Source organism: Lipophrys pholis (assembly GCF_963383615.2).
Source record: "Lipophrys pholis genome assembly, chromosome: 13".
In the NCBI taxonomy this organism is placed as follows: Eukaryota; Metazoa; Chordata; class Actinopteri; order Blenniiformes; family Blenniidae; genus Lipophrys; species Lipophrys pholis.
In genome coordinates this window covers 22305939-22450117 of record NC_137632.1, presented here as the reverse complement: position 1 = coordinate 22450117, position 144179 = coordinate 22305939, and the positions used below count along the sequence as shown (strand labels likewise).

General features: G+C 40.5%; 2 protein-coding genes across 2 annotated transcripts; both read right to left on the bottom strand.

Moving 5' to 3' along the window:
- Positions 1-12780: 12780 nt before the first annotated feature.
- On the bottom strand, positions 12781-13581 carry lrrc3 (leucine rich repeat containing 3; the record flags this gene model as incomplete). The annotated part of the gene is made up of 1 exon (XM_080478907.1): positions 12781-13581. The coding sequence occupies one exon, from the start codon at positions 13579-13581 to the stop codon at positions 12781-12783; it is 801 nt and encodes a 266-aa protein (XP_080335033.1).
- Positions 13582-52742: 39161 nt separating this feature from the next.
- On the bottom strand, positions 52743-137857 carry pcbp3 (poly(rC) binding protein 3). Its single transcript, XM_080478885.1, has 17 exons — positions 137536-137857; positions 100863-100922; positions 100692-100750; positions 98367-98473; positions 97896-98012; positions 74296-74454; positions 70809-70832; positions 70680-70712; positions 69245-69361; positions 68049-68180; positions 65879-66007; positions 64334-64408; positions 61237-61278; positions 60202-60280; positions 57595-57647; positions 56909-57078; positions 52743-54157 (listed from the first exon to the last, which is right to left on the bottom strand). The coding sequence occupies exons 6-17, from the start codon at positions 74368-74370 to the stop codon at positions 54103-54105; spliced, it is 984 nt and encodes a 327-aa protein (XP_080335011.1). The 5' UTR covers positions 74371-74454; positions 97896-98012; positions 98367-98473; positions 100692-100750; positions 100863-100922; positions 137536-137857; the 3' UTR covers positions 52743-54102.
- Positions 137858-144179: the final 6322 nt, after the last annotated feature.

Sequence of the window (144179 nt, the reverse complement as noted above, 5' to 3'; positions counted from 1 at the left end):
GGGAAAGCAGACTGCCTTCTCATCCGAATGAGATTAATGAAAGCGTGCAGAGGCCCACGATCCAGGGGCTCACTTACAAATAAACCCGCTGATAGGTGGAGGCCCTAATGGTACCACTGAAAGAGGAAATAATCATACTTTGAATTCAAAATAATTGTTGATGAAACGGGTGATAGAACAAGTGAAAGAACAAGAACATTGAATTTCACATTTTTTTTTAACTCAAAAAGTTTATTTTTCATAGTCTTGCTGTAACAAGATGGAACGTTTTTTTTTTTCTTTTTCAAGTTAAGCAAGGTTCTTTTTTTAAATTTTATTTTACAGGGTGCAATGAGTCATTATCTGCTCCCAGATGGATATAATGGCAGCAGTGTAGATTACAAAAATGATTCAGCATATCAGAATCCATGAAGTTGGACAGAATCAACTTGCTCAAGGACGCCTTTAACACAATCATATTTAAAGTTTCAAGGCATGAAACTCTGACTTTCCTCGGAGCTCTCTCTGCCACCTATGCCCTCAAAATAGCCCCAACTGTCCAAGTCCGGGACAGCTGAGACTTTTGGGTCATGACACTGTTTGTGGCGGTTCAAGGAAATAATGACGCTGAGAAACCCAAAGCTGTCAAGAAGTGTGAATGGTGTTGTCATTTAAGGACATGGTATACAAAGTCTTTCAGTTTGTTTGAAGACAATGTGGAAAAGTCGAAAGCAGAGAAAAGGCTTGTCGAACTGTGATGATTAATTCCCATCAGGCTTTGAATAGATGGATAGATTAATAGCAATTATTCAGAATTTAGTCTGAATGACAAATCTAAACTGAACTCGTGAATTCTTCTGGGTTTTTGTTATCCCTATCTGTGTACTTTAAAAAATATGGAATGTAGGTGGCTGTTGAAATATTCTTCTTAACTTTATTGTGACCTCCAGTAGTGCTTTTAAACACAGATTGATGTGAAGCAAAAATAGAAAATACTCGGATATCTGTCCTGGGATACCAAAACTAAAGGGGATTCATGTTTTACTATGGGTAACATACCCTCTGCAGCATCAGTGCCGGCACATGTATTGGCTCGCCTGCTTGGCTATGGAACTCAATGAAGCTCTCGACGTGGAAGTCTTAAGCTTCTCTGAAAATCACATGAAATCTGGAGGTCTGGAACTATTGAAAGTTGATTGCACATCATGCGCCTCAGCATCCGCTGGTCCAGCTCTGGTTATCTGTGGCCTACTAGTTTGTAACTAAGTTTCCGTCGTTCACCACCACTTGGGAGAAAATGTATGCTTCAGCTGAAAGGCACTGTGACGACGGAGGTTCAAACCTTCAACAATACATTTATCTCTACCTACTTTTGTTTTCCTTTGCCAAAGTAAAGAAACTATAGCCGATTTCTTTCTGTGGATCATATGAGAATAATGACCACACTAATAATTCAGTTATTAGAAAGAGAACAATAACAGTCTTATCCACCCCGCAGAAATCACTTAAATAGTCCATTTTTATTCAGGAATGATTCTGTATCTTTATTGCGAATAGTGTTTTTTTTTTATGGCTTTTTATGTTGTTTTCTCAAAACAGCAACTCAGCTTTTAAATCAACGTCACGATAGAAATCGAGTTCCACTTATTTTCTGTTATAGCAAAAGTAATATCCATCCATAATAAATGACAGTCACACTAAGTGAAAGAGATGAACATCTCCCAAAATAATCTGACCAAACAGACTCTGTATGAAGTTCTGAAAGAACAAAACATTTTAACTTAGAGATAAAAACTCTTATTTGAATACTGATTTGTGGAACCAGGTGATATGTACTCAGCTTCAGGTTCTATATATACAATAGGTGGTAAGAATCTACTGCAAAAAGACTGACATGGTCACAGTAGGTAGCAAGAGCAATAAGAGCAATGGGGTGTTACTGTAATGAGATGGGATATAAAGCAGTGGTGGCAAACGTGTTTGGGTTTAGCAGCTACACACGGCTCAGTTTGATCTCAATGAGGTTGGGAGAACCAAACGATAGCAGAACGTCTCACAAAAGAGAGAGACTTCCAAACCTCATCTCAAGTAAACTGTGAAACATCTTTTCTTTTTTTTTTTTTTTTTTTGCACTACCGACATGAGCAACCTGAAATTACTTGAGAAAAATGATGCTCAGATATTATCTTACATAGCGAGTCTCTCCTGAACAGTGTTGGTAAGGATTACAGTTAACATCTTCTTTGTAGTTTTAGAGCCAGCACACAGATCCAGATCCAAAGAATTTAGGGACTGTAAATTACCGGACATCCATGTTTACGGACAGACCTTTTGCAGACACAAGGAATGCATGCACACTTCTCAAAGGAGGTGATACTGCTAGCCTCGGCATCACAGAGACACTTTGCTGAGCAACTCTCGCTCCCTCAACCTCTTCATCCCATTGGGGATGTGCGGCTGCAATATTACAGTACTTTGACACCCAACCCGGTCCTGAGCTTTGGCTTGCGCTTTGCCCTGTGATAGACCATTTCCTCCAGCTGTTTTCATGGTTTTGGGCCTGCTGCGTCTTTTCTTCCTTGTGAAATAATGTTGTCTGATTAAACTTTGTTCATGCCAATTAGATGAAACAACCTCTCTTTGTACCTCCATGGGTTGAACCCCATCATTGCCCTTTCCTATATCCTGTCTTCTACTCCGATTGATAAACAAGGCATACTTCTTGCTTCAGTATTTCTGAATCATCATCAGATCTGGACAGTGATAGAAAGTCAGGGTTTGACATGTGCTGAGCTTGTCCTGGATTTGATCAAGTGTGCTGTTCGGCTGTCAGAGAGGAAAGTCTGTCATTCTTGGCATGCATCACTTTCTCTCTCTCCAGTAGATGTTTATCCTCTGTCATTGATTTCTTGTTGCAGCACATTCAAGGCACAACTGATTCTGTGCACCTGAGCGCTGCACAGGATGATGGAAGTGAACACACAAAGGTTAGCAATGTCAAAGGACCAGATGCGTCATGCTTATTGAGGTGCTTTAATTATTCAATGTTTGGCTTTATCATGTTTGGATGTCCTAGAATTACGCAGGATGTGGATAGTTAATCAAGGTAGGACAAAGCAGTTGTCAGAGGAAGGACCTTCATGGTGGCTGAAGGTACAACACAATATGTACTTAGTGCTGCAGTTCATTCCAAACAAGTCTGTTTGTTGTAATTAGAATATTTTTTTGTGATTCACTCTTCTCGGTTTGTAGTCTAACATAAACCATTAATTTCACTTTGCCATTGTGTTGGCATTATTGAAAAAAAACGGCATCAAAAACATTCAGCAGAGCTTAATTTTCCAAAAACACTGTTATTTCAAAATATAAGCCTCACTGAAAGCTTTCATGGAAATATTTTTTCTCTGTGTGTTCTTTCCTATTAAATTTTCAGATATGCTTGTTTTTGTGTGAGAAGAACCTGATTTTATTCGTTTGTTTGTTTATTTATTTAGTTGCCTGTCACTGTTTTAAAGCTTTAATGAATTCCTTTGGGAATCCTCCAAGTTCTTCTGCACAGCAGGAGGCACGACTGATTGCACCCACTTGTGGGTCAATAAGCTTTGTATCAACAACTTTAAAGTTTTCTTTAGATTCTTTGCCATTTGTTCATTCTTTCATTTTTTGGGGGGCACAGTAAAAATAAATAAAGAACTAAATACTGAACCAAAACTTCTACAATACATGACATCTAGTTGTAAAATGTTCCCAAAAGAACCAAAAACCGTTAATGTTTTGGAAACTTTCAAACCTTAACATAATTTCTCAGGTTTGCCTATTGATCACTGCCCAATTTTAGTTATTCCACTGCTTGCTCCATCCAGTGTGACCTCCCAATCATGAGCTTCAAATTTAAACAATTACTTGCAAAAGAGCAAATTTGCAAAACTCCGAAAAGGGCTGAGCGCATGGGAGTATGAAATACCACCCAACACACAGATTCCAAATACATCTTTTAATCAGTACGTTGAAGTAACTTTGCCATTTATTGTAGTAGTACACATTTTGATCCAGTAAAATAGGTAGCACAACACTCTTAGGCTTTTACCCACTGAAAGAGTGAACAATGGTGGATGTTTTGAACTCAAAGGTCTCTTGTCTCGCATGTATGAAGAACTGGAGTCTTTAATGAAAATGTAAATGATATTTCAATGAGCAGATGGTGCAAAGGGCAAACAGCCAGAGAGAACACAAACACAGGAGGGCAAATGAATGGGCCACATTGCAGCTAAGTGTGTCGTTCTACATGTTAATCACCAGAAGATAACAAATCATTATGCTCGTCATGACGGAAACAAAAAAAAATAAAAAAATGGGGATGACGTGTGGATACCGAGGAAATAATAAGGGAGATTACTGCAGTCCTGGGTTGCATGGTAAATGATGAATGGCACTCAAAATAGCGAGCCGAGCATTTTATATTTTACTCTATTTACTTAATTGAAACTATCGCATCTGACGTCCTAGTAGGTTGTCAAAGAACACAGTAGGTTCAATCAGTAGTTCTACATGGCGTATGTCGTTGGTCAAATCCTCTCTCAGATTCGTGATCATTCTACTTTTCTTTAACAGCAACTTATTCTGGTTACACAACCCTTGGGTTATTATCCATTATACGTAGATACTGATTGACAGCAATTTTATTCCAAAAAAAACAAAGACAAAAGCCTGATTTTCAGAGGCAGCAGACACTCCCTCAGAAAGAGTTTTGTCAAGAACACAACAGATGAGCAACTAGTGTATCTGTTTCCTGTGCAGCCAATCAAACGTGTATTGTTTTAGTCCAGACATCAATCACTCATCTGCTTTTGTCCTTTGAGTGTGTTTGTGCTGCAAAAATTCATTGTCTATAGCTGCTTTTATTCAAGTCAGGGTTGAGTTAGAGCACTTGGGGAAGGGGAGAGTCGACATGACTTCAATCTATCAGACAGTTACTCACATCTACAGGTAACAAAGACTTCATGTGCCCAAAAAACGTCATTGTCCATAGAAATGTCTGCGAACTCGCTATTGTTAATGTTTTAATATGTGTTGTTCTCTGTGCGCATGGTTTCATCACAAAAAGCAATCAACAATGTCAGCCCGTGTCCCGCCATGTTTTTCTGTGGTTCTGCCAATTCCGTGTGAATGAACATTGTTTTTAAAACGTTGACATGTAAATGCAAAACTTTTCTGAAACAAAAACTATACGTTTTTACTTGAACCCTTGTTGTGTCTCACATCTCCTTGCTTTTAGGCAAGATTACTAGTTATTTCCATTCTTGCGCCATGCGTCACCAACGTTATTCAAGTCAGAACAGTGGGAAGCGAGAACTATCCCAGCAAATGCTGGCAGAGCACACTTCCGACAAGTCACCAGTCTAACGCGAAGAGACACACAATCGCTCACACAAACCGATATTTTGGAGTCATTAATTACCTTAACAAGAAAGTCTATAGATTGTAGAAGGGAGGCAGACCACAGTATCCAGAAATCCTGGAGCCTGGAAATGATCCCCTGAGATCAGAACGCTAAGCATTATTCCAAAATGACTTCCTGTTTCAATTTTTTAAATATTTATTATTGAACTCCACATTAATAGAGATAAAGCGACAGATGGATTTGGGGATTATGGGGATTCCGGTTCTGACCTAATAAGCTGACCTTTCTTCGAACACAGTTGTGTTTTATTACTTTATGAATTGGAACTCTGGCTTTGTCTGGTGATAGTCGGCTGAAGCAGGAGGCGAGGACTATCTAGATGAGGGGCGTGTCAGAGATATTAAGTATAAAACCTCCAAACAGGACCTGGAAGGAAGGCACACATTGATTCTCAAAACTAAATCTTTCAATAGTGCTGTGTAGATGATATCATGAAAGGACTGAACGAGCCACTTTTGAAAACTTACCATTTCCTACTTTGAGTTTTCCCAGGATCCGACAGAACATTTGATCACTCATGACTGCAACAAGTTCACTTTCAGCATCTCAGAACCCTTAGTAGAAACCATGAATCGGCGAAATCATTCATTAGGAAACAGCAAAACAGTAACAACAGAATGTAGTGCTAAAGGTTTGGGAAACGCCATTTCATATAATTGCCACACTTCGTCAGAGAACGAGAGGCGGTGGCCTTTAAAAGTGATGCAGTGGACACAAGCTTGTCGCTGTAATGAGTCTTTTATCGATCCTCACACCGAGTCGTCGAACCACCAGCTTTGTAAACCCAAATCTCGCCTCACTCACGAGACAATGTGCTTCTCTGGACACTTTGCGGTGTGACGTCTGACTGTGCGGAAGATTAAAAATCTATTATTTATCACGGTAATATAAGGTCTCTCTGCTTCATCGCCAAACAACCGCTCCACGAAGAAATGAGGCAATAGCCAAAAAACAAATTAGACATCATGTTTGTTCTTTGGTGTGCTTTTATCTCCTTCATCTAAATTCAAATTGTTTTTTAATACAAAGCAGAAAGTCTATTTCTTTGTCAAGTTTTCGTGTTGAACTCATGGGGTGGAAATGTATTGGACTTCTCAAAAAAAAAAAAAAAAAAAATCCAATTAATTTATTTCAGCTCTCACAAAAAAAAAAAAAAAACATCTTCAGAAAAAATAAGTAAAACTGCCACAAGAACACTGGATCACTGAAATTGGACTCTTTGCATTTTTCACTTCACTCAAGAACTGTAATGAGCGAGAGATGTGGGTTTTACAAAGTCCAGTACAAATCGGTCTGAAAAGAAGGAAGTAGACACTGAGCAGGAAGCCAAGAAGTGTGGACCCCCAGAGTTTAAATATGCAAATCTTCATGCCAATTACCTGCAGATTCTCTCTTTGAGTCAAGAGCATGAAGGAGACGTACTTCAGATATGAAGAATCTTTATCATTGTGGTTGGTTCATGCTTGTACTCTTCAATCCTGGTCAACGCCTTACTAAGTTTCGCCTTACCGGCATCACTGCCTACTGACCCATCGGAATGGTAAACGGTTTTCGCTTATGTAACACTCTGCTTGAGCAGCCGCCAAAGCGCTTCACATCGTTAATCACATTCACCCATTCAGACACACATCTGTACAACGATGGAGGCGGCTGGGAGCGGTTTGGGTTTTAAACTTGCTCGAGGACGCTTCAACATATGAAGAGGGAGGGATGGGGAATTAAAATTGCAACCTTCCAATTAAGAGAGGAGCAATCTACCAACTGAGCCACAGCTGCCCCGAATAATTATTAGTGTGACAAAACCGGTAAACTAACCTGCTTTTGTTACCCAATTTCAGCCGGAGTAAGCTTTAGCTTCCTTGCACCCTAAAGGCTTGTTTATCCTAACAAATGTATCTTTCAGTCCTCAAGGGGGTGCCGCTCTGAATCAATACGCTCCCCAAATACCAAGAAGAGTAAAGTGGTTTTGTCGAGAGAGAGAAAGGAAAGAAGTCGATGAGAAAATGTTGACGTTGAAAAGATAAATAAGGAGAATGAAATGAGGATCTAACGTCGAGTGAGAGTAAAGCGTTGAGTTGGATAAAGCAGTGCAGAAGATGGAGGGACGGTACAACACGCTGGCTGGAGCTCAACATGATTAGTTGATGACTCCATCCGGCTGAGAGCTGGACGATTATGAGCTTGCTGTGCACGAGGCACTCATTTTAGTGGGTCTCTGATCCGAGCTTTACTTTTTGCACTCGAGGCAGAACCGTCAGTTGGTCGGCTGTTCAGTACTTTTTATCCAAAGTGATGAAAGAGAATATCTTGGCTTAAGTCCGAGAAAAAAGGTTTCGCATTTACAGGATTTTGAAAATGATGTCCGTTCACACAGAAACGGCAGAAACGCTGAAAACGTTGTGGTTTTTATTTTGGTTTCTGTTATGAAACCACAAATGTGCGCAGAGAGAGAGAAAAAAAATGCTATTGAGATAAAAAAGTGGATGGATGCACAGAGGACAACTGAGGCGCTAATAAATGATAAACCTTCAAATGTACTTTTCCTGCCAACTCTTCCAGCTGTTAATAACAACATACTGTAAATGTGATTTGTTGCATCCCTGTTTATCTGACTGCAAACTGAATTAAGTAAATCATCATCGGAGCAACCCCCCCGTATGAAGCAACACACTAGAACTGAATGAGCACGTCCACGTAACACTGAGCCCTGATTACAATAAAGAAATAAACTGGCCCAGCTGTGTAGGAAAAGTATTTTTTTATTTGGAAAGGCTGGTAACGCGTCCACTAAACTCCAGGAAGGAAACTAAGACACAGTAATTACTCAAACAGATAGAAAATTGGATGTGATTATCCCAAACATACTTATAGGAGCCCTTTCAGTTCCATCACGGAGACAAAACAGCTCGTAGGCTATAACTTCATGGATCGAGGGAAAAAAAACAAAACACTTACAGTTCCCTTAAGACATCTAAACATTTCAATAGGATTCTGCTAAACACGGGTCTAATAAAAAAAAGAACAACACAGATGCCATGTGCATTTTCCCCCCTGGAAACTGCCAAAATATTTATACACATTGACCAACACAAACATCGATGTATGACAGGTTGAAACTCCACACAGAGACACTATATAACAAAGGTACTTACAGTTGTATATCTAAACAAAACAAGAACAGTATGCAAAAAATAAATAAATAAAATAAAGACAAGGGTCTACCTTGAGTTGGTCAAGTATTTGTGAATGTCTGTTCCAACTACTTCGAGACAATCGCCACGAGGACAGGTTTAGTCAATTGTCGGGCACATAAAAAGAACTCTCGACTTTTTTCACAAACTTCTCGGTTCCTGCATTGGCGAGGGGTGGACGGGGAGGGAACTTGACACCCAGTATGTCCAATATAGCGCACAGTGCTATGGTGTAGAAATCCCAGAGAGTAGGCACTTGGACACAATCCACTCCAATCCACAATGGAATAAACAAACAAACAAAATCAATCTATAAATGCATAAAATGACGGTGGTGAAACATGATGCTACAATCAACTCGACGGCTGGAATGTTCATGGTATGCCAATTGAGCTATTCCCTGTCACTTCAGAGTGGCAACATTCCAAACTTTAAATTATAACCTTAAAAGCCAAAACTACATTCATGCTGAACATTTTTTACGCTACCTACATCTTCGGCTGTTTCCGTAGAATTAAATCCTTGCATATTTTTGCATCATTTAAACACTCGACTTGCAAAAAGTTAGTTTTGTGTTGTTGTTTTTTTTTTCTATATTGGCAAAATTACAGATATGCATTGACGTCTCTTTCCAACCACTATTCACAGTGAGCCGTGAGATCTGGCCTTCCATCAAGGGCACCGTCGCAGTGACAGGCGACCACACGAGGGTGTAACCTTGAATGGGAGAGCGGCGTGACGCAGACGGGGACAAAACCCCGCTGAGCGTTGTCACTCCGCTTACGAGCACATTTGCCCCTTTGGCAGGCCGGTAATGTGGCTTTTATAACACGAGCATCCGAGGCTGGAATTATGGCTGCACTTGGGCAAGCGAGAGCAGGGTAACATCACTTGCGCTCACCCCCTCCTCCTCCTCCTCCTCCTCCTCCTCCCCGGTTTTCAGACCTCATGACAACTCCCGAGACGGCTCGCCTGACAGTACGACTCCACATGACACATCGCTGAGTTTCGGGAAGCGAGCGCGTCACTCTGCAATCGATTCTCACTCGTAGCACCCTTCAACTGCATAGATTCCCGAAGACATTTACACGTGTTTTCAGAGAAGCGCGATTCCAACTTATAGGATATGGCTCTGTCTTCATTGACCCCGCGTTGAGGGTAAAAGATCAATTTAAAAAAAACTCTTTAAACCGTGAACATAGTTAAACATATAGCAGGTTTTTTTTTTGTTTTTGTTTTTTTTTTGCAGGAGTTTGTGAGGAAATTGAAGCAGCTTGTGGAAATTGGAAACTTGATCTTGAACCCCCCCCCCCCCAAAAAAAACATGTCCTCTTGGCTGCTTCATTTTAAATTGGCAGTTGTTTGCTTAAAGGTTTCAAGCCTGAAAATCTCCACAATTAGAGATGTTTATAAAGAAAACAAAACCCTGCATCCTATCATCAGTTTCTGTGACTAAAACTTCAACCCGGGAGTTTCAAACAAACTAAATCTGGTCTGCAAGAGGCTCCAATCTGGCCAAACCACCAAGCACATTGTAAAAAATAAGAAAACATTTTAGTTTTATTTTCCAACTAATTTCTTAAAGAGTGGCAGACACAACACCCGAGCTGAGATATCGGTGCTGCTGTCATGAAAGCTTGCTACCTTCTTGCTATAAAATGTGCCTCAAAGCCACGCGGTCTGCGGGAGTTTGTTAAAACATAATGCAACAGATACAGGAAAAGTTCTTTGGACAATTAACTGTATTTTGCACCAGAAGGTTATATTTAAATTGGCTTTATGTTGAGATTCCAGTCATTTCCTGTAGGAATTCTTTTTGCCTTCGTGAAAGTATAGATCTGCAGCCTTTATAAACAAAAGAACTGTTTTTTTTGTGAAACTTGTCTAGTGCCATATAACATGTTTATTATCTGAAATGAAGAAATAATAAGACCTCTAATATAATTTTTTGTTACATACTAAAAACTGGTATTGGAATCATTGAATTTCTTAGCTATAATATGTATAAATTTGACCATTTTTGTTTTGCAATTGTGGCCAATTTCTTTTTCTTTTTTCCATGGATTTGTCCAACTTTATCCATTTGAACTATTTTAGCCATTCCTTAATGGTGAAAACCGCTTTGGTTATATTAGAGTTTTTAACCTTTTTGGACTGTTAATTGTAATTAGTAATTGTACCATTTAAGCTCTTTTTCCTGTGTTTATTTATTGGTTTTGGTTTTTGGGCAATTTTGATCCATTTTAAGAAATCCTAGCTGTTTTGTCTTATTTAGCTGCTTTGGCCAGACTATTTTTTGGGGAATTGTCTGGTATGCACTTAAATTAAAAAAATAAAAGCATATTTTATGTCACTCCAGAGCTGCAGGTTGCAGACCCCTGGCATAGCTTATCATGTATACTCAGCACCACAATAATAAGTTATTATGGCACAATTTTACCCGTCCAGCTCATTCAAGACGAAATCGGGCTGCATGTGGCCCCTGAACTAAAATCTGTTTGACACTCCTGCTTCAGCCGGTTTAATATGGAAGTTCCATGACTTTTATTACATAACCATGGTATTATTCTTTCATAGCAGGTAAAAATAAAAGGCAACACAAATTTTCGGCGTTTTTTTTTCTTGTTTAAGGGGACTGACTGTTGTATTTACATTATTATACTACCACTGTACTACAACTTGTCACCATTGCTCCCTTGTACAGTCCTTTTGTGAGGCTGAACACCTCAACGGACCGTTTCGGATTCCATGGCTGTGAAGCCCTGCCTGGATATCATTGGATATTTTTACTTATTTTAAGCCAGTAACTGTTCGTCTTCACCTGCTGAACTGTGCTTAGCATTTTAACACACTTGGAGCATGAGCTGCTTCAGTGCAGATGGCAGTTCAGTGTTAGTACCCCTGGCATTACTTATGACATGACTGTGTGATATGGAAAGCTTAGGTCTCGCTAACTGGTGAAAAGAATATTGGAAGTTTGTTATCGGATATAACTGCTTTTATATTGCTGAGATTGACAATAAGAAGTGCTGCTGTTGGAAAAGATAATCAAATGAAAGTACGGAGTGATTTTCATAGATTCTACTGTCTTTTTATGGCACTGTCAATAGCATTTATTTAATTTCAATTAACTATTTAAAATTAAGTAAATTAAAAACCAATTTCTCAAATGAAAGCATACATTACATTACAGCTCTCAGGATTGCAAAAAAAAAAAAACCTGATTTTCTCAGTTTCTGTTTTTTTTCAATAATTTTACAGACTATTTTAATCTTAGATTAAGTTTATGAATGAAGTCTACAAATGTTTCTCTGAGATTTTATTGTATTGTGTTTTCTAATAATTTATATTTTACACTTAACTGTTCTGTTAGCCTTATGTTGATTTGTTTTTGTCACTATTCTTCAGTCTGCAGGATGAATTTTAAAGCACTTTAGTGTTTGATATATGGTCCGGACACATACTACAATTATAACCTATTATATTGGTATTTGCGACGCCTTGAAGCAGCTAGATAGAGGGGATAGGGTCTCCTGGGCCAACATTTTAGTGTGCAGATTTTATTGGTGGCAGCGTTGTAACATTGGAGGTTATGTAAAGCGAATGTTAACATGTTGACCTTGTTCATATATCAGAGGTCTTGTAAAATAGCCTTCATCTTGACACTCTGACATAAACATAAATCAGTGGGCACACACTAACTTGGAGACACAGTCAGCGTCCTCATTCATCTCAGTCCAAATTCAATCACACTGTGGATAGACAGTCGACTGGGGCACATTTATCTCTCCAGTCCTGATCAATCATCCGTCATGGAAATGTGAGTTTTAGCCATACTTTGCTTATTTTGTGCTGTCACTGTTTCCCTGTCGATCTGCAGCGTAACATTTTTCACAAATTCAATCCAGGTCAAACAAATGTCCGAGAATAATACAAAAGATATTAGAAACTAAGCCTTTAAAAAAAAAAAAAAGATCAAATAGATCAAAATGATCAGTTTGAATCGACTAAAATACCACAAATGTGCTTGAAAGCATTGGTGATTCTGTATTTCAACAGCTTTTTTGTCATTTGTGTACATAAGCACACGTTTACCCACGTATTTACAGGCACACACGTACACCACACCTCCTGAGTCACACAGGCCTGCTAGAGAACCGTGCTGATGGTGTCAAAGTCCTTGCTGATCTGAGAGCTACTGGGCAGTGACTTGAGGTACTCCAGGTGCCTCCTGGCATCCTCCTGATTGTGTCTCACATAGTAGATGACGTACGCAATCACCATCGTGAACCATCCGAACATGGTGACAAACATGGCTACATCGGTGGTCTTGTGGTGAAAGTTGCAGAAGTTGATCCCTGAATCCAGCACCTGGATTACCGACTTGCCGGCGTATTCCTCCTGCACCGCCGTGTGGCAGATGACCTCGTTCACCGTCTCGGGGTCCAGCCGCAGCTCTCGCAGGACCTCCTGCAGCGTGCACTCGCAGTGCCAGGGATTGTTCGAGAGGCTGATCTTCGCTCGCAGGCGGGCGAACGCCTCTTTGGGGACGCTTTGGATGTGGTTGTTGGATAGATCCAGAACGAGGAGGCTGTCGGAAACGCCTTGGAACGCCCCGACGTCCACCGTCTCGATGTCGTTGTTGGACAGGTCCAGCTCCTGAAGGTAGTGCAGTTCTTTGAAGGCATGGGTGGGGATGTGGGTGATGTGGTTCGATGCCAAGAGCAGGACGACCGTATCTCTCGGAAGGTCTGACGGGATCCTCTCCAGGTTGCGGGACATACACTGGACCACCGTCAGGCTGTTCTTCTCGATGCAGTGGCAACCTGCGGGACAAGCCATCACTGGCGCACTTGCAAGGAATAATCCAAAGAGCAAGGCCCAGGCGAGGCCGATGGCATTGAAGATCGGGAGTTTCCTGGGCATATCAGGTCCTGCTAAGTCCTGCATATTTAGCAGTGACCTCCCACAAGTCCTGTCAGGCAAAAGCTCTCATAGTTTCACCTGATCCTCGGCATTAAAGGGGATAATCACTGCCTCATTAGCTTTCAAAACGACCAGTTTGTTCACAGAGACATGAGGGCTTATCTCCAGATAATCCTTCAAAATTGATTTGGGAGAGTTTGATATAGTTTTTTGAAATGTAACTCACACGGTCTCAACCAGAAATTGAGCTGCGGGCGGAACATATTCCAGCAGAGACCTGCAATTTTTCGGTGAATGGTGAGGAGGCTGAAAGCCTCAGAGAGCAAGGATCACGCCGAGTATTGCAGGAATCAACACGCCACGTTGCAGTCTGAAAGAAGAAAACAGAAGAAAATAGTGTTACTCTTCCAAAGAAAAAGAGTCCTCCTTAAAGCAGCAGGTATACGTGTGTACACGGTGTACTCTTGAGGATTCAAACCAGAAGAATCGAACCAGACAGGGAATCCCAATGAGACGAGTTACTCACCAAAGAGCACAGGCATTTTGCATTTGTCTTCCCAAAATGAGCGGAGTAAATGTTGACAAAATGTATAATGAGATTATTCAGAAAAATCCATCTTACTTCTGCAAATCTCATAAACCAGCAGGCGCACTCATCGGTCACCGCCTGCGTTTCCTCAATCAATTAGAGAACTCGTAATTCTGCCCCTGCATCGTCTCCGATGGGGTATCAAGCCGCGCCTCACACTGTGTGCATATTTGTCTTAATCACAGCTGGAAGAGTATAGGCTTTTAAAAACAAAGCTTTTCACTTTTGCACAGCTCCCCCCATTTTCAGGGACTGCTGCCTCTCGCTCACTGTCGCGCGTTTTAAGAATAGCAACGGACTCTTAAATGACTCCATCTGTCCTGCAGGAGGGGGGAAGGGAGGGGGTCATCACTCTTTGCAGGACTGTGCACCCTCTGCTGGACTCAAGCGATCCCGCATGGGACCCCCTCCGATCTGTCGGAGGTCATCCACCCCACTGTGCACGATGTCTTCTTCTCACTTCCATTACCCCCATTTTTTTCCTTTATCTTTTTGCAACCTCTTCCTAGCTCGAGGCCACACACACACACCATATATCTCGCTTTCACACACACACAAGTCTTAACGAGGCCCCTCACGTTCTCATCAGTCTGATCTCAGCAGGAGGTGTGGATGAAAAGTAACACCTGCACACACAAGTGCCGCTAAACAACCCTCAGAGTGTTTCTCCACACGGCTGCACCCTTCAGAACGATAGCACACGTTCAGGTCAGGACGTGAGCCACATATTGTTCCCAAAGCAGCAAATATACATTTGTTGTAGGCGCTTAAAATTCGACTAAGTGGTGTAATTAGCTGGAAAATAGCCTCTTCTTTCAAGTAGGCCAGACTGGGTGTGTTTTCAACACTTTTTGCTTCAACACCTGGAACTCCCTGAATTTAGGTGCGACAGTTCTCAAACGTTTTGAACAGATTCGTCTTCAACGATTTAGGTAAACATGTGATAAAGCTGGTGGAGTAAAGTGTGTGGCGCCTTATCTACTCTTCAGCTCACTAATGAGTGTATCAGATATATTTTCATCATGTGTAGCATGCAGCCTCGCTACAGTGTGAGCCCGAAACCCGTTAGCGTGTAGCATGTAGCATGTGGCACGGCTCGGAGTTACGTGCAGCACCTGATTGGACACAAACTTTTCCTTTTGTTGCTGAAACAGTTTCAGCAAATGTATTTCTGAACACATTTTAGGTGAGAAATAAGATGTGCAGTTCCTGAATAGGTCCTCGCTTCGTGGACACATATCTTTCGTCCTTTGTCCAACCCCCAAACCTGGAAGGCCGCAATTCGTTACGCCTCAACCCTTTGACCATTCCGGCATTGGTGACCCTACCAGGATACAACCCTACCGCTAGCACAGCTCTAGGAGTCCCTGAGACACACAAGCACCCCAACCTTTTCCTTTTTTGGGAAAGCTGTTGGGTATTGCAATTATAATATATTTTATTTATTTATTTTTAATGAACACAAACCTTTTAGTGGAGGATGATAGCTTTCGCGCGCAATGAGGTTTGTTTGAGTCTGTGTCTTTCCCCCAATTTACACCAGCTCTGATTGGATCAAGTTATTTGTTTATGTTTGTGTTTTATCATTTGTGCATTAGAAGCACAGCAGTTTGCTGACTTTATGTTTTGGATCACTTTTCTGCACGTTTTCTTTTTGCAAAGGAATTTCACTTTTCTTTCATGTTTAAAGTTCCGTCATTTGGATTTTGCAGAGTACAAATGCAAAGTGCAGGCAAAGATAATCTATCTCAGTTCAGCGCGATAGTGTAGCAATAACGACCAATTTGCGATATATTGTGCAATCGTATGAAATACCAACAGAGTACCGATTGACACCCTGTAAGAATATTTTGTGTTGTTGTAACATACATAAAGTTCCTTTGTTACAACCCACACTATTACTACTGTGTCCTAACACATGAGTTGTAACAAATAGACAAACTAGTACAAAAAAGAGACAAAACAAAACAATACGAATCGAGATCCTCCTGATCAATGTCTGTCTCTCTCTGACTGCCCATAACTCAAATACGTTCTGTGCGTGTAAATGAGTTTATGAGAACAAACTTTCAAAACAGAACTCATGTTTAAATGCTTAATGTACCTTCTCCTACTGTGCATCAGAATGAAAATCATAAAGCTCTGTTATATGTGTTTGGTGTGGTTATATAAATGGCCATGTAGCTGATGGACTAAAACCCTGAGGTACCTGGCTCATCCAGAGCCCAGGAACAAAGTATCATCACGTTCGAGAAAACACAGCTACCCCTCTCGGACAGATCATCAGACCGCTGCAGTGATTTGAAGGATGGGCTCAATGTTACATTGCAGATCTCATGTTCCTTTGCCACACGGAGTTGCCCTTCTTTGTGACCTTTATATTGAACGCATCATCAGACACACCCCTCTGTCTTTCTTTTCCGTTTAATCGGCATGCTGGGAAAATCTTACAATCAAAGAAAAGCTGATTTTAACTTTATGTAATATTAGTCCACCCCGCCCCTGTCAAAGATGGATTGACTGACTGTTACAGCAAGAAGCACCAATTTAACCCGAGATAAACTATGTCAAATGATTTTATTTACAAATGTATGGCACCAGTCTTGATAACCAGAGATGAGGGAATAAGCAGCCTATAGGACTGCATGATACACATTTTCACACATTTATGGCCATTGACAAATCAACAAGCTCAAAGCACACATTATGTGTATTGCATTCATGCTCTGCATGTCAAGATGTGTGGCCAATCAGAGTCCTAATGCATTGCATTGTGTTGTCCCCATTTCATCATTCTAACATTACAGAACCTGAAGCACAAAGAAGAAGAAAATCACTAGAAACAGCTTCTGAAAGCTGAATTGCACCGTATCTGGTTAAAACTGAGCCCAAGAAACATAAACTGGTAATACAAAGTACAAATGTGCTTATTTGTGGCAAGTCAAATACCCAATAATTAATATCGCATCTTTCATAAATGCTGGAATTCTTCCCATTTTCCATCCATACCTGCTCTCGGCACTGCAATTATAGAAGTAACTAATAAAACGCATGTTAATCAGGATATTATGAGCAAATAGAGGCGGCAAAACCTTGAGCAAAGATTAATTTTAATGAGGTTAATGATGCCTGAGCGGCACATTTACAAGAGTCTTTCTGGTTACGCTGCGTAAAAAGAAAATAGTAACTTAATTAACGAGTGTAGTACTTACCAGGGGATACTTAGGTTCTGAAACAGGTTAATGGATACTTTATCATTTAGGAAAGAAAGAAAAAAAGGTGCAGGTGTAGTTCATTCGTCTGCATCCTTGTTGATAGTCACACAATTATTTTGGGGGGGAAAAGAGAAAAGGGTAAATAATTACCTCAGCACATCCACATGTCCTAGCAGGGTTAAAAGAAAAAGAAAAAAAAGATAAATACTGTAAAGTTCCTCAGCAGTTGTTACAGATCTTCCAGGGAAAAGATTATTGTCTCCGGAATGTGTCCGCGTTTATGTCCGCTTGCGGCGCACGGCGAGACGCGCACACTTGTTGATGGGCATGGCGGTGATTGTGGAGGGAGGAGGCGGTGGTGGCGGTGTCCCAGCAAGGTGTGGAGGAGACAGGCAGCTCCGGTACGTTCCTCTCTCTCTCTCTCTCTCTTTTCCTCTCTCTCTCTCTCTCTCTCTCTCTCTCTCTCTCTCTCTCTCTCTCTCTCTCTGAGCCGTGCGCTCTTGGCACCGGGAGGAGTCCCGGCTGCGCTGCGCTGCGCGTCGCTCTGACTGCTATTGCGTTGGCAGCGCTGCTCCTCGTCCTCGTCCTCGTCCTCGTCCTCCTCCTGCCTCCACCTCCACTCACACTGCCACCCTCTTCCACACCCTCCTCCTCCTCCCTCGCTGCGCCTCCCCCTATATTACATCCTCCAAAGAGGTCTGCAACCTTTTGACCACAACAGCCGTTTTCACGATTTTCCACCAAATAAAATTCATCTGGAGCAAAACATGTAAATTATGTGAAACGAAGAAAACAATTAAAAAACAAAATGCAATGCAGCAACTGATGCTGCCTTCATGAAGAGTCACGTTTACAATTTATATATATATTTTTTCGTTTTTGACATTTGTAGCCATTTCTAAGGATTTTTTTTTTTCTCAATGGATTTTCTAGTTTATCCATTTTATACCTCTGGGCTATTTTAGCCTCTTTAGCTATATAGCTGTTTGTATTTAACTCTTTTTCCCCTTTCCTCTCGCTCTTTTGTCCTTTTTTCATTTTTCCTTTCTTGGCCCTTTTTTTGACATATACTACATTCTGGAGTTACTTTAGTGGAAAGTTAAACCCACCACTAAAATTGAGATATTTTCAAAAAAATGAACCGAACAAATATACATCGCTCATAACTATATGATATTTTCACTGATGGAGCGGTAAAGCAGTGTTTTGTTTGGGGGTTGTTGTTTTTTTTCTCGCTGGTGAGAAACCAAGAAAAATTCCTGACACGTTGGTTGTTTTGACATTAACCTTTGTCAGGTAGCTACCTACTGGAGGTCAGCTGTGACTGACACCCTGTCAGGGAGCGCCGACACTTTGATAGAGTGCTTCGCTGCTCAGCGATCGCTGTGGACCAAATGAGAAATATGGAACACACACACACAAAGTTTCTCAAGCCCTTGGAGTGGCTTGTTTGGCGTTTATGATCAGCACATGTTCTTTGAATGCACTTTATTGTAATTATCATCTCAGTTGATATATTTGCAGACATATTAGGGAACGGTGGCGACTTCTTCCTGTTTTCTATAGGACATGTACTGTCGGTGAAGGATTTTCATGAATTCAACTGTTGTTTGGCAAAAATTTAAGGTTCTTCAAGTCCAAACAACAAAGAAATGATGACTGAAAGAGATATTTTGAATTGAATTGGCCAGATTGGAGGCTTTTGCGGGCCGGTTTTGGCCCAAAGGCCTTAAGTTTGACACCCCTGCTGTAAAACATCCCACATAAGACTTTGCTGCTGTCATAGAAAAACTGTGCCGTATTGATCATTTTAATCTCCCCGTGGGACTTACAGGCTGCGGAGCAGTGGATCAGACTGTCAGCTTTGAGGTCTGCTACTGTATTCACTTGGTAAGTCCTTTATTGAAACAGCGGGGGCTTAGTCCACGCTCACGAAGTGCATGATAAGTAGAGTGTAGGTTGTTGCTTTTTTTTTTTTCATTTTATTTTTATTTTCAATTCAACGCGACATGAATGTAGTGACAGAATGGAGCAGCATGCATGTCTGCTTACTTCACCAGTAAGTGTGAACACTCATCAATTCCATAGCTCGGCTTTTAGCGCTACTTCATAAAGTACTCAGATTGTTATGTAGGACTTTTGTGTGTGTGCGTGTGTGGGGTGGGGGTGTGGGGGGGGGGGGGGGTATCTTTGCAAATCCCATTGGAGGAGTGTCAGTGGCTCCATGAGCATAATTTGCATCAGCATGGTAAATAAGGTCAGCTCTCGTATGACCTTAATATACCACAGTTGCTACACCGAACTGAGCATTGCTGGGGTTTTTTTTTCTCTTGTCAGAAGCTTACTGTGCACAGCAGTTTTCTAAATTGTGTTTGTCAGACTAAATGCACTGAGCCAAATCTCACAGCTGCTCATGAAACCTACGGTTGCTGCAGTTTGGTGCAAGTTTATAAAAAAGGAAAACCTAGCCCAGTGTCAATCTTCCAGATAACCTTGATGGGAATAAACAATAAAACACTTGCAAATATCTGGCTGAGAAAGTAAGTTGAACCTTCTGCTGCAGTACCATTTGCTCTCTGCTCCCTGTGTGATTCAAAGTAGGTCGACTGGTCCCAATGTTCCAGGTGTCATTTGAGCTACGAAGGAGTGCAGGTTTTTTATTTTTTTCTTCCCAGAAGCCAGTCCAGCCACAGTCTCCAACCCACAGTGTGCCAGCTGGTATGATAGATGGTTTTATACAAGGCCTATAACCACTGATCTCCTCTAACGTGATGCACGATAGCGGCATTGTTTTATTTCAGATTCAAACAATCAGGTGGGACTGACTCACTGTATTACGAGCAGATCGATAACTCTTCGTTTTTGGAAGGCAGAGAGTTAGTAATTGACTGTGTAATTGTCTCATACACTTCACAGACGGTTTGAATTAAGTCGTTCGTCCGTCCTCTAAATCAACTTCATCCAGCGCGGAGGTTGTGGCGGAGGCAGCCTGTCCCAGCTGCCATTAGGGACGAGGCAGGTGCACCCACGGACAGGTGGCGAGTCAGTCACAACAAAAGGCACACAATCACCCACACACTTACACTCACATGGCCGAGTCAGAGGGATCTGCTGACCCGACGAGCAATGTGGGAGGAAGTCAGGAAATTCACCAATGAAGAAGATCCAGTGACTACAACAAGGAAAGTCCACCGAGGACTGATCTTCTTTCTTTTTGAAAATGTCTTCCAATGATGGACTTACTGTATCAAACACACTCCGACTCTGTGAAACTTGGAAAAAAACCAACTTTTCTGGAATGCTCCCATATCGCATGAGCACCACGGCCATAGTAAATGAGTCTTCTGCACATGTGCGAATAGATGGAAATCAACAACAATGGCGACCTCCAGAGTGGCATGACGCCCCGTATGAATGTCCATGTACTCACCACTGTTAATATTTATATGATGTATTATTCTTTGCACATTACTTATTACTCATTACTGATTCGCCGTTTGTCCATTCATTTTATCACAAAAGAGAGAAAATGAGAAATAAGAAGACGCACTTATGCCCTTGGCCAAATCTGTGTCAGTTTCATTTGAGATTCAGTGAATTATGTTGCGTTTCGTTTTCTTTTAAATCACCAAATACGTTGTAGATTTCTGCAGAGTCACTTCATGTGTCTGACAAACAAATGAATTAAGGTGTAGTTTTGAGTCTTATGCATTGTTTGTTGCAGGAGAAATGCAAAAAAAACATTCATGCATGTGGATGCAAGGAGACTTCAATTACAAAGCACATATGAAAGATTACAATAGCCCGATTCACAGAGTTCTGATGTCACTCTTCTCATTGTTTTAGTTTAACAGCCCAGAGCCTTACTTGGGTGTTTGGACTTTTACTTGCAGGCAGAGATCGTGAAGGGTCATGGTCCTGAATCCTTTTTAGAAGGTGGTCAAAATCCTTTTCTTTGGAAAAGCACCAGCAAATTACCCACCCCTCTTGACATTTCTTTAGAAGAAAAAAAAAAAAAAAAGATGGCACTGCAGTTCTTACAGTCTGCTGACTCCATTGTCAAGTGTTCAAATTCCTGAGGGAGCTCGCACAAGAAGATTTATGGATTATTTGAGTCGTTTTAAGCTACATTTTAAGTCATTAAAACAACGCACTGAACCGAGCTTCGTTTATACGCGCCAACACAGAATATTTCTCACTGCATCTGAGAAAGTTCCTTTTACTTCCTAACAGGGAACCTATGTTTCATGCAGTCAGTGCCATACCATCTTATCAGGGGCGACTGGTCATTAGGGGAGGACGGGGCTGAGCCCCACCTGGTGTCATCAGAAAGGACTACATGCAGCAAATGCTGTTAATTCTTTAAGATTATCTTCAATATCTTCTTGTCTGTGAATAAAAGAAATCAGAAATACCAGCTTGTTCGCAGCGAGATCGAACAAACAGTTAAGAAGGTTGATTATTTACGAGTACGAGTACGAGTACGAGTTTGAAACTCTTACTTTAGCAGAGAAACTGAAGGTAACTAGTGGTAAACTGAGTGACGTGGTGACCAACAAGAATCTGACATCTTTGTGGTTTTACCCTTGGTCAAATGGTTGAGCTTCTGTCTTTGAATCATGACCTGTTTTTTGTTTTTTCTTTGATCGGCTATCTCCAAGGCTCAACATTTTTACGGGATCAGCGCCTATATGGTTCTTAAATTGTTGTGGCTAAAAGGTTGTGCACCCATTTTACTTCTTGCCCCACCAAGAATTTACATTGAGAAACGCCACTGCAGCTTATTGACACCACATTTACATGACGATATTATAAGTAGGACCACTAGTGGGAGCTGTTGTTTGTTTTTGTAATGAGTTTTCTGCAATGCTGCTAATGCGCAGTGACACCACAGCCGTAGTAAACAGTTCTTCTTCACACGGACGAGTAGATGGACAATAACAACAATGTTTGCCTCCAGAGTGTCATGACTCCCTGTCTATATTCTCCTGGGACTTGATAGTTAAAAGAAACACGAAATAGTAAACTCATTTTGTCATCTGTCCATACGGAGGTCTGTGTACTCGCCATTTTCTGAAATGAAAATGCAAAAAGAATGCATTTTCACTTGAACGGGCTCTCAAAGCCATCGTTGTGCTGAGAAGGATTACTGTTGGAATAACACGTCCCTTATAAGAAGAAACTCACGTCTTTCAAAGAGGGTTAAATACAGCACATATTCCCCGACCGGTGAATTCACAATGATCAGACAAGACACGATTACACAGGTTTGGTTTTACACTTTAGATTTATTTACTGCCTGGGTAGATATGACCTTTCTTAACACAACAGTCAAATACACAGTGGGCAAGCCCGTTCACAATTTCCAACATGAAAATAGAAGCAGAAAGCAAAAAAAGAATGAAAAATATGACAATGAATTTGTTATTGGTGTTTTCCTCCAATAACTTTCTTGTCTCAGTGTCATATCAATATTTTTTAACTGAAGAAAAGGGCTCTGGTGGTTGACCGGATTCAACATGTTTGGAACAGTGTGGTTTGTTTCTATTTTTATTAGATAATATCTTATCATACAAACCCGGATGCTTGAAATGAATCAATAACTGGAATTAAACAAGTCAAAACAGAGATATCTGTCTTGATGTTCAATACATAATTACACTGATGAGACCCCGTGGCAGTTTGTGCAAGGTGGAATCTCGCTGGTCACCTCTGGTGGCATCGCACATCATTTGACAAGTTCATTAACACAAGACTGCAGGACAAATGCTGCAGGACAACTCACTCACTCACAGCTGAGGAAATGTCATTTTCAAATACTATGGCCCAAAAAAAAAAAAGGACTGAGGCGATATTAGCTGGTGCCAACTGAGCCTGGTACTCCAGGCCAACACCAGAAAATACTGAGATGAAGTGGAGGATTAACAGCTGGAGCTAATGCAGTTGGTCTGTGTGTGTGTGTGTGTGTGTGTGTGTGTGCGTGTGTCCAATCAGTAGCCACCTGAAAATTGTTTAAATTATTTTTCACAAAAATAATCATTCTTTGACATCATTATATTGTAGTTACACACGACACCGTGCAGAAAGCTCAATTGTAGCTCACTGCTACAGACTGCTGGCTGAAACCGAGGCTAAAATTTGCAGCCTCACTGCCAATCTTTGTGCCAAATTGCTGATGAAAGGTAAATAAACTCTACAAACGAGTTTCATGCGGTTTCACGACCTTCTACGCTCCAAGCATTATGGCGGTGAACATACAACCTTGACGCAGAACGTTCAATTGGTAAAGAACTGCATTGAGGCTACACACTGCCATACTGTAGACACAGTATTTTACTGAGGCCTATATGGGAAACTAGAATTCTGTGCAGTATAAAAACTAACCAAGTGTAGGCTGCAAGTTGTAACACTTTCTGTGGTCACCTCTGTAAATAGGAATGTCCAAAAAAACACCTATTTGTAGTTAAAATATACAAATCACCATATACTGTTTTGTTTGTTGTTTATCCCTAGTTTTAGTCCAGTGATTAGATAGATGATTTGTTTTGCATATGCAGGGGCAAAGTACTGCAAAATATTTTTTTATTGTAACAACAAAGTGAAGTTGAATAAGTACATGAAAAATAAATATTACTGTGCCTGGACATCAAGAGTTAAATTACTTTTTTTTTTAAGGCGGTCCAACCAACATGATTGTCAATGTTGATAGGCATCAACATCATCATCTTCACCTTCATCAACGAAAGTTGAGGCGGAGATTATGTTTTTGACGATTAAGACAAATTCCATGAAAATTTCGTGGCTGATTTGTTTTTATCCATGTATGGTGGTTCCATTAAGTTTTGAGAGCGATTGGGTCACAAAACGGTAGGACAAAAGTACTTTCGTCATAATGCGGTTAGTTTTAATATGACTGCTGTCAAACCAACACCAAAATGTTCAGTTTTCAATTCCCTATCCTCGGTATGATGCAGTGACGTCATTACTCTCATTAGCGGTTGGGGATCTAAGGTCAGGGCGGGGGTCACATGTAAAATGTAAAATGTGTGTATATCTGTGTCAAACAGTGATAACATGAACCAATTCAAATGACCATGACAAATGATGGAAGGAGTGGTGTGGTGAATCAAACAACCTTGTAATCCATTGGTTTCCGTGGTGACAAATGTGGCATTGGCGAAGGTTTGCGCTCTACCCGTTCTAGTTACATTTGTTTCTTCGGTGACCCTCAAAAGAGTTCAAAGAAATTCTTTATCTGCTGTGTGTAATTTGATGAAAGCCCTATTTAAATTTAGTGAAGGGCATGGAAAGTCAGAATGGGTTTGAGGCAGAAAATACATTGACAATTGAATGTTCAAGTATTTGTGCATCCTTAATTTGTACATAGCTGTGTATTTAAATTGTAATACCATCCAAATGTGAAAATCTTTCTACATGACAGCCACATGTCAATTTTGTGTCTTCATTTTTTGGAATATACAAGTTACTACAAAAGTTTTTTGTTTATTTTTTTGTTTATTTTTCAATAAGCCAGTATGATTTTATTGGTAAATTCCCCCCAAAAAGTTGAGCAATGTGCATTCAATTTGAACAAATTCACAAAGCACAATGTTTGAATTGATACCATTACTTTTCTATAGGTGTAATCTGTGCTTCAGGGCACATCGGTGAGTCGAGCAGCCACTGACAAAGAAGAACGAGCCCGTGGCAGTGTCAACTGAGAGAGCTGCAGATAGCTGGCGCTGATGGAAGATGCTATCGTCTTCCTCCTCTTTGTGTTTTTGTAGTGGTGCTCATGTTGTTAGAGTGAGAATGTGAGTGTTCTGATAAGACGGTGTGAAGTTTGAAATTTACCTATCTGCGCGACACAGCAGAGGTAAGTCCTGATTGTCATGCAGTGAGCAAAATGAATTTCCTCGCTCATATGATGAAGTTTCCCCTGCGTTCAGGTGACGTTCGCGCCATGGCCAGATGGCAGACAGAATTTACATATGGTCTACATCCATTGACTATGACCTCAGTTGCACCATATGTTTTTAATACTGTGATGCATTGTGAATTAAGACTATCAGTGAAAACAAAGCAACGGGAAAGAGGCATTCATCAAAGGAAAAGAAAAGCTATTTCCAAATGGTGTGTCAGAGCTTTGAAGCATACCTATTCCCTTCTGACAGATCTATTAAAGGAACCATTAACCTGATTACTTGTGGTTCTTCATCTTGAACTACAACATAATTCATTGCAGGGTCTCAGGTTATATTTGCTCTCATAGCGTTAAATTTAGTTATTAAAGTCTTAAAGTCCAACTTACATATTGCTCGTGGACTATTAACTATTTTGATCTGCTCTGCACGAGCTGATAAATGAATATATTACGCAAAATTTATTTTTCCTGGGTTGTTGCAGATTTCAGGATAAACTTAACTGGGATTGTTTGGATTGTCTGGCTTTAGTTGTAGTGCACTGAACGACTCATTATACAATGTTCAGGATATTGTTATTAGTATGATCTAAAAGCGCAATGGAGGTGTGTATCGTCGGCGTAAATCATCTCTTATGTGATAGAATTGAAATGGGGGTGTGATGGTGTGTGTGTGTGTGGGGGGGGGGGGGGGGGGACTAAAGCCTATAGTGATAGAAATCTGCATCCATCATGAAGGAATGGATTTTACACCTGGTGCAAAGCAACATACAACAGCGCAGCACCTATCTTTGGTGGTTTAATACCAACAACATTTGTCATTTTGACACCCATTGCTCTTGTTCCCTCAACAGTGATTACACGCGTCTATGTCTGTGTAGCTGTAAAAAATGCATATACAGCACTTAGGAGTAGTGCAGTCAGGTACTTTTGTCTTTCTTTGCTGTCTTGAAGATAATAAAACTTTTGGAGCCATTGACCAGTTCGCTTAGTCTTTGGCACAGAGATGTCTTGTTGGCTCACCGGTACTGTCCACACTGATGTAGGTTTATCACACCTTGTTAGAATCAGACAACTTTATTCATCCAATATTCACTTCATAAGTACATCAACATATAGCTGGAATGAGTCCACAGTGCAGACAGAGTGTATACAAAATATGTTCAACAGACGGATTGCTTTAAGGTACATTCGGAGGAAAAGATGTGGTCCCATTGGGAGACTATTACCCCCACTTTTTGGACCACCTGCCTCTCCCTCGGGGAACATAAATCTCTCTGCCGGACCCCAATTATCTTTGAGCAGAGCTTAACAACAGTGTTGAGGAAGCGCTTCTCTTCAACAGTGATCCCCAAACCAACAACTAAAGGACAAACAAGCTTACACTGCGTACACGGTGTAGAGTAAATACATTTGTATTTACCATAGTTTATGGACTACAAGCCACACTTTCTTGTTGTTGTTTGGATTGTCAAGGGACTTCTATTAAAAAGAGACGTATATCAGAATGTCATTGTCTGATAACATAATGCTGCACCCGTGCAGAAGAATCAGAAGAACCTCCATTACCATATTTAACTGACAGCTGAAGCAACATGTCGCCCCCAAAAAAGATTAGCAGCAGAATTTAAGCTGAAAATTGTAATTTTCTAAAAATGCCTCAGAAGCTTGTCAGAGGCTGAGAAATGCACAGAAACTATTTCCATGATTGAGAAGGCTGGCCGTTGTTTAAAGACAGGAGCTGGTGGGAGAAATTCACAGGTGAGTTTTCGATTAGCAGCTGACTTATTGAAAATAAATGCAGCTTAACAATTTATGTATGTTTTTTTTTCCTCCTCACGACACATTATCATGACATGCTGATTGTAATCCATGAAAGATGGGATGTAGCACATCACCTGGGCACATTTGCCCGACCTGAACTTTGTCCTTCAGTTCAACTGTCCGATCTTCACACGTTTTGGCGACAGCGGTTTCATTGCCGGTTTAAGCATCATACTTTGCCTCGCATGTCAATCCAAAACGGGCGGTGATATCTATACAAGTACCCAGGACTCAGGGATGAAGACTTTACACCATTAAAATGGATAATACAACAATTTCTTCAAGATATGCAACTAAAATTGATTAATCCGGTGTTAGAAAAGCTGCAAAACTATCTAACAATTATGAATGGGACGACTTTCAAGTATGTAGACAATGAATAAAGGCTTTGCAAAGACTAGGAGTGAGGAATTGTGGTAAATTGACGCCCAACATTCATTTATTCTGTCTGCTCTTTCAGATATCGCACACTGATCACCTGCACTCAATCATTCAGTCACTCCCAACAATAAAAACCCACCCGGCTGTCACCAATGTTGTAAATTATAAAGAATAAGCAGAAAGGTCCTCAAACGTGAACACATCGACGCCACCTCGGGATATATCTGCTGAGCAATGCACTTCTCGTACACACACGGACTTCCGCGCATTAATTCTTACGCTTTGTCTGACGATATAAAAGGTCATATCAGGGATTAGCGGTGGACTCATTCCACCAAAAACACACACTTTACTAAGTCAGAGAAAAAGGGAGGACTGTGACAGTCAGATAAAAGACAGCCAAGGTCAGGAATTTGGAGCGCAGCTGGAGTCTGCAGAAACACCGAGCGCTGGCTGCCAGGAAGACGCTGCAGGTTTACGACGTCAGCGACTCGGGTGAACCCTTTTCAATCCATTTAAGAGACTTGGCGCAGAAGAAGAGTCTGCGAGCAGGCGGCTATTCATCTAGATGAGCAAGCGCGCTGAGTTTATCTCCGTATCAATTTATTGTGATTAATGTAGCCGCTGAAGAATATCCACCATGTCAGGATTTTCCTTTTTTTTTTTTTTTTGTCCTGTCGAAACATGCTTTGTCCAGACTGTTTTAGAAGGCGTGTAAAGTTGTTCGGTAAAAGCTCTGTGAATGCCAGGGCCCCGTTTTGGATTTGTCTCATGATTAACACACTGGTGAAGCGTTTCTAATGATCACCATTCGTTCATATTACGCACAGTTTAGAACAAATTTGACTGCTCCCTGCCTGTAATTGCCCCTGGGATGGCGAATAACAGCTCTGAACACAAAACACATTCATCCAGCGCTGCCAAGACCCCGAGGAGATGGCCCGCTGATGTATCACCGGTTGGTTGTGACAGTGAAGATAAAGGACCAAGGTGGAGTTTGGCATGTGTATATTCCTGTGTGTGTGTGTGTGTGTGTGTGTGTGTGTGTGTGTGTGTGTGTGTGTGTGTGTGTGTGTGTGTGTGTGTCTGTGTGTGTGTGTGTGTGTGTGTGTGTGTGTGTGTGTGTGTGTGTGTGTGTGTGTGTGTGTGTGTGTGTGTGTGCACGGTATGATTTCTTCAGCTGTTAAAAAACACAGGTCCAGTTGTCACCAGGAGGCCTTTTCCCCCCTCATCTTCTCATTCAGCGCCACCCTAATAAATACCCCAGTGCTGTGCAACAGACAAATTACCCACATCAGCCGCTTCCAGTGGACTCATCCTCCTGTCGCCCACTTACTTATCCAAGCGCATCGCGCCGAGTTTCATTTGACGAAGTGAATTTGTCTCGTTTAAAGAGGGCTCACACACCGACGAAGTGGTCCCCGCAGTCCAGAACGCTTCATTGTGGTTACGTGCGTTTACTGCGGCGGCATCCAAGTGAGCTGTGCATTAGCGGCGAACAGCAACCACAGAGGTGAAGAAGACGGGTGTCGCCGCCTGGTTAGCTGTAATACATCTGGAGCTGCTTGTATGTCAAAGGATGCGCAGATATGCAGCACGGATACTTGGAAGTAAACCAGCAGAGTCATTTATCATTCTCGTTATGATGGCACTTTCAGTGTGATCCAGATAAATAGCCTCACTGTACAGTTGCCTTAAATCATGTCAAATTTAAACCCTGAAAGACATTTTTGTTGCATTTCTCTTCCAGAAAAGTTTTGCATTTACATGGCAATGTTTTTGAACATGGCGTCCGTTTACATGTACTGTTTTTGTAATGAAAGTACACACACACACACACACATGCGCACAGAGAACCATCAGCTGTAATCATTAACAATGGCGAGTACGCACACATTCGTATGGAGAGACAGACCAAGCTGGATTGTTATTCCCAGGAGAATATGGATGGGGAGTCATGACACTCTGGAGGCAAACATTGTTGTTATTGTCTAGCTACTCGTGCATTTGCAAAATAACGATTTACTACAGCCGTGGTGTGCAGTAGCAGCATTTCAGAAAAGTTGTGTTTGTCCCTGTTTCAACAGAGACAGAGTGGAAGCATTTTTCAAAAGTTACGTTTTCAGTGGCTCTCAGCACCATTTTCATGGAAACGGACAGTTTTCACTTGAAAACATTGTGTAAATGGAATCTCATTAAGTGCATGTATCGTATAAGCAGTGTATGGGTTAACACATTATCTATTCATGTGGAACTGTAACACTACTATTTTCACCTGCAACTTGTGTTTGTCTGAGTACTGTGGTTGAAATAGTAACGCAGTCACATTTCCTTTGTTGGAGAGCTGCTGTCCATGTTCAGTAACTTTGTCTCTGTTTCTTTCCAAATGTGGTGCTAAACATTTTGAACGATGCTGCTGCAGTGTTCTGCCCTCTTGTGGCAATAAAGCACCCTTTCCCTGTCACTCTTTTTTTTTTTTTAAAACACTCAAGCTAATTTTATTGCAAGTTTTTAAATATCTCCCAAACATGTTTAATTTTTTGCCTAAAAACCATGATAGACATAGCAGGAGAGTGGTGGCCAATAGCACCATGTAATCAATCGTTCACCAAACCAATGTATCTAACTGAGAGACTTTTGATGATAGTGATGTTAAAATATGAGTTTTTATGGCCATTGTAATACATTTCAACATCTTTGATCTCATATAAATGGTACATGATGTGTATTACACTGACTTTAGAGTGTTAAAATAGCCATATGTAACAATCTGTGGTGTGATACAATGAATGTGTACTAAAGGGATTACACATCTGCAGAAGCGTTTCGATTTTATCCGATGCTACAATCATTGTGACAGCAACATGAAATACTGCCCGTAAGTTTGATTTAAAGCTTTATCAACAGTAGCTGTGTGCATCAGCAGCCTACAAATTGGCATAACAACAATTCTAGTTATATATTTGGTTGGTCTTTATAAACAGGCTGCAACTGCTGTTTTACGTTTTTGTTTTTTTGGGGAGTATAAATAGGTCAGTATCAAATTGAGAAATGAAAATCATTTCTTTATGGATTAAAATATAGTTTTATCCTCATCACCTTTACAATAACCCACCTATTTCTGCTTGTCATAATTTTGTTTCCTAAAGGTTCTGCTCATCCATCACAGCAACGCCACAATAATGTAACTAGAATATTTAGACTTGAGGGCATAACTGAAGTTACTTTTCCAGAAAGTACCTTCTCATTACTTTAAATGAGGTATGTAATAACTATCGGGTATAAACTCACGTTCGCTTGCACAACAGCACCCCGGATGTCATATTTATTTAAAACATGAATATATGAGAAGAGAGACGGATGCAGATGTTTCCAACAGTGCATGCATGGCACAGTTAGCCAGTCAACCGATTGTTCTCTGCGGCATATCTCGAAGAAAGCGCAGCAAAGCCTCGGTAAATCAGATTGTCTGTCTAGATGAAAAGATTTTAGTGACACGGATGACAAGAGCTTCAATCACTAAGATTGCTCAACTGGCTGTTTCAGCAGGAACTGCGACTGCAGAGACCTCCGCAGGAAACGCATCAGTAAATGGAGGTCGCGGATTTTGGCCGGACAGCTCACATGTAATGACCGTGATCTTATATAAGATTTTTAAGAAATCTATAGTGAGTGCTTGCTGAGTTGATGAAGAACATCAGTGCAATAGACTGCAGGTTTATCACTGATTCGTTCAAATAAACTATTCTGAAAAGTATACATAGACTGTGGTTCCCATTCTGACCAAGGAATTCACCAACATGCTCTTTGTTTGTCTTTCTTTGTCTCTTTCTTAATTTTTTTCAAATGTGAGCCGAGATCCATCTTCCTTCTTCTACAACACTTGATCAAATATAGGGTCACGAGGTGCTGGAGATGAATCCAGGCGACTATGAGGGATGGCATTCCATTCCACTTCAATTTAGTGTGACCACTTAACCTCCAACACTTTTATTTATTTATTTTTGGCTTGTGGGAGAAAACCGGACCCCATTGGACTCACACTGGGGGTATTCTTGTTATGAAATAAGTGTTGGCCACCGCACCGCCATCTCGTTAAGCAATGGTCCTTTTTCATCTCCATCATATTCTTTCCCCATTGTCCATGATAAACTCATGAAACACTACACAAATAAATCATTATATTATTCAAATAAAATAAATATGGCAGAACTCATAAAAGTAATGCAGGTTGGAAAACCTGAACCCTGCTGTGAGGGTCTTCAGTTTCTCAGAGGTGCCATGGTTTGGAGCCACTTATCTCTTGGGAGTCATTTCGAATTCCCCTCGAGTATAGGTATAAGTGATCATTTGTATTCACTTATGAACGATCTCCTCAAAAATGACCAGGGCTTCACTTACAGAACGGCAGGGGTCATTTAAGAGTGTGAACATGAAATAAAGTTATTGCTTTTACGTGTGCCAGATCCCTACTCATCAAGATACTAAATGAGATATTAGATTTTTTGAAGAGTGGTGTCCAACCTCTGGTCCAGAACTTTCTTGCAAGGGTACAAGAAATCATTGGGCAATTCCTTACTTTTTATTGTTCCAACATGAATCTTATGTTCAAAGTTTTGTCCACTGTTTTTTGATTAATTAAAAATGGCAAATGAAATTAGATGGCATGAGCTCATGGAGAAATTTCCCTACCGGTGCCCATTCAAAATATTCAGCTACTTCAAGGTCCAAAAGCTGACCACTGAGATGCTTAGAATTATATCACCCAACCAACAATGAATGTTTCTTATTTTTATATAATGGCATTTAAAATTGATAGCACAATTTCAGAACAAAAGTTTTTTCTAAAAGCCATTTCTGTCATTGCTGAAAACCCTAACGTTGAAATGTCTTAACATCAGATGGTCTAGGAGCATAATGCAGATGTATTTATCCATGGTACATGGTGTATTGGTGTCACAGGGTAATTAGCAGGTAGACTATTTATGGAGAACCTTTTCTTTGTTGGCCAGGTGTTCCAATGAGAAACAGTTTTTGACCACTGACAATGCACTTTGTATGAGGACTCTGGATGGGTATTTATTGTTTTTGACATTTATGATATGGTGGATGGGTCTTTTTTTCTATACTTATGGCGTTTCCTAAGTGTTTATGGTTGTTTGTACATGAACTACTCAGTGTGTGCTGTTTTAAATTGCCCCTAGGGGATAAAGAACGTTTCTTGAATCTAGAAATCTTGACTCTGAAGCGGGTACAGGTGGGGATGTTTAGAAAGATGAGCGTCCGTGCACTGCACACTGGTTTTTGAATGTTATAAAAGGAGAATTAATATTTAATTGTAAATTAGGACTCAGACTTTTGGTAATCCGACACACCAGGAGGCAGAGTGTCAATTAAGTATTCTGGTGTGGAATCTCAGTGGCTTAAAGCATTGGCTCGCTGTCTCCAGAACGGATGTGATTTTTGTCTTCCAAGGAGACCTCTAAAATGGCCAAGTTGACCTCTGGTAAGAACAGGACTTTTTTTTTTCCTCTTCACCTCTTCACCCGTACTTCCTGTCTGACGCCGTCCACCCACCAGATTCCAATTTCCCACTTGGCCGCAGACTATATATACCTGCCGTTGCTTTGGCCTGTGGTCAAATCGTTCTGTAACTTTTATTTGTCCCTTATTTCGCCTGCCTCTAGCCAGCTGGTACCACTCTGCCTTTCCACCGTATCACCTCGAAACTTTCATTTTTTTTTTTTGTTTGCTTGGTTTTGTCTTATTTTGGATTATCTTGAAAAATGTGAGAGGAGGAATATAGCAGGCAAAAAGTGGTTGCATAAAACACATTACAGTTATTAGAAATGGACAGATCGTTTTTTGTTTTTTTTCTTCACTAAATGGAGTTTATTTCATATGTCATATATATATAATTGACCAGTCTGAAAAGCTTGGTAAGCACACATATTAGGCCAGGATGATATATTATTAATATTATTACTCAATGTTATTGTGGTTTTAATAAGAATGAGCTCCACTTAAACTCTTGCTGTCCCACTTCTTTTCTGACCATGAGACGAGGTGAATGCTCCAATAAAGCTGCGGGTTTTAATGAAGGACAAAGGGTTTACATCTGGACACACTGTAAGGAGACGAATAGTCAATCATTCTGACGAAGGTGACACTTTAGAAGAGATAACGGTCAAAGAGTCTGTCACATTTTAAATCACTTCTAAAAAATTTAAAAAAGACACAGTTGTGTTTGTGTGACGTCCTTCTGACAGGCTTTACTTTGGCTGCTTGATTTTAAAAGCAGTACACGTGCAATTATAATCCTCATCGTCTTTCATCCAATTAATCTATATCTGTTATACGTTTTCAGTTTTTCTTTGACTTTTTGCGTGTGATTCGATTAAGTAAAAGCTACAGACCTGTTTGGTCTCCGTTTTTTAATTTGAACCCATAAAAACTCCACTCTCACTTTGAGGTCAGAATTCTAACCACTACACCACCATGCGCCAGTCTTTGGAATCATTAGATGTTGTTTGTTTGTTGCACCTTGTCAGCTTATTTGTACGTTATGTAAAGCGTGATTATAGAATGTGGAATATCGTAAACCAAGAGGACACGAACAGAAGAAGAAAGAGTGAAAGGCAGCGTGGAGTGTGACTCACTTGACTGCCACCGCATGTGCAGTGATAACGGCCGCAGCAGGAAGCCGAGGGACTGCAAGGCACCAACTGACTGATCTGACCACATTAACCAGAGCAGACGGGGAAAATGAAGTGAAAAGCTTCAGCTGTGTTTTCAGGTTTGCTATACATGAATTCAACATAGCTTTCAACCCTGTCACTGTTATGGCTGTAGGTTTTTTGTTGTTGTTGTTGTTTTAATCGACTTGAATGACTTCCTATCTGATTTGCTCCATTGAATATGATCGCACACAATCTCCCTGTCTTCTTTCTACTTTCAAATGTAATGTTTTACCCAATTTATGCTCGATTTACTAATATCCTATACAATGAGTATTAAATCGAATGCTCGAGAAAATAGATTCCGTTTCCTTTTGCACACATTTTTCAGGTGATTATCCTGATTGTGGCTTGATCGATCGACAACTCGCAAAGAGGGAGTATTGAAATAATGTTTTAACCCACGTCTTCATCAAAACATTACCAAGGGAAAACTGAAAACTTTCATTTTAGGTGTCCGTTTACACCACAACGGAGCGCATCTTTTCAAAAACTGAACCCAAGGTGAAAATTTTCCAAAACGGGCCGGCTCTGTCTCGGGTAAAAACGCAAATTTTCGGAAAACGCTGCTACTGTGCATGCATACTGCGGCCGTAGTAAAATAGTTCTACGTATGCAGATTGTTGTTATTATCCAGCTACTCGTGCATGTGTATCAGAACTATTCACTAAGACTCTGGTGTGCATGCGCAGTAGCTTTGTTGTCAGAAAATGGTGTTTTCCACCATTTACATGGAGACGGAGTTATAGCATTTACTAAAATGTTTTGTGTTTTCACTTGTTGTGGGAACGGGATTTAAAAAAAACAATGTCACAAGAGAATAAGAAATCCAAACAAATGTCGAAATTTTGAGAACTTTCTGTTGTTCGCATGAGCAAAGGCTGATGTAGCCGTGTGTCACAGGACTCCGCCTACACTACCAATACCACAGAACTATGACAATCTTTAAACATTAAGTGTCTGAAAAAAAAATTTTTTTAAATTTTTTATTCTTACACGATGACGATAGCAGGCGAACACAACATAAGGATTCGCTTCAACCACTACTATGTTATTTTTTTTTTTTTTTTTTAAAGGGGACATATCATGCTAAATCCACTTTTTTAGCCCTTAAATGCATTTTGTTGTATATTTAGAGTGTTTAGAAGTACAGAAAAGTTCAAAGTAGTCTCTTCAGGTGCTCCGTTGATATCTTTATATTCTGTTTTGGTCATATTTTGCGATCGGTTTCGATTTTTCTATTCTCTATTACGTTTTTTGAACAATGACGTCACACTATTCTCAGCGGAACTGCCAAATTAGGACATCGACGTTTCGAGCAATCCGCCATTTTTGTTTCTCGCTGCGATTTTGTAGTCCAACCGAAGTTACGAGAGGATAAGTCGAAATGTTCGGTTGTTGGATGTAGTAACCCACAAGCTTCGTTACACCGTCTCCCAGCATCAGAACCTTTTCGAAGTGCCTGGTTGAGTTTTATTTTTCACAGAAATGTACCCACATCTGTGGGTAAGGTCATTTTTGTGTGCGCGAATCACTTTAAGGACGACTGCTTCAGCAACCTCCGCCAGTATAAAGAAGGATTTGCCGAAAGACTTGGTCTGATTGAGCGGTCAGTTCCTTCTATCTATGGAGACGACGAACAGAGCACTTCGGTAAGCTGTATATAACGCTAAAAAGTGTGATGATAAGACGTCCCTGTCATTGTTTTGTTAGCATTAGCAGTTGCACCGTCTTCATATGTTAGCGCTGTGTGCTCGTTTTAGATTAGAATGTAACTTCTGTGTTAAATAGTCGTTGTAATACAGGCAGTATTGTAGTAGTGGGCATGGATGGAGAAGTTAGTGTAAATATAGTAACACACCATTGCGTTACATCCATATGAAGACGTTGTTCTGCAGCTGCATCATCGTCATTTTCATCTCGCTCCGCCGGGTCCGACTCTGGCTCCAACATGTATGGCTGGATGGACAAATCTTCCGTTGTTGACATTTTATAAATAATGTGTGAATATAAAGTTTCTGCGCCGCTAGATAATTGTATCTGTTCTATCAAACTACAAAGATGGCCGAACAGGGTGACGTTGAACCGAGTGTCACCTCTGCAACCTGGAGAGGAGGAGGGGTATGAAGTGTCTCATTTGCATTTGAAGAGACCGCCCCAAAACGAGTTGCTCTCAGAAGCACATCAGAAAAGGGGTAGAAAAGGGGCCTGTGGAGCTCTAATAATGAGGAATTTAGACCCAAGCATTGCAGTTTCGCGTTGTATAGACCACAACTGTATGATTTATATGTAAAAAGGAAGGATTTAAAAGCATGATATGTCTCCTTTAAAGCAAATAACCATTCACAGCTTTTGTGAAGAAAGTAAAAAGACTCTATGATTCTGAGCAGATATTTTTATAAACTTTGCAGTTCCATTCAGATGGGATGTAGGCAGACAGTTTAACCAAAGATAGAGTGAGTGGGAAAGAAAAAGGTGCTGAGTCACAGAAGTGACAGGAGTGCTGGTGCCAAGATGTCCAGTCAGTTCTGAAAATGAGAGCGCCATTGGCGTGGGCTGGCAGCGTCGACAGTCTAAATATCTCCCACATGCATGTCGAGGTTATTTTAATGGCTTTAAAAGTGGAAGTGATACTTCAGGACTAAAACTGAGTTTAGTTGAGTGAGCATCACATGAAGGTATCCTCAAACACCTCATTGTGAATTTATTCAATCTAGAAAAAAAAGAAAGAAAAGAATTTCATGACTATTAAAATGAATCACTTTACATTCACTAAATTTGGACATTTCTTACAGGGTAGCTGAGTGAGAAATATTGATAAATATTTGTTTATGATAAATACATAAATAGATAAATAAAAAGTGTATGAGAAAGAGTGATTAAAATACTTATTTTTGGTTTGTTAAAAATCATGTTTAAAAATGCTTAAATGTATTTGATTTCATTTATTAAAAAAAAATAAAAGCAAAATCACTGAGCAATAACTTTCGGAAGAAATGACTACAGTCACGAAGCAGTTTGCTTGATGTTAATTGGATGACTGCGCATGCAGGTGAACGTGTGAAGCGCATGCGCATGCAGGTGTGCGCGATTGCAGTCCGCGTGGGAGACGGAGGAGGAGACGAAGCACGGAGAGTTCGATGGCCTTAACAGAGTTTTAAAAAGTGATGCAACTTGTGTCTGCGGATTATTTGCAAAGTAATCTGCAAGAAGACACATTTCTGGAACTATAGCACAACGTTTTAGGGCGTTTTGGACTGAATATACGGCTGGTTTGACCAGTGAGCAGTCAGTGAGCAGCCAGTTTACACGGTTCCTCCTTGTGGCTTCGTCATTGGATCGTTTTTCGAGCAGAAGGGTTAGACCCAGCCACCAGACAGCGCTCTGCGCCACCCTGGATACCTGCCGGACATCACAACTCCATCTGCGCCCAGCTTCATGACTCCACACAGCTCTCAGTAGGTACTGCTTGGTTGCTTGTTGTTCTCGAACGAGTCAGTTTTGATTTCGATGCATTCAAGTGAACAGGCCTGCCATGGAGTATTTTGGATTTAGAGTACTTTCTTATCCCGGCTTAGTTTTTTTTTTTTTTTTTTTTTTTTTTTTAAATAGTTTAAAGGTGAAAATGATATATTTATATATATTATTAACGAAATGAATTACTTGTTTACTTTAATACAATTTCTGTGTGGTATTATGTGCAAATGGGTTTTTACAAGGTTTAAAGATCCTCATACATAATCATTTATACCAAATAATGATAAAGTTGTTAGAGTTTTATGCCCTAATATAATATTACACTGACTTAATACGAGTTACTCTCCTATAATCAATACCATGAAAGAGGTCGGGGCCCCTTTATTACATTACTAACTCTGACAAACAACATAACATAACAAACAACATAACGCCATACGATGAACAACATAACACACTAGAACATACAAGATTGCATAACATATAACATGCAACAAAGCACGACACAATGCAACATAACATAACACACTATATAACATAGACTACAAAATAACACAAAAAACAAAATGCGTAACATTCAACAGATTGTATTTTGAACATGTGAAAGAATAGCAATGAATACGCTCGAAGCTTAAAATGCTTATTATAACTTACATCATAACAACATATACCAACATGTAACGCACTGCAGAGTAATATAACAAAAACCTAAACCATGAATAACATTATGCACAACACGTCATAAAGATAACGATCAAAAGATTTTATACATTAACTTACAATATATTGTATAACAATCTGCAACATGACATGGAATACAGCGTGCGATAACATACCGTGCAACGACAACTTAAAATGTGAATATTGGGAGGGGTAAAACTGCATTTTCAAATTAATGCTAGGCGTTCATCTTCTCACAAGTGTGTATAAAACCACAGCAGACTTCCCTTACTGCCACAAAAAAGCCTCCTCAGACAATTCCATTCTTTTCAGTGAAGAAAGGACCCACCCAAAACCATGAATGGTTCATAAGATGAATTAATTGCTTCAAATACACCATCCCAAATCTCTGCTAAAAACTAATCTAAACCCAAGGGTGGCTTCATTTCCTTGCCCAGCATGCTTAGCGTTCCGCTCTGAGAATACCCCGGAGCAGCTGTGCCTCTTTCCAGTGACGAGTTTTGAAAAAATCTGACGTGATGATTAAAAAAAAAACAAAAAAACAACACTCCCTGTTGGGAGGAATCATGTCACAGTCTGACCCCGAAAGTTTTCTTAATATCAACTGCTTATTGCTTCCACTCCTCTGACGGATTCAAGGCACCGAGTTGCCATTGTATTGTTTGAATTAGGCGTGAAATAAATAAATCACCTCCTCGGCATACTGGCCTGATGACAGGCTAATCTCTGCTTCACTCTGGCCTCTCGCCGTATTGACAACACGCAGTAGTGATTCTGCCAGTAGTATCACCAGTTACAAGCCTTTTAACAAAGATAGGTGGGCATGTTGATTTCAGATTGTATTTTACCCTATATGGAGAAAAAGAAATTAGTGGCCATGTCCAAATGTAAAAGACGCAACAAGACAAGAGTGTAGTGAGAATAAGTTTTGGGCAGAAAAACGTGAAATACATAAATAACTATTCGGGATGCACCGATTCCAGTATTGGGTGCTATACTGCTCACACACCAGCAATGCTACATGTCAAACATGATTGAAGCATGGTAGTGAAAGGCTTGTCATACTTTTTCTTTAAAAAAAATAAAATAAAAAATGGTATCGGCGTATCACTAATTATTATACATAACTTCAAACAAACATGGAATGGTTGGAATTGGTTTTGTGATGACGTACCTTCATTATACCTCTAATATATGTGACTTCTGTATTATAATTCTAATTGGAGGGAATTAGCAGGGATGAAGTGGGCACCACTCTGAAATTATCTAAATGATGAGCTATTATTTTCAATTCATTGCCGCTCCACCACAGGAAACCAAACAGGTAAACCGTAGAAAGATCACAAGTCAGTCACAGACCACAGGAATTAAAAAGACATTAATAACTCCATTGGCTTTAAACGGATGAAATTCTAACCAAACGGCTTCACTGGCAGAATGATGCGAGGGTTACTACACTTAGTCATTATAACCCAATTCATGATGTTATATTTTTGATCATACTGTTTCTTGAATACATTCATCTGTTTATCCTGATTATCATTTCGTCCAGATGTGTCACAGTGGGAGTAAATACACTTCAAGGCCAGCGATACCTAATCCCTACACTTCTTCTGTTAGTTGTTCTCAGGCCAATGTAGAGATATAATCTCTCCACTGGGTTCTGGGCCAAACCTTGAGCCTTGTACTAGCTGGTCCCCCCCCCCCCCCCCCCCACCACCACCAACCGGCTCCTCGCAATGCAGAATAGTACCGTCTGTTCTTTGAGTTCTTTACCAGATATCTAAAGCCCCGTTTGCATGAAGTGTTTTGGTGTCCGTTTACACAACGATGCTCTGAGCCACTGATGATGCTACTTTTTGAAAATGCTCGTTCTCCGTCTCCGTGTGTGTGGCGGAAGCACAGCTACTGCGCATGCGCACCACGGCCGTAGTCAATGGTTCTTCTGCACGTGTGCGAGTAGATGGACAACGTTTGTCTCCAGAGTGGCAGGACTCCCAGTTCATATTCTTCTGGGACTTTGTACTTTTATAGTGAAGATAACAATCAATATAGTTGACAGCAATCAAACTTCGTCTGTCCATACGAATTGTCAGTGTTTGAAGTATATAACATATTCTTCTCTGTGTTTGTGGTTTCAGTACAAAACTAACCAACACCACCCACTAGTGGTCCAACATGAAAACTACATCATTTTTAGTGTTTCCGCTGATTCCATTGAAATAATCTTCATTTTGAAAATGTTGCATTTTCACTTGAAGCCTGAACCTCTCAAACTTGCATATTTCAATAGGGCCCAAAGCTCAAACAGGTGGTGTATTATATATATGTAGTGGTTGAGTTCTCTTCCCTGTCGTTTGTTGGTCTGTTTCTGGGTTCTTATGTGAACCATACTTTTGTGTCTCGGCCTGGGTTCCTGTGTCCTGCTTTGCAGTGCCTCAGTAATTATTTCCTGTAATCTCGAGGACTTTGTTCGTGTTTATTAACTTGGATATTTGGTTTATCTTCTTGGGAATAAAGAGGAGCTTCTTATCTCAGTGACTGGCATTATGAGTCCTCCTCTGAGCCAAATGCATGGTCATCTTTTGTCTTGGTGTTGGCTGCTTCTCCAAACCGAGGATGTCAGTATGTTGATAATCTGATACAAAGTACTATATTCTAATAATCCAACCTTCTCCATTAAAACTGCCATGGTGTTAATATTTCATAGTTAATTGTGAAGTGGATGGAACCATTCATATGCGAGGGTTTAATTATAAGGAACCCATTAAGATCCATCACTGTTCCCACTTATGAAGCTTTTTAACAACCTGTTCATCGTTTGGCTTTGATAAAAACACCACTGCTTTTCAAATGTGGCGTACTTATACTTGGAAATCGAAATTCCAGAAAAAAACATGTCCTCAGAATTGCAATACTGAGTCCTGGAGTGTGAATGCCTTGTCTTTACCGCAAGGAACATTTGCCTTTTCTGTCCTTTCTTTTTTTTTTTTTTTCCTCCCTCTTTTGTCCGGATCTAATTGAGCGCTGACGATCTATGGTAATTGAAGTTGTCACACACTGTATTGCCACGAGGCCGGATAATGAGGGCACGAATAGTGAGGAAATTGTTCAGTCTGTCAAGGCTCACTACTTTAGTACCACATGAACACCCTCTGTATTCAATACGTCAGCGCTGCAAGAATTATCACCAGCTTATGGCTTCACATATAGTTACACAAGACTATATCGCATCAATTTGAATACCAACACAAGGATATTGATATGCTAAATCATTTACTTTGTACTTCTACAGTAATTCCAGCTTTTACTTTAAGGAATTGTGCCTTGTGTTTTCTTACCAACTAGTTATATCTTTAAGTGCCGGATGCCCGACCGCAACAATGGTACCCTTTAATCAAAGAATATAAAAAAAGTTTCATATGGCCGGTTCGCTATAATTTCACGCTTATGGTTTCCAAAGTACTGACTATTATATCTTAAGGGAAGCACAATACATTAGATTGAAATTGATTGATATTTGAAGTAAAACCATGAATATAAATGGTCGGCACATTACAATGGTCACTGAGCAGCAGTGGTCCTAATCACGTCTTCAAGACGTCATTTCCATACCGCCAGAAGACGTCTTCAGGGAAGCTGGACTTTCCTGGACACTGCATGGACGTCCTGTGATGTGATGTGATTTGGACCACTCTTTGCTCAGTGGGTAGATGGAAATTGAGTAATGTGCGAAGTAAAACTATAAATATAAATGGTCGGCACTTTACAGTGGTGGTCAGCTTTGTAGCCCAACAGCAAGAAGTCCTGTGTTTGATTGCTGGCTTGCGGGTTTCTATGTGTAAACTTTGCATATTCTTGCTGTGATTGTTCAGATTATTTCCAAATACTTTGACACCTTGCCAGATTAATTTCCTCTTCTCTTCAGCCTGTGATGGGCTGGCGACCTGGTCAGGTTGTCCTCTTCTGGACTGTCTGCAGGGACTGGTCTCCCATTAGCACCCATTAGTCTGAAAACAGATCCGTCAATTAACATGGAATTCCAAATGTTCTTCGATATTTCTACCCCAATTCCTTCCTTTCAAATCTTTTTCTTTAGAGATGTATGTTTAATAAGAAAATAATTAGGGCTGTATTGCAGGTTTGTCTCTTGGGATAGTGAGTCAATATTCTAAATCTTACTTCACTGCTATTTGGAGGCCCAAAAGTAAATACAATGAAACGTAAAAAGAAGCAATGGTTTTATTCTTTATCATCACCTTCAATCTGTAAATAACGAAGCATTACTCTTTTATTAACATTATTGAAATCAATTTAACTTATTTAATATGCTTCTTTGCTTTTATTTCTACAATTTTATCTTCTTAAATTCCTAGTGGTTTTAACCACATCAATGGTAACACGCTCAGTATTTATTTGTCATGATCTATAATCAAGCAGCAATAATCTTAAACTTTTATTATATGGACATTTGAATAAATATATTAACATTACAGCTTATTTTTAATTATTTAGCTGGTAATGCTGATTATCTCCTTGTTCTCACTAAAATTAAACATCAAATGAGATTTATAGGTAGTGTTCATTACCTTTTGCCTTCTCAGATGTTTATTATGGAACACTGAATGTGTCATGGTGGTTTTTTAAATTTATTTCTTTATATATATATTTGTCCCAGAGTATCGTTGTTTCAAATCTGCTCTTGAAAAACATCAGCCATATATAATTTAAAAATGTCTTCGCTCCAGCAAACGCTGCTTGTTTTTATGGCCAATTACTTCATACTGTCCATACATCACCATTTAGCTGTCCTCCGTACCCACTTTATCAATCTTTATATTGTTGGTGGATGCACATGTAGAACATGCCAATGTCGCAAATAGAAAGGCCTTACCACCAGAATTAAACCGGAATCCTTGATTTGAGCATCAACTACAACCCATTTGTGTGACAACCTACCCTCGACAATTTAATGTAATATTTAGTATTTACAAAATTATACATATAGTTCATGACAGCTTGCTGCATGAAATAGCTGACTTGAAAGACCATGCTGTCTATTTTGTGATGCTGAACGACTTTCAAGGCTTTGGAAAGCAGAAGTAAAAAAAAAAAATAACACAGCAAATATATGATGAATATATAATAAAGCTTCAAACTAAATAAAATGTAAATTTGACTGGTCCTTCTTATTCACTAGATATGCCTGTTTTTAACGCTGGGTGACACTTCCTGATGCCACCACTATTTCAACCCAGCCAGCACTAGATGCAAGTATAATAAAGTAACAGAAACATTATTAGGTCCCCGTCTACACAACAATGTTTTAAAGTGAAAAGGCAAAACTTTGGCCGTCTGTTTACACGACAATGGTGCTCAGAGCCACTGAAAAATAAAACTTTGGGAAAACATTCTGACTCCGTATCTGTGGAGACAACATGCCTTCTCCACCACTGTGCACAGACACAAGAGGTATAGGCTGTTGTCTTACCTTCTACAATTTATTCTGAAATCTGTTAAACTTCATAAAGGCTTGGTAACGGCAGACCTACAATAATTCATATGAACTGGTACTTTGGAGCAGTGAGACCTGACATACATGCGTGATGGGGGTAATTCAAGGACCAGAATGTGCTCGATGTGTCTTCAAGTAATATAGGACAGTTTATATGCGAACTACCCTGGGATGTGTGAGCTGACAAAGGTGGCATGATGAAGTTATTGAATGTTGCAGATCACAGTTGACTCCCCACATCGAAGAGGGATATTCCTCTCTCCCCTGCAAGGTTGTCAATTGTTTAGCAGGAGGGATTATCTCTGCCTATTTAGACATGGTGAATGTGCTACTAAATGCAATCAGGGACTTTGGGAGCACAATCAAGAGCGACTTCAAACTGGGCACATTTAACACCCATGAAAGATTTGGGGTGGGCTGATGGTGGAGCTATGTACAAGGTGACCTCTCGCCCCCCCCCTCCCCAGGAAGGACACTGTTAATTTGCAACATGCCTGTGGACAAAGACGTCCCCTGTGTGTTGGTCTCTTGTGAGCAAATGCACACTCCGGCTGAATGTCAGAGCACGACACAGCTACAGCCAATTAGCAGCAGCGATACTTTCAGACGGAGCTAACACTTGCAGTGAGAAAGCACCGCAGGGCCACTTTATGGAAATGTCTTTACCTTGGACTTTGCGGTAGCCTTTACTGTCCAGCGGTAGATACAAACTCCTGGATGATTATTTCCTCATTTCTTCTCTTCAGGCAAGTATGCTTTTGCAACATACCTTTAACATGTTCATCTGTCTTTTATCAGAAATATCATCCAGTGGTGGTGGATGAAGTGTCTTTTATCAGCTCTTGTTTTGGCTGTGTATTTCTGATGAACATGGGAGAATCCAGTCGAAACGTATCAAAGGGTATGTTGCAAAAACCTACTTGCCAGAAGAGAAGAAATACTCATGTAGGAACTAAAGGTATAATGAACTGAATTGAACCATCTGGATGAGGGCTGTTTTTGAATCCAGACCTATAAGGACAGACTCTTCATGGTTTAATGAGAAACTTAGCTATACTTATCGGTCCCAACAGAGCTTAGCCTGCCGAGATCGCAAAATCTTGGTAGCATTAACTGCAACAGAGAGCAGCTCCCTTTCCATCTTGAGGATATACATGTCTCCTCCACATTACCCACATTTCCATCAACCTGAAGCGTAAGCTAGTTATCTTATAACCTCTCTGGTGAAGTGACACTCCCAACTTGGAAGATTTCTCTTTTCTTTTTTTTTTGAATTTCATGCATCTAATTGGATTGATTTAAAAAAAAAAAAAAAAAAAAAAAAAAAAAAAAAAGAATTCCCCGGAAAGATGTTCATCTTTGAATAAGACTTCTTCAACAATAGACTTGGAGTGGGGTATTTAATCTGATGGTAATAAGACAACCAGAACTCTGATTTTCTTTATCATGAGGCAATTATTACTCTTTAAGTGTCTTTTTTCGTCTGCTACAGTCACAGTCGGTGACAAGAATGACAGAGAAAACTTGCAAATGCTTGCATGGCATAAAAATAAATTCCTCCGAGCTGAATCAACAGTTTGCTGACAGGCTGTTCTGTGCTATTGAACATTATTAGCTCGAGTTCCATACAGACTGTGCTGTTGCTATAGATTACATCATATTTGCTGGGTGTTCCTGTTATTTTGTCCACCTCGTGCACCCTCCTGACACTCTGGAAAGAAAAAGCGATTGAGTCGAGATTTTGGTCAGAAGTTACTGGGCAAAGCAGTGTCGTAATGCCTAAAACCTTTGGGAGAGCTGAGATAATGCCTAGAAGGGATCTCTGCTTATCACTGTTAATCACTTTTCACTGTGAGAGTGCCTGTGAGCGCTTGACACTGAGGGAATTCACAGCTTGTATGCAGAAGTCAGTCGTTGATCACTTGAGAAAAGCAAGCCAAATGTCCGCAAGTGCCTTAATTGCTGTAAAGCTTGTCTGCAATTTGCATTTTAGAGATTTAGTGAAGCCATTGCCTTGACCTTATGGTCACCAAGTTCTGCAGTTTTATGGACTAACTGACCACATGCAGGCCTTGTTTGGTACATTTGGAATGATGGACTCTTCAGGGGAACCAAGGAGACCAGGGTACCATACCGAAGGCTTGAGAAAGTTAAAAGTGCATTGTTCTGCTGCTGTGTGGAACTTAATTAGCATCCATGTAACATTTTCACTGGATTAGAGGGTAACTGAGGACGTTTGCCTGTTACGCAGACAAGACATTAGAAAGAATTTATGATCGAATACCTTGTATATCAACATATGATTGTCAGGATCCCTTCTAATCTATCCAACCATCTATCTAACCATCTTCTATACTGCATTTTCCTGTTGAGGGTCGCGGGGCTCTGGAGCCAATCCCAGTTAACTATGGTCGAGGGTGGAGTACAGCCTATGTGCTCGCATAACGAAGTTGCAGGAACTGTATACCACACTAAATGTGAAATAGTTTATTTATTTCATCCTTCCTGTGCTTATATTAGTCACTATTGAGCCTTGGACATATGAATATTTAAGATTGCTTATTAAAATTTTATTTTGTCTTATTTGATATTCAACTTTCTTTTCTATTGATTTTGTGTGTTCTATTCTATTCCCTCTAGGATTAATAATGTATATTCTATTCTATTGTATTCTTATATATATATACAATGATTTCCTTTTGTCTGAGGATAAACTCTTTGGGTTTACATCCCATCTCGAGGTGTTTGATAGACTGGTGCCGCTTCCGTTTGCACAGTTTCAAACATTCTTTTGCCAGTTTTTCACCATAAAATGCAAATTCAGCTAAACTTTTATCCATTGCTTATCTGAAGCCATATTATATGTGTCCGCCTTGGTACATTATTCTTCTTCATTTCTGACCAATTCATTTTTCTCTTTAGCGCCTGACAAGCCCCCATTTTTCACCTGCTGCTTACTTTGCGACCTTACCTTTGTGTATTGGTGACACTTTTAAATAGTGTGTGTGTGTATGTATGTGTATATATATATATATATATATATATATATATGTATGTATGTTTTTTTTTTTTCAAATATATGACACACTTAATGTAAACCCTTCAGCGGAGTTGTTTTGTGACTTAAAGGAGATATATCATGCTTTTAAATCCTTCCTTTTTACATATAAATCATACAGTTGTGGTCTATACAACGCGAAACTGCAATGCTTGGGTCTGAATTCCTCATTATTATAGCTCCACAGGCCCCTTTTCAACCCCTTTTCTGATGTGCTTCTGAGAGCAACTCGTTTTGGGGCGGTCTCTTCAAATGCAAATGAGACACTTCATACCCCTCCTCCTCTCCAGGTTGCAGAGGTGACACTCGGTTCAACGTCACCCTGTTCGGCCATCTTTGTAGTTTGATAGAACAGATACAATCATCTAGCGGCGCAGAAACTTTATATTCACACATTATTTACAAAATGTCAACAACGGAAGATTTGTCCATCCAGCCATACATGTTGGAGCCAGAGTCGGACCCGGCGGAGCGAGATGAAAATGACGATGATGCACCTGCAGAACAACGTCTTCATATGGATGTAACGCAATGGTGTGTTACTATATTTACACTAACTTCTCCATCCATGCCCACTACTACAATACTGCCTGTATTACAACGACTATTTAACACAGAAGTTACATTATAATCTAAAACGAGCACACAGTGCTAACATATGAAGACGGTGCAACTGCTAATGCTAACAAAACAATGACAGGGACGTCTTATCATCACACTTTTTAGCGTTATATACAGCTTACCGAAGTGCTCTGTTCGTCGTCTCCATAGATAGAAGGAACTGACCGCTCAATCAGACGAAGTCTTTTGGCAAATCCTTCTTTATACTGGCGGAGGTTGCTGAAGCAGTCGTCCTTAAAGTGATTCGCGCACACAAAAATGACCTTACCCACAGATGTGGGTACATTTCTGTGAAAAATAAAACTCAACCAGGCACTTCGAAAAGGTTCTGATGCTGGGAGACGGTGTAACGAAGCTTGTGGGTTACTACATCCAACAACCGAACATTTCGACTTATCCTCTCGTAACTTCGGTTGGACTACAAAATCGCAGCGAGAAACAAAAATGGCGGATTGCTCGAAATGTCGATGTCCTAATTTGGCAGTTCCGCTGAGAATACTGTGACGTCATTGTTCAAAAAACGTAATAGAGAATAGAAAAATCGAAACCGATCGCAAAATATGACCAAAACAGAATATAAAGATATCAACGGAGCACCTGAAGAGACTACTTTGAACTTTTCTGTACTTCTAAACACTCTAAATATACAACAAAATGCATTTAAGGGCTAAAAAAGTGGATTTAGCATGATATGTCCCCTTTAACTAAATTAAATGCTGACTCACCTGTTTTTAACACAAACAAATATGATACCCCTTACAATCAAGGGGGCTTCATGACCCTCATTGTTGGGAGTCACTGAGCCGGAGAGATCCTCTACATTGATTTTGAAATAATTGCTGTAGCCACTAGAGGTCATTATAAATAATACTTTTTGTCCTCAACTACCACAAATCTATTCTTAAAAAATGCATATCCCTTACAGGTAGAAGAAGGACAGCAGTACTGTGTTTGATTCACTAAAATATTACTTTGTCAAACATTTATCTCAAAAAAAAAAAAAAAGTTAAATGATTGAATAGTTGAACTGTCTTTATTTTGTCTGGCTTTTGTGACAATGACAGGAGGACAAAACTTTGAAAAAACGAGTCTTCAGTCAAGGGAAAAAACACAAACTTTATTATCTCCTTTTTACAAAACATTTCAGAATCAACCTCAATAAATAATGAATCCAATACAGACCTCCGTGATGGATATAATCAAACTCAAACATGATCCGAAACAGCATAATACAGCATATATTACCTCAGTGTGAACCTTTAAGTTTTTTGCTGCTCTAGCACAGAAACGCAACAAAAGTGTGAACGAAACGGCGAAAAGCAACATAAAAAAGAGGTGCTCAACTTGCACGGCACTGTTCGATGATGATAACATGAGCAAAGAGTGATGAGTATGAAAAACAGATTAATGGCAATGAGAAAAGGCAACTGAGATGCTTTGCAAATGGGCAACACTGCAATGTCACTGCATGTGGGATGCCTGCACGCACACCAGCAGGCATCATGAAGGTGCACACACAACCATTAGTGTGACCGTGCACTTCGTATATGATATAAATCTACATTATGCGATCATATTTTGCATCTCGATTGGTTTTAAATTACATCTGATTAAAAAAAAAAAAAAAAGGAAAAAAACCCCACCTGTGACTCTGGAATTTTCATGCAATCATCCCAAAATGCTGGCTCGATGGCAACTGAACTGATAAAAGCTATAACATTGAAGGTAATGCCAGGTTAAACATTTATTTAGCTTATTCGCTGAGCAGGATGTGTTAGCAACTTCCGTCTGTCAGTGTCTGACTCCCAACAACGGTTCATTTGCACATTGTTGACATGCTCGTACCTGCTTTCACCATAATGGAGTTTCTGTTGTACTTCCTGCTCTCCCTGAGTCTGAACTACATGTCTGTTACTCAAGTGTTTCTCTTCTCCTTTTTGCTCACTCGACTATAAAGAAACCGCCACCTGAAAAAGACATCTCCAATCTTAGCAACGGCTATGAGACTGCCGGGGCTAAAATGAAGAACCTTGGCCTTCACAGATAAGACTCTCAGGAGAAATTTTGAAACCACTAAGCTCCGTGTCTCCATCATCAGCGCACGGCGACGTCTGAACAACTCCCGCAAAAAGTGTCATTTAGGGGTCAGATAAGAGTACTTACTACTTATTGAGTTTCTGTGGAAAAAAAAGAAATGATTGTAGAAGTTGTATGGCTTTTCTTTGGTGTCTGTCTTGATGGCGTTATTTGGCAACCATTGAAAAATGACGGTATACCTTCTATAGAGTGATCTTGGCAAACAAATACGATTGTCAGATGCTGCATAAACAATCAGGTTTCATAACAGCAGCTTCTATTGAATTAGAAGAGATATCTTCTGTATGTACGCTGCCAATGGCATCAAGACCTGAATAGTCATAGCTAATTTAGAATGAAGCTGTTGGTGGTTTTTTTTTGCATTTAATTAAAGACATGGGCAACCGTCTGTTGCCTTTAACCTTTGAGGGAACCAGCAAACTGTCATTTATTATCACCAACGTATTGATGGCATCATGTTTCAGTTTCTTATTTCATCTCCATTGATCGGCAATTAGCTGTAGGACGTCGCATTGTTGTATGAGATTTCTGACACGGTTAGATCTTATCCGTGTGTCTTCGGGTCGCAAGAACATTGCAAGAGTCCCTTTTTCTTTTTCATTGAAAAATATTTTTAAAAATAACAAATGTACCCGTCTCCAGAGTGGGAGATATTAATAAGTAAGTGAATGCAAGGCTGCATGGCGTACCTACAAATTATCGTGATTTCAACACGGGCAGTTGGAAAAGATTGACTGCAGTTTAGTAAAATGTTCCATGCACTGTCCATTCATGCTCTGCATGTCAACATATGTGGCCGATCAGACTTTATATCTAGTGGCCAGAAGTCCAAAGAACAACAACAACAACAAAAAAAAATCTAAAGTCGAGAAACTACTGTTCTCCTTAAATTGCAGATGTATATATGAGGTTAAAATGGAGATAAAAATCTCTTAATAGCCAAGTATTTATTTATTACATTACTTGACGACATTACCATATGTGGTAACTTTGATATTGTGCAGCCCAAACGTGACAGTCAGTCAATAACAACCTAACATTGTCTCATCATGTGACTAATCACTTCCAAACAAACACTAATCTTGATGGTTAATATTCAGAAAAGAAAAAAACAACTTTTTTTGCAATTATAAGTGTAATAAAACACACAGAGGCTATTGTAAATTTACAATAATCTCAGTTCTAAAATACAGTGAAGAAAAGTTATAAAAAATCTGAGTTGTTTAGTTGTAGAGGAAATTCTTTTCCAATTTCTTTTTCTCTACTGAGACAAAAGAAGCGTCAAATGAGGTTTTTGGCTTGTTTGAAATGTTTTCCGTGCTTGTACTGCATTGCAATTAAATCACCTATAACTGATGCCAGTTTGAAAATAACTGTCCAAACGTTTGACAGTTTCCCTTCTTAAAAAAGACAACTTTGAAAGAGTCTGAGTCCAGCTTAATGTAAAATGCTATAAGTTAAATACATTTTGCCTTACATTCAGCTTCACGGTCATCTGCAGTCCGTTCGTTTGGAAGTGAGACAAGCCAAGACATCTAACATCTTCGGAGGAGTCATACATATATGTATGTCCAGCATAGCCCGCGACCAATAACAAAGAGTGTGTGGCTACTAATGGTACACACATGCTTATCAGAAACACTATGCTATAGTGCAAATCTGGGATGGTTTTCTTCTGACAAAACCAGCCCAAACTGGACGCGATGACAAGGAGTATGACTTCCCAGCAGCCCTTTCAGGCTCTCAAATCTCTACATAAGCTGCACATGAGCGCAGACATACATTAAACCGTGCAAAGGCAATTCCCCCCGGCCATAAGGCCCGCCACTCAGATCGACAGTCGCTACGAGATGGCAGCATGAATAACATGATCGCATGGCCGTGGAGCACAGAGGAATAAGAAGGCCCTTATTTATGGCATGCATTTGAATTCCACTCCCGGCCGCCGTCGTTTACTTGACATAAATTCACATTTATCCTTGTTGAGATCAGCACGAGTGGTCTTCTCAGAATGCCGAGTCCATTCGGTGCTGTTCGCATTCGGTGCGCGTTTCCACCTTTGTGCGTCATGCAGGTCATTTTATAGTGAACATGAAGCGCTGAGACAAACAGGCACGAAGTGATCACTCATGAAGGAGATGAAGGTTTTACGTTGAACCTTTTGGGTTGAAGTATTCGATGCCGTAGCCAACACGTAGACCCGACTTGTTTTCAAACCGTTTATCAGGTCAAGTTTGCATTTGCCTTCGGGCGCATGAAATAAAAATGAAGAAAATGTACAGCGAGGTGTGAAGATGTGAGGGAAAACGAAGCGGTGCAGTGCGTGAGATGTGGTGAAGGGTACTAGAGAGCCAAAAAACAGTAAAGTAACCGTTTTCCGGGAAAACAGAAACGACGAGGGGGCTTCAGAAGAACGTGAGGAGTCGTCGTTGCAGATACGTGTTTGCAGTAAATACAATAGGGGAATCAAACTCAAATATCAACAAATACAGAGAAATCAATCTTTAAACTAGCGGCAATGCTTTTTTTTTTTTTTTTTTTGGCTCAAGGGTCATGTGATGCACTGAGGAAGGATGGGTGGGAAATTAGATTGTGCCCATTCCAGTGACTTCAGACGTCAGCCTAAAACAGTACAGGAGAGGAGGGAGGGTGTTCGGAGAGGAAGGGTAAAGGGGTGGGGGGGACGGGAGTGGCAGACAGAAAATAAGACAGCTGTGAAAGAGGAACTTTCGCTTGGGAAGTGAAAGTTATGCCCGCGTTCGGATTATCTTCACTTTCCACTAAACCTGCTTGCCTCCCATAGATATGGCCGCGTAGCCATGCAGCATGACAGTAATATGCCCCCCCCCCCCCCCCCCCCCCCCCCCGTCCCCCTCATGAAGCCATGCGGTGGACTGAAACGAGTGATGGGTGTCATGAAATGTCTGACGACTGTATTTCTCCACACAGGCATCACATCACTCTTCCTTTTCTTTTTTCTTTTTTTCTTAACAGCATTGCTCAATGGCAGTCATGTACTCCTTTTTTTTTTTCTTTACTTTTGTTCATTTTTCATTTTTTATTCATTTTACTTTGCAGACAGTGACACAAAAGGACTTAATTCATCTTATTAAACAAGGACAGAAACTCATGTTTGTGCAATAGTATTCTTGGAATGAGGCATGCTAAATAAATAGTTCAAGAAATAGTTTGACATTTTTGGGGGGAAAAAGTTTTCCACGTTCTCACATGAAGTCGTTTTAAATGATCGGTTGTGTAATTGTCTCTGTGAAAATTTGATTAAACATCTTAATAACTCATCAAGGTGCAGTCAATTTTTTGTAATGCCACTTATGTGCTGTCGGAGGCAGTAGTGAGTTGCTGGAAGACTTCCTCCCCTGTTAGCTCTTTTGTATTTCTGGTACTGGCAGTTTGGCTGAATCGCTTTGAAACTACTAACTAAAACACTGTTCAGTTCAGTTCACTGTCCAATGTGTGTTTATGCAAACTTGACAGGCCGGGATTGGCTGCTTAGCATCCTAAAAATGTCTATCTTGTACTGTTAAAGGTCGCATATTGAAACTATCTGCTCGTGATTTTCCATTTTTCTTCTGCATGTGTGCACGTGTGTGTCTGTGTGTGTGAAAAATGCACATAAATCAACCAATAAAAAAAGGGTATCCAAGCCTCAGTCTACTATGAGCCTAAATTACAGTTTATCTACACTGAATCCGGCATTGATACCACACAATATGGTGTGTTCTCAGGAATATAAAACTTAGCCAATCAGTGGTAGTATTTCATATATAATGTACATTTATGGAGTATAGAATAGCCTTACATTGTTATTACTAACTTATTGGGCCAGCTTAGCAGCCATGCTAAACCCAAGCCACTGCAAGAAATAATTATGCAAGTATTGTTTTAGGGTTTTTCCAAAGTCAAAATTATCAACCAAAGGGGAGCTCTTCAGTTGAACGACTACAATTCTATAAGAGAAAGTCCTCTTATGGCGAAGGAAAAAGACCTTATACCTTTGAAAACTCCCCAATTGAAATGATCCAGCTTATTGGTTTGTGTCGACATAATAACTCAGCAGAAAATCTGTGACCATTTCTTTTAATGTTTGACTTTCCAGCACATTAATTAGTGAGATTTAGAGGTACAGGAGGGTTAAATTTGTCGGTTTCCTACATAAACACTAAGCCGAGCTCCGCCTCCTTCATGTAGTTTCATATTTAAGTCAGAAGTGATTGATCTCATCCAACTTTACAAGAAAAGAGAAAGTGAAGAAGCCCAGTTTCCAAAAATGTCAAACTATCCCTTTTATAAATACACTCGCTACATCAGTTATGTGGGGGGATCGTCCTACAGGAGAACACACAGAGGTTAACCGTAAAGCTGTGGTGGTGTTGTTGGCTTCTGAAAAGAGAGCCAGATATGGGTGACTTCAGGATGTTGTCATGGATGAGGGGTCATTCCACATGGCAGCCACGTCCCTGAACCTGCCATTGGAATGATGAGGGGGGGAGGGGAAGCAGTAGCCATTAGTTTCTTTGTGTACTCCTCTCTCAAATCCCATTCAGAAGGGAAAAAAGCGCTCTTTGTTGAGCGCGAATGCTGATAACATTTGACTTTGAGTTGTGCGTTAGCCTGTGGACATCTGGGACGCTCAGTCTTCTCAGAGCTGCACCGATAATGTACGACATGTCTCAATGAACGGGAGGAAAACGAGTCACGTTGGGTAATACATTTGAAAAACCGACTTGTTTGTGCAATTAATGAATTTGGGATGGATTCGGTTTGATACTCTCAGGCCCCGTTCACACAGCAAAGTTTCAAGTGAAAACGCATTTTGTCAGAGATGCTTCGTGTTTACACAACGAGGTACGATGACACTGAAATGACACTGAAAACGATGTAGTTATGCCAGGCCATGGGTGGCCTGTGTTGTTTGTTTTCTAAATAAAACTACACGCACATACACGCAGAGAACAATACGCCATAAAGTTGGCATGTTATTCCAGGTGACTCAACTATAAACCTACTGCGTGTCAGGAGAATATGTCCTGAGACTCATTCTAAAAGCTGCAGTTGTTGATGTGAGTTTACCATGACACGCATGACCAGTAGCAGTTTAGATTCGGGTTCTGTTTTAAAGAGTCCACATCTATTTTTAAGAGTCTGGCTTTGGTTTTAAACAGGGTGTCAGCAACATTGTTAACACAGTTTGATTTTCTCTTGTCGAAAAGTGTCGTAATCACCAGCAGGCAAAGACAAATTGAAACTCCAATATGACACAAAAATCAAACAAACTATGTTAGGAATTAAAAATCTACATCTTAATGAATTATTGGAAAAATAAAACGGTGAAAACAATGTACATTTATTCAGGACGAAACTTCTCGCGGTGCACCCGAGTTTGTTTGAGCTCCTGGCACAAACAATCAGAACTCACCGAGCTCACAGTACATGTCCACCTGGTTGGGTTTGGGACAAACGGCTATGGAGACGGATCCAGCAGCAATCAGCTATACCCATGTGGTTCCTTTTGATCTGTGCATGTGGGTCTTATGTGTGCCTGCTGAGGGTTTACCCTCCATGACGACTGATTTCAAACTGTGAGGGCCTTTGCCACTGATCGTGATATGCTAACTGCGGCACCCGAGGCTGAAGCCCCTGATCTGAGGTCTGTTCAACGAGTTCATCTCTGGTTCAAAAAATGTATTTTAGGTTTTTGGTTTTGCTTGTCTGGGACAATAACCTCAATAATTAATGACATTTCTTTCAAGCTGGGAAATTTGTTTTGCGTGACCTAAAAATCGTTTGCTCTTTCGTGCTACCTATGTTTTTTTTTAATAGAATTTATATATTTACTGCGATTAAGACTTTTGATAAATATTGACATAAAAAATTTAATATTTGCCCCCCCCCCCCCCCCCAAAAAAAAAGATCTCAAGGACAAAAAAAAGTCATATTTCTAGAAATAGCTATGAAAGATACAACAGGAATCTTTTGAGTCCATCTTGATCAAAATAATCAAATATTTTCGTAACAGATTTGTGTTGAATGATCAGTTTGAATTTGAACATTTGATTGTGGTTTAAAGAAGTTACAGAACTCTGATAAACAGCTATTGGTTATCTCCGTCAACGGTTTAACTATATTTCAGCAGAAAAGTGAAAATAATATTACTGTAGTATTTCTAAAGGTGTTTTATCAAAGAAAATTCATACAAAGCTCTATAATGACTAATATTCTAAAGAAATGTATATTTGGTTATGATTATGAGAATGAAAATTGGCAGCTGGAGTTAATTTGACATACTTTAATCAAATGAGTCTCAAAGGTGGTAAATATTTAGTCGAAAAGTTTTTATTTTTTGCAAAGTCACTATTTTGTCTAATTTTTGACATTTTAAGAAATATAATCCCAGCTACACAACAGTTGAACTATGGAAAGTAACTCAATTTATGTATTTTTGAATTTAAATCTAAAGGGCTAAAATCCTGAGAATCATTCAGTATTTGATATTATTGGGGAAGACGCTTATCAAAAGATTAAAACCAAAAGGCAGAACATGTATCCTAATAATTGATCTATTTTATTTAATAGTTTTTCTATGTGGTTAAAAGATTAATCATACTGCCAAACATCTTTTCACAGTGGTTCTTTCTGCCACATTAGGCCTTTTTTTTTTTTTTAGATTGAATGCATCCTTGTGTTATTTAATGTAATTATCATGAAGAATATGGCCTCATTTCCAAATTGATATAAGCATTAACCATTGATAATTCATTTATTGATGATCCAATTTACTAATCTGCAGGTTCTTTTCAAAGACACAGTTTGCTTTGCCTCTGTAGTTGAGCTGGCAGTGCTCCCATGAGCCACTTACTCCAGTAGAAACTTGATGCATTTTAGTGTCTACACTTGGCTGGATGTAAGGAACAAAAGCTGCCAGAAACAACCAAGAAAAGAGCCCAAAAAAACCCCAAAACACTGAATAGCCACATTATTCATGGGCTCATCTATCTCCTGTTGAAACCTGACAGATATTGTGCATTTTCAGGCAGCTCATCAAAGTAGCAGTGTCACGGATGTCAAAACTAAACTGGTGGGCCATTTCTCTCTTCTCCAAACGGCACAATCACACGTGGCGCTTTGCTTTTGATCTCCACTACGCGCGTGGCTGTTGGACACGTTTGATCACTTAAATGGAGCAGCGGGCCGATGGCGGGAGTTTGAAAGGTTACCTGGCATTGATGAGATACTGCGCCAGGCTGATGTTGGCGGGGGTCCCTGTGATGGTGATCTGGCGCTCCGACGAGCCCTCCATGGCGTTGGCGATTTTGATCTGCGTGCCAGACATCTGTCGAATCTCATTAATTTTGGTTCCCTGGCGTCCAATAATGCACCCTATTAGCTACGAGGAAAGAGAACCCACAAGTCTTTCATCTTGAAGGGAAGCACACCTCTGTGTTCTCTTCAAACCTTTTATTTAATACGATAAGGCAGGAAATGATGGTTGATGGGTTATGAAATTGTCTTAAGTTGAGTTCAGATTCAGAAACTCAAGTTAGATTAATGAAGGCACGATCAGCAGATCAGCTCACGGGGGGCATTCTGCTGTGTCAAGGATTAAGAATTTGCGGGATCATTATTGCTAATGTCATTCATTTATTCATGTATCATTAATAAAAAGACAACGATGCCCCAAATGTTTCTGCTATCAGTTAATTAAAAATGTAAGTCGAGTCAAACTTTCAGTAATTCCATCAACGGTCTCTCGAACACTTTTTCGGTATTACACTACCTTAGAAACTTTTATTTTCTTCTGTGCACTTCATTTGAATTTACAAATACAGATCTAATATATTAGTGGTTGTATCTATGTATTATTGAAAAAGCCTTTAGAGAATCGCCTCCTCTGATTACTCACATCATTAGGAATGGTGAGTTCATGGGTGCTGGCTGGTGGACTGGCATCCAAACCTGAGTTGGAGAACAAAAGCACAAGAAAGATTATTTGAATTCAGCCGATGCCTCTTAACTGAGATGAAAGGGTTTTTAAAGGAATATGCTATCATTTTGCAATATACAGATTTTTCGATTGCAAGTTACGAAAGGGAAGTGATGCCACTCTCGCAATGCTGATGGAGTTTGTAGACCCATTTAACCATTCTCAAGCTTCGACAACCCACTTTGCACAAATTAAAACTTGCCTGGAGTTGCAATACGTTTTCAGATAATCAACCATATAATGTTTGATGTAAGGTTACTTAGTTGTATTTAGCAAAATGACAAGATGTTTCGTTTATGAAATCTATAATTCTGAATTGTAAATTTGTTTTATCCTAATTTTTTGCAAATTTTTCTGTTTCATGCTGGCATTGCTATTTTTGCCATTTGAACTACTTTTTCTAACCAAGTTTAGTTGGTTTAGCCACGAAACCCTTTCACCATTACACTATTGCTGATTAATTTATTTCATCATAGCCAACAAGTAAACCAGCATGATGAGCAAATGAAAGCGAATGAGTCTGAACAAGTTGAATGAAACTCAAACCAAGAATCCCCCCCCCCCCCCCCCCCCCCCCACCAAAACAAAAACATTTATCCCATGCAGTGAAAGTCAGAAGTCACATTGTATATACTGCATGTTTTAAAGGACAAACATTTTTACAAGATTTTTTTGTTTGTCTTAAAAGCCACATTTATAACATCAAACTGCTAAAAGACGCCACGATTACATGGTGTTTCAAGTGAAGTTGTTGTGCTTTTGTTTCAGAAAACGTTTACGCAACGTTTTGAGAACCTTGTTTATTTATTCAGAAACGGCAAACATTGTGATTCGCATGCCCTCCTACGAGTTGGCGCTGTTTGTTTTTATAATGAAACCACACACACACATGGACGCAGAGAACAATATTCATGGCAAGTACACAGACGTTTATATGGACAGACCAAGAGGTTGGATTTCTATTCTGGGTAACTGTTTTTTATAAAACTACCAAGTCCCAGGAGAGTATGGACTGGGAGTCTTTGTCCATCTACTCACACATGTGCAGGCCTGTGTAAAATCACTTTCTCAACGCAAAACCTTTCTGAAACAAAAACACAAAATTAATGCATGTTTACTTGAAATGTCATCTAAACAAGGCCCAAATTCACCTAACTGAAGGTTGCTGCTACTAACGGTGCTACTTGGTCACGCTCGAGCGAGTTTGAAACGTTTGAGGTTTTAACCCACCGAGTCCGAAACGTTAACGCCCGTTACCATGATTTAAAAAAAAAAAAAAAGAATTTGCGCCTTTGGAATACTGCACAGAAAAAGTGCCTTGTATTTAATCAGGTTTTAAAATCTGACGTGACTTGAAAAATTTAATTGAAGGCTTCAAATGGCTCTTATACCATATATTTTGAGGAAATACTTGACTAAATTGTGATTTGCGTTTTGAGCGTTTTCCATTTCCTGTAGTAGTCCATGAGTCTTGATTGAAATTTTTGTTTCGTCACGATGAACATCCCTACTTTACATTACGTATGTCAGCTGTATTATTCATATTCGTACCATGTCAACCGCCTTGAATCCTCTTGAACTGAAGCAGTTTCTTTACAACATCAATTTAGTCCTAAGGGGTTCAGAGGTTTGACCTGAAAGGGCCAATAAAACTGACGATAGAGAAACTACTGGCATGACTCTGCATCATTAATAGATGGGACTAATGACTGAGCCAAGCTGGTTTCGGTTGAATTTTGAACTTGAGGCAATTTTAATGTCAAAGTGTTGTCGGGAGCAGCCAGGAAAGTTGCTTCTAATAATAATACCTTGCTTTTTGGGGGCGAATGTAGCCCTCTGATGTTATCATCCCACGCGTTTAATTTGCAATAAGAAAGTAAAATTCAAGATAAGAAAGAAATCACTTGATGCTTATCTACAGCTTATGCAACTTCCAGTTTGTCCAGCAGAAACCCATTTCCAGGATCGCCCATGTCTGAAGAGCCTAGTTGATTCACTAACTGATTCGCCCCACGATGGTAATTTGAACATCCCTTTCAGGTAGCAGTTTATTCATGAGCCCTTCAGTTCCTCTTTTGTAAACACATATGCAGGTCATGAAAAGGCTATTACATATACTAAGGTCTGAGTGAAACGGTTCCTTTCAGATAAGGAGGAGATCCAGTCGATTATTACAGCACGGTGTGGCCTGCCCATTCCCCTGAAGGTTTTTGTCTTTTAATAAAAAGTAAAACAGCCTTAAAAATGTGGTCGGGGAAAAGATGTGTGTCCTGTTGCCAAGAGATAATGCAATTTCAAACACATCGTTATAGAGTGAATCCCAGTGTCATTTTCTCTGGCATCGTATCAAGACAGCTCTGAGAGAAAAATATATACATGGGGGGAAAAAAAATCAAAGAAGGATAGAAACCACAGGGGCCAAGGCATGCTGTGCTAAAAGAGATAAGGTGCAAGGTAGGGAAAGAAAAAAATGTTTCTCTGGATGCAAAGGGAAGGAAGTATCTATAGGGCCTCGTGGGTACGTACCAGGGAAAGCAGGGGTGGTCTGTCCGAGAGGGGTAAAGGGGGTTTGCTGCATAGCCAACTGGTGGAGCTTGGTCAACTGCTGAAGGGTTAGGAGGGAAAGTAGAACTAAGAGGTTACTGGTACACAGGTCACACCAAGAAATGAAGCCAACCAAAACCAGAGTGAAGAAACGGTGAGGAGGAGGAGGCCATGACACAGGGTGGTGGAGGACGAAAAGTATCACAAAAAGAGACGGAGAGAAAGGAGGGGGGTGATTGTCTGTCACGGACTTGGAAATAGCTCGATAATTTGATGTTCAATTCTACCTGTTTCCCTGTAATCGCCACACACTCAAATGTATTTTTTATTTTTTTTTAATGGCTCCACTTGTGAGCGCACTATAATTAAATGCAGGGAGATGTGTCATTTGCCCCCTCAATTACCACATGGCTTTCAAGTCGGCACTTACGGCTCACGGGCGGAGAACCTTCGGCTTCACATGCGTGTCAGAGCGGGCGCTCTCAACCCCTACATGGTCACGGGGTGTCTGCCCTCCTGCTGTGTATCATTTCCATCAGGAATGAGGGAAGATGGATGCTTTAAAGGCTTCTGCTCTTTTTAAGAGGAGTTTTAATGAGGGTGGAAGAGGGTGTCAAGTCCGCACTTGAGTGATTGTACCGTCAACCACCCCCTGCAATGGCATCAATCACTGCCCAACTTTGAATTAGTGGATCTGACACAAGGTAGCTCTTGAGATGCTCCGACGACAAGGACAGATGAAGGCAGATTATTAATGGAGACTATATGGTCTGCTGGAATTAAAGGGGCGTCGCCATCAAAACTGCTTTAACTGTGCCTTTATCATTAGCACCAGGATTCACCAATTTATTACCAACCACTCTAACCTCAAACTATGGGCAGAAAGTCTGGCCATTTTTTTCTGTATGACCTGTCTCCATCCATGCGATTGTCACTTAAAATTGAGTGTCGGTTCAGGTTATAAATCTGGCACAGGTATATGTATTCATTTTAATTGAAAAGAGACCACCAACTTACATCTGGGTGTGGTATGGCGTACTGTCCCTGAATTGTGTAGGCCTGGAAAGATAAGAAAAATAGAGCAGATTTCAGAAGAAGACGTGAAAACGAAGACATCAGACAAAGACAAAGTGAGCTTTTGAAGTCTGATCTATGAGTGGTCAGAGCAATGCCCGGAGGCAAGCGGTAACCCCGCAGGGACCTTGTGGGCAGACTTTAGGGGATTTTTGTAAAGAAAGCCAGTACAAACATGTTTTTAAAATATGGCATTTATTAATTACTTTCTGAAAATGTCACCAAACTCACCATTTGTGCAAAAATGTGATGTGTGATTTTGAACAAAGCTATCAAGAAAGATGTTCATAGAATTATCAGAGATGTGTTCACTGAAATGTTTGATCAGGTTGAGATGAACAGAATTGATATTGGATATTTACTGTAGGTATTCTTAAAAACCTGCCAAGTTAAATCATCATGAGTAACAATCTCTTTGCAAGAGGATAAATAACTTTTTTTGCGTAGGACTACTCAATATTACCTGAAAATGAAATATGCAGTAATGTTCAGTATTGCAAAAATGTATGGTAAAGACATTAGTAGATGATGTTCGTGTCTTTGTGCTTTAAGATTTGTTCTTATAAACACCAGCACTCTGAATTACACCAGAATTTACTGAGTCGTGTTTTCTTTCTTTTTACCAGCGGTACTTCAGAACCCGAGCAGTTTTTGACGCTCATATTTTGGTGCTTTCTTTCTTCCTACTCCTGCTTGGTTGTCAGCAGGTTTGGAATAATGTTGAAATGATGAAGTGAAAGATAGAACATGTCAACACAATAAGTATTAAAAAAAATAAATCTGAATTGTAAGGCCTTTCATGAGGCAATTTCCTGCCTGGCTCATTCTTTTAGACACATTTCATGAATAATAGACCAATTCTTTTTTTTAATGAATTGACCCACCAAACTTGCAGTAAACCTGTGATTCACCAAAGCAATGTGTGACTTAGGAGTAAGCTGCGAGTTGTTCTTGCACGTTTTCTTTGCACGCATTAGTCGATCTACAGTATATTGAAATGTTGAGCCTGAATTCAATGTGCATTTTTCTTTTGCACATTTGTAAAATGCATACCTAATATACTTATACTTATACAAAGTGGCAGTGTACATGCGCAAGATGCATGCAGTTTGCGGGATTGACTCCCGTTTCTCTTAAAGAATTTCCCTGGAAAGAATTTTCGTTCTATTCTATTCTATAAACTAAGGAAACGGAGATAATGCTAACTTTCTCACCAACCAACAAAAAGCATCCGTCCTGCAGCCCTCTATGTGCACATTTGAATCAAATAATAGTTGATGCTGAAAATATTCCACTGAAGAATCTCCAACGTAAAACACATGTAGCACAAGAGCATTATGTGTTTAAGGAGAATGGAGTGCAATGAGACCTTGTCAACTCAGTTTTAGATATGCAAACAGGACCACTTTGACTAGGAAGAAAAATGACTATGTTCTCTACAGTGTATCAGTATACAGTACATAAACTATATTCAGAACCAGCTGGCAATGCAACTTCAGCTTCTTTACAATTCATCATCTTTGGTTCTGCTGTTTCATGTTTAATTCATGAATTCAGCTCGACGAGCAAAACACCTGCCGGAGTCTCGAGTGAGTAATTACTTAAATCCCAGGCTGGGCTGTAAATGTGTAAAGTTGAGGTAAACAGGAAATCTTCTGTACATGCATCATATTCAAGTTCCAAGTGACTGTCATGTACTCCTTTCAGAAATATGAACTGTGATGTTGTGTCAATACTTCCCTGTAAGTTTCACAAAGGTGGAATTCATGCAGTTCTTTCTGTGCTGCCCAGCTGTTTGTGTGCTTTGTCTGTCCACTGTGAGCGTGTTTGCACATCAACATTTTTCAAAACAGGCCCTATGTATTATCTTCTCTGGAGGCTTCAATTGTGTCTTCCATTTACCTCCTACTTGGTATGATTTCCAGACAAAAGAAAAGCCCCCAAATTTGAGTCATTACAAGTTGTTACGTGCTGTGTTTCTCAAAAGTATTCCTTTTATTTGGGAAAATGCAAATGCATTCAGCTGCTTATAGCAGAAACATGCAGCTAAATGTACTCTATTAGATGGACAAAAGCAAGTTTGTTTTGAAAGTAGACATGGCCTCACCAGAAAACACTGAAGTAGGGAAGCTGCTTCATATGGACTTTATATATGTTTATTCTGCCCTCCAGTGTTGGTTGTAAATATGACAGCGACAAAGAAAGATAGTTTGGTTATATAGCATGTAGAGAAGGAAATCGAGTTGTTGGAAAACACTTTTACCCGTGTAACACAAATGTCCCAAAAAAATCTGTTCTAATTTAATTTCACATGCAGATTTGAGTTTTATCTGATGGACTGAAGTAATGTTTTTTCAAGTAAAAACTTTTTGTTTTGGCGTTTTCATTTCAGAAAAGTTTTTGCATTATATGGCAAAATTTTAAAAACTATGTCCATTTACAAGGAAAAGGAAGAAACACTGAAGATTATGTTGTTGGCATGCCAGGCCATAAGCTGGTGCTGTTGGTTGTTTTTGTAAGGAAACCACATGCATGCTTGGAGAGAACAATTCACCATAAACATTAACAACGATGAGTACATGGACATTCGACGGCCAAATTGGATTGCTATTCTCTGTGACTGAACTTTAAAACTACCAAGTCCCAGTAGAATATGGACTGGGAGTCATGACACTCCGGTGGCAAACGTTGTTATTGTCCATCTACTGAGCATGTGCAATTGAACCATTTACTACAGTTGTGGTGCTCATGCTCAGTTGCAGCATTTCAGAAAAGTTGTATTTTCCCTCTTACACAAAGTTGGAGCAATTTCAAAAAGGTGCGTTTCTCCCCATTACCACGAAGTCAGAGTGTTTTTAAAAAGTTGTACCTTGGGAGTGATTTTCAAAAAGTTGCATTTCCAGTGGTTCTGAGCAACGTGGTCATTGTAAGGGACAATGTGTAAAAGGACGGTCATGTAAATTGGGGTTGAAGAAAAACTTGGCAACCGCATATTAGGCCTCCATGCATAAAACATTGCTCGCGATTGCTTAACACTTACCTGGCCACCAGAAAAAATGACTGGGGTGGAGGCGGGCTTTGGGCGATAAGGGATGGTGGCACCTTTTGGTGGAGACTAGGAAACAAGCAAGAGAAAAACAATCAGTCTATGTATAAAAAAAGCTGAGCAGACAAATGCCTGCTCACACTAGGTTTATTTGATTTAACATGATGACCAAAAATGTGGCCATCCTGTACTAAACAGTGAATAAACCATCACTGCCTCTGATATGACAATGAAACCTCCAAAGCTTCCCACAAAACATGGAACTGCTTGCGTTCAGTAGCTCACAAAGGCTATAAACTCACCTCACAGTACTTCCCAGACCACAAAATACAAACGTAAAGCCAGGGTCCGGTTAGAGAACATACAGACAAGTAGTGTTATATAACCCGACTGTCAAAATCCAGTAAGCTTTCTTTAAATGAGTTTGGTACCTTTTTTACAATATTCAAATAAAATGTGTGATAGTTCTAAGTAGAAAAAACTATCTATATATTGACATGTATGTATAAGTACTATACTGTGTGTTTGATGAAAATGTGACTATTTGGGTATTTAATGTTTTTTTGGGTAAAAAAAAAAAACGAAGCTGCTCTGAGACCTCTCATGAACCGAGAAACCCCCTCAAGTCGCTAATCAGACCGTAGAGATGTATTCATTCTCTCCATAATCACATTGCTCAGGTCCCACACAACATGAAACCAGCTCCCGGTAACAAAATAAAAGATGACTAAGAGGCAACAGAGTCCCCGACTGTGAGGAATATCAGAATTAGTGGGTAGGTTTTGACAACAACTAGAATATTCTTTTCACTTGAACAAAAACGAAGGATCCACGAAACTGGGAGGTATTTGCTGTGTACATTTTTTGGCGATGGGAACACAAAAGTGTGGTTGTGCTTAAATGCACCGCAATGTTTCTGTTTTCTTATAAATGCACCGGCTTGTATATCAAAGCCAGCAGGGAGGTGGTTTCAACAAGAAAGTCTGGGGTTCGCAAACTTACTATAATGACACAGAGTTATTGATTCATGCTGTGCCGCAGCAACACGGCTATTCAAGACTGTGGAGTGGGCTTAATCAAATTTTCTCTGTAGCTGCTGTGCTGTGGTGGGAGGAGTGCCCACTTAGGTGTAATATCCTCAAAGACAATATCCAGACACAGCAACGGCCTTCTGAATGTTGCTGACAGTATCATGCTTTACGTGTCCGTTTAGTCTGTATAGTTGTCCATGGAAACTGTCACAATAATTGGAGCTTGCTCTCGCCAAAATGCATTGAGCTGATTTAATCACAACCCTGAGAATACTCACAATATATAAATGTTCAGTTCCCTTCTATTATTGCTGCAATCAAATGGACAAAACGACCCTTTTCGCACTTCAGAGGCACAAGCCGACAGACAGTTGATGGTTATGGACTGGAAGTGGTTGGTGATTCTGACCATTCACCATTCGAATGTCATGTGTGCTAAATATCACCCAGCCACAGTAGAAACCTCTCAAAACAAGCATCTGTTTTCAGAAGTCTTGCCATACTTTACCTCCAGCATGACTACACAGATTTGTTTGACACACTGGATGATGGCTTCTGGGGTCCCAGAGATTGTCACCGCACGTTCCGTGGAGTTGGGCAGCATGTCCCCGGCCACCTGTACCTGGGCCCCTGTTGACTGGAGCAGAGTGAGGAACTTTGAGGGACTCGCCCACGCTGATACAACTCAATTCTAACACATGTAAAGGTATTTCCATGGGCTTTAAAGTGTGCAGGCACTCAATTGCGGGTGATTGGTAGACGACTGATCAGTGTTGCCAAACAACTTGTCCTTGTGCGTCAGGATTTGAAAGACTGCATGTCAGACTTCAAAAGAGCTCTCTGATAATTGTGATATTCGGTCTGCCTCCATCTTTGATATGCTGTCAAGCATTTACATTTGTATATGTCTGAGGGGGAACATGTGCTTCCTTAGTAGGATTGCTATACTTTCTCAACTTTCATTTAGTGACAGCTGTTGGAAAGCAGTAGCGGTGCTGTTTTTTCTTTACAGCAACCTAAGCTCTTTAAAGGCTTATTGAATTATCCGAATCAGAATTATCCGTTGGTGATGGTCGGTCATTGAGTTCACCGTTTTCACTGAAATCTAACATTTTTATTGTATTGAATCATTTCAACCAATTCAGGGATCTCATGCCACATGTTGATGTACTAAAGCAAAAACATATTGATATCCAGAGGGTCGCGGAGTGGTGTAATACTTCCCGTTTGTTTCTTTCTGTATGGAGTTTGCAAGTTCCCCCTGTTAATCCCTGGGTTTTCACCAGTTTGTTCCCACAGTCGAAAAACATTAATGGGAGGTTGACTGATGACTCTAATTGCCCATGGGAATCTTTCTAGAGTGTGCTCTGCCTTTGCTGAGTGTCATGTGGGATTGACTGCAGCCCTCTGCAGTTCCATTGGTCTGATTTACTAAAGTCCAGTGTGAAGGTAGCATGCCGTACCATTACAGGTCCTTTCAAGGGAAAATGCATCATTTTACATTTTTGTTTCAGAAAGTTTCACATTTAAATGGCAATGTTTTGAAAATAATGTCCGTTTACACGGCAATGGCATAAATGCTGAAAACGATTTAACTGGCATGTAGGGCCAGGAGTTGATGCTGTTTGTTGTTTCTGTAATGAAACCACACACGTGTGCGTAGAGAACAATATGCTATAAACATTAACATGTACACGGACATTTGTATGGACAGACAAATCTGGATTGTTATTACAGTGACTCTCAACTATAAAACCACACAAATGTTTTCAGACGTATTCAATCACATTGTGCATTGATACATTAACATAAAGTCCTCTCTGTATTTTGCTGAATCTGGGACAAATACCAGATATTGCATATGTATTTTGAATTGCTCAGTTCACCCCCTTGGTAGATTAGCTTTGACTTGCCTGTGCCTTAGCAGATCATGTCCTAAGTTGGATGAAATAGTAAAGAAGAGATGGATTGGTGGATGGTTATCCATGGTACAGATAAAATTCGCATCTCTTAACATGGCAGCTCTAACCTCTGGTGTTCCAGGTTTCTAGTGGTGATGAGTACTAACAAAAGAAGTGAAACTGATGCTGCGTCCTCCAACATAGCATTGAAATGAAGATAAAGAATGGCACTTGTACAATCAAGAGTGCTCTAATATGTATTAACTGAGCACTGGGAAAGAGTCCTGCCTAGCATTTAAAAGACACAACTCAAAGGACTCTCCTTAAGGCTCAACACTTTATCATTAACAAAGGCCCATTTGCAACAAGTGGTGATCACATGTGGACCCTAAACACAGAGGACTGATGTGGCCTTGAGCTGTAGAGCAATCAGGCTGCTCTGCTTTTCTTGCTGTTTAATCAATCTTTAGGTAAACTAGATTTTCTGAATAGTATTCTTTCCGTATGTTGTCGCAATGGCAGTGATAAAAATCCCCCTCGTCAATGTATGGATCCACACCATGCTTTGCTGTCCCTTCTAACTTTGGACCATCTCACACTGGGAGTAATCATCTGCTTTTGTCGTGTTCGGCTTGTCGACTCTATTAGAGGACTCTGACTTAATGTAAGATTACACGCTTTGCTACTTCCAAATGGATCCAGGCAGGGTCTCTAAAAGGAGAAGAGACAGTAAAGCCGTATAGGTGATATACAACAGGAAACAAAAGGTTCATATACCTCTCTCATTTCTTTTATTTTGGACCCTCCTTTCCCTATGAGAGAGCCACACTGGCTGGCTGGCACGACGAGCCTTAAAGTGACCGGGGGCTTGCTGGTTGCTGGGCTGTTGCTCATGGAATTGATAATGTCCTAGAAAACAACAACAGATATTTCATTTAGCAAGGAGTTCGATGTTCTCTGAGTGACCTCAAACACTCATGATGTTAATTGTTTAGTCGCTATAGGGCAAAAAATGACCTGCAATGACGCATCCTTTCAGTCATTTTGATCTGTTTTGCAAGCTAAATGAGTGCTTCTCTTTGGGTGTGTCTGCAAAGGACTGACTCATTGATATTGCAGGTTACAAACAGATCACTGGGGAACACAGCAGTCGGTCAAAGAGCACTTAAAGTTAAGTTACTATCACTTTTGTTTCAAATAGTTTACCATAACATTACTACCTAAAAGTGAGGTGAATAAATGGTAAATAGTTTTCAACACATGGGATGGGCAACAGGGTGAATTCAGTCAGCATCAGTGTGATTGGAATCGCACCCATTTTACTAACTAAACCACCCCTTTATCATTAGAATCCTTTTTTTTTATTATCATTTTCACCTGTTAGCAGATGGGATTTATAAACGATGCATTTATCAAGAAATAGAATGGGTTCATGGTTGGTCAACATTTACTCAGTCTCACTTAGCAATCCACAGGCTACAACTATTGATACTTAACCAATCCCCTTGGGGAAATCGTATATGATCAGGTGTCTAGTGGCGGTGTCTACTTCAATAAATCAACATTCTTACACAGCAAGTTTTTCCTGATCACTATGTAATTTAAAGTGTGTGTGTGTGTGTGTGTGTGTGTGTGTGTGTGTGTGTGTGTGTGTGTGTGTGTGTGTGTGTGTGTGTGTGTGTGTGTGTGTGTGTGTGTGTGTGTGTGTGTGTGTGTGTGTGTGTGTGTGTGTGTGTGTGTGTGTGTGTGTGTGTGTGTGTGTGTGTGTGTGTGTGTGTGTGTGTGTGTGTGTGTGTGTGTGTGTGTGTGTGTGTGTGTGTGTGTGTGTTCAAGCAATGACAGTTCAGAACGAGAGACAAATGACTTGACCGGTCATTGATCCTAAGGGTCGGTATATGATGGCTCACATGCTCGTATGAGTTCAACATGTCACAGAGAATAATCATGTCACTAATTGTGCAGTCCAGTCACACCTCTTCAAATTTATAGGCAATCATGGCGAAAGCCTTGAAGATGGTGTCTGTTGGTCCAGTGATGGTGACAATCCTTTCTGGACAGTTGCCCTCAGAAATATTGATCCGTGCTCCACTCTAGGAAAGAAAAAAAAAAAGAAAAAACACACACACACACACACACATTGGATAATATTGACAGTTGGTACAGGTGGTGTAATCATGGTATGGATTTTAACCTGTAATGGAAATTTGGGAAATCTATCAATACAAGCGCATTGAAGTGGATTGGCCCAATTGAATGACCATTGTCTGTTCTTATCGTGTGGTCCCAGTATATACCTCAGTGGATCTTTATCAATGAAATGAAAGATGTTTGGCATACAGGAATTCACATCCAAGTAAACCAGTGGTAGCCAGTTCGGGATCTAAATTCTTCTCTGGTGCCAGAGATCACAGGGGGCCCCGATGCTTTTCCATGGATGAAGTTATCAAAATTAGGTTATATTTCATTAAAAGCCATGGTGTTATTTTCTAGGATCTAAAGCTTACCTAGGAAACTGCCTATTGCTTTTTATTTTTAAAACCTCCTGCTTCTATATGTTTGTTCTCGGAACCGAGATAGAGTTTGGATAAGATGTTGTCCAAAAAATTTGATTGGAAGTCACTGATATCTACTATGGTCTCAATGTGTTGCCATAAAACTCCGAGACCAGTGATTCCACCAGAGGGGCCCAACTCCCCACATGGGGGATGCCAAAGATTCATGGCGGGGTCATAAAGTACTCTTGAGTTTAAGAGTACAACATTTTTAATGCCTTAAAAATAGGTGAGCCAGCATTTAGAGCATCAGGCTTAAGAAAAAGATGAATTGGTAAAAACCAAAAAAATTGTCTACTTGCAGAGTTACACAGAATATGATGTGGTTTCATTGAATCAATGGCCAAAATTAAAGCTGAGCGCTGAGCGCATCTTTTGTGGTGAGAAAAACTAGCAAATGAAATTGTAGAGAGTTTATCTTCATAGAAAAGTAACTCCTTGCTATAGAATAGAAAAATGAAGCTGTATTCTAGATATAGTGTGTAATGCAGTTCCTGCATTTTTATTTTTTATTGTTTTTATAATTGTTCGGAGTGTGACGGGGGGGTTGCCTCGGTTTAAGTAAAAATATTTGTCCCTCAAGAAAAAGGTTGGGAATCACTGGTGTGACCATGCTGATGCAACTGAACTCTCCATATCTGTGATGAAAAAAGAAAAGTCTTCATTTTCTGTGACTAGACACCAGATCTATCAGTTGATAGAATAGTGACCGATGTTTGTAGACCTAACTACCATTATATTCATTTCAAGCTGTATTTACTCACTTTTCAGGCATTAGTCTCAAAGCTTATCACAATTAACTAGAAGAAAAGTATATCTTTTTAATGCAAATTATATTTTAAATGCTGACACTTACCTCTTCTCGCATCTTTTTTACTGTTTCTCCTTTCTAGAGTTTAAAAAAAAAGAAGTCAAATTTATGGTTCAAACACTGTCACGTAAACACAATATGCTTTTTAATCATTTGAACAAAAGTGGTTCATACCTTTCCAATTATACTTCCAACCTCCTGCAGTAACAAAAAAGAAAAAAATTATAGAATTTTAGTAAAATAATCATAAGCATGTGAATGCAAAGTGTGTTACAGCTGCTTGCTGTTGATTTCCCCAAACAAATACAGAGTGTCCGATACACACAGCTGCACAGTTGTGGTGAAGGCCACAATTTCAGTATGCATGTATTCACTCTTTACGAGGTCGTCGGAGCACATTGGGGAAAAGAGCAGAAGAGGTAAAGTTGGCTGCAAGCGCCAACACTCCCTGACCTCTCCTCTGTGACTGTGAGGGTCACATCCATTCTGACGTAAAAGCTGCCGGCCGGTTACTGCGCTGCAGCAGTTTCCATTTATATTCACCAGCTCCTTATGCAAAGCCTTGTTTGCAAATCAATGTTTCCTTTCACTTCAAGAGACAATACGCTTTCGTGGTGGGAACAAAATAATGATTCATCTTCATTCATTCATTCAATCCAGAAATACTAAACAGAGTGCCGATATAACACTCCAACAAAATCCAATCAGGAATGGCTTCAAACACTTTCGAAAACCAGAACAGGGAAGATAGCATTAACAGTGAATGAAAATGATTGGTTAACAAATTCTGCAAAACTGTTATGCGCTACTGTGACATCACCAACTTAAGCATTAAAAAGGGAGTAACTGATTTATGTTACATTTGAAACACTGCTTCCTGAAGTTTCCATGTTTCTTGTTACTCATTATATAAACAGAACGGAGAACATTGTAAATACCATAAACATTGGCCTGCACACACAGTACCTGCCTTGTATTGGCAGCATACAATAAACATTAGCTTCATGAGAGCTTCTGTTCGTCAGTTAAATAATTGGAAGCAATAACATCTAGATTATATTACATGGTTTTCAGATAACTGATAACTAAAATGAATTACCTGAACTTGTCACAGCAACTCTCCAATATGTAATTATGTTTAATAGCTACTGCATTAAGGCCACCCGACCACTTTCTCTTTTTTTACTGTAATCAATTAAAATTCATTAAAATGGTTTCACAGGTCATTGACATTCGAAACACATTCAGAGTAACTTTAGCTGTGTTAAAGTGTCTCAAGCAGAGATGTTTTTGGTGATTGTGGCAGAGAGACCTACATGGCTCAATGGGATCAGTCTAGAGAAAGGGCAAAGCCAACAATTAAATGCTGGAGGGGTGATCATGTGTGAAATGTTCCAGTATCTAATCCAGCCCAGTAGTTGTTGGAGGGATCAGCAGTTATTCCACAGATGCAGAGGAAAAATGGATATGGGTCATCCCCCCATGGCAGTCATGGCTGGGGCCCTGGCTGGGTGCAGGGTTATTAAAACAATCATTGGGTCATTGGGCTTCGAATCACCTCACAAGGCAAGGAGAAAATGTTGGCTTCAGTCTTCGCACGTTTCAGCTGAGGTGATGATAGTGTGGGTTCTCCAGCTGCCTCACTGCCGGTGAACCTCCCGACAGACTCAAGCCTGAGCTGCTGCTACATGACCATCACTCAAATCAACACGTACGATGCCCTTTAAAATTTCCTCCGGCAGACAAAAAAAACTAAATATGTGGCCAAATGCTGGAAGCTGCCGGGTACCCCGAAATTATAGAGTGCATGCAGGGAGGGGAAAGGCCACAGCGACTGAACATGAGCAACACATTTCTGATTCTGACCAAGACTGAAGGATTTACAAGCAATGAAGAAGAGACTCGCTATTTATAGTCCGGGCTCTACTTATTCTTTGTTTAGACCACTCAGACTGGAGATAGAGGAAAAAAAAAGCAGGACATCTTCAAATGCTAGACTGGGAGTCATTCTTAATGTTGGCCTGTCAGCCTGAAGTGATTCCAGATGCATGTCTGCATGACTGTACAATAAGTACACCTAGAGCATCGAAAGCTTAATGCATCCCCCGCCACCTGCAGGGCACAGCATTCTTCACCTTTAGATAATATAAACCCTTGCAAAGTTAAAAACTGTGATTGATACTGCGGAAAGTGCAAAGAATGATTGTTCTGCATCAGATGGATAATACAGCTTGTATGCAAGATGTTCCAGATGTGAGACTGCTCGGGAAAAGCAAGATCCAAGGCCATGCTCTACTATTTCTCATGCTTTGGAAATACATTGGATGGGACATTCCCTGGGCTGCACAGTGGTGCAGTGGTTAGAACACTTTCCTTTAGAAAATTCAGCAATCTAAAACATTCCAGACACAAATCTTCCCGGACATTTTTAATCGATGGTCCTCATGCAAGTATGAGTCATTCTTTGACTTTTACTTGCAGCACAACCAAGAGAAGAGTGCCCCACTGTAGCTGGGTTGTGTGATGACCTTAATTTTGAAGCATATACCACATCGCAGACATGGCACATGGACAATTTAGCGTAATACAGCTAAGTGCTTATTTCTGTAGTCACTTCACTATGAAATATGAAAGTCTTTCACACTCTCTGCTCACAGCTTACCTTTCAGGCACTTAAAGAGTGGATTGGATGATTTGAATGAGTACACAGATTGGGCATTACATGCAACAAGGATCTCCATCTGGACTTAAATATTTTTTTTTATTACTGCATCAACCTCCAAGCCACAAGGAAAGCCCCACTAATACTCTTATACATACACAACGTTTAACGTCCTTTGAATATTCTTTGCCTGCTATGAATTTTAATATCTTTCTCATAGTTGTGGGAAAGTGAAGTCTAATTCCTAATGATCTTTGTGTGTTATTTTTTCAAAACTAATTGGTTTGGGAATACAATAGATTTTTAGCAACATCATTAACATAACTTTGCTTTGATTGCTTCCAGTAACTGGATTGGGAATTAAGAATACTTCGGAGAAAATTGATGCCAATGCAGTGTCCCCAAAAGGTCACATAGACATGTCTGTATACACTTGGATATGTCTCTTTTAGGGGCTAGAAACCTGGGAGAGCCACCATATTCGTGAGGAACAAAAATCCTGCTTTCAATAATATTTGACGTGTTTTTAGGAGTTAATGGTGGTTTAGATCAGAAGTGCTTAAAGAAGTGGGGCAGGTCTTTCCTGGGGATGCCAGTGAGCTTCAGCAGGGACAAAGCACTGTGTGGTCAAGGTAAATCTTTTGTCTACACATTTTTTTTCTTTATTTTTCAAGAAAAGATCAAATTATTTAATTAGTGGGGTGTTGAACTATTGACTTTGAGTAATTGAATAATTAATATTCTCATCAGTTATAAGATATATGTAATATATCATCTATATTGAAAGAAAGCTTTGTGTTTTAATGCAAAATTGTATGTGTACCATCTGCAGACCATATATAAATGGATCCCGTGTGTGTGTGTGTGTTACAGTGTTAGCTAAATTAAATCAGTGTTGCTGTATTCCCTAACAGGTTTCTGGAAAGGTCATAAAATATAAATGCCCTCCCCTCCTCCCTCCATCTCTAACTGCCACTAGAATTATCTGTGTCTGCTTACTTTTCCATGCATGAGGAGGCGGATAGTGAGGGTGACATTGAGGCCACCTTCTGACTGGACTTTGGTGGGCTCCATGCTGGGGGGGAGGTAAGAGCAACCCTGTGATAGGATGTCCTCAGAAGGAGAAGGAGTTTGGTGGTATTCCAGCCCGCCAGTCACCTGCGAACATAAAGCAAAAACACAGGTTAACGTCTGTGCGGTTTCACATTTACACACAAAAAGAGCTGAATGCACCATGAGGTATGCTATTGTTAAGCTGAACTTAAAGTTACTCTACCAGAATCCACATGGGAAAAATGAAAAATGTAGGACCCAGTTTTAGTTGTTGATGTACATCTCTTATACATTGTCAATACATTTTGAAGGGAATTCGTCATTACGCTCATACAAACACGTGTTTCCACCATTTAAATTTCGCAGAAAATACCCCTGTTTTTTGACGTCTTGCAGTCACAGAAACTCCCGAACATTCCCCCGTTTCCATCTCTGTGGAAACAGGGGAAAATGCAACTTTTTGAAAGCACTCGTTCTCTGTCTCTGTGTAGACGGTGGAAACGCTGCTTCTGTGCATGTGTTTCATGGCGTTCACAAATAGTTCTTAGCTACATATGCAAATATATTGACAATAACAACAATGGCGGGCTCCAGTGTGGCGTGACTCCAAGTCCATATTCTCCTGGGACTTGGTAGTCTTATAGTTGTGTCACCTGTAATAACAGTCCAACTTCATCATCCGGCCATACGAATGTCTGTGTAACCCGCCTTTGTTAATAGTCATGGTGTGTTGTTCTCTGCACGTGTGTGTGTGTCTGTGGTTTCATTACAAAAACAAACAACAGCACCCACGAGTGGCATGCAGCAATTAAGTCTGGTGTCATGATTCTTGAGACATCTTGAAACGCCACATTTTAGAAGCCAGTAATGTCACTAGACGATGAGTTCAATGTCATGCATTCTCATCAGCTCATCTTTTTCCGACTGAAGCAGGAAATCCAAATCAAAGGAGAAAACGTACACATTCATAGCGCTATGATGGAACGTATACACCGAAAGTCAAAAGTTTTGCTGCGAATGGAGAGTTACTTACCACTACACCACTGTTTATCGTTCACTTTATCAGTGGAACAACATATATTCCCATGACCACACTCCCATCGACCCATGCCAATATGGGTTGTATCCTTTCAAGGAATCCAGATATGTGCCGGGCAAGTCATGCATATAGAAGTGGTTAATCAGTCAACAACCATGTCTATTTGTCCGTTATTGCCATTTCTGATAGCGTTTGATGTGTTCCAAGAAAGTTATAATACATGACACTCTTTATAAAAATCAAAAAGACAGTTACTACTTCAGGCTAAAATAAATTGCTGGAGTGTCTGCAAATCCGCCATCGCTAGGTCCCCAAACACAATATTTGCTCTGTGAATGATACATAATTGTGCTGTGAAACCCAAGTAAATTGAGTGTAATCAAATTCTGTCTACTACTCCTTGCTCGCTCCCTCTTTAGGCCTGTAATCTGCATGCATCCTGCAAAACAGTCTGACACGTAAAAGCCGAGCCGTCACTCGTTTCGTGTGGTATTTTTAATTGGACACCACATGAGTGTAGAGCGGCGTCCTCCTACACTCCCGCACTACAGGATAGATGAATACAGGGGAGACATGCTGGAGAGCTCTGCAAATCATGACACTGGCCACTACAGGAGCAGAACCATTCCCGCCATTTATCACAGAGGACCGCGCTCTGCAGACGCACCATAATGAATGCATGAGCTCAACTCGCGAACATGAATACCTCTCTGTAATAACGTTGGCTTGAAGGTGCTGCGCGATGACTTGCAGAATCTTCTGTGGTAATGCCCGCGCTGGTAAAAGGCTTCTTTCACAGACACAGACATTAAAGTCTTCCTCTTGTGCCCTCATTACAGTTTGTCAAATTACTTTGCTCTCCTCTGCCTTTGCTGCTAAGACGAAGTCAAACAGACTCCTCTCCCTTCATGGGCGTCTGTGCGGAAAAGTCAAAGATGCTTTTTGTGAAGAACAAGTTATAAGAAATGACCCGATGTTCTTTTTACAATGTGCCCATTCTTGTTATGTTCATGCTATGTAAATCTTATTGGACCCTTGAAGGCATAATAAAGCAAGAGTTTCTGCATAATTTAAAAGTTAGCTCTGACCCATATATAGGTGAATTTAAATATCCTATGTCATGTGATGCAAAGCGCCCCGCTTAATGGAGTAGTGTAGTGGCTTCACACGTTAGGTCCAGAACAAAGAGGGTCTAGAAAACCATACAATTATTCCTACAATCTTGTGTTGGCCTTATTTATGGGCTCTGTATGTACACATTAAAACAGATGAGGTTCAGTCGGTGTAAAACACCACTTCCTTTATACTTCCATCGCTCCAGTGTGTTCGAAGGAGCATTTGGCATTCAGTCCACCAATGAGCTCCTAAGGTTGCTATATAATAATGGGTCTACAGTGCACATCTGCAGTGACAGCAGGAAGCTACAAGCTAGCTTCCTGCATGGTGCTGTCCATATTTCTGGAATTGTGCAAAGCGATGTGGAGCGCAATGCCACCAGAATATTTTGCCCTGCCCCTGGGCGGCGTGTGCAATTGACTCTGAATTTAATAGCCTCTCCAATAAATTGCACATTTAGTACACCATCATCTGGATCGCATGTGGAGTTTCTTGACACACCCCATGGTGTAGTAGAGTGGACTAACCACAGCCCTCATGGTCTGCACACTTCCCCTGGCGTTCTGTGCCACGTAGATTGAGGCTGTCTGAGGTGTCCAAAATGCCGAAGTTGTAAATGTTGACTGATGTGATGCAACGACTTTGTAACTGTGATTCGTATCTTTTCACCTCATGTCAATTTGTCCGCTCCTCCACAGAACACCTATTATAATGGCCCATCCTGCTATCGTTACCTGCTCAGTGAGCGTTTTACTTTTTTTCACCACACGGCCCCTGGAGAGTTTCCATCGCAATCTCAGTTGTTTATTTATTTTTTTCTCAGAGGGTTGTTTTACTACAGGTTCTAATTTCCAGCCAGACACAACCTGAGGCTACTGCTGTTGTTGTGCTCGCACCACAAATAGAACAATATTAATCCATGAAAAACAAAAAATAAAAGAGAGGATGCTTAAATTGGCGTAACTGCCCCCATCTCGCTGATAGTTTAGGCAGTAAACAGGGTCAAACAAGTGAGCTCCAAAACCCAACTTTCACTCAACTCACTGATGAGCTGTGGGGAAGTTTTGGGCACTTGAAGGCACCATGAAGGAGGTAGAAGATTGGTTCCAAATTCGTTCCGCAGCATGACAACCTTGCACAAATTCGCTGGTGTCATGAAGGACGATCTGTATGGAAACCACCGAGGCCCCATCGCCACTTCGCGGCTGCCTAATTCCGACCTCTGACATTCAGTCGGGTGTAGCTGATGGTGGCTGCAGAGATTGTTGGGGTGGGGTTGTTGAGAGATGATTCATAAAAAGTATTGCTCGGTGGATCTGGACTATAAGGTCAAAACTAGTATATTCCAAAAAGTTTTCATTTCTAAACTCCAGAGCACAGACAAAGTTGAAGGGACACAAGACTAAAATGAAGAAGTAGAAGAGGTTTTTTCCAAAACCAAATGAATACGCATATAAAATCGTGTGTGAACGCACTAACAAATGAAACGTACTGTTGTTCTGTTCCTGACTTCACATTCCGTCATTGAACTTATGAAACTAAGAATTGTGTTGAATTATCAGTAAATACATGTTAAGTCACAGAGAGAACAATATTTGACATTCGTAATGATATAAAAATATTAAAATGACTGTCATAATTATAAGTTCTGGGGTATTCAGGCTTTTGCCATCAGAGCCATCTGAGGTTCCTGGCATTTCACACAATTCTTCTTTATGACTAAAAAAAAAAAGGGTCTTTTTAAACTTGCCTTTTCTAACACGTGCATTTTAATTTCTAACACATTGAAATATCCTGTATAGTTTTCCTGTCAAATTGCAGCTTTTAACCACATCTGTCAGATGTTCTTCGGAGTGCAGTCTCCTTGTGTGACTGATAAAAGCAGAAAAGAAAAGAAGTTAATAATAGAGTTTCTTAATAAGTAATGTACTTTCTTGTTTTCGGCCATGTAGGTTTTTATAACATACCTTTGGCAACCGTCAAAACATGTCGAAGGTATGTTGTAAAAACCTACTTACCTTAAACAAAGGCCAGCTACTCATGGACTGTTAAACTGTAAACCTTATATATCGCCTAGTAGCAGAACCTCGATCTGGCTCGCTGGTTGTCTGTCTATTCATCTGTCTGGTTAGCTGGCACTGTATCTGCTGAGCCATCTCGCTGGTTGGATATCTATCCTTCTGGCTTTTAATTTGATCAGCTCGCTATTTATCTGATTAGTTGGATATACATTTCGTTCATGTGGCCCGTCGGCCATTTGTAGTTCTTTTTAGCCAGCTGGCTAATTGGCCCGCTACTTAGTTCTTTGGTTTACGTGACAAAAAACAAGTGAAAATGCATAATTTTTACATTTTGGTTTCAGAAAAGGTTTTGCGTATACACTGAAAACAATTTCCGTTTATTTGACTTTTTCAGAAACGCTGAAAACGATGTAGTTGCCATGAATGGCCATGAGTTGGTGCTATTGGTTGTTTTTGTAATGACACCACACATTCATGGGCACAGAGCACACTACACTATAAACATTAACAGTGATGAGTACACCATCATTTGTATGTACAGACGACAAAGTTGAGTTGCTCTACCGGATGATTCTCAACAATAAAACTACCAAGTCCCAGGAGAATATAGACCGGGAGTCATGACACTCTGGAGGCCGCCATTGTTGTTATCCATCTACACGCACATGTGCAGAAGAACAGTGGTTCACCATAGCAGACCTTCAGAATAGTTGCGTTTTACCCTATTTCTGTAGAGACGGGTGGTGCGCTTTCAAAGGTTTTCGCCTCGGGAGGTCAGCCCAAGGGAGAGTTGTATTCTGAGTGACTCCGAGCACCATTGTCATGTAAACGGACACCGAAATCCCGACGGAGGATTTGTGTTTTCACCTGAAAACATCACGTAAACGAGGCTTTAGGTGGCGCCATCCATTTCTTAGCCTTTAGAAGATGCATTATAAGATGTGTTTTCAAACTGGGGCAAAGTAAAAAATCCTCTGGTAAATGAAAGAGTCGAGGCAACATTACATTTAGCAAAACTTTACAAGATTGTAACTATAGAAAAAGAGTCAGGAGCAGTTTCTCTGTGTGGCCCAGGAGATACCCCAACTGCTTTCAACTAAAATGTGAACATTAAAGTATTACACCATCTCACATTGGAATTATTTGAGGCTCAAATAAAGATTGATGCTGGATTCAAGGCACTTCAAGTGCATCATCCATGAATCAATATGATCATTTCCAAAGCGATTGTGGTGTGGTTTTGAGCTGTGCTTCTATTTGCAGGTTACGGCACGGCGGGCCCATCTTTGAGGCGTGGACGTCAGCGATTCGAGACTTTCACGAAAGACAACTTATCTGATGTGAAGGTATGATTTGAATTGTGTTGCAGGTTTTGTGTGTTCCACTTTTCTGGCTTTTATGTGTTCTGAGAATACAGGCCACTCACAAGGCTGATATGTAGCTGCTCTGTACCGAAATAGTGACTTGTGATCTTCAGCAGCGCCTTGATGTCGGCTCTGTATGATTCTCTTGGCGTGGCGGGTGTCCTTCTCTGCTTCATTAGGAATTCTTTAAAAACTTGTGTCAGGCGTAGCAGGCTTTTGGTTAGAGAGTCTTATCAGGCTGAGGAACTGAAAATCACAGGCTCATGGATGGGGACATGAAATGATTTTAATATTTGTTAAATTTTACATAATTGATAGGAGGGAGGAAAATAATGAAAGCCTCCTTTAATATTTGCTTAGTAATTAAATTAATCTGGTTATTACAAAGTGATAGATGTGCTGTCAAAACAAATAACTCTTAAGCAAAACTGTCAACTTGGAGCATGTTGGATTTTTTTGCACCTTTTGGTGATGCTTTTTTTTTTTTTTTTTTAATGAAAGAGAATTAGCAACACCTCAACAGGAGTGAGAAACGATAATGCCTGAAAAAAACAACAAACAAGACTGTTCTGTTTTTATGATGTGTTCAATTTGCTCCAGGACCGATCATCAGTGTCTGCAGTGAAAAGTGTTTGCGCCACCACCAAAGGTGCTAACAAGCTCCAACGTAACCATAGTCAGCCGAAGTGCTCTGGTCCCAGTTGCATTGTGAATATTGTGTAGAAGCTGGCATCATGCCCCAAGCACAGATTGTGTCATAATTTCTCACTGCTCTATTAACTGTTTCTCTTATTTAATTTGTCCTTATCTGTTTACCGCTGCTCCCTCAGGCGATGCCTTAAAACAATACAACAGATTTATTGGATGCCATCATTGCTTTTTTAACATTTATTAAGGACCAGCAGGACTCGATGTGGTTTTCTACTTTTTATGTTTAACTCTTAATTATAGCTGAAGAGATGACAAAAAAATTTTATTTACACATTTTCCAATGAACACATACATCGTGCCAAGTAATGTCAGATTTTTTCTCTCATTTTCAGTCAAACAACAACGAGCACATGCTGGGTTTTGTTTCCTGTTTTTGTTAACCAAAAAAAGGTTTACACAAAATGACTACCATATTTTCTAGACTACACGTTTCACCTTTTTGAGTTGCTTGGCTGATCATGTGACTTTCATTAATTTCAGACTATTACCCCCTGGGACCACTAGATGTCACTGGTTGACGACACAATGCTGCTACTTTAAAAAAAAATTACGATAATTAACTGACAAGGTATACTTCAGAACATAAAAATAAAGTAGCAGAAAGGGTTCAGAGTGTCTCAGAATCTTGTGAATAACTCCAGAAAAGCAAGAAAAAAAAAGTGCCTTATAACCTAATTGCTGTAAGATTACTTTAATTTTACATTATTTCACGGTGAAACACTATGTTGTCATAGTTTTCCTTCAGAAGATGTTTGGAAAACACCTTTATGCAAACTTTGGTGAAGTCTGTACACCAAATATTGATTTAAAGCTTTAAGTACATGCTGTGCTTGCTGGTAGTTAACATACACATAATGGTCTCGTCAACTTTTCAAAGACATTTTATGAGAAAGCAGATTGGCTCTGTGGCCTTCTCAAGTGTGTTAATCGGATAGATTATAATTAGAAACAAATGATAACACAGAGCAGACAAGCTAAACATCACTACTACAATATGACCTCTACAATGAAGATCCTATGAAATTAAAAGCTGTTTTACAAAAGAAACTGATTGTTCCAGTAGATCCAATGATTTTGGATGGGGAATGTGTTTTCAAGATGTTTTTTCCCTAGTTTTTTTTCAGAGAAACGTGACCATGTCTGGCCTGAATCCTCCCTGGACTATTAAAATGGGAATAAAACTGGTGTGGTCCCATAAAACTCGGCAAGACAAGTTAAAACTAGGACAAAAGAAGTCAGATCACTGTCTTTGGAGTTCCAGATAGCCTATTATGAGTGGTTGTTTCTTTCAGGGTGCAATCCAAGATTCCCCTCTTGGTCTATAAAGCTCCTAATGATGCGACTCTACCGTACAAGAACGACACGCTCTCTATTCTCGCTGCTTGTGTTCTGCTCAGTCACACTGCATCTCCTCTCCATATGCCTCAAGCTTTTCAAAGCGTGCTGGAATTTACCAGAGATGGCCTGTTGACTGTACTTTAACAGAAAAATAACAAAACAGGAAACAAAGAAAATTTTGTTTAATTGAGCTTCTATGTTGTGGGATACGCTGATACCATTTTTGAAGACTCTTGTTCAAGTTAAACGTTTCATGTGACAACACCTAATCCTTTAAAAAAAGGGTGGTGCGTTTACGTTGCAGCAGCTGACAGACTGACAACTACATAGCTAGTATGCCGGGCCACAGGAGGGCGCTGTTGCTTCTTTTTATAATGAAACTACACAGACATGTGCGCAGAGAACAATACGCTATAATCGTTTCAGACAGTTGCATTTCCAGTGGCTCCTAACACCCAAACCGCAAGGAAAGTTTTTCTGTTTTCACTTAAACGATGTCATGAAAACGGCGCCTAAATTAACTGAGAACGCTCTGACTCGCTGCAACATATCAGCAACACAGCTATAAAAAATTTGTTATGCATTCTCGATGCAATAGTTACTTTTCCATGTAACTAGATACCTTTGATGTGCTTTAATTGGTAAAGTAAAAAGTGAAGTTGAGTGATTCATCCATAAATCGGGACAGCCAATCAGCAGCCGGCGAGACCACTGATACTCAATCTGACATTTCCTCACTCCTGGTGGCAGACCTGGTGTTGTAGGCCCTGTTTCCATGACATGAGATGGAAATGTTTTTATTACCGTAGACTGGGAAATATCAGAAGTGCCATAAACAGTGTAGTTAGTATGTCAGGCTATTTAAGCTGTTTTTCTTTGTTGTATGGGACCACTTTTTATTTGGTGTATGCAATAAATTTGTCTCCGCATGTGATCCAGATGATGGTGCAGTAAATATACATGTTGTTGCAGAGGTGCTGTTAAATTCAAGGGAATAAGAAGCACAAGCACTCTTATTGTGGTAGATCTACTCACACCAGACTTTTGACAGAAAGTAGTCCTTCAGTGTAAAATGTTGCTTTTAAGTTATAGAATTGAATCCCCTTTGTGACAAAGCTGCTACATAAACTACTATATACTGTAATAACAGCTTTCAGAGATTCTTCAACAGCTGCAAAAAAAAATTTTGATTTGGGAAAAATAGCTTGTCAAATAATTAACCAAAGCATTCTTTAAACCTTTGCCTTCAGGTGTTTTTACTGCTTCATTGTTTAAGTTTTACCATTGAAGCTCAGCCTATATTCCCATCCAACATTAAGCTGTTAACCCGTAATTGCTGTAATTAACGCCAGCAGCGGTTGACGAACTGTCAGGTGTTTGAAACAGGCTTTTCAGACTGAGTGCCGAGAGGAGAGGGAAGCACTCAGGTTGCACCAGGGGAGACTGAAACATCGACAAAGAAAAAAAAAAATGATTAAGGAATAAAGCTGAGGTGGAAGAAAGGCAAATTCCATTTGGGGTCATGAAGATGTGTTGGTTTGACTTTCTTCGAAAAAAATAACCTTCAGGACTAACACTGACTTTTTGGTTTAAGATTCTATATTAAAGCCTGGAAATCATTGCTAAATCCTATTTGCCTTTCACTATAGTGTATACACTTCCCTTTTTTTCATCATGTCATATTGAATTCTTGAACCTCTTCAGCCATCACAGATCATCACTGCCAAGTACCTGTGATGAGCTTTAAAAAGCCACAAGAAAAAAGGAAAAAAACAACTGATTGTGGTGTTTTGCCAACCATTGACATGGTGTGTTGAATGTCCAGCTTATCATTCCTGATGTCTATTTATTGTGGTCCCAAGGCCAAGCACTACTTTCGATGTGCCATTATCTTTTGTGAAAATGCAGCAGAGGCAACACGGAACTCAACTGTTGACGTCAAGTCAGAAATATAAAAGAATTTCAATTAAAGCCCAATGCTACTCAGATAAATCAGCTGTACACGTTCTAAAGCACCAAAATCTGCTCTAAACAACCCAGCAATTTCATCAAAAGTTCACACATATTAAACATCAGATTGTATCGTAATGTCTCTCTGCAAATACACCAGCCGTCAGACTCTCTCCTTAACATAAAATTACCATTATTGTGTAATGTACATATTCCAAGAACATTTCCACATTGGGTTGCTTACAATAGAGCATGCAAGTTGTTTGTTATTCTCAGGAAGGAAACCATTTAATCGGATCTCAATGGACCCGAACGAGTAAAATCCCAGTATGATGGCCTAAAAATACCAGCAATTCTAAAGGTTTTCTTTGTTATCCTGCAAAAAAAAAAAGTTGAGACTATATGACATTTCTACCAACTCTGTTCTGAATAATATGAAATTACCACCTAGACAAACCTGTTTCAAACTGCTCATCTTCTGAAACTACTATTAATGGTATATATCCTGTTCTCTGTAACGATACACCTACATCAGAGTACTTGTATGGGAATGGCAAAGGCCACCTGTGACCACAAGACCAACAGTTCAGCATTGAAACTGATGGACTTTCAAGTCTGCAGCGAGACTCCAAAAACTAATGCTGACAACGGCATGGAAAAGCTAACAGGGGACGGAGTGGCAGAACATTAGTTCATTATTCACATTATTTTAGCTGCTATAAAACTCTGTGGAAACAGACTTTGCAGGGAAGCTTAATAGGCTTTTGATGGCAGTACATGGCATGGAAAAACGTGGTTGTTTGGAGCGGGTTGCACAAGCTGAGCAGTGCATATTGGACACAGAAGACACAAAAGAAAGTTTCAATCTGAAATCCCCTCTGCATTTTTAAGAACACACCATTTCTGCAATCCTCAATGGAAGTACCCTCAAAAAACCCATCCTACTGTATCCTAATCTCTGGAGTTCCTATATTGGTAGAGAAAGACGATTACAAAAACTATTAGTCAGACGGAAAGGTCATTTGTAAGTTAATGCACATTAATATGAGTATGTCGGTTGTAATATGAATTAATAATCTTTTCCTGATTACTTTTTGGGCGGTATGGTGGGGTTAGTCGACCAGTCGTCTCCCAATCGAAAGGTTGCAGGTTCAATTTCCAACCTCCACCTGTCTAAGTGCCGAAGTGTCCTTGGGCAAGACACTGAACCCCGGAATGCTCCCAGTGGAGTGACAGTGTCCTGCATGGCCACAGCTTCCATCGGCGTGTGAATGGGTAAATGTGATTAACGATGTAAAGCACTTTGGGACCGCTCACACCTTGAAAAGCGCTATACAAGTGAAGGCCATTTACCATTTTACCATTTACTTTTCTCTCTTGACAGGATGTCAATGTAGGGAAGCAAGTTAAAAAAGAAAGCTTACTAAGTCTATGGGCTTTAAGTATACTTTGTTAGGAACTGACGGTAAAATCAATACAAACAGTGTTTTAATGAGTGATTGTTTTTTAAGCATTCTGCAATTCAAGGCAGAAAAACTATTTTAAAATGTAATGGTGAAGACAGTCGAGGGCAACTTCCTGACCATTGGCACCTTTTCAGATCATAGCCTTGGGCAAGAATTTACTCTCATTATTGTTTAGGACACTATATGCGTTTCTTTAGCAGATTCCTAAAGCAAAAGCGCCTTTTCTGGGATTTCAAAATGGTTTCTGATCAGACCGTTCATTTCAGCAAAATGAGCCAAAGACGAGCAGTGAGAGGAGGAAGCCTTTGTGCCACAGCACCCCAGTTTGGAAGCAGCCATTCCGCCGGACCCTCCCATTCACCCCCCCCACCTCTTGAAAAAAAAAACCAGGCTGTGACCTGTCATCTCCGATCATTCAGCCTGGTTAAGATCTCAACCTAGATTACGGTCACGAGCCGACTGCTCCATGCTTTTGTTCCTCTGCCACCTAGGATTTGCTTGGAGCGCTAACTGTTTAGCAGTGCGTGTAACGTTAACAAGCAGCTGTCCCTGTTTTAATCCGACTGGACAACACAGACATTCACTCTTCCATTCCAGGGTATACATTTCTCCTACAATGTCTCCAGATAGATACACGGTGCTAATAGTTGTAGCATTGCTAACGGTAGGATGTCCGTGCTGCTTCGATAGCAATAGCAATACTTCTATTGTTCTGGTGCATCACGACCTGAAATTCAAACATTCCACAAGGAAGCTGGTCAGCAGCTGAAGTTTCACCACAGACTCAAATGTAAGAACTTACCACACACAGCTACAAACAGTGTAATCATCTTCAAACCAAAATATCTGAGAAAATGCCAAATGTGCAATAGGATTGTATTCAGCAGGACATATGATGACCGTGTAGTTCTAATAAACACGTTGGATACAATTCCTCCGTTATGGTCAGTTCACTACAAAAATTTGTGTCTGACCCAATTGTCGTTCTTATCCACCCAAAAATAATCGGGAGCCTGGGGTGGGGATACTCGCAATATATATATGCTATCGAGAAATAATTGCCCCCCCCCCCCCACAAAAAACAAGAATATCAAACCCATCAGTGGTGTCTTCTATTATCATTTCCAAGTCATTTACCTGTCTGCAGCGCCTTATAGATGACCGGCCCCTCGGCTCCTAACAAAAGATTAGGAAAATGGAAAATAAATATTATATCCTCCCTTTCTCCGACAGAACACACAAAGCCGCCGAGCCATTGGCCGACAGGTGGGGTCATGTGGGCGACGAATCACGGCTCGTGACGTCACATTCGGCAAGGGATCCGAAAATACTCGCCAATATTTGGGCTGATCTTCAGTTTGACCGTTTTATTTGTGTTCGTTTTTCCTCCACATGGGCAGTAAACATGACAAGTGCCCCAGATCAGGGTGCCGCCTCAGGGTCGGGGGTGGGGGGGGGGGTTGGAGGTGGCAAAACAGCTCGCATGGGTTCTTGGGTATTTGGAGTGACACGTCAGCTATGAAGCCTGCACGCTAAACGCAATTGTCAGGTCATTGCTGCGATTAATTCCTTGGAAGTCTATTCGGTTTTCAGCCCAAAATATCATTACAATTGAGCTTGCCTCAGCTCAATTGCCTCAGCTTGCTATTTTACTGAACTATCCATGTATTTGGATTTCCAACACAGGTTCAGCTTGGAGCTTTAGTTCGAATACGTGTTCACTCTTAAATCCAACATGAAGTCCTCTTAGGTCTGGTCAATTTAACTTGACTCAGTGGCATGAATGAGATGAAATCAAGATTTTGTATGTGTAAATGTCGCAGGCTCAGTACAAAAATATCTAATAATTACTCTGTGCGGAAAGACACGAGTGCAGTTTATTTTCTTGATTTACCGATAGCACATTTGCAATTACAATCCAGGTCAATAATGACACTTGCAAACATGGCAAGTGTTGCCTTCTCTTACCTTCATTGTGCTGCTTTTGTTTGTTTTTATAAATTTTTCCTCATTCTGATAGGCCTCGCTCCTGTCAATGTCTGTAAATTATAGATAAGTGTGTGTGTGTGTGTGTGTGTGTGTGTGTGTGTGTGTGTGTGTGTGTGTGTGTGTGTGTGTGTGTGTGTGTGTGTGTGTGTGTGTGTGTGTGTGTGTGTGTGTGTGTGTGTGTGTGTGTGTGTGTGTGTGTGTGTGTGTGTGTGTGTGTGTGTGTGTGTGTGTGTGTGTGTGTGTGTGTGTGTGTGTGTGTGTGTGTGTGTGTGTGTGTTTTCCATGCTCACACCATGAAATGAGAGTTTAACTGAAAGCCAATCCATGACTGCCGTACAAATGGCTTTTAAAGTCCCAGGTAACACTAAAACCAGACATTGTAACCACTATATATATTTATTTAAGGAGACCAGTATGTGCTCTAATATGAGAATAATTCTATATTTGTACTTTTCTTGTTAATTGGTTAATATTACTTATCACGTTCACCGGTAATTTTCAATAACTCATTCATTCAAGTGTTCCAAGTGTTGGCAATGGTACAATATTACTGTGTATTATGTGACATTTGTATGCAATGAAACCAATTTAGAAGAAGTACACATTCCACCATTTTCCACTTGCAAATACATCACATGTGCGCACTTTTCAATTGTAATTCTGAGCCACACATTTTTGAGTGAAAATGTCGAACAATATAATGTATTTTTTTGCAAAAAGAACACACAAAAGTGTTGGCTGTTAGTTTAAAAAACATTATGGATATGTCACTTGCACTGTTTTTATCTGCACAGAGCTCTCCTTAGTCACAGTGTAACTTAGTTCCTGTTCATGTTTTCATGTAAAATGGATCACTCAGATGAACTGAGCAGGGAGAAGAGGAACAGAACCTACCAATGACAATAACCTACCTCTATGTAGAGGGTTGACACAACCTTTCCTATGTGAAGTTAATGTTCTTGCACTTCTCAGGGTTAAGATAGTCATCCACCTCAGTGTAACGTCTGACTTTTGGCCATCATGAGATCATCACGACGACATTTTTCTGATTCATTATTTTGAGCCAGGAAACGATCCAATGTTTCTGCTTCATGTTTGGAAATGATTTTCAAGTTACCTCTTCAGTTCATGCCATTATCTTTCATCGTGGTGCGAGTACAACACCAGCCTGCACTTTCACCTCCTCTGAAGGGATCAAAAGGCTCTTGTGAGGTAATAATCATGACAAGATAAACTGTAAGATGTAAAAAAAAAAAAAAAATCATACATGTGAAAGAGGGCATTATCAAAAGGGAGGGCAGAGGGAGGTCATCCTCTTTAAAAAAAAAAAAATACATCATTTCCTGCAGGACCCTGGCTCATTGTTATTTAAGTATTTAAGAGGTAAAAAGAAAAAAAGAAACATGTCAGAAAGTGGATGTGCTGACAAGCGAGTGTCCAGAGAGAAGAAATGGAGTGGAGTTATTGGAAAAGCCTCAGATTTAGTGGTTCGCTCATCAGACTTGGTATTGTTCGCACTGTTTGGCCGATAACAAATGACTCTGCTCCAAGTGTAATTTCATTCCCCGCGATCCATTTTTCTTCACGACTGCATTTTCCAAGATGAACCACACAGATCAAGTGGTGGCGCTTACAAAAATGAAGCGAAACACAAGTAGGAAGAACACATTTTGAGTCCGAAGCTAAACCAACCTCCCAAAACGCCCCGCTCTGTTTTTTTTATTTCTTCTTCGACTCGAGTGCTTGCGGCGTTGTCTGAACTCTCCCATCACATCCTGCTTCCACAAGCCAGACACTTATTAAATGTTGCATCAAAATATATTGCTCGTATCAGAGTGTTCTCACTTGGTAAGCAGGATAATACATCGACGATAAAGCAGGCTCTTTGGAATTGCTTTTTTTTTTCTGCATTTGTCGATTACAAGATTGGATCTTTATCAGAATCACAAAGACCAATAAGCAAAACCTCCAAACATCTTCAAGCTTTTATCTTTGTATTAACAACCAATTTACAAAAAGCAGCTCAGGCTTGAATGTCGAGTAGTCCTCTGGTAGTGTCAGATCACACAGATCACACCTCACGAATGAAGTGTCCAACTATCCATAAACTCTTAAGTACCCCCAATTTAGGAAAGACTGACAGAGTTCCTCATTTTGACTTCAAAAAATTTAACGCTGTACAAAAACGAGATATTATTCATGCTTAACGTTTTTCACAACCAATGCGACTTCTAATTCTCATAAACAATTATATTCTATATCCCCAAGAGAGGAACTAGTTTATTTGAATGACTCAGATGTTATGATTGATTTTGAACTGACAACAAGAGGTTTTTTTGTATCTGTTTACACGATAATGATGCTCAAAGTAGTCAATGAAAACTTGCTTCTTTTTTTTTTTTTTTTTTAAATGGCTGGAACCTTTTGAAAACACTACTTTTCTGAAACGCTGCTACTGCACATGTACACCATGACCAATAGTAAATAGTTCTTCTGCACTTACATCACCTGTAATAACAATCCAACGTGGTCATCTGTCCATACAAATGTCCACGTACTCCAATTTCTTAATGGTTTTGTGGCCTGGCATGCTAAAACTACATCGGTTCTCAGAATTTCTGCCACTCTTCCATGTGAGTGGATATCGTTTTCCAAACATTGCAGTGTAAATGTAAAACTTTTCTGAAACGAACACGAAAGAATTTGGGATTTTCACTTGAGATTTTGTCGCCTTATCAGCACAAAAGTGCATCGACCAGAATAAATGATTGAATATGCTTCAGTAGTTCAACAAAGTTCTCGCTGTACTTTCTCAGCTCTCCATTTAATCAGGTATCATCATCATCCTCATCCCTGTCTATCCTTCAAGGACACATATCCTTAATAGTTGTTTTGAATTCTTTACAAGTGAAATAGCATCAAAACCACATGTTTTAGAAAACCCTCAACCTTACAATTGCACCGATTTTGTTCTAAGAAGTGACATTTCTTTTTAAGAACTCTTGATTACTGTTTTGGTATATTAAGACCATTCTGTGTTGGCCATCAAAGATTTAATTAAAAGTGCATTTGACAAGAATATTTTCATGATGTACTGTATTCCAACTTTAAACTTTGGAATTGCACATCCAACATGAAGAAATACTGACCCCTCTTCCAAGTGATTTAAAAACTTTAGATGAGGGGTGTAAAGTCTGTTAAAGTTTATGATGCATCATGTGTCACCACTGGGGGGAAAAAAACGTGTTTACCTATGCATGTTGTTTTCCCTTTTAATGCTACAAATCTCTTATTCCAGCTTATTTTCTGGGTCATTTAGTCCCCTGTGACGATAAACTAAATATATTTTGTTTTAGCAGCATGTCAGCCTCAGCAGGAAACACTTCTCAACATTTTTTCTCAATTTTGAGATATTTTTAAGACCAAACAACTTAATCATGTAATGGAGAACATAATCCACTGATTATTCAATTAGAATACGAGTTGAAACCCTAAAAGCAATTTTTTGGGGGATGTTATGAATAAATAATCATTTCTGAGCTGCCACCGCTGTCTTTTTCTTTTTCGTTCTTTTCCTTCCGAGTAGTTTTGCAAAGGATGCAGCTTTGTGAGCATCAGAGTGAAGCTGCATCCTTTTACTGTCCCGTTAGGTGAGCTGATCACAAACAAACTGCTTCCTTTGGTGCAAAGCCAAACAAGCAAATAAGCAAATGTCAGCCCGTGCCCCTCTCTGGATCCATCTTAAAGTTATCTGGCAGCTCCATGCAGTAGGTGAATGTTTGAAAATAGTCAAACTTTGAGAATCGTGTCACATTAGGTGTGCCTGTCTGACGAGCCTCTGATGCGTCATATCAAAGGAGACGGCGGACAAGGAGGAAGCACCAAAGTGAATCTCTCTCTTGATGTGGCGTTATCTGCTGACTGCTAAGTATTCATTTCACTTCATCACACCGAGCTGGGAAACACATTCCGGCCCCAGATTCCAAATTTTTATTAATTTTTTTTGTAATTGTGTTATTATGAGTGATCTCGGTAGCCGCTGCGTTCAGGATGGCCCTTTTTTTTTTTTTTCATTCACGTATTATCAGACGTGGTCATTTCGTGCAGCTGCGAGTTGTTTGTGGGGGAGGGAGTGAAGAGAAACCAGCTGCACTGTGGCTTTTTGTTTAATCCAAACCGGCCACGGCGTCGAGTCCACAGCTGCATTGTCTGATCCGAAGTCCAATTTAGAAAGTTCCTGGCTCCACGGCCACATGTCCATTTACAGCACCACTTGATAAAAACAGTTCCGCAGCACCTCTCCACAACAACATGCACAATATGGGGCGATGCCATTCCCTGAAAGTCGTGACCGGTGGCTCCATGTGACTCTTTTTTTTGGCTGGAAACTGAAGGCCAACACACACCGGTGCAGGTTGTCCATCAAAAACATTCACAGCCATTGCTTTCTATGTAAGCCTTCAAAGGCAGGGTCTTGAAGCGTATCAACTGTCAAGAAAAGTAGCACTTTTCCACTTTGTTTGCTCCTGAAGTGACACATCCCAGATTTGGTACCATGACGACTTCTGCCTCTATGACACATCCAGTCTGGGCCATGTGCTGCATTTGTAATGATGCCCACTCTGGTGGAACTTTTGCCGGATCAGAACATAAAACAACCCCGCGAATAGATGGAAATGAATCCATTTCGAACAGACGCCGACTTTAGGTGGTGCCATTTTAGCACAGTCTTAGTATAATACATCAGGCGTCTACCCAGCAACAAAAACTTGTTGTATAGAAATGCTGCAGGTGACCTTGTTGCTGAAATGACTAGTGAACCGTGAATACAGTTTTTCCACTGCTGTGCGAACATGCCTAATTTGCATAAAAGAGCAAAATAAAGTGCAGTGCAGACTAAGGCCACGTTCACACAATATTTTCAAGTCCGCCTAACTTTTGTTGCATTTTTGTAGCACGGATGATCATTATTGCACTTAAGAGGAAATATTTGATATGCGTATAATGAAATAAGAATACAGCACAATTTTGGGGGTTAATATCAAAATGTGAAATATTTAATAAACAATATTGCAACAATTGGGTTTGTTCACATCATTCGACTCTAATTTAGGTTAGTTAGTAGACAACTTTAATGAACCCCCTGTTGCTTGATTTCCCACAGCCACTATACAATTGAATATAAATGAGAGAAAAAAAGAAAAACAGGATTATAACAAGTGTTAACCCCCACAGCAACACACAAGGGTAAATAATAACTCTTGTGGATTGTCCTCTGAAAACTAATATCAACCAGCTCATTAGTAATTGACTTAATTACATTTCTGAACACAGAGCTGCCTTTATAGCTCCTCCCTGGCCACTTTAGGGAGAAAACCACAGAGGGCTCAACTAATCGCAAAATAATGAGGACACTGGATATTTTAGTGCCTGGAAGTAAATGAAAATAAATAAATAGTTTAATATAATACCTGCTATGCAGAGACATATTATTCAGTGCTGTGAGTAATCCTGCAAACTTGGTAAATCATCAAGCGAATGTTTTTACACATTTGTGCAACATTTCCAAGGAAAAGCGGTTCAAATGTGTTTCTTCTGGTGGACGTAGCAGCAGCAGCAATTCAATATTGCAGCCTTAAATTCCTAATGTGTTTATATTCATAATATAAACTTTTTTTTTTTTTAAAGAAATTGCCCAAACCATATGTCCACAATCGTATTAAATCTCCAGGGCTAGTTAATCTGATTGCGTGGCTCGCAGCCACCATGACATGGTCATAGGGAGCAGGAGTACACGCCTTGTTTCCCCCCGTAGGGTTATGAAGTGAGCCACTATGTGCTGATCTACTCCTATCAGTCCCCACCAGTCCTCGGTTGAGGGGATCGATGTGTGAGTCTCTTCTCTTATTAAAGTGCTGAAAACATACGTACATGTGTATCCACAGGCATGACCGAGCACGGGTGAATGCTTTGACTACAAACAGAACAAATGGAGCACAGCGACACTGACACACCTGGATGCTGAGCAGCTGCAGGACGACACTTTGAAATGAAACCATTTCACTTCTGATGTGCCGCTCTGCTGTTTTTAGTCATTAAATAATTATTGACACTTTTGACTGCAAGCTGTAAAATGATCTGAGTTTTGGCACTCTATAATATTGTTTTCAGATGGATCTTGATTTCTCTATCTAGATACAGAAGGTACAGAACAGGCCTGTCTCCAGTACAGAACAAAGACCGCTTGTGATCACCTGCAGAATATCGCAGGGGTTAAAGGACTGACGTCTCAGCAGAATTTAGTGAAGTTAATCCATGAGTCTGTCTGTAGTCAACCTGATTACTGTAATACTGTTCTACCTGAATATAACAGTCAGAGAGCTGATTCATGCCTCTTTCACACAACAATGGAGGTCTGATCCACTGACGACTTTTTGAAAACTGCTTCCAAGGTGGAACTTTTTGAAAACTCTCCGTCTCCGTGTAATTATCAGGGTGTCGCTATAACTGCTTAAAAAGTCTTCAATTGATTCAAAATGCTGCAGCAAGAGTATTAACATGAACTAGCAGGACAGATCACGTCACTCTAATATTGGCTTCTCCTCATTGACTTCCTGTTAAATGAAGAATATAGTTCAAAGCTCTTCTTTAACTTAGAAAGCTCTTGTCAACCACTCTCCATCATATCTTAAGTGTCCCATATTATACAGTTTTTCAACAATTAGAACAAAACACATAGGTGTCAGAGGTCCAACAACATTATGTATTCAAAGTGAATTTCCCCAAATCCAGCTTTGGTCCTGAATTCCAGCCAGTATAAATGTCCCTCCAGTAGCTCTACTGCGAACAGGCTGTTTCTGTGTCTGTATCTTTAAATGCTAATGTGTAAAGCGAATCCACTACCAGAAGAAGTGGTTATTTCCCCCATTTGACGTCACAAATGTTAGATCTCCGAATCATCCGTATGAGCACACATTCGCTAACAAGTGGAAAAAGCAAGTGAGAGAGTTGACAGACTTCCTTTACTTCTGGGGCGTCTCACACACACACACACGCTATTGGGATTCTCTCGCTTTCTCTATATACAGCATATCTTTTGGAAGGATCTCATTTACAATAACCGCTTCGTCAAGAGGTGGCTTTAAAACAAGGACAACAAAACAAGATACACATACAATTATCCTTTTTTCTCCTATCTCCTACTGTAACTGCAACCAGAACGGCAGGAAAGGCTCCAACAAGTCTGGTTAGAGGTGTTCTTTGCTGGAGAAAGGGAGTTTTTCAGTTCCAGCGTCGCCCATGATGAGCAAGCACAGGTGGAACAATGAGGTTTTTCTCAGTAAGAGTGCCTTGAGGTGACTGCTTTGTTATTGGCGCGATATAAATAAAAACTGAATTCAATTATGAAACAAGAAATCTGGCGATAAAAGCTCGGGGCTGTTGAGAAACTTGGGGAAGAACTTGGGAAATTTTTCTCACCCAAAGCGTGAGCCACAGACCTCCTTAATTCCCACGTGTTTACAGACAGTTGTTGATAAGCGAGGGGATGCTCCATGACAGTAAACTTCCTGTTTAAATGTTCCAATACAGAAAGTGAAATTAATGGTTGGGTCACTCAAAGGAGGTGAATTATTTTTCTAAAAGTGTCTGTACTCACTTGCTATCCTGCGTTTTTCTTGGGTTCTGCCCGTTTCGGTCACCAGCAGGAACATTTTTCTTTTGTTTATTCTTGTTTTTGAAAAGCACAATCAGAGCCGTCAGCGAAAACGAAAAAAGATGGTCACCGGAGACGACATGATTTGAAACAGTCGAGCAGCCCTTCATATTACTTCGTAGCAACTCCTGTTTCAAAGTGGCTGGTGATCTGTGATATCATGTTCAAGTGTTCAAAATCAGCCAAGCTTCGTGGCTGGGTTATGTTCCATGATATTTTTAGTACCTCCTGCGAGCCATTTGAAAAGCACATCGCAGTTGACTCTCAGACTTTAGTTTGGACATTTATGTTCATCTTTGTAATTGTGTTTGTCACTGTTTCCCCTAAAAATATGTCTTTATAGCGTGAGAAATGTCAACACTGCCAAGTGAAAATAGTGTTTATGAGATTGGGCCATCACAAAAACCGTTCGGGGAGCGCAGCCGGAGCTTCTCGGGGATAAAACACGCTCCACTCTGTGCACATCCACATACTCCTCACTCTCCACACAGCCATAAATTTAACTAAGTGGCTCTCTCTGGTTGGTTGTTGTTGCGCCTTTGATCCCTGCAGAGTTAATTCACTTAATATTTGATTCACATGGAGACGAAGGAAGAAAAAAACCCCCAAAACAAACGGTTGTCATTCAAGGGCAGTTCCTTTCAGAATCCACACTTCAAGGCCGAACATGTCATTACAAACGGCAAGGTCCCCGTGTCCCGAATGTTTCAGCAGTGAATGCAGAAATATTCTACTTTCTTTTGTAACAGCCGTGGTTGGAGCCACGCAGTGTGCATCCTTGACAGATAGATACAAGCTTGTTCACTTGTTCTGTGTTTAATGGTGCATTCAGGCACGCTCCTCAACTATTACCGGTGGGACATGAGGCACGAGCACGTTATGTCGGCCAGGTTATCCTGTCACCTCTCGCTCCCAACATGGCGCACACCTTTCCTGGGCTGCAGAGCAGGGAGTACAGGACTTTCACATCCTCTCGGTTATTTAGCAGAACATCACTTACAGTCAGTCTTACGTTTATCATTGCCATTAATATTAAAGAACCACCAAAACACCGACATCGCCCATCCTCTCTTGTCTGCCTGCGGGTAACGTTGCTGATAGATGATGTCATGTAACACTCTTGGTGTCTTCTTACTGATACTTTTAATACAGAACCCTAATAATGAGGGTTCAGTTTTATAAATGAGTTCTACATCACTACTTCGATCTACTGTTCTTTTTTTAATTTGGGTAAAAAAACAAAAACTGATGAAATTTGAGTGGTTCATTGCCAGAGACAGGGCGTCATGAGATATCCAAGAGTGCCCTCATATATATATTTTTTTTTTCATCATTTTAAAGTCTGCATACTTTCACTCTCAAACCAACCAATGCCAAATCATTGGAGTGTGTACCTGCGTAAAGCAGCAGAACAGGTTGACCTGTATAATAATAAGCTTGTGAGTGTACATTCAGCCTCATTTGAACAGCGATTCGATTTGGTCAGCCTGTAAAAAAGACCCAACATATTGAAAGAGAACTTACACTAAATACCTTCTATTATACTCTCAACACTCTTCACTGCGTACGTCACCTGAACAATGACGTCTCTGCTTGTCGCACACATGCAACCACGAAGCGGCGGTTCCAGTTCAAGAATGGAATTGTAGAACGCCGTCTCATGGCCGCATGTTGCCATGGAATTCAAAAAAAATAAAATAAATCATTTCTTGTGACCTTGAATGGAGGGATTACTTATGAGTACAGCTTTCTAGCTCTCAAACTGTCTGAATTGCAGTGATAGCCAGGACCTATTTAAACTGAGAAGAAAGGAGGATGATTTTGAAAGCAAGCGCTGAGGAGATGCACAGAAATTGTAGAGACACAAAAAAAGACCAGTTCGACTCTCAAAAGACGGGCAATTGTGATGATATCTCTTCGTGGCTTAAAATCTCAAAATGTATGTTTTTCTTTTTTCTTGCTTCTATACCTTTAATGATCTTATCTAGTTTTTTTTGTTTTTTTTAATTGTAATTTTATTATTATTCCTACTTTTAGTGCTGTTAAGCATCTTGTGACACGTCTGGGGAAGGTGCTATATAAATAAAGTTCTATTCTATTCTATTCTAATACGTCTGAAAGCTACCAGCCACAGCTACTCGGCTTTATTCAACCCAGATGGACCTTCGTAAACCAACGGTTATGCTATTCAATTCAATTCAACTTTATTTATATAACACCAAATACAACAGTCATTTCTAGGTGCTTTTCACAGAGAGAGACCCAACAAATGTTATAATGTGTCTCCCATGCAAAGGTGCTCAATCCCTCCATTGGAAGCAGTTTAGGGTTCAGTGTCTTGCTCAATGACATTTCGACATGTGGACAGGAGATGGGGAATGGAACCTGCAACTTTCCGATGGAGAGAGAACCACTATAGCAAGTGGCCCTCAATGTTCAAAACACCCATTGACCAAACAAGTCGACGGATTGTAATAGAGTTGAAACACAAAAGGAAAAAGTTGTAGCGTCGTGGCGACAGAAACATTATTCCGATGTTGTAGTGAAACATTTGGTTCCTACTTTTATGAAATGGTACAGACTATAGAAGCCTTTAGAAAAGGCCAAGAAATAGACGAGGAAACACATAACTCAATATTGGAAATGATTTCCTTATTGTTCCTCTTTCCAAGTGAACAACACCACAAGACTGAAGGGTCACTTCGAAATGACCTACCACATGTCAGTCACACAACCTCCATCAACCGATACCACTGGCAAGATTTCCCAAAAGTGAACGGAGGGCATTAATCCCATCAATTTCACCTTGAAAAACGGGAACAAAGTGTGGTTACTCACCAGATTTGTGCTGGGCGTTGGGTTCCCAGGACATATAGGACTCCAGAGCAGTGTTGGTCTCACACAGATCAGTTCATCAGCCTTTGGACGTCCCTTCAGGTTGATAGCCAGCCCATGCTGAGTCCAAACGGGGAGACACATTACAAATGCTTGCAGCAGAGGATACTACGTTGTAGAAAATGTTTTCTGTACATGTTCTGTGTTTTATTATCTCATACTACCAGTAGATAATTTGATAATTTTGCTCCTCAAAATGATAAGCCACACTAAATTGCTTCAAAAAAAAATTCATCAAAGTGTGCATCATCAATACGAAGGCTGGTATTTCCCGGTAAAGCCTTTATCAGTGCTGAGAATTGATTCTTTTTGAAGCCAACCAGGCCGCTCTCTCCACTGACAATAAGCATCCAGCAATCCATCACTCATGTTACTCACAGTGTGTGCAAGCAATAACAATAAGGTGTGTCTGACCGAAGACGGATCCCAAAAGTCGTCTTGTTTTTTTCTTCCAGGTCATGTGACCCGTGGCTTCCAGCCTTCCAGTGGAATCGGGGAAGTGGAAGTACCGGTCGATAGATCTAAATGGGAGACAGGGTTGGAAGTGTGAATTGCATGGCAATGTATTGTGCTTTGATTGTTTGTTGACATGTAGCTGATAGATTCCTGTAAGAATTGCTAAAGAAAGGTAAACATACTTTATTCAAACAGGAATGATGATATTAATATGTGGCTCGATTACAAACTGCCAGTAAATCAAAAAAAAAGTAAATATATTGGGCAATATATCTCATGTCAGGGTTATCGAAGATACCGCATAGTGGGTAACTTCAAAAATTATAATAATTACAACGAAAATATTAAAATCACAGATTGACCAACCTCACTGTCAGTAGTGTTTGGGGTCACTACAGTTAGATGTGTAGCATTAGTTTATGTGCATACTTATGGTCAACTTTATAATCCAAATCAAACCCTAAACCCCCTAAATGTCATCTGGAATCAATTCAAAAAAAGAGACTGAACCAAAAATATTCTCCCTTCGAGGATCAGTACTGCGTAACAGTGCAAGTCCTAATGATATTGAGGCCGGTGGTAATCAGGGCAGATCAGCCTGCCTCAGTTTATCATCATTATTGTTGGATTTCAAGGTCAGTCTTACCATCCAGCCACACCAGTAACATCTCATTGCTGTTTAGAATGAAATATGCTGCACAGAGCACATCCATACACAATGTGGGTAGAAGCAGTAGATGCGTAAATACGACGCAGATATATTTGGGAAGGATTCTGACTGATGAGTGCTTTTCTGGAGTGTTAACAGTTGTTTAATGGTTACTGCAACAGCACAGGCTGCTGCGTTCTTTTGTGTCTGATAAAAAGTTGAACGCTTCATGCACCGAGGCTTCATCTCGGCCAGTTCGTTGAAACATGTGAAGCTTTCTTTCATTTCTGCCGTCGATCGAATCAAAGCTAAAACTCCAACGTCAGCAAGCATTACATGTTTACTCTCACAGTCCCGAAAAGGTGACATGGACTAAGCGTGAGGATCTGAGGCTCAGGTGGCGCAGAGAGCTTTCCTCTAAACCCGAGGTTGCTGGTTTGATCCCCGTCCCTGCCGATCTAAACAGTCCTTCAGTGAAACACTGAAGGATAAGTTGCTGCTCTTGTTGCCTTTGTACTACTTGCGTTGACTACAAAAAGAATATTTTGAATTTGTTAAAATGGAGAACTTCCGTAACCTTATGGGTGTCCGTTTATACGACAATGGTGCCTAAAGAAAAAACTTTTGCTCAGAAGATGGACAGAAACAACATTGGCGGCCTCCAGAATCTCCTGACTCCCAGTCCATACTGTCCTGATACTTGGTAGTTTTATAGTTGATAGTCATCTGGAAGAACAATTCAGTCTGTCCTTACATCTGTAATACACTGTAGAGAAATTTAAAATTACAGGCCCAAATCCTTTGCTACAAAGAATGTTACACAATCAAAATACTGCAGTACCAACCTGTAAAATTTCATTCAAAACACATTTTCCTGCCTGTTTTCCTTGTTAGGAAAACAACACGGCCAAATTAATTTCAATGAATGGACGTCATAACTGCCCACATTTCTCCACAGGCCAGTAACTTGCCCTCTTTATGCTGTGCATGTGAGCAAATGTGATTGAAAGCAATAAAAATGTAGCCATGTCAGTAGCTCTCTTTAATTTTACTGTTTAAGTGGTTCTATTCATGGCTGGCAGCTTTCCAAAAGGGGCTCCGAACACGTTCAGCTGCAAACCTAAACTTTTCTCATCTCCAGAAATAATTACGAGATGATTTGTTTAAATACATTCCTGCCTAATGCAACACGGGGGCATTCAGCAGAATAAAATGTTCCAAGTGGATTCAGTTAATTAAGTTAAAGCGCACACATTGAAGCGACGCTCCAGAAAACTGCAGCGGATTGGAATGTTCTGGGTGGGAATCACTTATTCATTATACCAGACACAAAATAAATGTGTTTTGCCTGTATGACATATCCATTTGTACACTTTCATTTACTGTAAAGTGTGATTAGCCTATGAAAATGTATGTTTAAGCCTCATTTAACCTCATGTGGTTTATAAATATGACTGGTGACACCAAAAAGGGCCTGCATTTGCTATTGCTTTTGCTTTCTCAGGGGTTTCCTGCTTTCTTAAGATTCCCATGAATGCAAGCACATTACAGACATCCATGAAACCTGGGCTGTGGGGATAAAAGGAACTTAAGTGCATGTGTTCGGATGACTAAAGAAGGGAATATTTACTTACTTTGCTGCGCCTGGTCAGCAGAAGATCAAATTAGCTGTGGTAAACTGGATTCGGAGGATCTGTTCGGGAAGAGGGAAATGCAACTTTCAAGAAGTATCCGAAAGCACATGCTGCTAAAATGCATATCCTAAAATCACAGAGTGCTTTAAATGTGCTGCAAGTGTTTCTTACGTTGTGCTGTTGAGATATTTCAGAGACTCTGAAGGGAGGAATAGGACAGGACAGGGGAGTCTGTGGGAAGAGAAAGTCATTCATTATAATTTGACAAAAAAAATCCAGTTATGTACAGTGATCACACACACACACGCACACACGTGTCACTTTTAATCCATCTCCTCTCGTCTCTTTTTAAAGGCACTCACTGCCCTCTGCTGGTGGTTCATGTGACTAACACAACATGCTTCACAAAAGATACTAGGAAAATAAAAGTAGTCATCTCATTTGGTAATTGAAGTTGATTGTACTGAATCAGAAGAACTTTTGTTTCTTTTGTTCTTCTTTTGACTCGGTTTCACATTTTCATCTCGTCAAGATCTCATAGAATCAGTGAGCATAATGGGTGTTTTTTTTTTTTTTTTAAATACAACAGACAAAGGAACTGAAGACCGTGCAAGGTGATATACACTGCTTAAAAAATAAAGGGAACACTGAAATAACACATCCTAGATCTCAATTAATGAAATATTGTGGTTGAAAGTCTTTATTCAATATATAGTAGAGTGCGTTAAGAACAAAATAACATAAAAGTGATCAATGTAAATCAAAATTATAATCCCACGGAGGTCTGGATTTAGAATCAAACTCAAAATAAAAGTGGAGAATCACATTGCAGGCTGATCCAACGTCAACGGAAATTCCTCAAGAAAAAATCAAAACAATATCCTCTGTTTGGTAATGGTCAGTGCCAGTTATATGAACCTTTTTAAATGAGGAGGCAGTTGTAATGTTGAAGTAGCATGTTGTATAGTAGTATTGCAGTTGCTGGGTAAACAGTGTGCTGCGGCCAAGTATCTCTGAGGGCCTGCTCATGACCGCTGACCTAAAGGTGTGGGTGTGCTTGCAAAGCCAAAATGCCTGGGAATAATCGTCAACAGAAATAAATACAGATGTCGCTGGGCCAGGGTATAAAAACACATTGTCGTTTATCTGAACCTTTTATAAGACTCTCATCAGAATACGTGGACGTTTAAAATGTAAGGGTCATGGTTGGTGTACATATTGGCATATGTGTGGATTATGTACCGCTCATTGTACTGACCAAAATCACACGTTTTACCATTTATCGCTTTAAAACAAAACAAAAAAAAACCTCAATTAGATCATTTTCTCACTGGGTATCTCTGTAAAATGTGTGCAGAAATTGAACACCATTCTAATGTACCATCTTTCTACAGAATCCGATGGAGGCGGGCATTAAGTCACAGGACGATCATTATTTGATTTGCACACACGAAAAAGTAGCAAGAGACTTGAGGGTGGATGTTCCCGCCTGTGTTGGTCTTCCCTGCGATGTTTCAGGGACCTTCGTAGAGGCAATTTAGAAACAAACAGGATTTTTAATCAGCGCCTTAAGAGTTTCACACATTCCTCACTAAATCACCTCCTAAACGACGTTCTGATCTACTGTCTTCCTGGTTGTACCTTCATTGTGCAGGGATTACACTAAACGCAGGAATTTAATTCAGTGTGGGCCCTGTTTTAAGTATCATTCAGGTTTAAGTTGCGGTTAATGTATGCAAGCACCCTTTGGATTTTAATAGTTTTAAATGGTTCGTGTGAGTAAAGAGCCGAGAAGGGAGAAGGAGAGAGTGCATGACCTCATAAGAGCTACAGCTACCACACACACACACACACACACAGACGCACTAATCTCATCCTCAGAAGCGGGGTGGCCATCTGATCATCCTGTGGCTTTAGCTCTGCACCGGTGGGGGTGGGGGCGGAGCGGAGGTCCCCGGAGGTGAAACGCTATTAGCGCGCAGCATGAAAGTCAATGAAGAGGACCCCAGTGTGCTCCAGTCCCCCGACAGTATTAATGTTTAATGATATCTAAAAAGGCTAATTCCCTCCCCTCCTCCCTCCTCCTCGCGTTTTGCTCTTATCCTCTCATTAAATATCCTCACAATATCATCGCCTCCTCAGATTAGAGCACTGACCCCGTCTGCTGAAGGACTCACCCTTCACTCGTGCTAAACTCATCCCTCTCTCTTCCTTTTTTTTTTTTTTCTCCCTCAGACCCGACAAGTGCCGCAATGCACGGTTTGTGGGAGGGGGGCAGTAGAGGGCCGTGTGTGAAATATGAAATTCAAGCAGTATGAGGGTACATAGAAAACCCAATTCTGACTGCATTTGTGCACCATTTTGGCTCTGAGGCCCAGTTTACATCACATTTCAAGTGAAAACTGTTTTGCCTTTTTGTTTCAGAAAAGTTTAGCTTTTCCACTGCAACTTTTTGAAAACGATGTCCAGAAGCACTAAAATGTATATCGTTATTATACCAGGCCACGTGTTGCTTGTTTTTGTAATGAAACCACATACACATGCGAGCAGAGAACAACACGCTATAAACATTAACAATGAGAGGCGTACTCGTAAGGATGGATGATTGCGTTGACAGCGTCTCCGAAAAGATGCGTTTCTTGTATCCACAGTTTAACTGGTTGAAAGTGGACTTTATTTTGAAATCAGGGAAAACGTATGAAACAGATATCGAATAAGTTCCAGAAGCAAACGGTTAGTTGTTTTTCCACTACTGCTAAAAATGCTATACATGCTTAACCCCACCCCACACACACACACACACACACACACACACACACACACACACACACACACACACACACACTCACAGATCTGTAAATTATTTGCAAAACCAAAAATTCGCTGTCAAAAAGTGCGTTTTGAACCGTGCAGGGCACCAATCGAACGATGCAATATTTTACCAACAACCGTTCGCCATCCCAACTGGACACCATATAGCAACCAATTATGTGACGTGGCCAATAATGTATCCGTTTTTTTTGGACCATTTTAAGTGTAATAAAGCTAATGATAAATAGCCAATATTGAAGACATCATTATTATAAAGTGAATTTATTTTAGCTGCATAGTAGTAACAGCAAGTTCGTCAAAGCAGTTTTAATCATGATCAATTTCAGATTTGACTTTGGATCAATGTGTGTATGCTGAGGACCACCCAGAGAATTTATCCTATCCATAAATATCAGTAAACCGGATAATCTTATCAGCGACACTCACAATAATTCTGCCCTTGTATCGCGCATGCAAAGGAAACCCGAAAAAGATGAAGCAGCCATGTGTACATTGACTCAAACGAGCCACATTTTCAGTAATGTGACGATTACATGCTTGACGGAAACTGAAATGAAGAAAAACATTTTTTTTTTTACTGTGAGCGTGTCTTCTCCAGTAGCTGGAATTGAATTGTAAACTTTACAAAGCGCTCAGATCCTTCGCCATATTATCCACAGAAGAATAAAACAGGAAGAGAACATCCACATTATTAGTTTTCTGTTGATGCAACCTCACTTGTAGAAACGTGTTTGTAACAGCAGTCGGCGGCTGAATCTGTGTCTGTCGTTTGTCTGTGAGCTAATGGAACTTCACCTCTCACCACACAGTGCACAGAGTGTGTGTGATTCAAAGTGTGACGTCGTCTCAATGCAGACACAGGAAGTCGTTGTGTACCACATTAAGTCAAATCATATGCAGGAGTCGCACAGTGGCTTTCCATTAACGGAGTGTGGTGTATTGAGCCGGAACAATTACGATGACAATGTACCGGATGTGCTGTCAATATGTTTTTAGGACGTTGTCCAGGACAACGGCATCAGGCCGGGTTAAAAACAGCTATTTAATCCCCATTTACACAAAGTTTCACGTGAAAAATGCATTGTTTTTCCATTTTTTGCTTCAGAAAACGTTCTGAAGATGATGTCCACACTGTTTTTCGTTTTCATTTGAAAATGTCGCACTCGAAAGTATGGGGAAAAAAAAAATACGTCTAGAAAATGTCTGAATTGACATAAATCCTTGTAATAATCCTCTTCTGGATTTCCTTGACTGTACACTTATGTCAGTGCCTTTCAAAATGTGGAGCCGTCGCCTCCGCTGAGGAGCTTCCAGGGGAGTCAGGGCGACGCCTTGTCCCAGCATGATTCCTGCTATTTCATTTATGGGGAGACAAAAATAAATGGGTGCATTGAAAAGGTTTGATTCAATTATGAAGATGAATATTTTTATAACTGTGTTTACTGCATTTAAGGAATTAAAAAAAAATTTTTGATTCCGTCTTCATGGAAACGGGGGGAAAAACACAACCTTTATTAAATTCTGCTAAAATAGGTAATTTGTGTGTACTTTTATTTATGTGTTCGATGGGGGGAATTTGAGTAGCAAAATAAGTCGTTATAAGTTTTGTTTATTTTTATTTAGTTTACATGTTTACGAAATAATCTACGTTTTGTGGTAATGAGATCATAGTGATGAAGACTTGGACTATAAAACATTTGAATTTCACTGATACAGAGCAGGAACAGTCAAATATGTAACTGACTTTCTCATCAGAGATAAACAATAGATTTATTTACACGTGCAGGACTGAGAAAACTTGGGCCTCATTGTATAGCTTAAATTTAAAATAGTGAAAAATCCAACAATAGCGAATGGACAAACAAAGACATTTATTGTCTCGCAGAGCGATATATTTTCTTAATATATTTCATTACTGGCTTAGCGTCTTAATCTATTTGTCCTTAACCTTGATTTGAAATCTTTGACGAAACTGCTGATCGACCATTTGGCTTCCTGTGCTTTACACCCTTTCTGTATGTACAGTATGATCCATATAAAAAGGAGAATAATGGTCATACCTTTTTCCAGTGTCGCATGCAAACAAGCTAAATGCGGATATCATGAAAGCGTTTGTATAGAATCGTCCTCCACCAGCTTGGTGCCATTTTCATGTGATTTAATGACACAGCAGCAGCAGCAGCAGCACTTCTTCAGTCTAATGTGAACATATTGATCAGTGCTAACTAAAGCGGCGGGATTCCATCAACAATTACCTTCGATTTGAAATTGAAGCATCGCCTCGCTCCTGGATGTTTTAATAAGACTAATTATCTACATTGTTATTGCTATTTTTTTTATTTTTTTTTTTTAAACAATAAATAAATCTTTATTCACAGTGATAATGGTGCCTGCATTAGATTGTGTGTAAATGGTAGTGTGGGCTGTCTGAAGTCTGTTTTTCCAATATTTGTACAGAAAAACAGCAAAACACGTGCACACACTTGTACGCATTGAGAAAATGTTCATTGTTTTCTGATTCAATCATCAGTCTTGTAGACTTTGCCAAACTCTGAGCACTGGCTTCTTCTTTGGAAGAAATGGCTGAGAATGAATTACAAAACACTGCTCACTTGTTTAAGGTGCATTAAAAAAAATGGTTGTTGATTTTTCCGGCAGGCAGATTCTAAAACGAAGACAAATTTCATTTGTTCTGATTTTGTTGTAAAAACAAAAACAGTCAGTGCAAAAAAACCCACAGTATATTTTTGTTGGCCTTCATATTCATACTTCCAAACTCAATATTTGAAAAGAGGATTTTTTTCATCTTTAGTTCAGATATCAGCTGTGACACACCATTCCCAACTTATTTGATATTTACTCCCAAGTGTATCGAAGAAAGACTGTGGACCCCTTGTCCAATCTCGGATTAGCCTGAAACGTTACGGTGAAGCCAAACACTGGTGGACACTCACACTCTGCCCCATGCTAAAGCCAGAGCCTTCTATTAAAATCAATGGGAATAGTTCAATTAGGTTTATAAAGCCTTTAGTTTGTTCATACGTATTATTATCATATGTTATTTGCGTTGCATTATGTTGTGTGTATATATATATATATATATATATATTGAAAGCAGGTCGTTTAACAACACAGGCCCACTGAATCGTGCGCACGCAGCGAAACCCAGCGGTGAACCACGTCCGCACACACCGGCACATTCTCAAGGACACAAACAAAATGCTCAGCGCAAGCAGGCGAAAAGTCAGAGGAAATGCTTAGGCCTACAAATACACTCACGAGGGGCTGCGCAGCACTTAAGTGGCCACCTCTACACACAAAGCCCAATCACAGGAGCTTAGCCGGCCCCGTCCAGCTTTTTAGCAAATGTTGCAGCGCGGAAAAAACGCTTGTTTGATTAACCCTGTGTGAGAAAATGTGCCTCCGTCACTCAAGTCTGGGACGTGGCAAAACGCTGGGCTTTGAAGTCATTCTGTGGAGGATGACTGGGCCTCGTCAATCGCGAAGGGGGGATTAGTCTTGCTGTGTTTATTGGGGAGTGTGCATCAGCTTTCTTGACGGCAGCGTTTTAAGGATTTCTGCTTCGGAGGTGGGTTTTTTTTTTTGGGCCAAATACTGACACTGCATGAGGACAACACATGAATCCTCCAGCAATGCATGCAGCTGTTACACAACTGTACATTTACATTTTACAAGTTTTGGTGTGAACTTTTACATCTTAGAGGTTGCAGGGAGAATAACTTTTATGATATAGAAATACATTTATGGCATTAACTGCATAGCTTACATTTTTAAAATATTAACAGATAACCTAAAACACCTATATTGGACCAGCTGAATGTGATGAAAAAGAGGGTCATGGACGGCTCCATTTGTCATTTGACGACTTAGGCAATGTTTCCAGTGAAAACGCATCGTTTTTGAGCTTTTGTTTCAGAAAAGTTTACACAGCAACATTTTGAGAACAAAATCTGTTTACACAGAAACAGCAGAGAAGGTGGACAATGATGTAGTTGGCATGCCAGGCCACGAGTTGGTGCTGTTGACGTCAACAATTACAATAATATGCTAGAAACAATAACTATGGCGAGTACACGGACACTCGTATTTAGTCCAGGTGACCCTCAACTCTAAGGCTACCCAGTCCCAGGAGAATATGGACTGGGAGTCATGACACTCTGAAGGCAAACATTGTTATTGTCCATCTACTCACACATGTGCAGAAGAACTATTATATCGATCATGGTGCCCATGTGTGGAAGCAGCGTTTCAGAAAAGTTGCGGTCTCCTCCGTTTCCATGGAGACGGAGTCATAGCATTTTCAGAAAGTTCCACTTTGGGAGTAATGCAACAAATTGTGAGGTTTTCACTTGAAAACAATGTGTAAAGGAGGCCTTAGAACAAAGGCATGATGCCTTCTGTTGACTAAGTCCAAACAATAGGAAAAGGAAGGAGGTGATTGCTGAGAGAAATGGATGCACCGATACCATATGCAGCTACTTCTACTCATAACAGACGTGATTCAGTGTCACCAAACTTGGTATCACTTCATGGCAGCGTCACAACCAGATGAACAACACTTGGCGACACAACCAGCAGCCATGACAAATGACTTCTCATCCACATGGTTGGGATCTGCTGCCAATCGAGTTTTAAAACAATTCAGAAGCAACTCTGCTTTGGACAAGCCTTTTTTTTTTTTTTTTTTTTGACCGAAGCTGCTCCGAGGAGATCGAACCAGACGAGAAGTTCATTCATAAAAGACTTGATGGATCCGGTTCTTTCACTTCACTCTTTTCCTCAAACTGAGAGTTTGTCAAAATGAATGGCCAGAAGGAGGGAGTCAGAGGCACTGGAGCCCAAAAGACTGAAAACATCAAATTCAACAAGTTCTTTGTTTCCAAGATGCTGCTGACCAAATAAAACCATCACCACGTGGTAACACCCACTATATTCATCAAGCTTCTTTGCTCCAACCCAGTATTTTACGATCTGGAGCTTGTCATCTTTTGATGAGGCGAGCCTTTAACCAAGGGTGAACATGGCCACGTTTAGATTGCCATCAGTAATGGAGCCATTTTTCTTTTTCACATAGATGACTCCGGAACTGTTGGTCTGGCTTTATTACTTCCTCACTGAAGTATTGAAGTGCATTTTCTTCCCGAGACACATTTAGAGCCTCATGGACAGAGGCCAGGATGTCAGTGTCCTGCTGGATGGATGCTGAGTGTCTTGTTTTCTCTGTGAGTGGATTAAACATTTCCTTTGGATGTCTTTACATCAGGTATCAGGTGGTATTTCGTTGCTCCCATCCTCACCTGGCTGATTCTTTTTAAAGCCTTTGCTAAAGGCTTTCATGAAATCTGAAACCCACAGCAGATTATTTTGACAGGATGGTGCTCTGGGATTAAGGATCATTGATGTCATGAATGGTGAAGCTCATACAGGGCTGCAATGTGGAACTGGTTCCGAGGTGAATCTTTCTTTTTTTTTTTTTTTTCTTAAAGTATCTGACACACCTTAGTTTTAAGTTCAAGGAAAAGTTTTTTTACTTGGCACTGTGCAATATATTGCAAAACTATCAATATCAAGGTAGCCAAATCACTGTGCTTCTAACATGCCTCTGACTGGAACTGCAGACTCACATGTGATATAAAAAGACAAAAACATGGCCGAGTGTTTGCTGGTGTAAATTAGGGCCAAGAGAATGAGCACTGTTTATTGGAGGAACTTTAGCAATATCAATGTAAAGTTGTATTTAATTAAACATATTGTTATCACAATACTCTTCAGCATTATCACATGTGGCTGCAATCCTAAAGTCCCGAATCAAATGTTTGTCGCTCATTCATCTCTATTGTGATCCCCGGTGCTTATTACCCAACAGGTACAACCTTCACATGTATTATTTTGTAATTTAATGGCTTTTCGTCTGAGATGAAGGCCCACAATTTATTCACACAACTCTGAAAACCTGTAGTACAGCATTGTGTTGTAGTGAAGACCACCTTACATGAGACCTATACATAGAACAGAGCATCCCAAGACAAAACCAAAACTTAAAGGGGCCTCCACCAAGTCAAAATCAAGACCAGAGCAGACCAATATAGACCCACAAAAAGCCAATGGAAACATTTTTAACTCGGTGGCGTGATCCAGCTTCTTGGTTTGGGTGTCAACAGTGTGAAATATGTGCTTAGATATGCTTTGTTTCACAATTTCATTCATTGTGATTGTGCAGGACGCATGTGCAAGCAAGGCCATGTTTTAGTCCCGTGCACCCACGGGCCTGCATGAGTTGTAGGGACCGGGCAGAAAGCAATCGGTGAGGCTTCAGCTGCAGATGGGATTGCCAGCTGTATATCTCAAGGCGGGACATATTTATGTCCAGAGCGGTCCGCCTTTCTGCCTGCTCATCACTGTGTGTGTGTGTGTGTGTGTATGTGTGTGTTTTGCGGGGGTTCTGCTGCCTTCACAGGCAAGTGTTGATAAGGCAACACCAACTGTCAATGTGCATGCTCTATATACACTGTATAGTTGTGCCTTTTGGCATCTGCATGCGGTGTGTGTGTGAATGTGTGTTTAAACATGGCGTTCCCTGAGCCAGTTTAAATTTGCTCCACATACATGATCATAGTAAAGACTTGCATTGACCCAACAGGCTGTATACCGTTAGCAGCCTTTGTTTTACAATCGACAAATCAACTATTCTTTTTCTTAATGTTATTATACAGAGCCGAAGCAACAAAACCACACATTTTAGGTCAAAGTGTAGTTAAAAATGTTCACTTTCAGTCATTTTAATGATCCCGTTTTATTATATGACCATGAAGTGTGCTGCTACCTCACGCACCATGACAATCAATAAAGCGGAATTATTGCCTCTTGGCTATATACCTCCATCATCCAGTCAAGTAGCAGTTTACAGCCATGTCGGTCCAGCCCACAGACGGTACAGTGCATAAAGATAGACGGCATGTCTCCGCCCTTTCCCGGTGTGCAAAAAGTGAGGAAAACGACATCGCCTTAAGACATCTGATGCAACAGAGCTTTTCCTGATCCCCAAAAAAACCCCAATCATTGACATTAAAAACACTCAAAGACAATTAGCGTGAAAAGCACCTAAAATTGGCAGAATATCTGAGGATTTTGTAGAATGTCTCTTCCACTGAAAATATGAGAACTATCTGTATTTAATCAATGCTCCTGTATGTGAGGACTTTGAGGCCCTGTTTATGCGACAAGATTTCCGTTGCATTTTGGGTTTCTGTTTACTCGACAACGGTGCTCGGAGCGCGCAAAACACGACTTTTTGAAAATGCTCTGTGAAAACAGGGGAGACACAACTTTTCTGAAACGCTGCTACTGCGCATGCACGTCACAGCCGTAGTAAATAGCTCAATAGCAATAGACAATAACAACAATAGCGGGCTTTGGAGTTTCATGACTCCCAGTCCGTGTTCTCCTGGGTCTTTGTGGTTTTTTTAGTTGACAGTCAATGTAATAACAATCAAACTTGGTCACCTGTCCATACGAATGTCTGTGTACTCCCATTGTTAACGTTTGGAGCATATCTGTGTGCCTGTGGGAGTGTGGTTTCATTACAAAAATAACAACATTGCCAATTACATTTTTAGCATTCTAACCGTGCAAATAGTCATCGTTTTCAAAACTTTTCTCCAACAAAAATGCAAAAATTATGCATTTTCACTTGAAATGTTTGGATCAGCTCTCAACAAGACAAGACGCTAAATGATGTCTTACTTTATTTATTTTACATGCGCTCACATCCTCTCATCTCCAGTGTCTGGACCACTGGTTGGATACCACTGCTCTTTACAGTCACCACAGTTTGAAGAAATAAAGAGGAAGATCAACTCATTGAGTGAGCAATATCTGCTCTGAACTTGTCCTTCTGTTGAGATTTGATTTAAAAGAAATGTCCAGAAAGTTACTTGACGGAACGTTATGAGGCTGAACTGACCTTTGAGATCTAAAACACCAACTTTATTTTCTCAAATCTGGCACATATGGGCAAGGGAAGTGTAAAAACTCTTAAAACTGTGTTTTCTGTGGTCACAGTGACTTTTGGTCACTGCTTTGTTTCAGTGGATGTTTAGGTCACATGAAACCACATTTTCCTTCAGATGGACCTGATTTATTACAGTGACAGAAAATCGTTGACCAAAATCCAATCTTCATTGTGTGCCCACTGATGTTTTTGTGCCAAATTTGAAAAGGAAAAAGAAGAAAAGGTCCCTTGAGGCATTTCTGAGAAAGTGTGTTCCCCAGAATGAGGTGGATGAGCGGTCAGTCTGTAAACAAAAGGCCTCCAGTCAAATCTGATGAATAAATAAATACTGAAATCCTGCCGAAAAGGCACTTCTAAAGCTTCACTAACACGCCAGATAACGCATACTGACCTGAATTCAATGAACAATCACTGAGAAAACAAAACAAATAATGAAGCGTTAAAAGTGGATAAAACTCGATGAGATATTAACTCTGATATGCTATGGATGTAACGTCCTACTGAAATAGACATTTTCTATAATGCTATTTACTTCTCCTATTAAGCACAGTACCATTGCTGCGTTTGTTGACCGAGCAATTTAACACAGAATGTGTTCACAGACGTTCTACTGATGGCAGAAACAGTGCTGTTATGTGTGTTTGACAGTGAGGGATCAGTGATGAATAAAGTGTGCTGGAAGAAATGTGAAATGTACAGTTTCACATGATGAAAATGATTACAAATGACACTGACATATGACATTATAAAAACTCAAATCATGTTCCTAATCCTTAGCTTTGATTCCCAAGTTGGCTCAAGGGAGTTAGAACCTCGAGCAAGTATCAACTTTAGGATCACACCCAGCCGATGGAAACACAGGACCTGGGTGGTATCTTCAGAGTTTGCAGCATTTATTACAGATAAAGGTAAGAAACTGCAGTTGGCTGCTTTTCTTCATATTGTGAGCCGTAGTGGTATAGATGTTACAGACGTTGACTTGAGAGCTGAGGGTCGCTAGTTCAATTCCCACAGCTGAAGGGTGATCACTGTGGGTTCCTGAGTGAGACCCTTCACCCCCACTGTAATGTGGCGGCCACCACGGAAAAAAGGAATTTCCCCAAATTGATTATTAAAGTATTATTAGGTAATAATTATATCTCATGCAGCACACAATCACCTCTGGTTACCAACCGAGTCTACCTCTCTCTGGCTGCGTCACTTTGTTGTCAATCTGATTGAATTCTTTTATATTGTTGGATCGGATTGTCTCGTTTACATGAACCCTGGATAAAGTAATCGGAATGTTGCTCTGGTTTACACGCATTCGAAATGCATGGGGAGTCAGATTGAAGTGTTAATATAGTGCAAATTTATCAGGTTCCCATTCAATCGCATAACTTTTGGTCCATGTAGCCACAGCTTCTGTCTGTTATGCACACGAACAAGACAAACTACAAACTAAAAAGCCGATCTGAAGGGTCGCCCTCTCATCGTAGCTTACAGACGGCTGATCAGTAAAGGAATATCACTGTCGGGTAAGGCAACGCCACACAGGCAGAGAGGAAGGCTCTCCAAAGAGTCATAAAACGGAGAGGATCATTGGGACTAAGCTTCCATCCATGGACGCCATAAACACCCAGGAGTGCCCAAAAAAAAAAAGAGAGAGTAGAGCGAATATCATCAAGAGACTCACACACACACACAGACACACACACACATATATATATATCGATACACAACTAAAATATTTTGACACCACAGCTGCAGCATGTCGTTTTTAATGATTAAATTTTTTTCGCCCATGTCCGAAATAAACCTTTTCAATTCAATTCCTGTGGAACAGTACAAATTAGTCCCACTTATTTTCTTTGTTCCCTTCTCACTAAAGTTCAAAGCCTCACTGTAAGATTGCAGCCTCTTGACAGGTCACAACTATTCACCAGTGAATTCGTAAAAGAAAAATAAGTATAAGTTGCACCACACTAAGAATATGCTGAAATTGCGCTGAAAAAACTTTTTCAAAACTTAGAATCGACCCGGCAACAGAGAAAACCTTTCTATTAAAGAAATTAAAGTAACGATAGACACATGTACTCTGATGAACACAACAAAACCTACAAAATAAAAGAACTTGGTAGTTTGACGTTGACCATTCTAGAAAGTTTTTATTTTTACATCTGCCAGTTTAATTCCGAAAACCTCGATCCACTCGTCCACATTTGTTCCAACTATATTCCATAGAGTCTTTCTTTGTGTTTGAGGTAAAAAAAATGTGAGATGGTAATCTTCGTCTGGGTGCCGAAGCCTGCCAGATATGATAATGTGACCAGGATGTCCACTGAAGAAAGTCAAACCGCACAGAGGACAAAGGCAGAGATAAATACAGGAGCAAACCGGGGCCTGTCAGGATGATTTTCTGGGCTGCTACATTACCGCGTCTGATAAATTACATTTCACACTGCTTATTCAAATCAGTTCATCCTTTGTGACATCTGTGTGAATGAGCGCAGAGACAAAGGGCTCTGAATATTAATCGCAGATTTCCTGAAGATGCTTTTGTTTGTATTCTTCTGACATAATCGCACCTCCGTTTTCTCGGAGAAAAACAAGGTCAAAGACGTTTCCACACACCTTTTGTGGATTGGGGCGTAAATAGTGAGTTCTTGCTTTAGGTACTACACAAAAATTATTTTCATATGCAGTTTGTTCAGTACAATAATCCAGCAGTGTTCTGAGGCACTATATTATTGTTTGTTTGAAGAAACGGTTGCTCTTCAGTTTTCGTGGAGTCATGTGGACACGAGCACAGAAATGTGCAACAGTTGGATGTGTTGGTGGAGGAACTTATCAAGCATATCAAAGCATTGCAGCAAATAAATCTGAATTCGGCCATAAAAAACACAAGGAGGGATACATCTCTGTCTTTGTCTCAGAGCCAAAATGTTGTGAAACAGAACCGCTAAAGCTCAGAGATCAAAAGGTATGCACGTTATTAAGGTGCTGTTTAGGTGCCAACATTTTTTAAGTGAAAACTGATCACTTTAGTTACGTTTTAGGTGTTTTTTTACACGACAACGGTGCTCGGAGCCGCTGAGACGGATTCTGGCGACGATTGTGGTGAGAGGCGTTTCCTCACCTGGCTCCACACGACTTTGGTTTGAGGACTTTATCATGAGATGTTTCATGACTTTCCCAATTTGTCATTAAAAAGAGTAGATCCCTTAACTCCAGAAAATGACTCCACAAATGTGTGTTTTTCTAAGAAAGTGCAGTCCAAGATAACATTCTGTCATTGATTGATGTTTTTGGACAAACAGGCCTTGAAATACCAAATATCTAAGGCATTGTTACGCCAAAAGGAAAGTGGGTGTGTTGTCTCCGACGAACAGCCGGTCGTATCAGCGCCGACTTGTTCAATAAATGAGTCTCACCATCCGTCAGCGCCTTGATCAGCGGCCTGTCGGGACCTGCTAAATCAATTCCAGGAGCAAACCTTTGATTTCAGCGCGTTTCCACCTGCTGGGATCCGCTCCCTGTTCGGTTTTCTAATTGAAATGTGTTGTGATTTCCCCTCGTCTGTTCCCCACTCCCATCAGAGGACGTGTTTATTCCCACATCGCAGAGTTTCTCCTTTTTCTCCAGTGAGGACACTCTGACACAAATGAATGCAAATCTTTAAGAAATTATCAACATCCCCCCCCCCCACTCTTTTTATCGCTCTAATTATAGTTGAGCTGATTCGGCCGTGCTTTATGAGTAACGCGTTTCCTGCGGTGGGGGGATATGAGCCTTATTAATCCCGCTCACATCTCCAGAAGGGAACGCTCTTATCGCTCTACTTACTGTACGTCCGGCTCCACAGTGTCCACATTTAACTTCTATACATTCTACTTTAAAGCCGCCCGTTGTGTCTTCTCTCCGCCATATATAAATACACAGTCAGCCGAATGTGTTTCATGCATCATGAGACAGACCCCCGCCCTTTCTGCATGGAAATTGCACAGCTGTTTTTTCCCCTTACTCGTCCATTTTTTTTTTTAGAAGAGGAAGAAGAAAAGTGCCAGCTCTAATAAATCTGATAAATTACCAGATGCAAACTGTTGACCAGTCATTTTTCCTGACGGGCCGTATTACCTGATTTTCTCCCCTCAAACACCGACGTGTTGCAAATGGAGCTTGATTGCTCCCTAAGGTGGTAAATTACAGATTTAATAATGCTGAACTAACTCACTTTCCTTCTTTCTCCAGTGAATTTGTTCGCTTTCAACACCAGCTGCTCGGTTTGATTACTCCCATCAGACGCACGCTAAGAAGCTTTTTGAGAGTTACATTATCCACACTTTAAAAAAGTGGGATGTTGCAATGATTTGAAAGTTATATGTGTGTATATTTGGGGTTGGTGATTATTTCAGATTCGAGTATTGGCCAATACCGATACTTTCCCGATCCAATATTTACATTACTATTGCTACGCACTGCCTTATGCGTACTGTAGAGGCGGTGGTTTTCCCCAACGCTTTATGGCATTTAACTTTATGTCATTTGACTCGTATTGGTATCGAAGACATGTCAAGTTTTCCAAATGCATGAAGCCAATTGTGCAAAATGTATTTTAATGCGTGCATGACCAATAGCACGTTTGCATTTGTTTGTATACAAGCAAATCTTTAAAGGGGTCATGTTTTCAAAACTTTCACGTGGGTCTCGTTGGTTAGAAAATGATGTATTCAAAGTTTTTTGCTCCAAATCCAGCTTTTCCTTGGTTTATTTCAATATTGGATCATAGGAGCTGCATTCAGAATCTGCTGTGTCTGTGTGAGCTGGACTGACTCCGCCCACACATGCCCATCTTGGAAAGAGGAGGAAGTACTTCCTCTCGTGGTGCCATGTGCCAGAGGAGAGCTGCCTAATTGTGGGAGGGTCAAAGGGAGGGCCTACCTGAATTGGGATTGGCTAAACCCGGATGACACTATATAGGGTTTGATTTCTGATTGGCTGGTTGCAGCAACACACTTTATAAAAATTAAACAAACCAGGGAGAGAGAGGACAGACTTTCCTTACTTCTGGGGGTCATTCCCAGGTATGGGGACACATATATAACCATTAGAAAAGGAATTTTGGATAATAGGACTCTTTTAATGAGTCAGGTGTTTAATGTTGTCCTGTGCTATTTGAATAAATTAATTATCATATATTCATTGTGAATAAGCAAGTGTATATTTGAAATTCTTCACACTCTTCTATGTTTTTGGTTTATTTTTTTGAGCAGTTATTTTTTAATTTTTTTTTGGTATGCGTTGCACTTTCAGTGACACAGAAACGAAGATCCGGTCCCACCAAAGATTTTTTCTTCCAACCCCCCTCGATGCTCTGACCCTGCAGCTGAGATCCCTGCCGCTAAACGGTGGCGAGAATCAGTCAAACGAGCGTTTGATCTAACCACATTAATAAGGTCAGTGGCTAAGAAGACCTTTCAGCAGCCGTGCTGCTCTGATGCAAATGAATGAAGCCGCACATCAAAGGTGAAAATCAGCCCTTGCGCCATGCTGCTTGTTGCACCACTGACGGGCTAACTAGACCAGCAAACGTGCAGATTCACACACACACACACACACACGGCAGCCACCTGCGCCCGCCTGCTTATACGAACATACGTAGTCTCCGAAAGCTTAGTGTCAGTCGCACGTAGGCTTTGTGTGTGTGCATCGTACATGCATGTGTGTGTGTATGTGTGTGTGTGTGCATAAGGGGAAGCCTGATATCCTGAGCTGCATTCTGACATCCTGGCACCTCCACTGGAGCCGTTCCTGAACACGTACATGACGGAAAAAATGCTTTGATGTCTGCGAGTCTTAAACCACTTAATCCCACACAGAGAGGCAGGAGAGGGGAATTAAGAAACTCCTACATTTCAATGCCTTTTTTTTTTTTTTTAAGTTATTCCACTTATTATCCATACATAGACACAAACACACGCACACGATGATGTATATTAGTTGTATTAGTGGTATACTGTTTGGCGAGTCTGTACGCCCTAATGTTTGTTGTGTATTTGCACGAATGCTGCGTTAGTAAAGTGACATTATAAGCTTACATCAGTGGGGTAAGCTTTCTTTTGGGGGCACCAGAAGTCTTTAGAGGGGTGCGGGAGGAGGAAAAATCTGGGGTGAAGCGATTCAATTTCATGAAATCATGATTGAGGACAATATTCTGAGTTAAAACGCATCGTTTTAATCAAATCTATGCTGCTACTGCCCATGGCCATCACAGCCATAGTAAATAGTTCTTCTGCACATGTTTGAGTAGATGAACAATAACAGTGTTTGACCCCAGAGTGTCATGACTCCCAGTTCATATTCTCCTGGGACTTGGTAGTTTTATTGTTAATTGTATTTAAAGTAAGGCTGGGAAATATATTGAAAATGTTAACTTTATTGCAATATCAACATCCAAAAAAAAAATAATCCATGATGTAAAAGATTGTGATAGATGATGTTTCCCTGCATTGTGCACTCATGCTCTGCAGATTAAAATTTTCAATACAATATAAATACTGACTTAATTCATTTGGTGGTATAAATACTGACTAATTCATTTATTCCATACCTGCTGACCAAAGAGCAGAAGTAAAAAGCACAAAAATTCAAGAAAAAAAATCTAAATAGGGCCCAGTCCCATTTGGTGTAAATTAGAGGCAAGAGAAAGAGCACTGTTATCTGGAAGAAAAATAGACATAAAGACTCTCAAAGGCATTCATAATTATTAATAATTAATAATATAATATATTAATAATTAAGTTTGTATTTATCTCAAATCATATAGTTATTGTGATATGTTTACCTGACCTTGTGCAGTCTAGCTATATTACATACGACTTCAATAAGATCAATTTATCATATTGATTAAAATGTGTTTGTTCTGCATTCGGTTTGTGAGGTGAAAGGGCTCTTGATCTTGTACAGCTTCTTCTCGCAGGCGTTAGTCGTTGGATCAGGTTTCCACTGCGTGTGGAGCTCAAATCGTGTTTGCTCAAATAACCTACTTCCAGTTTGGATTCCACCTGCCGGGAATCTAACGTGCAAAAAAAAATCAGAAACGAGCTCAAGGGGTTTTCAGTTTGATTCTTGTCTGTTTTCAATGCACACAGAAAAATGTGTTGTGCTAGTTATTTATAATCAGCGTGGATGGAACTGTGTTTTATTTTACCACTGTATGTAGTTTTATGCCTGTGAGCATACATTGTAATGTAAAAAACAACTTCAGGTTGTCACAGTGGGAACATTGATACACCATTTGCACGACAATTCAAGTGAGGACACCTCGTTTTTGCGTTTTCATTTCAGAAAAGTTTTGTGTTTACACGACAACGACAACATGTGTCTGAAATATAATTTTTTTTATTTTCTTTTTTTTACAATTTCTCATACTGTCAATTTGAACCTTAAGGCCTCATTCACACAATGTATAACTTCCATTGTGACAAAGGTGCTGGGAGTGACTGAAAGCGTGTCTTTTTTTAATAGATATTTGTCACTGTAATAACAATCCAACTCGTCCATATGAATATCCATGTCTTCGCTATTGTCAACGATGATGGTGTATGGCGTCTGCGCACATGTGCGTGTAGTTCTCTTACCAAAGCAACAGCGCCAAATCGTGACCCGGCATCCAAACAAACAACCTCGTTTTCAACTTTTCTTCTGTTTTCATGTACGTCGTTTTCAAAACGTTGCGTAGTGAACTTTTGGATGCGCTTTCACTTGACACGCCGTGTCAATGGAACCTCAGACATAGAAATGTACCTTCACATACCATCTGGGACCACTAGGTGTCAGTCTATGACAACCGAAGTCTGATAAAATCTCAATTTATTGTATTTAACTGGCTGAGCAAATAAAATGTCAGCAAAAAGAAAAAGCTACACATTAGGAATTAAACTATAAAGCATAAAATGTACACTCAGAGAAACGGAGCATTAGGACGAGTTCAGTGTGTCTGAGAAACTTCTACTCGGGTGTGACTTATACTACTTATTTTCTTATAGTGTATAAAAAGATTTCCTGGATATTTGTTGGGATGCAACCTGGGTGGCGCTCTGCGAGGGCGGCCCACCCACCCTGCTCCGAAGACTGCTAATCTCGAGATCATCGTGCTAATCAGAAACAGACGTCGTGGGCGTGGACGAGGCCTGTACAATGTCACATCTCTAATGTCACGAGGTGACAGCTCACCACAGAGCCGAGATAAGAGCACGAGGAAACGACGAGTTTTTTGACAGAAAAAAAGCATCCGCTCGTAGCGTAGTCGCTCTGACACAGTTTCAGTCCTCCATTAGATGAATAATAGAGGAAGAAGGGAGGGTTAAGAGCATTTCCTGTCTCCTAATGTGGAACCAAAGTGAAGAGAGAAGAAGGAGGAAGGGTGCACGATGAAGCTCGCGGTGAGCTTTATTTTGGTCCAAATACGAAGCAGGATTTGGGCGAGTTTCTTCAATTTTTTTTGTGATTAATGACTGTTGGGCTGGGCTAATGGGATTTGAAGCTCTCCCTCTTCAGACCGGCCCCTATTTCATCACGCTTTCCCCTCCCCTCCCTGTCAAACCCACTACCCGAGGCGCTGAGCACACGACGGCAGCAGCAACCCGGGGAAATGTTTTCTCAAGCTCCTGAAGCTCTCACTTGCCTTTTTTTTTTTTTTTTTTTTTAACATCTGCTCAGGCTTACTTGGCGGCATTCTTGCTGACTTAGCAGCCTCTTCTGTGGCACCGGAAAAAAAAAAAATATATATATATATATAAATATATATTCGTAGAAGAAAAATAAAGGAAAAGTGTGTCAGGGAAACATAAAGTCATGTTGTGCTTTGATTTCTACTGCCTTGAAAGTGAGGGATGAAAAAAAGACTAAACGGGAGGGTTTACATGCAGGTTCGCGAATTCGGAAATTCTTTGCATGATTTTCTCACTGCGAAAAAAAAAAAAAAAAATAGAAGAACTCTACGTGTGTAATTCAGTAATGTGCTGACTTACTGCCATGGCTGTCTTCAAGTCTGCTTCATAACTTTTCCGCCAAGCTGTGCTTTCGTCAATATCGCTCTCCCGTAATGCGATTTGTCTACATGTTTTGATGCCTTATTCAAACTCTTACTGGCAGTAAAATGCTCAGATTTCTTTATGTAGGGAACTTTGCAGCGTGCCACACAAACGCAGGTATACTTCAGGTACATTTAATTCTTTTTTTTCAGGAAAAATAAAGTATTTGTTTTCATAACTGCCCCAAATAATAAGGGGATAAAGCCAAAACAATGTGCATCTTTTGCTTTAACACAGCGTTATCTATCTATACAGGCCTATTTCATCCTGGGTGAAGCGGACCAGTTAAATGACAAAATAACCTTTTAATAAGAGTAAATAAATAAGTAATATAAGATCAACACATACAATCTACGCGGGTTGTGTTAAAGAACACATCTCCTTTCTTTTCCTTTTACCACAAAGAAAGGACTGTTTATTTAGCATTTTGGTTTATTATGATTTATTACAACTTTTTATAATTGTTACGGCAACAATAAATGTCACTGTTGTTCAACTTCACCTCTACTTCCTCTTAATGGGTAAATCAAAGGTATCGAATAACAAACCGAGGTCAGGAACCTAATGGTAGCGCCAATTCACTATATCATAATCAAGTTTTCTGGTGAAGGTGCTGCACATGTGTGACACAGTTTTAACACATTTACCATTTAAAGATCATACTTATATTTCTTCTTTTGTAGTTTCTTGATAGTTGAGTGATCATTTTGCATGTAGTATTTGGAAACCTAAAAGCTTAAAGCCTACAAGTTTGCCCATAAATTTCCTTCACAAAAACAAAAACAAAACAAAAAACATTTTATTGACAAGATAATGATCAATTGGGTTTTTCTTGTGAAGCCAAAGTGTGATTATTCATCTCATTCAACTGTGTTTAACAGCACCTCTCTCGTCCAATCACCACATTGATAAACCTCATCACTACAGAGGGGCAGTAAACTGAGCCTTCGCTGCAATGAACACTAAAATAGGATTGACTAAAAGGTTAAGTTGGTGGTTTACAGGCTGACGTCCAAGACCCCTTTGTGTGGGAAAGAGGTTTCAGGAGTGTCTTGAAGCTCTGCCTGTTCTTAGGTTATAGAAGATATATAGGTTTTCTTCATCTTTTTTTTTTTTTTTTATTATCATTATTTAAAGAGGACACGTGTACATGATCAATTTACATGTTAAAGAAAACCATCAACAGTATCAACAGTAAACCTGAGAAACTGCCCATATCTATAGTTATTAAGTTAAAGTGGAACTTGACGCACAGTTTCGACAGGGCGTCCTCTATGGGGGCTCAAGGCAGCGACGGGGTTAAAAAGCAGTCTAATCCAGACAAAGGTGTGTGTGTGTGTGTGTGTGTGTGTGTGTGTGTGTGTGTGTGTGTGTGTGTGTGTGTGTGTGTGTGTGTGTGTGTGTGTGTGTGTGTGTGTGTGTGTGTGTGTGTGTGTGTGTGTGTGTGTGTGTGTGTGTGTGTGTGTGTGTGTGTGTGTGTGTGTGTGTGTGTGTGTGTGTGTGTGTGTGTGTGTGTGTGTGTGTGTGTGTGTGTGTGTGTGTGTGTGTGTGTGTGTGTGTGTGTGAGCTCCATGAACCTGAATTGCCGCTGCACCGCTGCCTTTAATTTGCTGAACTCAAGTCAAAAGAAAGAAACCCACTGGAGGTCTTTTCTACACAGCAGGCTTGTGAAGAGCCTGTGAACAGCTGTGTGATGGCGAGTAATATGTAGGACGCTTCCCCTCGCTGTTCTCAAAGGTACAAACACGTGGGATGGGTGGGTTGCAGGGGACAAAAACTACATAAAGTGCTGCGCTCAGCTTTTATCAGACACCAAACTCTTCTGGACAGCAACACAGAGAGAGTGACGCAAAGAGGCAACGATTGTCCGAGCTGCATCACAATCTGTGTAGGACTTTGCAGAAAAAACACATGAAATTAAAGAAAACTGTTTTTCTACAGTGAAACATGGGGGAAGTACCATCATACTGTTGGGCTGCTCTGCTGCTTTTTTATTGGAAACATATTCAAGACTGATGAAATCTGAAGCTGACCCAGACGTTTCGATCCTGAGAGGAACCCGACTGGACAAAACTCCCATTCAGCGGCACAAAGGGGAAGGTGGACTGTTTTCAACTGGCTTGAAACGAATCCTGACTTCAATCCAACACATAATACGGTCACAGATAACTGAAATAAGCCACATTGAAAATGACGCCTGCCAAATTAAGAGAGTTTGAATGCGTCATAATGGAAAAATGTACAAGAAGCCTGTGACCAATTGGGTGTCAATACTTTTACCTTTAACTAATGGAAATCAAAGAATTTTATTAAATATCCAAATTAGTGGTCATATGCATTTGTGCCATATGTCAGAAATTCTGTACTTAACAGCCAAAGGATCATTTCTGATGAATATTTTTTTCATTGGGAAAACGGCTCTGAACTGGACACTCAAATGCTTTGTTGCATCGTCGCAGATTGACCGCTAACTTGGGTTAAGGCATGTGTGTTCACAACAGGTACGCTCTCACTCTCTCTCTCTCTCTCTCTCTCTCTCTCTCTCTCTCTCTCTCTCTCTCTCTCTCTCTCTCTCTCTCTCTCTCTCTCTCTTCCCCCCCCCCCCCCCCCCCCCCCCTCCCTCCCCGTCTATGCGGTCTGCATAGACAGCTGCAGAATTCTCTGCTGAATCCTTCTGAAAGTTGACTAAAGCAGGAGTCCTGTCGGCAAAATCCTTTTCAAAATGGTTTTGAAACCATCAGACTGATCTACAAAAGGAGTTGCATGCAGCTGCAGTTGAGCTCGATGCACCCGTCCTCTGTGCGTGTGTACAGTTGGGTTCACCACTGAATCACAAGCATACGAAATGTCTGTTCCTGCCTCGGCCTCCAGCTGAGGCCAATCTGTCCATCAGGTGTGGCTCGGCGGTGGCAGCCGCGGCCTCGCCAGCAAGTCGAGCGTGCACACAGCCCGCTTAGAAAAAAAGGGGGTGGGGAATTACACTGCGGTACAACCAATGATACACAACAGATTCATATTCATCTCGAGGGACACGTCAGTGGAAAGAGAAACATCGTTTGGGGATCGGAATAATCACTCTCATTTGAACTGAATAGAAACAACAGAAATTAGAAGGAAGTGACAACAGTGCACAAGGTGGTGAAAGGTACACAAGCGTATTTGAGATAACAGATTCCTCCACACCGCGCTGTGTGTATTGTTTCGTATCTGCGACGTATCGACCTCAAATGTATGAGACTCATCACCGGCGCGACACTCCCTGTGGGGCAACGGAGGACAATACACAGTCCAACGACTGCGACCCACAAAAAGTAGACCCAACATTGGCTGGATTATGTCTAAATAAAGCCCCGGCAGTGTATGAATCACTGTGTCACTGATCCCCCCTCTGCTTCACCAGACAACAGGTTTGCCTTCTGCAAGCTGTCATGGCTTTCCACTCTTTCAAGGCAAAAAAATAAAAGCGAGAGAAGGAGCCTGCGCGAGGGAGAGAGGGGAGTTGACGTTCATCACTCGAGTACCGTGGCTTAGCCTAAGAGGCTTGAATAATCAGTATGTTAAGCTGTCAGGGTGTGCGCTCGCACCTACCACGCGCTCACTAACTCCTGGGTGCTTTTTAATCAAGCAAAAACGCTGAGAGGCAGCGGCGAGTGCCAAGAGCGCGGGCTAAGAGATGAGCTTTGGAATATCTGTTACACTTTCGCCTGACATTACCAGACTTGAGTTTTCACTGTAAGCTCCAGACACGCCTGATTTCTTCATCTTTTTCTTTTTTCTTTCTTGTTATTTAAAGAGAACACAATGACTTGTCTCCTCTGTTTCATGGGAATCATCATATTGTTGGTCTAATCAGTCTGTTAGAATCCTTAAAAAACCATGGTAATGATCTAAGAGAAGTCAAGGAAGAAGCAGTAAAATGAAAACATATATGAATTCTGGTGATTTAACTCTTGAATATAACATATTTGAGGAAATATTCATGATTTAGTTCCGACACAACACATTCCTCGGTGCACCTGAGAAAGCTCCTTTCAGTTCCTGGCATGTGAAGCTGCCACGCGATAATGCTCTCTGCTTTTAGTGTTATATCCTGTTATCAACTGAAATGTTGAAGGTTGTTTGCATTGCCTCTGCTGGGCCCAGGTGTTGATTTGGCCGAGAGGTTCGAGGAAGAGAGTTGGAGTGGTGATGGAGAGATGACCGGATGGAGAGTGAGAGCTGGAGAACGACTCTTCCTTCCATTCAATAATTGGCTTATCTTCCAAATCAGTCTGAATTGAAGATCCTTTTTTACTTTTCGTATGGAGTGCTTAAATGCGCCTACATTGTGGTTGATTGCAAATAAATAATTACAACTTTTTTTTAATCAAGTCTCAGTGCTGGTAACTCGCATAACTAATTTGTGTGGTTATTTTGAAGAGGTGCTTTTAGAATGTTTTGCAATGCAAAATGGTTATTCTTATTATGTATTAGGAGGACCCCAAAATCAAATCAGCCATTTCCAGCCAACTGTGGGTGATGGCAGGACACACCCTGGACAGTCCATAACATGGCAAAGACATGGGCAGACAACCACACACACACACTCACATTCAGACCTAGGTGTAATTTAGGGTCACCAATTAACCTCACATGCTGTTGTGAGGTTTTCCTTTGTTGGGAAATCAAAGTGCCTGGAAGAGTGTGCCTCCTAACCCAGGAATTCCTTATAAAATGTATTTTCACTTGCTTTTCTATCACAAAATAGTTTTGCTCGCTTGTAAGTTTATACAAATGTGTATTTTTCATTATTATTTTGTGGTTCCACCTTTTGACATTATCAGTTATTTCAAGTGAGTTTATTTCAAAGAACACAAAAAAAACACACACATTTGAACCACTTCTCATCCTGCAAAGATTTATTTTCCATCCATACTTTTGGACTCGTGGACATTTCCACAACCTGAAGTCCCTAATGCATTTACCACTAGCGATCATGCTACCATACTGCCAGGAAAAGGCCCTGTTTACGTGACATTTTCATGTGAAAGTGGAAAACTTTCCTTGCGTTTCAGGAGTCCATTTACACAACAATGGTGCTTTGAGCAACTTTGTGAAAACGGCTCCCAAGGTTGAACTTTTTGAAAACGCTGGCTCTGTGTGAAAGGGAAAGTGCCACTGCACGTGCTCACGACAGCCCTAGTAAATAGTTCTTCTGCACACGTGCGAGTGGATGGACAATAACAACGTTTGCCTCCCGAGTGCGATGACTCCAAGTCCATATTCTCCTGGGACTTGGTAGTTTTATAGTTGACAGTCACTCGTAATGGTAATCCAGTTTCGTCATCTCTCCATTTCACCATTTGCGTACTCCTCATTGTTAATGTTTATAGCGTATTGGTTCTCTGCTGCATGTGTGTTTGTGATTTCATTACAAAAACAACAGAACCCACGAGTGGCCCAACATCAAAAATTATAATTTTTTTCAGTGTTTTGGCCGTTTCAATGTAAACAGACATCATTTTCAAAACGTTGCCGTGTGAAAAGGAACTTTTCTGTAACGTAAATGGAAAAAAAAACGTGTAAAAGGAGCCTAAGAAACGTTATCAAGTCTCGAGCAGATCCGAGCAGCGACTTTTATTTTTGGGTGTGAGTAGATTAAAAACCTCAATATTAGAGTAAACTAAATGTATGTAAAACCAGCTCTCCTCCCCACTTCTGAAGGACGCTGAGATAATAAAGTCTAACCCTCGTTATGAAGTCAGGGTGAAGAAAGCTCCCATTCATCATTTAGTCCTGACTGTTTAGGCCCTGTCAGAGGAACAATGGTTGTGATGGATAAACACATATTTTATGCACACCAGCTTCCTTGTGTAGTGTGTGGGCGGTGGATTTGGAGGTCAAATCTTTGTATTGTAACGTAAAGAATAGGGCCGATTGAGAGTGTTTGCATAGACACCGAGGAGTCTGAGCAGGAAGTCAGTGGGGATTGTAAGTCAGTGGGCGGGCGGGAGGATTTAAAAAGACACTCCCCTCGCAGACCTCTAAATAATTAATGACATCACTTGTTCGAGGCTCAGTGGAGAAAAGCGTTGTGCTACTTCTACGTCACCTGGTGTAGAGCCGGTATGGAAAAATCATTTATTTTCTCATGTTTTACTTCTTTTCTTATTTAAATCAAAATCGGGTCTATTTTAATTACTCGTATGTTATTTTAGGAGAGGTCAACGTAGTACTTTCACACACATTACGCACTGTATACATGAATGTGAATATAATGCAGTAAAAAATACTTTATTCTTCTAAATTATGTTCATATGACACATTTTGTGAACCAATCCTCTTTGATGACACTCCTCATCATTCATCATCCAACAATCAACAACACTGAGATTCGTCCCGTCACACTATGGAAATGTACAAAACATCCACACAGAAGCCTTCACATTTGTGTAAAGTCATGTACATTAGCATTAAGATGATCCAACACAGCGAGTTAGCACAGCTAAAGCTCTAAAAACATAAAAAATGATTGATTTAGTGATTTAATTGTATAGCATGTATGTTGCATATACCATTCAAAAGACGGTACTTATTGAAGTTTGCAATTCTTCACACTGAAAGTGTTGCATATCACACGCAATCAATTGCATTTTTGGCCTTAATTCAGTTTTAATTTTGCGAAAATTCTATATTAATAATGCTGTTCTTGTTCTGTTTTTAAAAGCCATATTCGATATGTTTGGATGCTAGATTGATTCCACAGACTGAATCCAACGCATGAATAACAAGAAAAAAAAATATGACTTGCCTGATGCATATCTACATTAGTAGTCACATCAGAGGCTTTTGCGGACGTTGCCGGTATCGAGCGTGTTGAAAAACAACTGATCTGCTTTAAATCTACCTGCACGTTGCCACAGGTATGAATTGATTTGATGCAAAGTCTTAGCGACGTCAGTGATTTCTCGGAAACCTGGTCGACATCTTCCTTTCAGTGGTTTTTTTAAATAACAAACAAAGTCACAATAAAAATGAAAATGATGTAGTTCTCATGCAAGGTGACTAGCGTGTGCTGTTGTTTGTTTATTTTATCTTATGCATTCAAACACGCACGTAGGCAGAGAGCAATACGCTGTAAACATTAAAAATGGCAACATTTGTATACCCAGACGATGAAGTTGGGTCGTTATGAACGGCGACCGTCAACTGTCAAACTACCCAACGGAGGTAAATATTGGTTTTTTCCATCTACGCTCGTATGTACAATTTTCTATGGCGGTGGTGAGCATGCGCAGTTGCGAGGGTTTCTCAAAGTTGTGTTTTCCTCCCGTTTCCATGGAGACTGAGTCAGCGTGTTTTGGAAAAGTCCCACCTTGGTATTTGTTTTCAAAAAGTTGCGTTTTCAGTGGCTCCGGCGCCCAAAACACAAGACTTTTTTTTTTCTTTCTTTTTCACTCAAATGTTTATATTTCATATTTGCCCATTAAAATATAGGCTTTCTTCATCCCCATTTGATGGTCATTTTTGCATTTGTCATTAAACGTATTCTTGTGTTCACGTAATGTTCTATTCCACTATCTCACTGGCGAACTGCACCTCATTTTAATTGAATTGAGTTTGAGAAGTTGAATATTCTTTCCGTGCCGAAGCTGGACCAATCGAGAAACACTGAGCTACATTGCAACCTGGTGAATAAGAAAAAAAAAATCAAAAATCTAAATAATAGATTAGATCAACGTAGCCACCAGACACATGAGAATCCCATATTGATGTTTCCGGTCTGCATTGAAGCATTTTTGATTTCAAGTAGGCACAGGGGTTAAGAACATACAGCCCAGCAGCGGTGATCAGTCAGTCATATTTATAGCCGCTGTCCTGCCGCTGTGGTCCAGCCAAACATGATGCACAGTCCTGTAAATAAAACCCGTCACTGCAGCCGCTCTCGGAGCGTAAAACAGAGCTGTAGTAAATAACCATTTCCAGGAGGCAGGGTCACACATGAGCTGTTAAACTCCTGACCTATGATTTACTTCAGCTTCATCTTCCAAATCCCCGGAAATAGTCCCCATCTATGTTCCCACACATGTCGGATAAAGAGAAATGATTAGAAAAAAGAAAAAATAATAACACGAGGCTGTAAGTCTGAGCTCCACCGTGGTATTTGCATTCTCTTTTTTATCATTTCCAGCACTCCAAGCCAACAATAATATTTTCCTGTCACTTCAACACTTGAGCCGGTTCCCCAGCTCCCCCAACACCCCGCCGCTGTATTAGCAAGGGTAAAAATAGCATTGGGGGGAGGGGAGGGGTCTATATATGACCACACTTCACCACCCAGAGTGATACTAGGAAAGCAGCAGGGGAGGCTAAAGCTCTGTTCCTGCCACACCTTTTGCTTCTTAACCCCCTTCCTCCTCCTCCTCCTCCTCCACCACTCTTCATCGTCTCAGATTGATCTCAAACCTTCACTGGCTTAAATTACATCGGCCAGTCGGAGCGCTCTCACGCCACACGCAACCATAATTCTCTCAACTTTTAAAATGTTCCACTTTCAACGCCCCCGCAAATTTCCCCGGGAGGGATTCGGTTATGACTTACGACGCCACACATCCTGTCCTCTCCCCAGCTCGGCGACGATCGCTTACTATTCAGTATGGAAGAGACAAAGGGGCAGAAAAAGAAAAGCCCAACACCCCAGTGTTACAACCGTTTGCTACGTCAGCGTCGGACTCCCACATGACAGATGGTCCCACCTGGCTGCAGGTGGGCCGGCTGCCTCCGACACAGCGGGAAAAAGAAATACCCAGCATGCAGCTGTACTCAATATTTCATGAGGTTTTCTAATTACCTGCACTGCATTTGTTTATTGCAATTAGGAAGTCTACCCACAGTTTGGTCACATGTTCCTCCAGTTGTAAGAGTTGTGTTAGAATGAAAGGTTTCACGTTCAAATGTGCAAATGTAGAATTGGTGGCAGAAATGTGAGGCCGTGTCCAAAGTAGGCCCCGTTTCAAGCTCGCACGTGTGCAGAGGGACTATTTACTACGGCCGCGGTGCGCACGCAGCAGCGTTTCTGAAAAGTTGTGTTTTTCGCTCGATTCCATGGAGACGGCGCATTTTCGAAAAGTTGCGTTTCATTTTCACCTGAAGACAGTGTCCCGTAAACCGGGCCTTATATCAATTGTACATTTCTAGTGAGGAAGGTTTCTTCCTTTTCTTCAAATATGTGTTACAGAAGCCAATCTTTAACGTATTTATGCATTTGATCTCACGTTTAACACGTCACGCAATTCCGAATCAGTTGCGTTCTCAATTGTATCAAATCCACTTACTTTCATATATAACAGAGCTCAAATTTGGGAGTAAAAAGTTTTTTAACATAAAAATATATTTTGCAGATGATTCATTATAAAATCTGTTCGATTTACCTAAAAATATGAATGTTTTAAGAAGGTGGTAGTTGGCATCAGAAAGACCAAGACTAACAGGCAACATTGAATATAAACGAGTAATTATTATGTATTTTACATGAAAATAGCAGGTATATCACGACATGTTTTCGATGCATGAGTTGCTATATAAGGCCATATAAGCCAATTTAAAGATGTTTTTAGCAGTAATTTGTGAAGCATTTTACACTTTCTACAAGATTTTCATTGCATATAAATAACATTTATCAGTCTAGAAAGTCAAATAAAATTCTCCTTTACCATATATTCCATTACATTCCCTATAAATCTCTCTTTATCCCCCTCTGAGCAGACATCAGTATCCAGTTGAGCCGTCATCTCTCCACTTTCCTTTTGTCTTTGTCCATTTTCAGTACATATCTGGGTGACAGCAGCCAGATTTCTTTTTTTTTTCTTAATTTCTCCACCCCGAGCCAGCGCCCTACCCAGACCACCCCCGGCACACTGTGAGCCCCGAGCCAGGCCAGCAGGAGATCCGGAACGGCTCGGAAAGGGCCAAGGCACAAAAGGGCCAGCTGCTCGCGCCGAGCATTGGCTTTACATCGGAGGAAGCGGCTCCTCGCTGAATACACTGGATGCATGTGAGCCGGCTTTTTTTTTTTTTTTATAGAGAGAGGGGCAGTTTATTACAAGTGGGAAATTAGTGGAATTTTTTTTTTTTTTTTTTTTTTTTTAATAGACAGATGTGTTTCCGTGCAACTAATCAGGATCAGACTTTAATAATTAAAAGTAGGCTGTGAGTCATACGTTCCCCGTACATCTGAGGCTCTTGTGACGTGGAAACTGCGTTCTGCGAGGCCGCTGGAGTGCAGCCGAGCACGAGCGTGCAAACACGTCCCAGAGGCTCATAAATATCTCATCCAACAAGGGATTCTTTTTTCTTTTTTTTTTTTTTTTTTTAACATATGCACTCTGAGGAGGGCTTACAGTCAGAGTAGTGAGGGCGGGGAGTGCATTAAAGTGGCTGATGGGAGTGCTGCGGCCATCGCAGGAAGTGACGGCTGCTTCGCGTTTATTAGCAGACACACAGTGTTTTCTACGCACCGTCTCTCCTTCAGTGGAATTAGCTTCTTTTTTTTTTTTTTTAAATCGCCATGAATTCTTGAAAAAGCATTTTTCTGTTTCATACCAGATAATAAAAGTCATTAGGTACAGATGTTCACTTGGGTATTGTGGATTCCCTATAGGTGCAGTAATATTATTTGACTTAAAGCTCTTAAAAGGTAACGCCAGTATTTAATTGTCTTGTAATGATATTTCTACTGAAATGTCCTGAAATCCAGTCTGATCTCAGTCCAGAATTAAATAATGGAGGCTGGATCTTCTGGTAATTATTAACAAAGACACAAAAAAAAAAAATTAGGTCCCGTTTACAAGAATGGAAACGCACGGTTTGCTTTTTTCGTTTCAGAAAAGTTTTTAAAACGATGTCAGTTTCCATGGAAACGACAGAAACGCTAAAAACTAAGTAGTTTTCATGTAGGGCACTAGTGGGAGCTGTTGGCAGTTTTTGTAACGAGTGCAGAGAACAGTACGCTCTAAACATTAACAACGGGTTGTACATGGACGTTCGTGTGGAAATGCATCGAAGTTGGGTTGTTATTACAGTGACTGTCAACTAGAAAATACCAAGTGCCAGAGGAATGTGGACGAGGAGTCATGCCACCCTGGAGGCAAATGTTGTTAGTGTCCCTCTATTCGTGCATGTGCAGAAGAGCTATTCACTATAGTCCTAGTGTGCATACGCAGGAGCAGCATTTCAGAAAAGTTGAAGTTTCTGTGGAGATGGAATCGAGGCATTTTCAAAAAGTTGCATTGTCCTTGACTCTGAGAACCCAGAACGCAACAAAGTTTAAATTGATATTCGATAAAATGATTTAATTCCATATTATTTTGTTGTAAAGGGGCAATAGTATGCAAAATGCACTTTGCAATGGTTTTCCTACAGTAATATGCGTCTCCATACCTGCTACTGAGGCCCTAGAAGTGAAAAAGTCTCTCACTTGATTCCACTTTTTAGTGAACGTGCACGCCAACGAGCGAATCGGAAATCGGCCCTGCACTACGTCACCATGGGCATTAACCAATCATAATCACGATGCGCCACCTTGGTAGTTCAGCTCTGCCGTGCAGAACGCAGCATTGAGTTTTATCGCCTTCGTCTGAGCCTTTGAAGACCCGGTGGACTGATTTTATTGATGATGGAAATTGACCGACAAAAAGTTTTGCATGTGACCAACATGGGCGTATAGAAAGCAGGCTTTGCTAAAAAAAAAAAATAAGACCTAATAAGAGCGGACACCCTGTCCTGAGTGGACGAATCAGCATGCACGGGCACATATTTACCTGGTAACGCACCTTAATGAGCGGACAACCTGCCAAAGGCGGACAGGTTTTCCTGGCAAATATCAAGCTGAGCGGATATTAAAACAGCCAAAATACTAAGGCTGGACCCCATTATCCGAATAGTGGGTTGTTGTGGTGGGGCCTGGATATTAATTTTGAGATCTGAATAATCACCGCTCCCCCCCCCCCCCCCCCTGTGACTGCTCTCAGCTTCAGTTTCACTCTTCACTGTATAGCAGTGGTGTCAAACATCAGGTCTGTGGGCCGACACCGGCCCGCAAGAGGCTCCAATCTGGCCCCACAAACCCACCAAACAATGTGGTTATATAGAATTTATTTGAGTTTTTTTTTTTTTTTTTTTAGGCATTTCGCTGTATTTTGCACCAGAATGTTTCATTTAAATTGCCCTTATGCCCTTATGATTGTTGTCATTTACAGTACTAATTGTTTGATCTTGCAAAAATGTAGATTATTGCATCACATGCATTGTGCGCCACAACAAAAATCTTTGTGTTAATTTAAAGGTTATTATAGCAATAATTTACTGGTCCAGTCCACCAAAGATGTAAAGGGACTTTATGTGGCCCCTGAACTAAAATGTGTTTGACATCTCTGCTTTACACTGAAATTGACCTGTTGCCTCCGGGCCTCCTGCCTGTGCTGTTCTATATATAAATATTTGTATAGCATTGTTTAAAACGTGTGTTTCGTCTGTAACGTGTTTGGTTCGTTCAATATCAACTGGCCCTATAACTTGTCGTCATGACTCTATAAAGAGAGGACACCTGTCTTCACACTTGCTCTTGGATTTAAAATAAACTGTATAATATGGCCCATTCCACGACGGTCTATTCAGTCGGTTTTCATCCAAGTGCGTAACAATATTTTTCACTTAAGTACATTTTTAAGTAGTCTTCCTACCTTTACTCACTACTGCCACCTAATGCACAGAAGTGACATTTTACATTCTGCAGCTTTTAGAGGTTTACCTCACGTTTCTGCTTTTTTTTTGGTGCACATTTAAATATTATTTGTTTTTGTTTTGAATACTGCCATAGTAAATACAATCACTGCTCAGGAAAAGATTCTTTATATATTTTTTTAAACATTGGCATTCCTTAGAGTTTCCATAATGCAAATAATGTATTGAACCGTATCATACGATAGAAAAGATGTAACGTGACAAAATGAATGGTGTGATGTATTCTTGTTTCCCTCCATTGAAGTTACAGGTGATTATCAGGAAGAAACTCATAGTGACCCACAGACATATTACAGGGATATCTATCAGACAGTTTGAGACTGTTTCTGTATAAAAGTGTGATACCAGGCGGTGTAATCAAAACTTCATGTTGATTAGAGTTAATCTTCCTCATTTTTTACCATTGACCATCAAATTAAAAAGGTATTTCGTGCAGCATTTAACTTTTAAATGACTATTTACTGAAATATTAAAGGGAAATCTTCAGTAATCAGCTAAAAACCTTCCTTCAGTCCACAGTGAGCAGTCATGAGTATCGAGGAGGTGTTTGTCAGTGTTTAGTACTCTTCTTTTTCTTGCAGGTGGCTTGATTTCCGCAAACAAAAGTAAAGTATGCATCAGTTAGCAGAAATTCAGACGTGATAATGGGTAAAAAACACTTAAACTGCAAAAGTCTTTCAGTACATTTTTGTTTGCATTTCGCTTTTCTCCCCGAACACAGACTCAAACCTTCCTGTAAAAACCCATCAACACATTGTCTGATTAGACGAAAATGAATTTGCGTCCGTATGAGGTCGACGAGCAGTTGTGACTTGCTTCGCTGTGCGTCTGAATCTCCCCCTGTTCTAATTTACACGTCCTAATAAACTAACCGACACCTGACGGATTGAATGTGGGGACGCCTCGTAAATTCTCCCCACGCCGACACGTTCACGGCCAAAAACATCGTAAATATGCAGACCGAGGGTGACGTTCGCTGTCAGATTTTCAGGATCGAGGATGTTGGGTGTTTTTGTGCTGTTGTTCGATACTAATGACGCCCCCGCCCCTCAACTACCCCCCACCCCCACTCCACCCTCCTCCCCGAGGCAGTCCAGTTGGGACGTTCCCAGTTCCCAGAAGGCTTTGTCACAGATGCTCTTTTAGTGGAAATTAGAAAATGATTATCACAGTATGAAAGGTCAGGCTGTCTGCTAGAGAAGCTCTCTTATCTTTTCTTCTTCACTCAAAAAAAATGAAAACTGCTCATTGGATTAATTCCCGTTGTATTCTGGGCAGGATTTGCGTCCGGTAGACTTTTGTAGCCCCGATTCAAAACAAACATGTCTGAGCTCATCTGAGGCGACGCGACAAGGCATCATCAAGACCAGTCACATACATGTAACCTATCTAATTTGGTTTGCTGTGACAATATTTAATTGACGAGCGTTATAACAAATGATGTGCAGTTAGATATTTTCTTTTTTGGTCAACCCCCCAAAAAAAATAAAAAATTGGGAATGAATTTAGTTGTACTGTATGACTAAAACACAAGACTGAACCTGGATGAGGTGTTTAATTTAAAAGTACTACAAGCTTAATGTACAATGGAGGTAAGAGTTTAAAGAACCAACAACATAAAGAACAGGATTACAATAAAATAGGAGTTTGACACTTTCCACCGTTTTCCAAAGAAGAAGTTCCAATTGGCGCAAAACCTAGAAGCACATTGAAATATCAGAAGATGATATCAAAACTTAACAAAGCTGCCCTTAAAGGTGCATTAACAATTTTTTTTAAGAAATGTACCCTGTTTTTCCAAGTGTCACCACCAGAGGCCGACAGGCACTGACTGACAGAGATGGGTTTTGTGAACGAAAATGAAACTTTTTGAAAACGGCTCCCAAGGTGGAACTTTTCGAAAACGCTTCAACTCCGTCTCCGTGTTATTCTGAAATGCTACTACTGCGCAGGCGCCCCACAGCCGTGGTACATGGCTCTTCTGCACATGTGTGAGTAGATGGACAATAACAACATTGAGTGTCATGACTCCCAGTCCATATTCTCCTGGTGGACTTGGTAGTTTTATAGTTGAGTCCCCCAACAACAATCCAACTTCATCATCTGTCCATACAAATGTCGGCGTTCTCACCATTGTTAATGTTTATAGCATATCATTCTCTGCAGGCATTTGTGTGTGTAGTTTCATTACAAAAACAAACAGTGCCCACAAATGACTATTTCAGCATTTCTGTCTTTTCCGTGTAAACAGACATCATTTTAAACACAAAACATATGCATTTGATGTTAATAGCCATCTCCCATTTGTCCACATGTGCTTTTACTAATTTATCTGTGGATAGACATGATTGTGTCATGAATATGGAAAGAGTGACGACATGCGAATGAGGCTTCTTTGTTCCCCATTAATCAGATTTAATGATTTAATCCTCTTCCTGGTCACATAAGTGGAAAGATGCCTTTAGATTGTAAGCTGCTGGTTGGCTGGTGAGAATTTAATCTGGCTTTATGCAGTGAATGTGTGGATGAAACGATCAGGCAAGAAACCACTGATTACTTTAATGACCTTTAAACAGTTATATGATCAGTTCATTTAAGTGATGAGTTGTGAAAAATGCCATAACGTGTTAAAACGTATGTATGAGATCATTTTAGACTCAAATGACATTTTAAAATGAAAAAAAAAATCTATATGATTTAATTAAAGATTGAAGAGGAAATGAACACGTTTTGAAGACATCATGGATGCATAATTTCAGTAAAGCTATCACTTATTTTGTAGCTTTAATTGTTAATTAATTTTATTTGTAAGGGTGTGAATCAATTAAGACATTAATGGAAATTAACTTCAACTTGTAATTTACACACAGAATCATCAAGTTAATGGTCAGAAATGAATCTGAATCTTTTGACTGAAGTGGTAATGATGAATTATTAGCTCTTAGCTAGAGGAATTTGTGACCATATTCTTCTTGTCACTGTTCATCGTTAAGCTCTCTGAATGATTCCCCTCCGCTTATAAGCTGAGCATCAATTATGATTAAAAAAATAAATTGAAAAATAGGGTGTGAAACTCCGGTTTTCTTCTTTATATCCTTTTTTTTCTGACACGAAACCCTTCAGGAGGAGCGTTTCCTCAGCTGTTGACATTGTTGTAAGGTCCAATTTTCAGAAATGATGGAGTGGCTTTGAAATCTCTTAGCTGGCAGTATTGATGTCTAAAGCACTTTAGCAGTATCTCTGTCTCAACTACGCACACACACTCACACTCACTCCACTTCCCCTTCCTGGTGAAGTACAGGATGTGCGGCTGAAGAACTAAGCAGTTTTTCTTTCTCCCCCCTCTCTCTCTCGCTCTCTCTCCCTCTCTCTCTCTGTGCTGCCAGCGATGCTTTATGGGCCATGGTAATATTGGAGTTCTCCAGCTAGGAAAAGGATTGCTTGATTCAATCAAGCAAGTCACTGCCTTGTAAAGTCATTACACTTTGTGCAATGTCATGCGTTCTGCAGCCGGCGGACGGTCGGTGTTTGTTCCGTCCTGGCACCGGGTGGGGGGGAGGGAGGTGGTGGTTGGGGGGGCGGGGGGGGGGCGGGGGGGGGTGAGAGAAAGTGCCCCCAAGCCGGAGCATGTGCGAGCCTGGCACGTCAGCTTCTATAAATAGCCGACACCAACTAACAGAAACAGTTAAAAGGAATCAATTAGACACAGAAGCTGGAGGGGATGAAATTGTCCGGCGTTTTTCTTTTTTCTTTTCTTTTTTTTTTGGGGGGGGGGGGGGGGCGACGATGGGCACGATCTACCCGTTGCGCTGCGCAAATAAGGCAAATAAGTACCGCGACCCACAGAGCTCTGCCTAAATTGCCCAAAAGCACTTTACAAGATCACCAAAACACCGGCAGCGGGGGGGAGATGCAGGGAGATCGCGTGCAAGAGGAAGTTGGTATCAAGGTGGATTATGAGCGGCTGACCTCCCTGATAACATCTCCTGCAACTGTGTCACTTTTCTGAGGGGGGGATGGAGGAGCTGCGGGGGGGTGGGGGGGGGGACTTGAAATATGCATGGAGGAGAGCTAGGAGGGACACGTGAGTGGAGGGAAAACAGAAGAAGAGTAAAGAAGATCTTACCTGCTCTGAGGTGTTGGGTTGGCTTTTTTTTTTTTTTCTTCTTCTTCTTCTTCTTGTTTTTGTTGGTGGGACGGAGAAGTGAGGAGAGTCAAAGGGTCCCGGGGGTGGTCTGGAGGGGGGTTCTCGGTCCGGCTCGGAGCAGGGCTGGAGGGTGGAAGGATGGAGTGACAGGGAGCAGGGAGACGGGGAGGCTGAAGGGGGGGAAGAATAAACCGCCGCTTGTCTCTCCCTCCCTCTCTCACTCTTTCTCTCTCTACCCCTGTTCTTCCTCTCTACACACACACACACTCACTCACACACTCGCCAAAAGCCCGAGTCACTCAGATAACAGGCAGAGAAGGAGTCTTTACATTTACACGCTCCGCCACAGGGAGGGGAGAACCGGGTGACATCCCCTCCCTCCCTCCTCCAGGCGGCCAATGGGAGGAGGAGGAGAAGTGTCCAATGAGAGCGGAGGCAGCCGGTGCCCTCGCCCCAACCAATAAGTGCACCAGCTCACATTCAGATGGAAGAATCACAATATGGAAGGAGTCGCATGGAAAAGGAGAGGGTGGGGTGGGCTTGGGGGGGGGGGGTCCACTTCTGACGGACGGTGATTTAGAGCCGGACATTAGAGTGATTAGATTCCCCGAGGCCGGAACAACTTCACCACCATCAGATCAGCGGGGGAGAGGTGTCAGTCAGCCGGAGTTTGAGGGAAACACACAAGACATGAAGGTGATTGTTTGTCCGCGAACTCTAAAACTTGTTTGACGAATTCTGATCACATTTGGCTGACTTAACAGCGAAGGACCGATTTCCCATTCAGATGCTTTATCCAGACGAAAACTTTCCCCTTTAATCTAATTGCGAAATTAAGAATGAATTTTTTAGCAAGATCAATAGAGCGGCTGGCTGCTCGCCGAGGCAGACGAGAAAACATTTTGAGAGAGATCTGGATCATATTCTGGAAGCTAAATCAATAATAAAGTATCAAGATCCATAACATGAGCCAGATATATGAGCGGGGGAGGGTGCAGCTGGAAGGGCGAAATAACGGTCATCAGCAACGTCTTCATACAAAAACAACATTCGCTGTTTATATTTACTGTTTCACAGATTGAGAGATCATTTGGTCCCATTTACATGAACAATGAATAACGTGATCACATTGCTGTGCAGGTTTAAATTCACCCCTAACGTCATCTGAGTCGTGCTGTGGATCAATCCCACAATGCCTTGCACTGTGACCTTATGACACTTTCAAGATGTGAAGCTCAACTTTACCCGGATACCCGCCATGGATACGAGTTCAATTGATACTGATCGAGCTTGTTGTGTTTTTTTCTTTGCATGATAAGCATTGTCTCCTTTGTGCTTTACAGATGCAATTGAAAAAGAAAAACTCATAAACGAAATATTCACAGAGCTCCAAGAAATCAGACTTCCAGTTTACATGAACTCTAATCTGATCATTAACTTTACAACACCTCATCCAATCCCATCTTGATTTCAATCAGTCAGTTTAATCAGATGTTTACATGATCCAATGGTAATGTAATACAGAGATCAGTCATGCAGCAGTGCCAGCTGCCTTGTAGATGAGGAGATTTATTTATTTTGTATAAATATGAGATTAATTCTATGTGTGGCAGCGGGATTTTGGGGACTATTGGCGGAGTAATGCGTTGTAGTCATAAGAGTTTGTCTTACTGTTGGAAAGTTGAGTGCGAGGAGTAGAGAAGGAGAAATAACCAAGTTGCTCTTGACGATACTCAGGCCAGCGTTACATTGGAATCACAGTACTGCTCCGTACTGTGGTTAAAGAATTAAATAACCTGAAAGAAAATACATCAGTCTTACTGTATTTCACCTGAAAGCTTGTCAGAAACATGTTTAAACTGCACATATTGAGAAACACATATACTTTTCCATAATGTTCATTTTAGTACTACGATAAGCGGAAGCATTAGTATTAGTTGTTATATGATTTAAATGTACTAAATTGAAATGAGCTCTGAACTAAAATGAGTTGGACCCCCCCTCTGCTAAGCAGATAGCATGTTAGCCAGCTTAGCTCAGTGAACACGGGGCCACTTAACGCCGTAAGATTGACAAAAATGACTAATAAAGTAATTATTTCAAAAATTTATCTTATCATTTTTTACATTCAATTCTCAATCATAGAAATCACTGAAGTTTAAAGTAATATTTATTTGATTGAACAACAGATCTATCAATCTGTTAATTCTCTCTGTCTCTGGGCCGGTGAGGTTTCCTGTGTTGAGTCGAATTAAGCCGCAGGTTCCACTCCTGGTGGTGCTGTTCCATCAATTCCTTTCAGTTTCAGGTTTGCAACCATGTTCCCAACGGAACCCAAAGACTTTGGTTTCCTGGCTGCTGCCGGATCACGAGCTTTCATTGTTTATGGTCGGAACTCCAGCGGTATCTGATGGGCTTCTAAACTCAGACTTTCATTCTTGATTAGAGAAAATGTGATGGACTGGCGACTCTGCCCTTAACCATAGTTAGCTGGGATTGGCTCCAGCGCCTATGGATTTTTCGATCTGAACATCGTGCAAGGCTTCGTTTACATGACAAGGTTTCCGATTAAAACATATCAAATTTGCGCTTTGGTTTCAGAAAGTGTAGTAAACGAAATGACAGAAATGCGAAAAACAATGTAGATTTCATGTTGGGCCACTAGGGGCCGCTGTTGTTTGTTTTTGCGATGAAAACACATGCTCATGCGTACAGAACAATACACTATATCGATGGACGAAGATGTTTGTTGCTATTCCAGTGACTCTGTGACTTCCAGTGACTCTCTAAGAAGTTCCAGGAGAATATTTACTGAGAGTCATGAAACCCTGGAGACCGCGATTGTTGTTATTGTCCATCTAATCCCTCAAGCAGAAGAAATATTATGTAAACGAGGCTTTAATGTAATGAAGATGAATTAAAAACTGTAAAATTAGTAACAGAGAATAGAAATAGTATATATGATATGATAATACAGGGAGTGATCATACTGAGTTTAATAATTCAACTCTGACAGAAGCAATGGATCCCAACAGACAAAAATCATTCAACATCAACCAAGTTTTCTATTTTAATTACTGTGTGATCTAAAATTGATTAATTCATCGATACAACTAATTACATTTTTATTCTCTCCCCTGCAAATGTAGTGTTTACACGCTGTATCCTCTTTCACACGTTGACATATGTCACCAACATTTTCGAAGAGATCATATGTTAAGACGACCGACCATCAGCAACACGTTTCTCCCCAGAAACCGGCACGGAGGAGGAAGGGAGTGTGAAATTTCATCAGGCTCAGACTGTACACGTTAACCAAGACGCATGCTTCACTTCCAGGAGTTTTGTTTTATCCCCCGATCCCCTCGGCGCAATCGATGGCTCTGGAAAGCACCGGGCATAATAAATGATCAATGTGGAGCTGTCAGGTTGAGGGATGAAAAGCAGATCACAGTTCTGCTCACTGAAGGAATAAAGGAAACAGCAGTTATAATATTACATTGAAGAAAGGAAAGAAAAAAATCCGAGGCAATTGTTTTCATCAGCAAACAGCTGCACAACTTGCTGAAAGGTGGGTTTTTTTTGGGGGGGTGGTAACGGAGGGAGGGAAGACTTGAGGGGCCGCGGGCTGTGTGGTGGATTTGTGAAGCTTTTTTAACCGTCTTCATCGTGAAAAGACAGAAATGTTGCCCCAAGATAAAGATTCCTAGTCTATCACTGCACTTACAAACACATGGTTCTAAATGTGTGGGCCGAGACCCAATAGTGGGTCGCAAGACTTGGAGAGTTAAAAATCTAAGTGGCCTTGTCTTTTCTTAATCCTTCACAGGATGTGGGCATAAGTGGAGTACGTTTCTTTACCTGTGCTAATTGAGGGTAAAATGCTGGTACCAAACAGAATATTTGGCATTTTCCAATGTAATAAAGCCCATAATATAATAATTTCACAATAGTGCAATACGGTATTTGAGCCATGATTGAAATATATACAAATAAAGTTTAGTTGAAATTGAATTGAATATTTTGTCAGTAATGTAATAAGTTATTGCATTCAGGAGTAGAATTTAGATCAAGAATCCATTCAGAATGGATGGATGGACTATTTTGCACACACTACAGTGTAATGTGGGTTAATTTTACACTTTAAAAGTTACTTTAAGATACATTAGTACCTTAAAATAGCATTTTACTCAAATTAAAGTCCCAAAAGTGGGAAAATAAACTTAATCATTGTTCTGTAAAGATGAGGGTTGATTTACCTCTCAGAACAAATAGGTCTACTTTATTGATATTGTAATATCATTTATTTAAAATGATAGTTTAAGCTAAAATAACATGTGTAATGGTTATGAGTTATATTCAGAGTTTAACAAGATATTTTAGATTCAAATAATTTAACAAGCATGACAAGTTCAGCTTTTCGTTGCCTAGATTAAAACTTTAAAGCCTCATTTACAGGATTTCACAAACATAAAGTGAAAGTGTATAATTTTTGCCATTTCATTTCAGAAAGGTTCTGTGTTTCGACAGCAACGTTTTGAAAACTATGTATGTTTACATGGAAACGTCCGAAGCCCTTAACAATGTAGTTAGCATGCCAGACCACATGCTGGCGCCGTCGTTCGTTTTTCTAATGAAACCACACACACACACTGCGCGCAGAGAACAATACGCGAGTACACAGACATTCGTATGTATAGACAGCAAAGTTGGATTCTTATTACGGGTGACTGTCAACTCTGGCAAGACTCAGGAGAACATGGGGGAGTCATGACACTCTGGGGGCAAACAGTGTTATTGTCCATCTACTGAGCATGTGCAGAAGAACTATTTACTACGGCCGTGGTGTGCACGTGCAGGCGCAGCTTTTCAGGAAAAAAGTTGCGTTGTCCCTCATTTGCACAGCAAATGGAGTTAGAATGTTTTAAATATAATGAGGCATCAGCCTCGAAATGATTCTAGTTCTGATGTCAGTCCTTTTGGATCGGCTTGAATGAAAGTAGGATTTTTGTTTGAGGTAGAGCCTGCAGATTTTCACACCACTCCCTGCTAAATGACAGTTCTCACATCTCTTGGAAATCAATACTTTAGTCCATTAGAACTTGTTCGGATATGTGTAAAACAACTGTGGCATCAAACTGCCTGATTAGCAGTGAGTTGAAAGCCGCATGTTCATCTCCATCTGAAATCAATTCCACCAAACAAAGAAAAAAAAAAACCCTGATCCATACTGATATTTGACAAACATGCCTGATTCTTGATTGTAAAAGTAATTTAATGCCTATATATTCTATTTACATGTTTTTTTTCTTGACGTGGAGTCTGAAACAAAGCCGCTCAATATGGAGCCTTACGCGCAGCGATCTATAGCTATAACAGAGCCGAGGGGTCACCGATTCAAGAGGCAGCGCTCATTTACAGTAGCGTAGCTTCACGTGTGTGTGTGTGTGTGGGGGGGAGAGATACATAAAAAATTCATTAAAAGATGGAAGGAGATGTCAGATCCAATATGCAGCCGGCTGCACTGATGACCGCGGGTAGTGAGCTGTGTGAGGCTGCGAACAAGACGCTGAGGACCCGACCCCACCGCATCGCAGAGGTCGTACCGGCACAGAGGGGGCGGAAAGAACAGAGAAACTTTCGCTTTATGTGGTTTTATGACAAAAAAACATGAAGACATATGTGGTCAAATAAAACAGAATTGTTCCTAATATGTGGCTTGCAACATTGATTAAATGTAAAGCCAGGATATGGTTGTTCGCTCCTTTCTTTCTGATACTGAACAAAATTGAGATATCCTGCATCCCAAATGTGGCGACAACATGTCAAAGCAGGGCTCAGGTATGATGAGGTGGTCAAAGTCTATCTGCTCAATGCCAGGAATCTCCACTCCAGATAACATCCTCCTCATCAAATATTTAAAGACAGGAAGAGAGAGGGAGGGAATAGACCTAAATGCCAGAAGATCCACGAGGGGATTTTAAAGACACGGCAAGTGTTACTCATTATCTGCCTAAATGTCAGTGAAATGTGAAATCCCGGCACATAAAGGCCTGAAGTGTGTGAGGCGATACACAAATGTTGCTTCAGGACTCCTTATTACCCTTTAAGTGAAGGTATGCTGGTGTACTTACAGGCATTAAAACGTGCACAAATTTCGTACTTAAAGGGGTTTTGGCGGATTGTTTCTGGTGAGATTCGGATTCACACACGCCTTTTTCTGCAGGAAGAACAAAGTGCAGCAGTTGCCGAGACAATGCTATATCGGGGGGGAGGAGGGGGGGGGGGGGGTGTTAATGTGACAGTGAAGCGAATAAACACAGCCCGCGGATCTGACAAGCGCGGCTTTTCACCGCCGTCCCGAATGTAATTAAACCCCCCGATATCTGGTTGTCACCTTGTTGTATCATTACCGCCGCTGGATCGCTCCACTGTACTTAGTTATTACTAAGCACCCACTAAATATAGCTGTCCCCAGGCGGCCAGCGGTAGCACTTTGCAGCTGCGGGTTATTACATCCCGACCACCCCCCACCCACTTCAACCTCACTCACTCAAAGAAGACTTAAATAGATAATACGACACACTGAGAAGGCTTTTTCTATATATATTTTTATTTTTTTA

Excerpts from the sequence above, each read along its gene's own strand:
- pcbp3 (XM_080478885.1), bottom strand. The coding sequence starts at position 74,370 with ATGGAGCCCACCAAAGTCCAGTCAGAAGGTGGCCTCAATGTCACCCTC. Across the intron at positions 70,833-74,295 it reads GCCTCCTCATGCATGGAAAA|GAGGTTGGAAGTATAATTGG; the intron begins GTAAGCAGACAC and ends TTGTTACTGCAG. Across the intron at positions 54,158-56,908 it reads CAGTATCTCATCAATGCCAG|GTTCAGGGACGTGGCTGCCA; the intron begins GTAACCTTTCAA and ends TTCCAATGGCAG.